Source organism: Chanodichthys erythropterus, chromosome 11 (genome assembly GCF_024489055.1).
Source record: "Chanodichthys erythropterus isolate Z2021 chromosome 11, ASM2448905v1, whole genome shotgun sequence".
Classification (NCBI taxonomy): Eukaryota; Metazoa; Chordata; class Actinopteri; order Cypriniformes; family Xenocyprididae; genus Chanodichthys; species Chanodichthys erythropterus.
In genome coordinates, this window is record NC_090231.1 from 50,596,512 (window position 1) to 50,740,690 (window position 144,179).

The 144,179-nt window shown below is 36.1% G+C and overlaps 3 protein-coding genes across 9 annotated transcripts in view; 1 reads left to right on the top strand and 2 right to left on the bottom strand.

The window, feature by feature from the left end:
* The first annotated feature begins 1,482 nt into the window (after nucleotides 1-1,482).
* On the top strand, nucleotides 1,483-66,985 carry myom1b (myomesin 1b). Of its 7 annotated transcripts, none has more exons than XM_067399979.1 (41): nucleotides 1,483-1,640; nucleotides 2,720-2,888; nucleotides 13,457-13,591; nucleotides 15,338-15,512; nucleotides 19,230-19,387; nucleotides 22,795-22,887; nucleotides 22,970-23,058; nucleotides 23,437-23,481; nucleotides 23,640-23,663; nucleotides 25,553-25,711; nucleotides 26,145-26,306; nucleotides 28,419-28,560; nucleotides 29,695-29,891; nucleotides 29,965-30,018; nucleotides 32,300-32,424; nucleotides 32,595-32,778; nucleotides 33,220-33,394; nucleotides 38,874-38,995; nucleotides 40,392-40,409; nucleotides 42,305-42,501; nucleotides 42,587-42,713; nucleotides 43,630-43,814; nucleotides 44,593-44,707; nucleotides 47,523-47,679; nucleotides 48,963-49,069; nucleotides 49,169-49,213; nucleotides 51,545-51,681; nucleotides 51,771-51,915; nucleotides 52,002-52,061; nucleotides 54,250-54,317; nucleotides 54,405-54,518; nucleotides 55,016-55,103; nucleotides 55,619-55,657; nucleotides 55,770-55,875; nucleotides 57,702-57,865; nucleotides 59,515-59,551; nucleotides 59,654-59,676; nucleotides 59,786-59,841; nucleotides 59,988-60,203; nucleotides 62,696-63,149; nucleotides 63,254-66,985. In XM_067399979.1, exons 2-41 carry the CDS (start codon nucleotides 2,746-2,748, stop codon nucleotides 63,427-63,429), a joined length of 5,016 nt encoding a protein of 1,671 aa, XP_067256080.1. In that variant the 5' UTR covers nucleotides 1,483-1,640; nucleotides 2,720-2,745; the 3' UTR covers nucleotides 63,430-66,985. The 7 variants fall into 7 exon arrangements, with proteins under 7 accessions (XP_067256080.1, XP_067256084.1, XP_067256082.1 ...); XM_067399983.1 differs by having other exon boundaries at nucleotides 63,284-66,985; XM_067399980.1 differs by having other exon boundaries at nucleotides 1,485-1,640; nucleotides 2,724-2,888.
* Nucleotides 66,986-67,464: 479 nt separating this feature from the next.
* emilin2b (elastin microfibril interfacer 2b) lies at nucleotides 67,465-94,580 on the bottom strand. Its single transcript, XM_067401327.1, has 9 exons — nucleotides 94,432-94,580; nucleotides 91,966-92,091; nucleotides 88,252-88,442; nucleotides 86,418-87,818; nucleotides 72,168-72,341; nucleotides 72,008-72,055; nucleotides 70,492-70,527; nucleotides 70,273-70,404; nucleotides 67,465-69,442 (listed from the first exon to the last, which is right to left on the bottom strand). Exons 1-9 carry the CDS (start codon nucleotides 94,578-94,580, stop codon nucleotides 69,126-69,128), a joined length of 2,574 nt encoding a protein of 857 aa, XP_067257428.1. The 3' UTR covers nucleotides 67,465-69,125.
* A 2,061-nt stretch (nucleotides 94,581-96,641) lies between these two features.
* The window catches only part of smchd1 (structural maintenance of chromosomes flexible hinge domain containing 1), a 78,516-nt gene continuing 30,978 nt past the window's right edge, over nucleotides 96,642-144,179 (bottom strand). The window contains exons 23-49 of the mRNA XM_067399986.1: nucleotides 138,140-138,212; nucleotides 137,922-138,061; nucleotides 137,370-137,504; nucleotides 133,634-133,867; nucleotides 133,338-133,483; nucleotides 133,159-133,244; nucleotides 127,855-127,973; nucleotides 126,701-126,862; nucleotides 126,498-126,626; nucleotides 124,935-125,014; nucleotides 121,437-121,594; nucleotides 121,233-121,348; nucleotides 119,977-120,038; nucleotides 119,782-119,869; nucleotides 119,555-119,686; nucleotides 119,052-119,198; nucleotides 118,634-118,760; nucleotides 117,068-117,187; nucleotides 116,836-116,921; nucleotides 116,575-116,697; nucleotides 116,028-116,209; nucleotides 114,223-114,332; nucleotides 112,063-112,133; nucleotides 111,807-111,981; nucleotides 109,275-109,433; nucleotides 108,237-108,347; nucleotides 96,642-97,700 (exon numbers count right to left, since the gene is read on the bottom strand). Of these exons, the coding sequence (XP_067256087.1) occupies nucleotides 97,693-97,700; nucleotides 108,237-108,347; nucleotides 109,275-109,433; nucleotides 111,807-111,981; nucleotides 112,063-112,133; nucleotides 114,223-114,332; nucleotides 116,028-116,209; nucleotides 116,575-116,697; nucleotides 116,836-116,921; nucleotides 117,068-117,187; nucleotides 118,634-118,760; nucleotides 119,052-119,198; nucleotides 119,555-119,686; nucleotides 119,782-119,869; nucleotides 119,977-120,038; nucleotides 121,233-121,348; nucleotides 121,437-121,594; nucleotides 124,935-125,014; nucleotides 126,498-126,626; nucleotides 126,701-126,862; nucleotides 127,855-127,973; nucleotides 133,159-133,244; nucleotides 133,338-133,483; nucleotides 133,634-133,867; nucleotides 137,370-137,504; nucleotides 137,922-138,061; nucleotides 138,140-138,212 (3,279 nt within the window). The 3' untranslated portion in view covers nucleotides 96,642-97,692. The remainder of the gene's footprint in view (nucleotides 97,701-108,236; nucleotides 108,348-109,274; nucleotides 109,434-111,806; nucleotides 111,982-112,062; nucleotides 112,134-114,222; nucleotides 114,333-116,027; nucleotides 116,210-116,574; nucleotides 116,698-116,835; nucleotides 116,922-117,067; nucleotides 117,188-118,633; nucleotides 118,761-119,051; nucleotides 119,199-119,554; nucleotides 119,687-119,781; nucleotides 119,870-119,976; nucleotides 120,039-121,232; nucleotides 121,349-121,436; nucleotides 121,595-124,934; nucleotides 125,015-126,497; nucleotides 126,627-126,700; nucleotides 126,863-127,854; nucleotides 127,974-133,158; nucleotides 133,245-133,337; nucleotides 133,484-133,633; nucleotides 133,868-137,369; nucleotides 137,505-137,921; nucleotides 138,062-138,139; nucleotides 138,213-144,179) is intronic.

The window sequence follows — 144,179 nt, forward strand, 5'->3', positions numbered from 1 at the left end:
GCTTTGGCTTCATTTAAGAGAGTTGGTGACCTGCATGGACTTTGCTCCAGGACTTATTCAAGTATCAAGTTATTACTTTACAGTCTCTCCTCCCCCGTTTGAGTCAGAGGAACAGTTACAGTTACATACGGTTGCATAATCTGTGTCCGGTCAGGGCTTTGAAGGCTAATATGCAAGTCAATGGCGCAAGTCGGATCAGTTTTTGCATGCTTTGGTGGTAGCAGCAGTTCTGTGGTCTCCAAACAGAGAATATTGCATTGGCTGGCCTGGTTGGAAACTTAAAAGGGGAAATTGGAAATGCATTATGTGCATTTGACTCGGCATGAGCCCAGAAATAAGAGGAAAGGAATTTTGTTTCTAGGCCTTTTGGTTTCAAAGTCATTTGCGTAACCATCATTGCATCTTTGGCCCATTGGTGGTGCTTGGGAGGTTTAAAGACCGTCCTTGTCGGCTTTTTTTCGGCCAATTCGAAATGTTGAATCGGCGTCGGAGCTCGTCGTCCGTCGGGCCATCTGATCATTCTGATTGGCTGTTCAGATACTGCCACCTGCTAGTTAGGAAAGGCTTTTCATCTCACGCAGACACAGAACTGATATTCTACTTGGCCGTTGGCTGTCTAGTGTTGGTTTGGTGTGTCAGGGCAACTATGGACACAGACGCTACCGATGTGAGCCAAACCTGCATCTGCTTTCGTCGCCACTAGTTTGTCGGCGTCGGCTTGGTGTGTTCCGGCCTTGACACACCAAACCAAAGCTAAACAGCCGACAGCCAAGTAGCACGTCAGTTCTGCGCCTGCGCAAGATTAAATGCTTTTCCGTACCAGCAGGTGGCAGTATCTGAACAGCCAATCAGAATGATCAGATGGCCCGACGGACCGACGAGCTCCGACGCCGATTCAACATTTCGAATCAGCCAAAAAAAGCTGACGAGGACCAACTTCAGCCGACGGTGTGGAACACGCTGAGAAAACTTAGTCGGCCGACAAAGAAAAACTGTTTTGATTTTGTTTGACAGTACAATTCTTTTACTGAACAAATTCTCTGCTTTTGAACAAACCAAACTTTATTGAGTTGATTCAAATTGTAGGCACTTTATTAAAAAGTTTGTGTGTACTAGCTTTTTCCATGCAATGTGAAAATAGGCATTTCTGTTTAACCAATTCAAAGCTTTAGTGGACATATTCAAGAAACCACAGGTGTAGTGTTGACATGTGTTGTTTTAAAAGGGAGCTGTGCCATCAATTCCTTAAATATACTCACTTGGTTATGTGTTATCTAATGTAAATACCTTCACACATATTTAAGTGTTAGCTATAATATGGCAGTCGTACATAAACTAACGATATAACGATCAAAAGTCGTCAACGTTATGAGGTACAGAACGTCCATGAGCGTAAAATGCGCCGGTAACGTACTCCTGTGCACTATGGCTATATTTAACAGCCCCTGTCGCCATAAAAGGTCGTGAGAGTCGCCTGGACATTCCTGCCATTGCCAATATTATTTTTGTTGTGTGGACAGCAGCTCCCGTTCACAGCGCCCTGCCAGTTTGCGTCTTTGCTTGGATTTGGATCTTGGTTGAGTATTCCTGACGCGCTGCTCTCCGATCCGGCTCTGAGCTGTTTGCAGACCTTTGGCAAGGTGAGATGATCCTCCGCATGAACGCATGAGATTTGTCAGGAGTTTTTGTTCTTGTGAACTATACAATTGATACTAAATATGTACTAGTACTGTATAGGGAAGGCTGAGGTTAACTGTTCCAAAAAAACAAACAAACAAACAAAAAAAAAAAAACGCTATCGAAAAGATTTATTCAACACATCTGGCTTTTTGTGGGGCATGTTGTCACACGGCATGGTGGCAGTGGGAACCGGATGCTTTCTTGAATTGTTTCAAATATTAGGTGCTAATAACTAAAGAAAAAAAAACAAACATACCACAACATATATCTATTTAGAATGAGGTAGCCTGCAGACCGTGTTTTTAACGATATTTAAACAATAAAACAGCTAAATTGTATTACACTGAAATATCAATTGGCTATGTGACATTAAAATATGTCCTATATGACCCATGTCCTGAGAACAGTAACCTTGCAGTCACTATTTCATTATATAGTTGACTTGCAGTGTGGTTTTATTGTATTCACAAAAAAAAACAAAAAAACATGATCATTTTACTCATTGTAAATGAGGCTGATGTTTAATCGCCTAGTTCTTTATGGTTTAGAAATGATTTGTGAAGTGTAAATTGTGATTTATGAAGTGAAGAGTAATGAAATGTGAAGCATAGCCTATTTTTAAATTCACTGTCTATGATGGTAAAGTCAGCTCTTATTGTCGTCATAAACAGACAAACGAAAAACCCATCCAATTATAGAGACAGATCTTTATATATATATATATATATATATATATATATATATATATATATATATATATATATATATATATATATATATATAAGTTTAATGAAGTTTCAAAATAAATATTAAAGTAACTGTGCAAATTGCTAATAAACAAGAAGCGCTTGGGAAAAACAGTCATCTACAAATTGTCATCAGCCTAAACCAAATTTTGTGAAAATTGGCTGTGAAGTTAAAGCACTGACACATCTTTCCCATGAAATTATTACTGATAAATCACTGGGTGTAATATTCATATTGAATGTGTTGGTTGAAAGTTTTGAATCTTCTGACTAAAAGAGAATCATATTTGAAGACAGTATCTGAGCTAAAGAAGACACAATGTCGGGATCGATACCGTTCTACCAGAAACACCACCGCCATTATGATCGTGGCTATCGTAGCCGGGAGACGGAGTCTGCTATCAGCCAATACCAGCAGAACTCTAGTAGTTATTCTTCCCAAAGCAGCAAAAGCACCAAGGGGTAAGAGAGCATGGCAAGATCTATCACATCAACAGTAAATCCTTCCCAGTCCCATAACTTTAACTCATTCCAGCAGCCAGCTCTTCATTATTCCCTTATAATACTTGTCTTAAGGTGCGGTCACGTTTAGCATTTAGCACAAAAATTTGCGGGCAAAATCCAGTCGTTTCAATAGGGAGTTCCCCTCGCAGATTTTGTTTGTGTTCAAGTTGCCCATGCAAATTCATGGAGTTGACCAATAGAAAGCTTCCTCAGATAGCACAGGTACGTCTGTAAGACATCTGCTAAAGATCTGGGGCCGTATTCACAAAACATTTTATCTTACCACTAAGAGTTCTCCTAAAAGTTCTTAGCTAAGAGTTTTCTCTTAAAACCTATTCACAAAGCTGCTGAGACCAACTTTTACTAAGGAATAGACTGAAGTCTTAAGCTAAGAGTAAGGGCGGGGCTGACCTCGTTGCTATGGAGTAAACACACAGTGATTGGCTGATGGGGGAGGAGTCAGTGATTTAATCATAGAAATATTGTAGAATGAGGTGTCATGTTTCCATATTAAAATAAAGGTTTAAAAATACAAATGTTGCCCTATTCAAATAAATGTTTTTTTTTTAATAAAAATGTTCCCACAGTCAAAATAAAATGTTGACATATTTTTGCCATAAAGGTTTTAAAATGTAGGCTAAGTGTCACTAAATAAACTATCCAGTTAATTGTCCACCTCTTGGATGTCTGCATCTCAAGAGAATGCAGAATTCAACCGACAAATTATGTTTTATAAACAAAGTTTGGGAGAAACACATTCAAACGGTCTTTCTAATCAGCACGAGAAGAGGAATAAATACACAGATGAGATTATATATATATTATATATATATATATATATATATATATTTTTTACTCTATTCAATTATTTGTAAGTGTGAACCCATGTAAACCACTGCCACAGGTAATCAGACAATATTTATTTATTTATTTATTTGTTAAAGATTAATTTTTGGCATTGATTCAAATCTATAAATTACATTTTTTTTATTGCATTGCATTTTATTGCATTTATGAAGAAAATGTTCAGCACCTAAGGCTCTATCCTCTATTCCCTCAATGGTTTTCAGCGTCTTTGTGTGGATTAGGACTGATTGTGATTTGGTCTTAGTGACTTAGGAGTCCTCTTGACTACTCCTAACGTTTCACAGATTTAGGAGCTAGTTTTAGCGCTAAAATGCTTTGTGAAATACTCTTAGAGCAAAAATGTAGGACTCCTAAAATTAGGACTGACACGCCCATTATTTTTAAGAGTTTCTCCTAAATCGGCAATTTAGGAGCTACTTTTAGCCTTAAGATGTTTTGTGAATACGGCCCCTGGAAAACATCTAACATCTGATAAATGTCAGTTTTACATACCTTCTAAATCATAAACATCTTAAAGACATCTTCTAAATGTCTAAATGTGACGTCTGACAGGAAACGTCGCAGAGACGTATTGCAGATGAGCAACCACTCCAAAAAATACATCTTGCAGATGTAAATGCAGACATCAAATAGACGTCTCCAAGATGTATGTGTGCTATCTTGAAAGTGACTTTTGTGTGAACTGTTCATGCATTGCTAAATTCGCTATTGATAATATACCTTTTTGCCCGTGAAAATTTCACCACAATTTCGCTAATGTGACCGCAGCTTCATCCTTCACATGAAGACCAAAATTACCCACTACTGTTACCCCTCTTGTTTTGTGTAATCTGTGCTAATCGCTATTTCCCACTCAACCTAAAACATCCTTAAACCATGCAAATGTATTCTGCATGCAGTGTGCCTGTTGCTGACACTTATAATTTTCTTCGTCTGACTTTTTCAAGGAGGTGTAGGCTACTATATTAGTAATTCTTTACAGAATAGTGCCATTGGTGAGGTTCTGCTGTGCTAGTGCAAAAACAAAAATCACAATCCTAATTTTAGCTGAGTTTTAATGATGGACTGTAACATTTATCTAAGACTTAACTTTGGTTCCTAGATAGAGCGCTTCTTGATTCAAAACTTGCTGTGAGTCTTTTTAGGCCTTTCTGTGGTTTGGATCAATGCCTATATATTTTTGTTTGATTTACTCCGGGTCATGTGACTTGGCTTGTTTTTGTCTAGGCAGTTGCTTACTGGGTCACTCTGAATGTCAGAATGAAAGGTTATCTTCTGTCTTGTTGGGGACTAATGTAACTACCTTCAAGAATCATACAGCAATTTGCACAAATTGAAATCTTTTAAGGCTCATTCATGATTTTGTTGAGTTCTTGGTGTCTTGATCTATAAATAATTCATAACATAACTTGGCACTTCATGTGGTTTTCTTGACGTCATGATGTATTTATAGAGGTTACAGAAATAAATGTTGTTATGAGTTATTTTATTTTTTTTAATTTACACCCAGAGAAAAGGAGCCTGTTGGCCCACAATGCATAATTTTATATTTTAAGATGTCTTTTCCACTATGTGGTATCTATAAAACTGTCAGTTGATTCTGTCCAAAGGATTACAAATAATTAATAATATAGAATACTAGAATCTTAATTTCATAATTCGACCAACTTAAATTATAAGAAACGATAGATAAATAAAGATAATTAATTAATTAAAATAAATAGACAATTATTGAAAAGTTTAACACAGGAAACAAATGTATGTTTTTATTTGTTTATTTATTATCTTTTCTCACTATTCCAGACTCTAGCTAATACTCTGAACAAATTCAAAAGTTTGTATATTAGCACTTCTCAAGCTGCTCCGGATGAATCCCTCATTATATTTCTCATTTGTAAGTCACTTTGGATAGCCTAAAAGCTTCTGCCAAATGAATAAATGGATAGGTTGTGTCACTGCTTTCCAAATCCATCAAACATTCCTTTATCCCAAAGGCCAAACATTGAGAGTTTTGGACAACCAGGATATAGACATATCTGTTGTTATCAGTTTGTATTCCTATTTGGACAATAATGTGCTGAAAAAGATGTGTACAAAAAAAATGTCATCATTACAAATGTTTTATTACATATATATGTTTAAATACATGGCATACACCTTTCAGTTTAGTTTATCATAAATGTGCTTGTCAGTACATTAGGCATAAGACATTATGAAATGACATATAAAGATGTTCTACTCAAGTGTGTCAAACAAGTTAACTTTCTTTAAGTATGAATTTAAAATACATTTTCATTTCATTGTAAATCTCATGCAAATTAGAGTCAGAAACCATATTAGTTTCACACTTAAGGATATTCTATTATTATTCCATTCTTTTTAAAAGTAGGCTATGCTAAAGTGTACTTTTTCACAAAGGGATAAGCACACATACCTTGCTGAAACATATGTTTTTAGCCTAGATCCCTTTTTATGAGCTGTGCTGAAGAGGATTTTAAGCAGGATTTGCGGTTTTACAGGATGGCAGGTTGGCACAGATGCTCTTAGGCCTCTGTTTCAACCCCATTTATCATGCTATCAAATGTAAACATGCTCCCAATTGGCTTTGCTAAATGTAGCAAACTAAAATCTTTTCCATGCTGGGAGATATAGTTTTTGTGGATCACTTTAGCTGTCCTAAGTTCCCCCCACTCAATCTCTTCTGAACCCTTGAATGTCTATTTATATACACACACTCATGAGAGGCATGTATAAGATAGTGATATGTGGAGGGTATAGGAAGGGTATATGTCATCTAAAGCAGTGGTTCTCAACCAGGGGGCTGGGGACCACTAGGGTGCTTCAGCATACTTCCAAGGGGGCCTTGAGATGACTTAAAGGATTAGCTCACTTTAAAATGAAAATTAGCTCAAGCTTTACTCACTCTCAAGCCATCCTAGGTGTATATGACTTTCTTCTTTCTGATGAACACAATCAGAATTATATCCTGACGCATCCAAGCTTTATAATGGCAGTGAATGGGACGAGTATGAATTAAGCTCAAGAAAGTGCATCCATCCATTATAAACATATTGCACATGGCTCCAGGGGGTAAATAAAGGCCTTCTGAAGTGAAGCGATGCATTTGTGTAAGAAAAATATCCATATTTTTCATTTTAAAGTGAACTAATCCTATACAATTATTTAAAATAATACCAAAACTAAAAACCAAGATATTTCTTATTAATTGATTATTTTTATAACAAATATACATCTTTCTAGTTATGCCAAGCTCTCAAATATTTTATTGGGTAGAAATTGTGAGTGACAGTGTGTCACTTGGACAGTGTGTCCACTAAACAATGCTCAAAATTGGGAAAACAAGGTTTCAGAGACAACTGAGGATAAGCCAGTGTTTAAATACCCAAGAGATAAAGTAACAAAGTAAAGCAGGTGTACTAAAAAGCATGAGAGTCAATCTCAGGTGTTTAGGACCTCTGGTGGTGAACTTCAGGGATTGCTGTGGGTGTGTCAATGGATATGCTTTTTCACTTATGAAAACTTTTTTGTGTATGCTATTATACAGAATAGAATACACACAGGTCAGAAATTTAATTAACATTTTCATTTAGCAGATGCCTTTATCCATACCAATTTACCATACAAATAAGGACTATTATAACATATAAGTATATTATATAAGTACTCTACATGTGCTTTGGTATGTTAGTCAAAGATTAAAACACAGTGATTTAAAACATACTTAAAATAAAAACATTATTACAAAGTCCACTTTTTAAAAGTGTACTTAAGGTGCGGTTTCACAGACAGGTCTTAGATTAACCCAGGATTAGGCCTTATTCAATTAGGACATTTATAAACATGCCTTAGAAAAAAACATTACTGGTGTGCATCTTGAGACACAACAATGGCACTGACATATTTTTTTTAAGATGTATCAGTGCAAGTTGCTTTAAAGCAGAACTAAGTAACTTTTTTTACCTTCATAAATAGTTTTCTTTTAAATCACTGTCGAATCACTACAAGTCCTTACGATGATTAATTGACTTGTAGTGGTGTGTTTGAGGCGAGCACTAACCCCCTCTGGCACGTCTACGCCAAAATACAGCACTTGCAACTTGAGCTGCACCGACCCGAAACAATCTCGCCTCATGTTCACGTTCACGCGAGAGTGACAAAATGCTTTACGGTAATTCAAAAACAATGTATATATTATGTCTTTATAAGACAATTTCGAAAATGACCCACCTCCATCGAGTGTAGTGTATTTGAAAATTACCCACCTCCTCTTTCTTGTACTGTATTTGCAAAACTACTGCGCTGGCGAGTGTTGTAGTCGTTGTAGTATGGGAGGCCGTTTCAGCATAAAAACGTTCCAGCATTACTCGTCGTAATTATATTTTTACTAGTAACAATTAAATTAAAGAGCTCTATAATTTAATTTGTACTAGTAACAATTACAATTATAGAGCTCTATAATTCAATTTTTACTAGTAACAATTATGATTGTAGAGCTCTCTAATTGAATTATAGAGCTCTGCAATTGTATTCTTACTAGTAACAACTGAATTGTAGAGCTCTATAATTCAGTTTTTACTAGTAACAATTCCAATTAGAGAGCTCTACAATTCATTTATTACTAGTAAGAATTCAATTGCAGAGCTCTACAATTCCACTAGAGAGCTCTCTAATTCAATTGTTACTAGTAAAAACTGAATTAGAGAGCTCTTTAATTCAATTCTTACTAGTAACAATTCTAATTACAGAGCTCTATAATTGTATTATTACTAGTAAAAACTCCTATTCATGAGATGCAAAACAGATTGCAGATTTCCCGCCTACAAAGGTGCGTTTCAAAATAAAAGCCCTGTGGTTCTAAAGTATCCTGAAATATTTTACAGACTTAGGTAAGATATTAATCATGTTCACATTAAAGCAAAATTAAGATGATGCCTGAGATGAAAGCCTATATTTAGTCGTTGTATTCATTCACCTTTGTATATTGGTAAAGCTAAGAGCCAAGAACACTCCATGTCACTGGACATAATATAGGGTGAAATGCCCTAAGCCACCCAAAGTGTTTTGACAAACTTGATATTAAGGAGTATAAATTCATTTTAAATATTTACAGTGTTTAGTATTGTTATGCAATAATAGAATGATTATCGCGGATATGTAATACAAAATAAACACCTCTAGTTGATTATCAATTTGTGTTAATAATAGGCGATTTGGCGTTGGGATGTGTTGTTTTTTAAATCATGTTGTTGAGTGCTCGTTGTCACTGTTATCAGAGGCGCGTGCAACAGGGTTCTATTCGATACGTTGAAATCACAAAAAACAAAATGCACATAAACGTGTCTCTGCTCTTGATATACAATCACTGATGAAAATATTTGGTTTTAATGAGAAAAAAAAAAATTGCACATGGCTGGATTAGAACCGGCAACCTCTTGCACCCTAAACGGAGAAATGGCCACTAGTCCACCAAGACATTCGATTATCAGAGGCGGATCGTCGTATTTATTAACTAATATACATACTCTCGAGACTAACGACATTGTGTTATAGCAGATGTAGGAAAACTATCATATTTGAACACATTTATCATTTTAAAATCATATTATTATTATAATAATAATACAACATACCCCCCCCCCATACACATTCTTGTCCCACCCACTTTGTAAAACAAAGTTACGCCACTGACCCCAGTTGAATATACATAAGGCACGATTAGCATAATGATATGTCGCCGAATACAGAGCTCTGTAATGCAATTGTTACTAGTAAGAATTGCTATTGTAGAGCTCTGTAATTCAATTTGTACTAGTAAGATTGCAATTACAGAGCTCTCTAATTCTAATTGTTACTAGCAAGAACTGAATTATGGAGCTCTGTAACTTAATTCTTACTAGTAACAATTCGATTAGAGAGCTCTGTAATTCAATTAGAGAGCTCTATAATCAAATTGTTACTAGTAACAATTGAATTAGAGAGCTCTATAATTTAATTATTACTAGTAAGAATTGCAATTAGAGAGCTCTACAATTGAATTCTTACTAGTAACAATTTGATTATAGAGCTCTATAATTCAATTACAGAGCTCTCTAATTCAATTGTTACTAGTAACAATTATGATTAGAGAGCTCTGTAATTCAATTATAGAGCTCTGCAATTACACATATCTTTAATGTGTATTTTTACTAGTAATAAATCAATTAGAGAGCTCTGTAATTCAATTGTTACTAGTAAGAATTCAATTAGAGAGCTCTATAATTGTAATTGTTACTAGTAAGAATTCAATTAGAGAGCTCTATAATTGTAATTGTTACTAGTAAGAATTCAATTAGAGAGCTCTATAATTGTAATTGTTACTAGTAAGAATTGAATTAGAGAGCTCTATAATTGTAATTGTTACTAGTAACAATTCAATTAGAGAGCTCTATAATCCCAATTGTTACTAGTAACAATTGAATTACAGAGCTCTATAATTAAAAATGAATGGAAGTCAATGGAGACATATGACTAGTAATAAATTAATTGTAGAGCTCTCTAATTGTAATTGTTACTAGTAACAATTCAATTACAGAGCTCTATAATCATAATTGTTACTAGTAAAAATTGAATTATAGAGCTCTATAATCATAATTGTTACTAGTAAAAATTTAATTATAGAGCTCTATAATTGTAATTGTTACTAGTAACAATTCAATTAGAGAGCTCTACAATTATAATTGTTACTAGTAAAAATTGAATTATAGAGCTCTGTAATTGTAATTGTTACTAGTACAAATTAAATTATAGAGCTCTTTAATTTAATTGTTACTAGTAAAAATATAATTACGACGAGTAACGCTGGAACGTTTTTATGCTGAAACGGCCTTCCATAGTTGTAGTCCAGAGCTGCGCTTGGAGTATTTATGACAGTGTCATTCACTGAAGGAAACTGTAGGGGGAGCTTTGCGAATCTTGCTTAGTTCTGCTTTAAATTATGCTCAAACATGCATTTTATTCTGGGACTAGACTTAGGCCTTGTCTGTGAAACCGTGAATAAGAGTGTTAAGAAAAGTAGTCGTGAAAGTGTATTCTCTTTAAGTGGCCTTTTATTTGACTAATATTATATGATCTGCAAGTAGCATTTAAAAAAAAAAAAAAAATTCACTACAAGTGTTCTTTCAATAAAATTAAAGCGGAACTCATTAAGATTTGCGAAGCTCCCCCTACAGGTTCCTTCAGTGAATCACACTGTCGTAAATACTCCAAGCGCAGCTCTGGACTACAACGACTACAACGCTCACCAGCGCAGTAGTTTTGCAAATACAGTACAAGAAATCTCGATGGAGGTGGGTAATTTTCGAAATTGTCTTATAAAGTCATAATATATACATTCCCTGTGTCTCAATCAGCTCCCTAGTTCAGTAGTCAGACATGGCACTGACCAGGGAGTCGGCCATTTTAAGGGCTGTCCGGGGCTGTCTCAATCGGAGAATCCTTCCAGGGCACTGAAACGTTTGCTGCGTCCCAATTCGCATACTATGCATCCTAAATAGTATTCGAAAAAAGAATTAGTATGTCCCAAATCGTAGTATGTTGAAATGAGTATTCCAAAGATACCCGGATGGTGTACTTTTTCCGGTTAGAATTCGAAGTGCAGATCCGTGCACACTTCTAACGGCTAATATTGCCCATAACACATTGCGCTGTGGACGAGGATTCGATTAGAACTACAAATACGAATAAAAAGTGTTTAAAAACTACAAACATGTCAGACGTGCGAGGTACGACGGTTAAGATAAAGTGGCTTGAATGATTAATAAGCAGTGTCTAACCTGACAAAAAGATATATATTAAATGTTATCCACATTATATTTCATCTGCAACAGCATTGTGAACTTTTATAACGATGTGTTTGGTCATTAACTTTTAAATGCATCATTATGCAAAGATGAGGAGAGTTCTCTGCATGAAAGACCCATGACTGGCAGATCAACGTGCGACTACATTTCTCTCCGAGACGGTAGGAAAATAAATTTAATTTAAATGTGGAGGATTTTAACTGTGACATGATGATTGACACGGTAGTTTAAACAGTTACAGGTTGAGTAACTAAGCAACAGAACGTCCGTTAAAGACGCAGTTATGACGAGGTAGTATGTCCCAAAACTTGCATACTCTTCTACTACACACTCAAAAGTATGTACTTTTTCTTTACAAAAAGAGTACATACTTTTAGGAGGTAGTATAAGTAGGCGAATTGGGATGCAGCAGTTGGCTCCCTGAACAGTCCCACAATGCACCGTGAAAACCAGGGAGCATCGATGCTCACTATGCTCCCTTAACGGAAGTTCTGAAGCGCGAAACTTGAATCACGTGAGCCAACTCACTACACATAACGATACGCGATAGATGTTTTTAAAAATACAAACCGTTATTTTATTATATTTCAGCATAAACATACATCGCTAGACAGGTAATTAACATAATCTAGCTAACATTTATAATTTATTCACGGCTGAAATGTTGCACGTATATGTAACAAGCAAATAATTAATCATAATGTACTTTAAATAACATTACAAGTAATGTCAGAAAATATCAGCTCCTTTGTTGTTCATAAATACCAGTAGTGATGTTGTACAATGAGGACGTTGTCACGTCGCCGGACGTCATAAGTGTCCCAATGTGTAGTGAACCAGCATCTTTTACTGTCCTTACCAGTGCCCGAATTCCTGTACACGATATACTGATTCACGAGCTCGGGAGCCAGGGAACTGATTGAGACACACCCATTGTTTTTGAATTACCGTAAAGCATTTTGTCACTCTCGCGTGAACGTGAACATGAGGCGAGATTGTGTCGGGTCGATGCAGCTCAACTTGCAAGTGCTGTATTCTGGTGTAGACGTGCCAGAGGGGGTTAGTGCACGCCTCAAACACACCACTACAAGTCAATTAATCATCGTAAGGACTTAGAAAACTATTTATGAAAGTAAAAAAAGTTACTTAGTTCTGCTTTAAGACAGCTCAAACATGCATTTTATTCTGTGACTAGGTTTAGGCCTTTTCTGTGAAACCGTGAATAAGAGTGTTAAGAAACGTAGTCGTGAAAGCGTAGCCTACTCTCTTTAAGTGGCCTTTTATTTGACTAATATTACATGATCTGCAAGTAGCATTTCTTAACATTTTTTTTTTCATTTCCTGTAACTATATCCTAGAATATTTCACATTATGTAAGTAAAATGGGTTGCAAATGTTGTTTCATGTTGAATCTTTCAGTAGAGAGTAGAAAAGTATATTCTTCAGATATTTAGTGGAGATTGGACCACTGAAAAGCATTCCACCATTGAAAGACAGTAAATGTGAAAGTGCATAGACTTAAGAGTGAGTGTTAGGGGGTTCTGCTACTTTATATTCTTTACACGGTTGATCAAGTTATTTATTTATGGTGCTTTAATGCATTTCAGGTCCTGTTGTAGGACCACTGAGGCGATTAACCTCCTTCCCACTCACTTCCTTAACATTCTTCAATCTTAAACCTTTTTTCAGCTTAACAGTCTTTCTTGACACCACACCCCTTCCAAAAATAATAATAGTGTGTGAAAGAAGTGCTGGATACTCACGATATATGTGTATGTTGCCATTTCTACATTACTGTAGCATTAGAGCTGCCACATACACGTCTCTAGAAGAGGGGGGGATTAGCCCTCTGCCCAAGAGGGCCAAGCCAACCTATCTTGCCATGGACAAGGAGAACCAGATCATCGGTTATGTGGTGCCCATCTTCAGGGGCAGGTAAAGAAACAATTTGGGTTTTATTAGTGTTAGAACAAACACATGATGCAGCTGTTCTGTACTCCATGTTTTCTGTTGTTAGCATCCATTGTGGTTAATAGCAGGCACTGCAATAATATGCACATGCCTTCAAACAAGTCCTATTTACCAACACTCACAAAAAGGCTCCACGTAGGATTTTACAGTCAGATCGCATTGAAGAAATGTTTATCCCTTGTGAAAAAGAAGTACACTTTAGCATACTTTTTAGTAGTAGTTACTTAGTGAAGTTCACAACATAATTTCGGTAGGAGTGAACCCATCTAATCTTTCAATTAGTGAAACTCAAACATAATCTCAAGAGGAGGGAACCCTAATCTTTCAATTACATCCAGAGCATATAAGCAGCTACTCACCCTGCTCTGGCATCAGTTGTTTTCGATATCCCTCCACCTCCCCAACTCCACCACATAATTTAGGCATCTCATCTATCGTACTCCTCTTCCAGGCACTAGTATTCCCTGGGGGGTATATCCAATCCTGCTTCCTCGAGCCCCTCCACAGCAGACAGCAAGCCAAATACGCTTAACCTTATTAGCTTAAAGATTTTATGAGGAAACGAACTTGTGAATTGCGGAAATAATCTACTTTAAAGGCCCATTCACACCAAGAACAATAACTAAAGATAACGATAACGATATAGTTCTAAAAATCGTTCTAAATATAAATGAATGCACTGTCTACACAGCTATAATAACCGGTATAGAGAAACGATATAGTTGGAATCACTTTCAAAACTTTTTTTTTCTAGCTGTTGAGCGATAAAACACTGACAGCCAATCAGAATTAATTTTAATTTAAGGGCTCGCACATTTAAAATGGCAGACGGCATTGCGGAGAAGTTAATCGCCGAGGTCCAGATAAAGCCACCACTGTTTGACAAGTCAAACACCCTTTTCAAGAATGGAAAACAATCTGTCATACCCTCCATATAAATGGTAAGATCATTATGCCAGGCTAGCAAACAGTGTAACATAAAATTACCTCCGACGTTAGTTTCGACAACATGTTGTCTTGCTTCCATTGAAGTTGCAGTGAAAAAGATTGGCATTGTTTTTATTCAACTATATTGACTTTGTCAGCTAAATTCACTGTTAGATTAGATCGATTACACTAGCTATTCACTCGAAACACAGCATGCTGACGACACCTGCTGGTTAAAGCCGTGTAAATGCAACAAGAACAGCAAAAAACAAGTTGTACACACTTTGAAACCGCAGCGCGTGAGCTTAGAATAAACAGACTGTCATCGTTCATTGGTGTGGGCGCAAATATAGGTATTGTTTATCATTATCTTTTTCGTACATTTAATTGCATTTTAATAGCAATTAAATAAAAATGTATTATTAAAAATGTATAAAAAAGATTTTTAAGGTTTGAATCACTACAAGTGCACATTCAGTAAAATTAAGAGCACATGTTTTTCACAAGGGAAAACCTTTTTGAGCAGAGAACCATTCAGCAAACTTAAGACAAAATGGTTCTTGGCAAGAAAAGTTGTTTCAAAGAACCATCGAGAACCTTTACGAGTGTATATTGGAAGATATTGGAAATTCTCCTAAAGAACACAGATGTGACGTGGCATTCAATTGTTTTGTTCAAAAACTTTTATGTATATATGTGACAGAATATGTGTTGTATTGTGCTGTATTGCTTTGTTTAATTCAAGAGGTGTGTGAATGTGATGCTACGTGATTTACCCTTCAGTCGTGAGTTTGAAAGTGGCCTATCAGACACTGAGGAAGCACGTGCTAAAGAGAGTGCTGGCTATCTGGCACGGCGTGACCTCTTCACTAGCGGCGTGGAGTCGGAACGCATCGAACACAAGTCCCGCAGAACCGTCATGAGGGAGTCTGCCGAGCGCATCTCACTTAGCAAGAGGGTCAGTGGAGATCCTAGTCCTGTTCCTAAACACATAACTCATGATTACCATTTTGATTAGAAATTTTAAAAAATAAATTCTCTTGATAACCATACTAAATGAATGATTATTGTCAAGTAGGCCTAACACTTCTCACTTAAAGTTACTACAAATTGTTGAACTGAGCTGCACCACAGATCTGACAGCTCCCTTGCTTAGTTCCCTTGTGAAAAAGAAGTACACTTTAGCATACTTTTAAAACTTTTTTTTTTTTTACTTAATACAGGAGTAATATGCTTTAATACGGAAGAGGATTAGGGCCAAGCAATAATCAAAAAATAAAACCATCTTGAGAAAAAACTCGTTGAATTTCAAGAAAAAAATCGAAATAAAATGTTGAGAATAAACTCGTTAAATTATGAGAAAAAAGTTGTTTAACGAATTTGTTCTCGTAATTTAACGACTTTTTTCTCATAATTTAATGACTTTATTCTCAACATTTTATCTCAACTTTTTTCTCGAAATTTAACAAGTTTTTTCTCGTAATTTAACAAGTTTATTCTCAACATTTTATCTCGACTTTTTTCTCGAAATTTAACGTCTTTTTTCTCGAAATTTAACAACTTTAATCTTTTTTTTTTTTTTTTTGCTTGGCCCTAATCCTCTTCCGTACTTTAAAGAATATATTTAAGTGCAAATTTAATGTGCATGTAAATTGCATGAAAATCTATTAGTTAAATCTAAAGTTGCAATTTGTTACATTTAAAATAATATATTAACTTTAAATATAATATTGAATAACACTTCAGTTAAAATTCTAATCAAATACTTTACATGCTTTCTTTGTTAGTCAACACATCAAAATAAGTGAACTTTTTTAAAGCACTACAAAACATTATTAAAATACAGTGATTTAAAAGTGTACTTAAGCATGTTAAGAAACCGAAAGTATACTCTCTTTAAGTACACTTAAATTGCCTTCATTTCAGTAATATATTATCTGCAAGGACCATTCTTTTAAATATACTTTTAAAATACACTACAAGTGCTTATTCAATACAATTAAGCACACTTCTTTTTCACAAGGGTAAGCAAACATCACTATTTGAACAATCCCCTAACCCATGTAAACATTAGTCTGTAACTCATTCTGCACAGTTTGTGCCATGGACTTGTAATGTTAACTCAAATTGTACATCTAACAAATGACAAAACATTAAAAAACATCTAATACTGACAGACTGAAAATGTTATATAGCAACCAGAATAGCATAGACTGTGAGGTGGGCTCTTTTTACTGCCAGTAAGCAGCAACCCTAGGCACTGCATAGCAAATGTCAAGCAAGCACCAATCATTTTATTCAGAAAACATAAAAATTTACTTTATCATTAGGTTTAGTTGGGGTGTAACAATATTCGAACTGAACCGAAAAACCCACCCCCTGCTGCGCCGCCTAGCCCTGGCCCATTGGATCTACATGACGAATACAGCATTGTATCCTAACCACCAATAATCACAATAAGCTCCGGATTTTGTAACTTTCCATAAGAAACAAAGTGCCATCTTTCAAATTCCATTTTTACTCTCTTTGATGTGGCGTGACAGATCACTGTACAGGCGCCTCATCGAGTGAACGCGATCATCTCTTCCTCTTCAATACTAGTTACAGAATAAACATACATGAACATCTGAAGGTATGTTGAAAGATATATTAAAAACTTACGAAAACGTACAATATCTCGTGTAATCCCTCAATCAGTGTTTCAACGGAGGAAAGACGTCAATAAAACAGCTTGTAAACACTGTCACATTGCATTTACCTCAGGCAAGTCCACAGCTTGTTAGTTTGCCAGAGAAATTAACTAAATATATGCTAGGCCTACATATTAATTATATTTTACTTAACTTGTTATGCCTTGATTATTTAATGTATATTTAAAAAAAAAAATCTGTCATGAAAATGACAGACACTGTGTAAATGATTATATTTCAACAACGAATTAGAGTAAAAACATAATTTTATAATTAGATAATGCAAAAACTGCATACAGTTTGCATACAATTTGTTATTTGAGTGTTTATTATGTCTAAAAAGAAATAGCAACTAAATTTATGCTAATAGTTTGGGCTCTGAACATTTAATATTATAGTAAAGTGGAAGTTTAGTGCTTCATATCTAGTTTAAAGCATTAACAGAGATATTTTTTTATCCTTAAGAAATGTTAAATTATAATTGAATTCATTTAAAGACAGAGACACTTTTTGTTCAGTAAACTACTGTTTAATAATAAAAAAAAAAAAAAGCAATTTTGCGTAGTTTTCTCCCCCTGCTGGAACGAACTGTACCGAACTTCAAAACCGAGGTATACAAACCGATCCGTCAGCTTTGTGTATCGTTACACCCCTAATTTTTAGTGACGCTGCAACATTTTATGTTTTTAAATGTGTTCAACAACAAACTCTTACATTTGCAAACTGATTTTGCCCATGTTACTAAAGATGAAGTTAAAATTACACACTCAACAAAAAGGTGGAAATTTTATTTTTTTAAAGCAATTGCGCAACAGGAGATATGCATCAGGGTTAGCTTTAAATGTAGGCTTTGAGGAACACTATTAAACTCCTGTATACTATTTTTAGATAGGAAAAAGATCAAGAAAGTATCAAGACACAAACTTTATTTAGTTCTGATCCTGGTGCCAAGAAATCATGCCACCGTGGTGCCAGATTTCAAGGGTTGTAATGTTTTATGTGGATGTGTGGTGGTGTGCGTTAATCTGTGGTGTGTGTTAAAGTGACTATGAAACAACTGTTGTCGACAAGTGATGTGCTGATGGCTGAGGGAAGCCTCAAGGAGATTATGATTTCACTGACATGACTGGACAAATAGAACCATTGACTGCAAGGAGGCATTTGATGCCAATGCCCGTTCTGTTAAACAGTCTGAGTCTTCTTGATGAACAAATTATATATGCTCAATACATTTTGTGCAGGCCTAAATATTTTGTGAATCTGTTATGAATGAAAGATGCCTCATTAGAAAGATTAAAAGCTCTTTGTTCTGACAGAATTTGTGGCAAGGAAAAGGTTACCACTGACAATAACTGTAACTCATCCCTCAGTTTGTAAAAAAAAAAAAAAAAAAAAAAGAGAAAAGTCACATTTACTGTAATGCACTTTGGGAAAAGGCATTCTAGAGGGTTTAAGGACATAAATGTCAACCTTGAAGTTTTCTTTTTAGTAGTGGTACTACTTTATATGCAGATGAATTTCTGTTTACTATTCATTACTAATGTACTTCCTCTTGGTGGACTTTCTTTTTGTAAACAATTCTTTTCTGGTAAACTTGAAAAAGAAGTGCAAAAACTTTGCACACACAAGTTTAGTAACGATTAATCACACGTAATGAATGATGTTTAATTCTCGTGGTTATTTTCCAAACAGTGTATTTTAATGTTTATTCCATTGCAATGCCTTGCCTTTTAGATTTCCATCAGTGAATTACTGTATACAATTTTTTTTGTTAGTTTTAACAAATCAAGGGAATTAAACGAAATCTTCTCAGCTTAACTTGAACGCAGAACATTCCTTTAGGCAGTTTGCATCTTGAAATATAATGTGTTTGGTCATAAATGCATTACATTTTGTTTGTTGTTTTTCAGCATCCTCATGATGCATTTATGATCAAAGAATGTTACCATTTTCTAAACAATATATGAATGGCTGCATGTCCTCAGATCCATGAAAACGAAGAGTACCATAAGCGTCTGAACGAGGACAGCCTGATGCACACGCCCGAGTTTGTGACCAAGCCACGTTCGCACACTGTTTGGGAGAAACAGTGTGTGAGGCTGCACTGTACCATCTCAGGATGGCCTGAACCACGTGTCGTGTGGTGAGTTAGTGTGCACAAACAAGCATGCACATTACACAAACACACATGCTTACAGACACATGTGTGCACATATGTGCATTATGTCGAAAATAATATGTGACAGCGTTATTTAAGTATAATTGAGATACTTTTATTTTTTCTGTTTTCATTTAAATTTTAGTTAGTATAGTATGTGTATTTGTCATTGTTTTTATTTCAGTTAGTGTTTTTTTTTTTTTTTTCAAGTAACAAATTGTTTTTATGGTTTTAGATTCAGGGGCCATTTACGCGACACAGTTTCCAACTAAAACAGGAAACTTTCAACAGGATGCATTTTGGCCGTTCATTTACACGACAACTGTGTTTTGGTGGCCTGAAAATGCAAACTTTTGAAAACGATACCATTATTGTTTCCATGTAAGCTACAAAAATGTGAATTTGGGTTGTCATGTGCATGTGTATTACATGTTCAGTCTATAGGCGTCTATATTCTTTACAAAGTGGCATTGCCATCTACTTGCCTGGCAGGCATAATACAGCATTTTTAATCATTCTCACAGAATCTATGAGATTGTTTTGATAATGTTGTCGACTGCACGTAAAAAAACGCAAGGAAAAACTTTTCCTTTTTTTAGTACATCGTTTTTTTGTGTCTATTTGTACCAAAGACTATAGAATAACACAAGACACACTTGTACACTGTAAACGGTATCTGTTGTTTTCACAGTATTATTGCTGTATTATCAGAGAAAGCTTACTGTAGAAACAGTTTACAGTAAGTTGCTGTCAATTTTTATAACTTTTGCAGTATTATTGCTGTATTTCCAGCTTTGTCTTACTGTAGAAACTATTTACAGGACAGTTGCTGTCAATTTATGCTACTCTTTGAAAAAAAAAAAACAATAGAGTGGGAAAATAATTACAGTAATCCTTATATTACTGTTAAATTGATGACAGTAATAATCCAACAGACAAGGAATTTTATTTATTAATTATATATTTATTTATAAGGAATTTTATAATACATCGTTTCATAAGGTAACCCATATGTTAAGGCATTTAGCATATAGTTAAAAAAAGTTTAATGTTTTATGTGGGTGTTTTTTAATTGCGTATCTTTATGGTTGCCAGATTTTGACACAAAACCAACTAATCTCATGTTTTTAATGGGAAAAAGTGCCATGCGCAATATAGTGGAATAAGTCCCGCCTTCAAAATAAGAGCCAGTCATTCGTTAGAACGGCCAAGCGGGCGTTAGAAGCTCCGGTTCCTGTAGAAACAGTCAGATGCGTACTTCCTATAGAGACACACACTTGAGACTGCGCATGCACATTAGCTTGATTCAGCCTGAAAAATGGCATTTTTTGTCATGATTCGAGCATTTAGAAACAAAATTTATGAGACTGTTGTTGTCAGATTTCATTTTTGGTTATTTTAAATATGAAATTTAATCAAAAGCTTGGCAAACAGCTTTGGAGAATTTGATGTTTCCCCATTCAAAGAGAGAAGAGCTGTACTTGCATGCCCAAGTGGTGTTTCAAAGATGGCCACAAAGTGAAATGACTTGTCTTAAAAGGACTTTGTTTGTACTTAATTTACTGCTCCTTTTTGACTTTAAAGTCAACGTGAAATTAAAACTGACCCTATTTACTTTCTTAATACACAGCCCTGTTGTGCACATTATTTCAAAAAACAAACAAACAAACAAAAATATAACATGATCTACCTCTTAAATGTCTTTACTTTTTATCAATGTCACTTAGGCCAGTGGCTGTGGTATTTCTTCTTCTTCTTTTACATTTACATTGCAAAATTGTTTCTCATACAAAAGTAAACAAAATTTCTTAATATTGCCATTAACTGCATACAGGCAGAAAAATTTGCAAAATCATTAACACATCGGGGCAGATTTACCAAACATGGCAAATAAGTATGAGACCGCAATCCCATAAAACTTCTGATGGGAGTGGAAAGTTCTGTGTGATCTACTGACAATGTGAAAATTAAAGAACACAGATGCAGCCAGATCATTTCCATAATGATCAACGCAATCTACCAAGAGCAGAAGAAATTAGCATATGGTCGCAAACAAGCAGAGTTGATGATAATCATGTGCGGGTGATCAACTAACAACACAGATGCAGCAAATTACAAATAACGTGGCTTAGCAAACATTGACTGTGTACGAAAACTTGAAAACTTGTTGACTCGCTGCCGTATCAGGCAATGGCTTTGCAAGCAGCCTTTGTACATGAAGGTACCTCACAAAGCTGATTTCTGACTTCTAAGGCAGTATAACGGTTTAATTATCTACAGTAAAATAGAGAGATTTTTTGTGATAACTAAGCGTATATTTAATACTACAGTAGAAATTTCTTGCTAGAAGTAAAGTGAAGTGTGTCCAAGTATGGTAACCCATACTCTGAATTTGTCCTCTGCATTTAACCCATGCAAGTAAGTACACACACACACACACACACACATGTTTGTTTTTGTGAATTGTGGGGACTTTCCATAGACTTCAATGCATTTTACACTGAACAAACTGTACATTCTATCCCCCTACCCTGCCCCTACCCCTAAACCTAACCCTCACAGGAAACTGTGCAAACTTTTACTTTTTCACAAAAACTCATTCTATATGATTTATAAACCCATTTACATTGTGGGGACCGCTGGCTGGTCCCCACGATGTAGGTGAACTCAGGTTTATATTACATCATGGGGACATTTGGTCCCCACAATGTAATATAAACAAAAGCACACACACACACACACACACACACACACACACACACACACACACACACACACACACACACACACACACACACACACAGCGAGTAGTGAACACACAGTAGTGAAGTAGTGAACACACATCTGGGGAGCAATTGGGGAATAGGTGCTTTGCTCAAGGGCACCTCAGCACCTCCTCATTTCCTGCCGGTATTGAGAATGAAGGTATCTCAGGAGACAGAAAGTGAAGCTAACATTGGATTCAGGCGAGCCTCGATGCTTTCCTACCTTTGAATTCAGCCTCCAAAGGCAGCATTTTTAAGCTTTCGGACACAGCCGGTATGTTGAGATAACATCTTCTTTTGGCATTGCAGATAAATGCTGTTAGTAAATCTGGCCCATTTTCTTTTACTTTGAAGGAATGGGACATGCCACATTGGCATCTGAAAAATTTCATAGAGTGATAAACTGCCTTTGTCAACAAAATATGAAAAGTATTCCATTCCATTCTATTCCAGCTATGCATAATAGTATGGTTAATTGCATTTTATTTATTTATTTATTTATTTATTTTTTTCATATGAACAGATCAGTGAAAGTGAGCTTGGCCTTCAGGCTCCAGTTTCCAGTCAAAAAGCTCTGATGCGCTACATTATCCTGCTGTATTTCAATCTTTCCTTCTCCTCCCTTAGGTACAAGAACAATGTTAGTATTGATCCTATGTCCAAGCCAGGGAAGTACAAATTGGAGAGCAGCTATAATGTCCACTCCCTGGAGATTAACAGGTGATCACACATGGACTTCAAAGTGTGCAGTCAAAGTGATATGCAATGGTTGTGTATGTAACACATCTGTCTCTAATTCCAGGTGTGATTTTGATGACACTGCACAATATCGAGTGTCAGCCATGAACAGCAAGGGCGAGAACTCTGCTTTTGCTTCTGTTGTCGTCAAAAGTAGGTCTGCAATAAATCATCCTAATACCGTCCTAGAGAACACCAAACAGTGATTGCAACTACATCCAGTGGTTACCTGGATGTTGTGGAGTTATGGTTATGATGAAAATATGTTCAAGCTACATTAAGTTAGAGGAACTTAATAATTTGTTGCATAAACACAAATCTTTAAGTTTAACAATTAAGTTGTTCCAACTAACTAAGCAGTAGCCCTGAAACCTGTTGATCTTCTCTATTTAATTTCAAATTAACAGCTAGCATAGCACATTCCAAATTATAAAATGTGTTTGGTGTCAAGGCAGTTTGCTAAATATTTCAAATGGATCATTCCCAGTTATATGATAAAACTGAAAAAATTCTTTGTGATATGATGTTTAGGATTCAAAGGAGAATTTGATGAGTCTCTGCCGTCTCCCAGACTCCGTAAGTATTTCAGAATAATATCTTATATAAGCTGATTTCTCTTCTTTCACAGTTAATCAAATGTGCTTTGCTTAAGTGTGTAAAGCTGTGAGCATGAGACTAAAGTTTTTAATGCTAGCTGGCTAATGGCTATTTTGTCTCCAATTTGCTGGGTGCAGAAAGCAGAAAGTTCGGCTTTGAAGGTAACCTTGGTGAAGGTTTTTCTGTAATTTTTTTGTGATGTTTTAGTTTCGTCTGGTTTCCCTGATCATCTTAAGTGCATGATCGTCCCTTCTCATTGTTTTACTTTTTCATCTTTGTTTATTTGATGAACATGTTTACCGATTGAATTGAAAACAGATTGCTTTGGACGAGTTAGACACAACGTGCTGGAATTAGCAACCTGTTTGGAAAATGAATTGATCCAAATCTTAAAGGGTCATGAATTGAGAAAATCAAATTTTCCCTGATCTTTTGACCTATAAGAGGTCATTGTACTATAAAAATATCTTGTAAGTTTCAGAACACAAAATCTTTCTTGTTAGTCAAAAAACAGCTTTTATTGAAACCAAGCCATAGTGTGACATAATAGTGCAATGAAAAACCACGTCTGCTGAAGAAGATCAACGCCTACTTCTACATCATTGCCTCTTTAGCGCCACCCACCGATTCGCGCATGTCATGTAGTAGTAAAATACTCACTTTACTTTCAGTTTACTGAAAATGATGAACGATGAATGTAACTATAACTGTTGTAACTCTAAGTACTTAAACTTTATTTGCCACAGCCAATACTTCTAAAGCATATGTAATACACATGAATGTTTTAGAGTTAGCAAATGTAATGAGATAAATGCCTTTCTGTAGCATCTTTATTTCAAAACTAATGTAATGTAATAAAATACAAGACCTCACAATTCCATAAGGAATATATATAAATAATGATTACTAATTTTTTTTAAAGTGCAAATTAAGTAAATACATTAAATCAATTCTAAATTGTTTATGTAAAAATCTTGCTAACATTATAAGTGAACCTTTAAGAACATTCATTCATTCATTCATTCAACATAATACGTTTTTTGTTTTAAAGCAGTTTTTCGGGAGTTTTTCAGGGACTCTACAAAATTCGAGAAAATGTAGGAACCAGTTTTTATTTTCTTGTCGAACCACAAGAATAATGATTTATTATTTATTTATTTATTTTTGATATGTAACAATTATTTTAAGTAACTACTGTATTGACAGATTGTAGGAAAAGATGGTTTTGTATATCGTCATTTTTTTTTCTTACTTTTTGTTTTTCATTTCATACTGCACAGATTGTCGATGCCGTTCATGACCCCTTTAAATGTTTGTTTCTATTCTTAAAAAAGCACATTTAAAAACAATTTTTTACAACATTCAAATTTTACAAGGCCAACATTACATTACTTGATAGACCAAGTGCACAAAAAAACAGAACTATCAATGAAATATTAAATGCAGCTTGCTTATGATAATCACAGAAAATAATTTAATCCCATAAAAAAAAACAAAAAAAAAACAAAAGCATGTTTACCGTAATGCGCATGTAAACCTAGAGGCAATCATATACTTAGACTTTCATTATAAGTGCATTACTGTAAAGATGTTTTTGTTTACTATATTTAACAATATTCCTTCAATGCAAATAATGTGTATGTCAGTGAGAACATACAATATCTTTAAACATCTTGTTTATTCTTTCCTTTTCCAGTTTCTATGTGTGTGTGTGTGTGTGTTTGTATATGACTTCATGGAATTGTCTCTGTTTTCTTCATTTGTCTCAGCATTGTTAATGTAAATATCTTCTTATACTCATTAACATTCAATCTTCTCTTGTTGTGTCCTGTGTATTTTATGAATTTGGTATTCATAATTCATGTGAAAACTTTTCAGACTCTTCCCAGAGTAATAAATCATTGTACACATTGTACAATATGCATTGTTTGTGTGTTTCTTTTAACAAATGTGTGTATTTGTATATTTGCTGAATCCTGGAGTCAATCTTATCCATCAACATTGCATTTTCATAAAATAAACCTGAATTTTATATGTGTGTGTACTGCAGCACCTTGTCTGGAGTATGGTGTGACATTCGAGACACACATTGTGGAGAAGTTTGGTGTGTCTTTTGGACGTGAGGGTGAGACGTTGAGTTTGGGATGCTCTGTTATCATCTACCCTTCACTGCAACGCTTCCAGCCTGAGATAGAGTGGTACAGAGATGGTACGTCTGTGAGAAAATAATAATAAGCCATGATAAGAAATTGATGTAACCAGATAATATTGCTAGTAATGGCTGATCCTGATATAAATTTATCATTGCATATCTAATCTTTACTTCTTACAATTTGGTGTATACACATACCAGCCAAAAGTTTGAAATAATTAGGATTTTTTTAAAAAAAAAAATGTTTTTAAAAGAAGTCTCTTATTCTCACCAAAGCTTCATTTATTTAATATAAAATAGAATTAAAACAGCAATACTGTAAAATATTATTACAGTTTAAAAGAAGTGTTTTCTATTTAAATATATTTTAAAAATGTAATGTATTCCTGTGATGCAAAGCTGAATTTTCAGTATCATTACACCAATCGTCAGTATCACATGATCTTTCATAAATTCTAATATAATGCATGGATGTGTTTGTGTGCATTAGATAAACTGCTGGTGCCATCAAAATGGGTTCAGACACACTGGAGCGGCGACAGAGCTACACTCACTCTCACACACCTCAACAAAGAGGATGAGGGGCTGTACACACTTCGTGTCATAACCAAGTCTAGCTTTGAGACACATTCTGCTTATGTCTTTGTCAGAGGTAAGGACAAATACAGTGAACTCTTTCTAACTCAGCCTACTACATTATTACAAGCCACATTATTCATGCTGGTAATATAGTAACTCTGTGATAAATGAAGAGCATTATAGGGTACACTAAAAACTCTGTTAGTACAAATGGAATATGTAAATATTAAAAAGTGCTGTTTGGGCAGGGATACTGGGTATAGATATACACACACACACACACACACACACACAAACATAATAGAAACTTAGGTTCTACTTTGTTATATAATGGTATGAACTTGGTAAAAAGTTACAAGTAAGAAAACAAGTGCAAATTTCACCCTTGAATTATTGGAAACATTTACTGGTATTATAGAAATCCTTTATTCATTTTGATTTGATTCTTCTCAATGAGCAAAATTATTTAAAAATATGTAAGCAATAAGGTACGAGAGGCTGTGCTGTATCTTGACTAAGTCTCGGTTGAAGGGCATTGTTAGGCACGACGCGAAGCCTCGAGTACCTTATTGCTTTTATAAAACGGTTATCACACAATACAAATATTAAAGCCAAAACTATGTATCAGTGCAACTTTCATGAAGTAAACTTTCACTAAAAGCTTTCCTTCCGCTGGAAAAAATAGTCCCCGACCGTGAACAGCAACAGAAGTTACATTATTACGTCATTAGATGGCGACAAATACTGTTTTTATGAGTGTGTCAGTCAGTAGCAAAGACTTTTACATTGAAAAGACTGAATGGTTGTGAACACGGAACAAGACACAAATGACAAATGCTTTGACTAGCACTGTCAGTCATGGGAAAACCCCTTAACTGTTAAAAGGACAAAATATTGCAGTGGACATTTAATCAGGTTTTTTTATTATGAACATAGGACTGACCTGAAGGAAAATGCTAAATCTGAATGCAGGTAATAAACTCGCTCACTTCTCACAATACTTTTATAGTTCTACATAATACAGTAAGCTTCAATTCAGTTTACGTTGCTAAGAGTGGTTGCTAAGGGTGTTGTCTAGTGAATGATACACAGAGCCGTCGGGTGAAGCGATCACAGCCGTGTTTTATCGTGAATAAAACACAGCTATTGACCAGAATCAAGGACAGGAACTAACCGTTTTATAAATCTTATTATAATATTTTTTTTTGTACTTTTCTTTTATATTATTTTTTTTTTTTTAACATTTTCCCAACCTGACTATCTAGGATTTAATTGTTTTTGTGGTTGGTCTGTTTCAAAATATTCTAAATGATTACAGATTACTATAACATATTTAGTTTCGTGCTAATTGTTTTACAAGAAAAAGAGCTTTAGACAAACTTTTTTGGCTTGTACTATGTGTGAGTTTTGCATGTCCCTCTGAGCCTCCCTTCACAGCTCATGTTTCATTCTAAATTTATCCTTGTCGTCCTGTGTCTGTGCTGTCATGACATTCAAATGAAGTAGAAGTGAGACTGTCTGATTAAATGAATTTCTCAACACTCCCAGTAGTGTTCACAGTAGTTAAAACATTGCAATACACTTTTTAAAACTTGAATTGCATTTTAGAACTTTTTTTGACCCACTTAAGTATAACTTAAGTACAAATGTATATGCAATTAAATAATTACTGTCATTTCTATTGAAACTGTATGTAGTTAAATCTACGTATATATGAAGTTGCTATTTAGTACATATTAACTCTAAATGTAATATTGAATAACTCATTATAGTTAAATTATGATCAAGCGCTTTAGTTATGTTAGTCAACACATCAAAATAAAGTGTACTTTAAAGCACAACAACAGATAATTAAAACATAATGATTTAAAATATACTTTAAAGTAAAACTTTTAATTTGATATTATTACAAAGAGCCCCTTTTTAAAAAAAAATTGTAATAAAGTTTAAGAAACAGTCATTAAAGTGTACTCTCTTTAAGTACACTCAAGTGGCCTCTTATTATCTGCAAGTACAGTTTTTTGAAAATATACTTTTAAGACTTGAAGTACACTACAAGTACACATTCAGTACAATTAAGTACACTTTTTCACAAGACATTGCATAATGTGACATTGTGAATGTGAACTAATAGTAAATGTTTAAACAATTCATTCAGACTTTATTTTATTTGTGTGTTTGCTAGATGCTGATGCTGAGGTTGCAGGTGCTCCTGGTGCTCCTTTAGATGTACGCTGTCAGGATGCCAATAAGGATTATGTCATCGTTACCTGGAAACAGCCTGCTGTGGACGGCGGAAGTGCCATTTTGGGCTACTTTGTTGATAGGTCACTTCACTGTATAAAAACATCACACAAAATCATATAAAAAAAACTCTAAAGTTGACAGAATGAAGATGATAGTCATGAAAAATGTCTTATGTATAATGTAAATCAATTTCCTGCAGAGTTAATACTGTGTCCAGGCCATGTTATAATTACCATAGTCTCAAGACAACACGCGTCATTCTATTCAAATCCTCAGACTGGGAATTATGTGTTTCTATGGCACCACTATCAACGCCTAAATGAATCTGCAGCAGTCAGGTGGTACAGCGGATACATGGTACAAGTAGGAGCTCTTAGAAAATTTCCACCTCCAAGCTGTAATTACGAGTTCTATGAGGATGTGAAAGCTTTTTACAAGTTGAAATCTTATAATTACGGTAATTTCAACATAGGGTGAACGCACCTTTAGTTCCAACCCTAATCAAACCTGAACAACCTAATTAAGGTCTTCAGGATAACTATAAAGTTACAGGCAGGTGAGTTTGATCAAGGTTGGAGCTAAACTCTGGAAAGTGGATCACAAGGGCCAGAGTTGAGAACCCTTGATTTAATAAACATCATATAGGCTAGAACCAAAGACTGAGGGCCCGTTTACACAACACCGTTTTCCTTCATTGTCTCAGTGTAAACTAAAAAAATATGATTTTGTGACAATGGTGACGTCATGCACAGACATATTATGTGTTCAGTCTGTAGACGTGCAGCATTTCTTTACAAAGTCACATCGCCAGCTACAGTATAATACGTTTTTAGTTGATCCGTGTGAACGGGGATCGTTATGACAACGTTGTTGTCTGTACACAAAAGCAAAACGCAAAAAACATTTCTGTTTTTAGTACAACGTTGTCGTATAAACATACTCTAAACTTCATATCACTGGAAAATCCAGCTAAAACCACCAAACATTGAGTTTTAGCTGGGTTCTCTAGCAGAATGATGATTTTGAACTTGTTCAAATGTATTAAGAGTGTCATACAAGTTAAAGTTATTATGCTTCCATGGGATCTAGACCATTTCTTGACTGTTTTGTTATTGCTTGTTCACAAACAGCCCTGCCCTCTGATATTTTTGTAACATCAGATTATATTTCTTCATGCATTAAGTTTTATTTCCTATGACTTTTCTCCTCTGCAGGTGTGAAGTTGGAACTACACACTGGGCACAATGTAACGACACTCCTGTTAAGTTTGCACGTTTCCCTGTAACTGGTCTTGTGGAAGGGCGAAGCTATGTGTTCCGTGTGCGTGCCGTGAATAAGGCCGGTATGAGCCATCCATCCCGTGTATCTGAACCAGTAGCCGCTATGGACCCTGCAGACCGCACAAGAAAAGGTAACCAGACTGACTTGGCACAAAAACAAAATTAAAACAAAACTAGCAGTACATTATACTTTTATTTCTCTAGGTGCCTCTGCTCCTTGGACTGGACAAATAATTGTAACTGAGGAGGAGCCTGTTGGTGAGAAACTTCAAATTAAAGTTATCTTATTTTTTAGAGTTCTCACTATATTTAAATTTTAGGTAATCCTATTGAAGTTGGTTTCCACCACATTTGAGCTTTTATGACTAAGTAACTAGCTATATCATTATAGAGAACAATTCTCATAATGGCTCCCTATATCATAATAGTGAGAAACTTTCATATGATTATGGCTTGGTATCTCATAATAATGAGAAACTTTCACATCATTATGATGAATATATTAAATATTTAGAGAAAAAAAAATAAAAACAACAAAATCTACATTATATACACTTAACATATTTCTCAGTAATGAGAAACCTTCTCATAATGACTTAGTATCTTGTAATAATGAGAAACATTCTAATAATTATGAGCTAATGTTATGTAGGAAAAAATCTAATTTTTGCGTCCTTTTTTCCTGCCAGTGCGACTAAAATTAGTTAGAGTTCGCACTGGTGCCACCACCATGTTGTCCAACTAATAAGAGCTGCCATTTCTGTTAAATTGAAGAAACATCAAACAACAAAAATAAACGATAGTGGAATGAAACCATGCTACTTACTTGAGCTGTGCAGCGCAGACCATTTATCAGCTCATTACTTTTAAGACCTAATGAACGGATCCGTTTGACACACATCCGATATTTTCTTAACTGTTTACGTTTACTTAAGACATAACCGACTGTGTTTACATGGATACTCCTCAACATGGGCACTTTGACATAATTTTGTGTGCATTTGCTCAAGAAGATGCAAAAGAGAGCTCAATTCAGTACTGGCGTGCTGTCTGGTTGCTTTCTGTGTGCACGCTTCAGGTGCGCGTGAGTACTGCATTGAGTTCTCGTTCTCTTTCCCTGTTGCATGTTCATATAGACAGTATTCGAAACACAACTGTAAATTGCTGTTTGAACGGGACATTTCAGTAAATGCAATTGTCAATCCCAAAAACTGATAGTATGAACATTCAAATTCAATGCAGAATTGTCTGTTATGAACCATAGATAATGTATAAGCTCAAACAGCGCTGACGTGGAAAACAGGAACCATTGTATTATGGCAGAAATAGTCACATTTTTACATTATTCATTTCAGGGTTCATACAACCTTTTGGGAGTGAAATTCAAGCACTTTTCAAGGACTTTCAAGTGCTTCACACAACTTTTTCTAACACTTCAAAGCTTTAAATATCCGATTTATTCATTTTTAATATGATGGCCAAAACATTATTTGTTCGTCCTCCAAAGAATGTCCCCATTTGTAAAACTAAAAGTTTCAAGACGTAGGAAAACTAACATCTGGGGACCTATTTTAACGATCTAAGCGAATGTTCTGAAGTGCATGATGCAAAAAATGGTTGGCGTGCCAGGCTCATGGTCCAAAAAGACCATGAAGTTGTACCTAGTCTCTTAATGAGTCATGGGTGTATTTTGGGTGTAACAATCAGAGTGTCATCTCCCATTCACTTTAAAAGCCAGGTGCACTTGCACCATGGTGGATTACTATTTACATGGCGGAATACAGACACCCTCAACCTGACAAGTCAGTTTAAATACATGTGTGTATTGCCAAGATTGGTCAAATAATTAGCCAATTTGATTCATCATTACTGCATATAGGTAATTCTGATACAAGCAACAACCACACACCTGAACACACCTTATGTTCAGACAACCACGCCCATGGGCAAACAGATGGGCACGAGTGCATTTGCTATTTAAACAACGTGGGTGCTGGATGTGAAAATGGTAAATGCGTTGGGCTGAAACAAAAAAGCAAAGCAAAAAACACTTGCGTCACTGATGTCGCATTGCACCGGGTGTATGATGGGGCCCTTGGTGGCAAACAAACACTTCTCATGATAATAAGGATCTTGTGATAATGAGGAATTCATTATTACGTTTCTCATTGAGATGTTAATACTTTACAACAAAGTTTGTCAATATTACAAGAAAATCTCTCATTATTATGATATGTTTAGTCATCATCTCATTATTATACATTACGTCTGTATTATGGCTTACAGAATCTTTTTTTATTCAGTTGTGGTGGAAACAGGCTTCCATATGGATTCTCTGTAAAATTATTTTTAGAAATCCTTATACAGTGATCACAAACAACTGTAAATGTGTGTTGGTCAAATACTATACCTGTATTTTTGACATGTCCTTGGCATATTCGTTGTACTTTCCTTGACCATCCCATAGTTTATTACCTAAAACAGATCAATTAACCTACAGTACCAATATAATATGATATTTTATCTTCAATACAATTAGAGGGAGTGGTTCCTGGCAGACCTCGTGACCTCACAGTCATTGAAGCCACTAAAAACTATGTGGTGTTGAGCTGGAAGCCCCCAGGCGATAAGGGCCATGAAGGGGTTATGTATTACGTGGAGAAGGTCAGTGTACAAAACTGAATCTATCTGCATAGACACTTCCAGTGGCATTTGATAAAGCTTTAATGATTTGTATGGTAATACGCCATAAGTGATACAGTATGTTATATATTTTGTTTAGTTTAGCAATAATATCTGTGTGTGTGTGTGTGTGTGTGTGTGTGTGTGTGTAGTGTGTGTCTGGCACAGACAGCTGGCAGCGAGTGAACACTGAAATCCCTGTGAAATCTCCACGTTTTGCTCTTTTTGATCTGGCCGAGGGCAAGTCTTACTGCTTCCGTGTTCGTTGCTGCAACTCAGCTGGTGTTGGAGAACCATCAGATCCGACCGAAGCCACCACGGTTGGGGACAAGCTGGGTATGATATATTCAACAACAGACTCACAACAAAAGCAAAAGATCAAGGAAAATGTGATGTTTTTTATGAGTACGCTTTTAAAAATAAAGGTTCTTTATTGGCATTTATGGGTCCATGAAGAACCTTTAACATGCATAGTATATTTCCATTCAAGTTTAGATTTATTAAAAATTTCTTAACACTAAGAATATAAATGATTAAATTATATTATATTATATTATATTATATTATATTATATTATATTATATTATATTATATTATATTATATTATATTATATTATATTATATTATATTATATTATATTATATTATATTATATTATATTATCAAAGTAATTACAGCATGCCGATAAAGGTTGGTTGAACTTGATTATAATATAAATTGTATTATAGCATAAATAATGTGTAATGGTGTAATCAACTTTTTTGTCACCTGCCACCAGATATCCCATCAGCCCCTGGCCGTGTGGTTCCTACCCGCAATACAGACACATCTGTGGTGGTTTCATGGGAAGGATCACGTGACGCTAAAGAGCTGGTGGGCTACTACATTGAGGACAGTATTGTGGGGAGCAATTCTTGGGAGCCATGCAACAACAAACCAGTTAAAGGCACAAGGTATAACAGCACATACTGTATAATTAATAATTCAATAAATTACACACAGAGTCTTGTTGTACTAAATATCACAGCTGTAATTTGGCTACAGACACACAGGTAATCACAGCCTAATATTAACTACAACAGCATAATTGCAAAAGCAATATTGCTGTTATACAACAGTTCTATAAATAAGTAATTAATATTTCCAAAAAGAAGACAAAAACGATAACTATAACAATATCATTCTAAATGAAAAAGAATAGCAGAGTCCACACCACAACGATAACGATAATGGCGCAGATAAACTATTGTAATATGAGGCAGGAATGGAGGAGAAGCAGGCACAAGCAGATCTAAATGCAAGGGGTTTCATTAAACAAACAAACTAGTGTTGCTTACACTGACCACTATATATAGGCGGATTTGCAGCGACCCGTTGCCTTTTTATGTGTCTTGTTGCTTACACTAACAGCTATATATTCCGGTGCTGCCACTGTTAGTTGCCTTTCTATGGTTGGAGGCCTAATTATCTCAGTAAATATGGAGAGTGCCTACTTCTATATTTAGATAGCCCTCATCACGTGTGTTTCTGAGATTGCTTCTTGGGCACAGTGTACAGTGAGTGTGTACATTCGTGGAGTGTGCGAATGGTGCTCTCATAAAGCCGTGGTGTTCAACTAGGTCTGGTAACTCATCATTACTGTGATGTAAGCAATAGCACCGCTAATACTGCCACTTGGTCCTCAACCAGCCGAGAGGCTCTCACTTGTGGTGCCATGCGATGGTACTGGACACTCTTCGGTGGACGGCTCAACACCCCTCTGCCTCCTGGCGCCCGGTGATGGCTACTCCACTACGGCGGCCTGGCAGAAAGCTCCCCGTTTCCCTCGGGCTGCCTGCTCCTCTCCATCATGGCAGACAGCAGCAGGTCTGGCCTCCGGAGTACGGCGGCAACTTCTCCGTCTACTGACGGCAGCCATCCCACCTCGATCCAGGAGCATGGCAGTAAACTCTCCATCCCACCTGGTCTTCCCTCACTCCACCACCACTGCCTCAGGCAGCCACTGGATGTCACCACTCCTTCGTGCTGCCCGACCTCCTCAGCACCATGATCCCTTTCAGCAACAAGGGCTTTTTGACAGCCCCTCACGGACGACTGCCACACACACATAAACAAAATATAAAGTAAATATCCCAGACCCTGTCCTCTGTTGTCCTTCACTGTCGTCGCTCCTCCTTTTATGATCCTGAAGCTCCTCCATGAGATACGAAACCGGTGTGGCATGCAGGTGACACTCATTATCAATCACGCCACCATCCTGCATGACACTCATTATCAATCACGCCTCTGTCCTGCTTGTCCTGCTTGCCATATATATATATATATATATATATATATATATATATATATATATATATAATATGGTAGGCCACATTATCCTGCTGAAAGAGGCCACAGCCACCAGGAAATACCGTTTCTATGAAAGGGTGTACAAGGTCTGCAACAATGCTTAGGTAGATGGTACGTGTCAAAGTAACATCCACATGGATGGCAGGACCCAAGCTTTCCCAGCAGAACATTGCCCAAAGCATCACACTGCCTCCACCGGCTTGCCTTCTTCCCATAGTGCATCCTGGTGCCATGTGTTCCCCAGGTAAGTGATGCACACGCACCCGGCCATCCATGTGATGTAAAAGAAAACATGATTCATCAGACCAGGCCACCTTCTTCCATTACTCCATGGTCCAGTTCTGATGCTCACGTGCCCACTGTTGGTGCTTTTGGTGGTGGACAGGGGTCAGCATGGGCACCCTCACTGGTCTGCGGCTATGCAGCCCCATACGCAACAAACTGCGATGCACTGTGTATTCTGACACCCTGACACCTTTCTATCAGAACCAGCATTAACTTTTTGAGCAATTTGAGCTACAGTAGCTCGTCTGTTGGATCGGACCACATGGGACAGCCTTCACTCCCCAAGGACCACTGTTCCTTCCTTGGACCAATTTTGATAGAAACTGACCACTGCAGACCGGGAACACCCCACAAGAGCTGCAGTTTTGGAGATGCTCTGACCCAGTCGTCTAGCCATCACAATTTGGCTCTTGTCAAACTCGCTCAAGTCCTTACGCTTGCCCATTTTACCTGCTTCTAACACATAAACTTTGAGGACAAAAAGTTCACTTGCTGCCTAATATATTCCTCCCACTAACAGATATCAGTGTTATTCACTTCACCTGTCAGTATTCATAATGTTATGCCTGATCGGTGTATATATATATATATTCACATACAAAGTGTATCAGTATCAGGGCTCTTCCTCCAGCTCTTCCACACTTTCATAGTATATGCACCTCCCTGCCTTCGAGCGGTGAGTTGCCTTGTTTTAAGCACAAAATGCTTCAGCTTCTGTCTTGCTGTGCAGAAGATTGACAGGCAACTGTCTGGGCCCCAACAAAGACGGCAGGTCCTGGCCCATCTTGGATCTGGGACCACTGAATCACGCAGTCAAAGCACTCATTCAAATAAGCGTCCTGAAACAGACCTTCTTTCATATTGACCAAGGGACTGGATTATATCAGTGGACCTGAAATACAGTATGTCTACTATCATGTTCAGATAGCCCCTCATATGTCACCATATGTCACCATCGTATTTATATCCCCTGGTCCATTCTGCTGAGGAGCAACCTTCTCTCTCAGGCAGGGTGCTCAATCTGGCATCACAATCCAGAATTATGGAATCTGCATGTCTGGCCGCTGGCATCAGCTCACGGTCATCAGTTACACTGCCACAGCGTGTGTTAAAGATTAGTACTGAAGCAAGAGCCCCTTTTACCAGGCATCTCTATGCTCATAAATTGAAAGTCTTTGAGAGCTTGTCTAGCTTGTGGAACGAGGACCCTGTGAATTTTCTGATTCTAGTTGTGTCCTTTTTGTGGGAGCTCTTAGACGTAGGCCGTGCGCCTTATATTCTCAAAGTATACATTGCCACTATGTCAGCTTTTCATAGCAGAATTGATTGTCTGCAAGTTGACAGGAATGACCTAGTGGTCAAATCTTTACATGGCTCGAGATGGCTAAACCCTTCTCACCCCACAATTCCCACTTTGGAAGCCCTGTTGTGTTCACCATTCCACTCCAGTCAGCTTCGCTAAAAGAGCTCTATTTCAAGACAATGCTTTTCCTTGCACTCGTATCAGTTAAACGAGTGTGCGACATACATGCTCTTTCAGTCAGCAAGTCCTGCATGGATTTTGGCCCTGATGACTGTAGAGTTGTCCTCAGACCAGGAAACATTATGTTCCTAAGGTGCTCTCAACTCCATTCAGAGCCCAGGTTATTATAACCCTTTCAGCCTTGGCTCGGAGCAAACCAACTATGGGGAACACTTCCCTTTTGCAGTTGCCTTGCCCCGTACACGCTCTGTGAGAGTGGACTCTGAATGGCAGCTTCTGCTATGATACGTTATGGTTTCCTCATAAGCAGTGGGATTCACTGCTAATTTCTTATTTCTGTTAAGCCCCTGAATGACCTTTAATTACAGCTTATAGGACAGGGTTTAAATTAAGACAGGAGTAGGCCTTAACACTCTGGAGTCTGAGGTATCGCCGGCGTTACCACCTCGGTTTTTTTCTTACCGGTTTTTTTCTTACCAGAAAGAGACTCAAAATACTCTGTCAATGTTGCACATACAATTAAGAGTTATACACCATTTTAATTGTTGAATATCATCTTTTATTTGTGTACACTCAAAAAACAAAAAACTGTAAAAACAAAATGTTGTGCTTTTTGTAAACTAAAGAAAACTAACATGATGCGTGATCTCTCATCTCCCTCTGAACAAAGTCCAATCTGACAGTTTTTCAGAAAATGAACTAACTTAGTGAATACTAATTACAAAAAAATTTGACTTATGTATAAAGAAACATTGAAATGTCAGGTTTTAAGTCAAATTGAAAACAAATAATCTGTTTATGTACTCTGTATGAAAAAAGAGCCATGTCAGAAGTCCATGATTCAGCTCATTATCCACTAATGCGGCCACACCCACTGAGCCAGTGCTATTCAGACGCAAATTCTGAGGCAATACATGTATACATCGTCTCAATCGTGTATTTATTGTCTTCAAAAGTGTTTTGCATAGCCATAGTTAGCGATCTCTGGAAGCCTCTGTTAGTTCCTGGAATGTCACATAGCCTGTTCTTCTTTAGGAGGCATTTGTGGACTAAATGTGCACAGAGCGCCCTCCGGCTGCAAGTATGAATTGAAAACACAGTATCCAGTGCTCATAGTAATGACAATAAATATTGAATAAATATTACTCCTCTGTATAGAAAATTGACATAAACATATGAGAATCCATCAATATTTCTCCAAATGTGCATGCTTTTAAGCTAAAAGCCTATATGAAATGCCATAGAGGTAACATAATTGTTCAGACACTTTGCATCACAGAAATACATTATATTTTAAAGTATATAATAGAATACCATTATTTTAAATTGTAATAATATTTCACAGTATTGCTGTTTTTTCTGTATGTTTGATTTACACCATGATGAGCTTGAGACATGATCACAGAGGGTTTTTTCACAGCCTACCTGTCTGAAAGAGCTCATTAATATGCAGCTCATTATGCTATTCTTTTGTCTTCTCAGGTGTGAATTACAGGATTACTCATGATGATTCACACCTCCACGCATACTGTGTTTCTTGACAACAAGTGTCTTACAAAATTTAAATCTCTCTATTGTTTTATATGAACAAGTAGTCAGGATAATTTTTACATCATTTGAAGCAAAAACTGTAGTCTACAATCTCCAATACCCAGAAGTCTTGTGAACACTTATATAATATTATTTTTTGGCCTTATTTCAGTGACTCAAGTTTTTTGTTTTTTCAATAACCACGCATAAACGTTATTCCTTCAAAAATACAAACATGAACATACATGTTTCTCACATATTATGGTGGCCTAGTTTGTGCTGAATACAGTGTAATGAAACTTTTTCCATTAATATGTTTATGAACAACTGAAAAAAGCACAAATGTCAGGGCATGTTAAAACTTCTTCAGGCCCCAAATCAGCCTCAGACTCCAGAGGGTTAATATAGAATAGTTAATCATGACTTTAAAAATTGTTTTTTTTGAAACACAGATTACTAACACCTGGACTATGGAACTAAAATCCTGGACTAAAATAAACAAGATTAATTTAAAACCAACTGTTCTAATCTGAATTAGCACAACTCAGGTTACCTATAAAACATGGAATGAACCAAGAAAAGCTTAAATCTGGCTGATTTTTTTTCATGACAAATGCTCATATTTGGAGTGAAAATGCTATTAGGGTTTGTTAAATCAACTAAAATATGAACAACAGTACTATTTTGTTTGTCTTAGTGAGCCCCACTAATAAATGCCATAATTGTTTGTGTGAGATTTTAATTGTTATAATATATTAATATTTGTCCATATGTGTTTTTTGCAGGTTTGTCTGTCATGGCTTGACCACAGGCGAGAGTTACATTTTCCGAGTGAGAGCAGTCAATGCTGCGGGAATCAGTGAATTCTCACAAGAATCAGAAGCCATTGAAGTTAAAGCTGCTATTGGTGAGTCATCTATGAACTCCTTTTGATATGACTTGGATATTATTAAGATCTTTGAATTATGATTCCACTTAAAATTCCAACTTTCACTTTAAATTCTGACCACTGCACTTGACTTACGCATTTCACACGTCCTAAATGGCACTTCAGTGTCAAGGCCACCTCCACCAAACTCCAGCTCCGTTCCCTGCATTTCTCCCAGCAGACGGGTTCAGGACTTGTAGACCTCCTCTAATTTGGGTCACATCTGATCCAACGTAGTGGTGACTACAAACCAGCTCACCCTTGTACACCCCTGCCCACTCCCTCAGTCTTTTCACAACTGTCCCTTCTGCATGTCTTTCACATTTTCTAATTTCAGGCGCCTTAATAACCACAAGACTTTGTGTTGAGAATCATGTTCACTTATCCTTACACATTTATTATGCACACCTTTTTCTAAAATCAAAACAGTATTTTATGGCACAAAATTACAGATAAATGTACACTAAATACAACAATAAATGTTTTTTATAGATTGTTTACTTTTTTATTTTACACTACAACCGTATTATTGCAATTGTAATATATTTATTTGTTTTATTTCATTTTGTTTAGTTTTTATAATTTAAATAATAATAAAATAAAATATTTTGAATAATACAAAATTGCAATTATTATAAGCAGTGGTAGTAGTATATATTCATATTGACATATATTACATGCATATATATAATTTTTTACACAATATTTTATTTTGTCTTGCATGATTTTTTTAATAATATCAGATAAAATAGACAGAGAACCCCAAATGCATTTACACAAATAGACAAAAACAGAAAGTGTTAGGTTGTGTCCTGCTCTTCCCTACTTTAGTTAAAACAGTAATTACCTAAAATTTATATCAAATATTAATGCTAAAAATAAAAGTATAAAAATATAGATACTCACTAGATAATAGACATTTGATTGCTGGTCAACTGGTCAGCATGCAAACATGTTTGTAGCATCTTGTGTCTTTCACAGAGTTTCATATGCCTTGATGTAACACTAGTGTGATGTTGTGTCTTTTTTTCATAAAGGTTCAATACAAAGTCAGCACAAATCCCCTCTGTGACATTCAATGCATAAACTACACTAAATAACTGCATCCTCTCTCCCAAATAATCTTCCTATGCTTTAATTTCATTTGTCCTTGCTCATTGATTCTAAATAAAACTTTGTTGCTTGTTTTCATTGCCTCTTTACAATTAAAAAACGTTGATTTCCTCTTGCATGCATACATATTTCTGCTTAAGTTTTCTACTGAACTTGAATAGTTAGATTAAAGGAAATAAATGTGAAGCATTTTGAATGTGATAGTGTTTGAATTTCATTTATGTCTGCTTTCTCTTGCTGTTTTTTCTGCTAACTCCTTTAGGGGGCGGTATTCTTCATGGTGTGTGTCTGGAGTCAGGGGGTAATGGGGTCGGACTAACCCAGCACAGCACTTGTGGAGTGGGCAGGCATGTGGCGCCTCACTCCTCTGCTGACACGCCTCTAATATGCCTAGCTAATGTTAGTGAAATGGTTGAGGGAGGGGGTCAAAACACTGGCCACAAAGGGCATCCAATTGCATTAAATGAAGGAAAACAGGGCAAAAGGGCCAGTCAGAGGGCAGCAGAACCTGCTCGTGGGCAGGATACTGAAATGTCTAAACAGGTTGCAAACTCTAGCAATGAATTGTTAATGCCCAACTGCATCCAAAAGGAGTCGGCAACAGAATTGCCAGAAAATCGTAAGTCGTCAGTAAACTCTTCTCTGGAACAAGAGAAAGCAGGAGAGCCAGAGAGAGGACGAAAAGGCTCAGGTGAGAAGAGAGTGAAAGCCAGCTCTCTGGAACGTCGTCTATCGGCATCCCTCCTCAGTGTTGGCCTGTCTCCATTTTCACCTTTCCTGTTTTTTTTTTGTTTTGTTTTTTTTTTCACTCATTTTTAATTCATTTCTTTTATTGAATTTTTGCATCTTGAATTTTTCACTCTCTATCATTTTAAAACACTTAATTAGTTTATTGCAATTTACAAAGTTTACTCATTAATCATTTCTGTTCCTATTATTTTCAATTTGTCATATTGACCCTTGTGAAAGAAGTACACTTTAGCATACTTTTAAAAATAACACTTATTTTGAAAATAATATACTTTTTTTTTTAAAGAATATACTTAAGTGTGAAATGAATGTAATGTTTTCAGACACTTAATTGCATGTTAATTGCAATTAAATGGTGATACATTATCGTTTAAATCTATATTAAATGCATTTAGCTGAACTTTAGAGTGTTTTTACCCACTTAAGTAGGACTTAATACAAATATGGTTAAAGTGAACTGCCGAATGTACTGAAAAACTTTTATGGCAAACTAAATTTCATGTCATTTCTATTGAAATTTGTTATGTATTTTAATATATTTGTAATCACACAATTGTAATGGTGAATTTCCAATTTAGTAATATTGTAATATTGAATAACACACTGCAATTTAAATTATAATCAATTACTTTAGTTTGTTAGTCAACATAAAAATAAGTGTACATATTTAAAGCATGACAAAAATGAAAACAATGATTTAAAATGTACTTTAAAGTAGCCTTTTCACATTATGAGAAAGTGCACCTTTTAAAAGTGTACTTATAAGTGGCCTTTTATTTCAAGAATATTATAGGCTATTATCTGCAAGTGTTTTTTTTTTTTAAATATACTTTTAAGATTTAAAGTACGCTACAAGTGCACATTCAATACAATTAAGCAAACTTCTTTTTCACAAGGGGATATAAGACCTTTCTCATAAAATTAGCATATTGCAGTTGTTTTAATGTCCTTGTAGTCACGCTGTGGTTATACAGAATATAAACACGCAGGAAAAACTGCAACAGTTGACTGGTCAGTCAGCCCCATTGGAAAATCCAGCTAAAACCAGTTTCTTGCTGGTACAATCTGATTTTTCTAATGGGGTATCTTCTCAGAGAACATTTATGTATGGTAAGTCTTCTCAACTACAGCCTTTTTAAGCCCTTAAATAACAACACTATTCTCACAAATACAACCAGGGATCCTTTTTGGCTTCTTTTATGCCACCAGCCACAACTGGCAATATGCTGGACACCCTCCCTACTACACGATATACTCCTTGGGCTCACCAACTTTCAATGTCATAGTGCCAGTCTGTATTTTTACAATTCTGTGCCTGGTTTGGATATTTTGCTTCACGTACGCTGGTACACGCTCAGTCTATGATTAGTTTCCTTTATACTGTTAATGTGCTTCACTGCTAACTGTAGTGTTTTGTTATGCCAGCTTCACCCGCTCCACCCTATGGCATCAATGTGTTGGAATGTGTACGGGACTCTATGGTACTAGCCTGGAAACAACCCACTTTCATCGGTGGTGCTGACATCACTGGTTACTTTGTTGATTACCGTGAGGTCATCGGTGGAGTCCCGGGAAAATGGCATGAGGCGAACATTAGGTCTGTCAGTGAGAGAGCTTATAGAGTAAGTAGCACATTTGTGTAATAACAATCAAAATAATAGACCATGAGATGGGCAATTTTTGATCTCCAACCTCCTTTCTGTCCAGGTTTCAGAACTGAAGGAAAACATGCTGTACCAATTCCAGGTACGTGCTGCCAACATGGCTGGTGTGGGCATCCCGTCTCTTCCCAGTGAGACATTCAAGTGTGAGGAGTGGACTATTGCTGTACCGGGTATGCACAAACTAATATGAATAATAAATAGTTATTTTTACTTATCAGAGCTGTAATGCTTGCACACAATAAAGGTGACCCTTATGAAAATGAAGTACAATTTATCATATTTTTTAACTTAAGTGTGACTATGCTTAAGTGTGCACTGAATGTAATGTTCTCCAACACTTAATTGCACATTAATTGCAATTAAGTGAAAAGGCATTTTAGTCAAAATTTATATTCAATGAAATTAGCTGAACTTTAGACTGTTTTTTTTTTTGGATCCACTTAAGTAGGACATCTTTATATGTAATTTCATATTTATAACATCTGTAGTCTTTTGAAATATGGTTTAAGTGTACTGCCCAATAAACTGACAAGAATTTACAGTAACTAAAATATACTTTAAAGTCATTTCTATTGAAATTTGTCATGTATTTAAATATATTTGTAAAATATACTCTCATTAAGTACACTTAAGTGGCCTTTATTTCATTATTATTATCTGCAAGTACAGTTTTTTTTAAATATGCTTTTAAGATTTGAAGTACACTACATGTGCACATTCAATACAATTAAGCACACTTCTTTTTCACAAACACACTGATAATCTGCAATCCCCAGTCAAAAATAAATAAAAGTCCTATTAAAACCATAAAATCCACCGATACGATACTTTAGTAACCAATACTTAAGGATCCTACAGATTCCAGAAACACAAAACAAAAACTAGATCTTTTAAAATGTATAATTCGCAATAATTATATAATTAATTCCAATAGAATAAAATACACTTACTTGTAGATCTAAAGCACTTCCTTCAGAATTCTAGACTCTACAGCATGTTTTTAATGACCAAGTACTGAACATTTTCTTGTTCATTACATCAGCTCTGACTGATATGCTTGTAAACTATGCTAAAAACATTTTACAGGACCACCCCATGACCTCCAAGTACAGGAGGTGCGTAAAAACTCTTTGGTCTTGCTCTGGAAACCACCTGTCTACCAGGGTCGTGATGTTGTCAATGGATACTACATTGACATCAAGGAGGCTGAAGCAGAATTTGAAATGTGGAGAGGGGTCAATGAGAAAGCTACTAACAAGACATTCATGAAGGTTTGTTTGCATGTGGAAGCTGTGGGGCAGTGGAGTTGGCTTGTTAAGGTTGTGACATATCCTTGTGAAAAAGAAGTCCACTTTATCATACTTTTAAAAAATAACACTTGTTACAGAAATAATGTACTTGAAATTAATATACTTAAGTGTGTACTTAATGTAATGTTTTCGGCAATTGCAATTGCAATGAAATGAAAATGTATTATAGTTTATATTTATATTAAATGCAATTAGCTGAACTTTAGAGTGCTTTTTTGATCCACTTAAGTAGAACTTAAGTACACATTTATCTGTAATTATTTCATAATTACTTTTATTGTGTTTGAAATATGGTTAAAGTGTACTGTCAAAATTACTAACAAGAATTTATGCTAAACAAAAAGTGTCATTTCTATACAGTATGTCATGTATTTAAAAATATTTATAATTACACATTTGTAATAATGATTAGTAAGCAATTTTCGTTAAAATTATAATCAAGTACAAGTATGTTCAATACATCAAAATAAGTGTACTTCATTAATGCATGTCAAAACGTGATTTTTAGTTGCCATTATTACAAACTGCACTTTTTAAAAGTGTACTAAAGTGTATTAAGAACAATTGTCAGGAAAATGTACTCTTGAGTGGTCTTTTATTAATATCATCAGCAAGTACAGTTTTTTTATAAATGTACTTTTAAGATTTAAAGTAGCAAGGTCTTATTCAATACAAGCACCCTTTTTTCACAAGAATATGTAGGTTTATGGTATAATGTTGTTCATCTTCATTGTTCTAGATCAAGGATCTAAAGGAGGGGGAGTCGTATGTTTTCCGTGTACGCGCTCAGAACAAGGCTGGTGTAGGAAAAGCATCAGAGCCTACAGAACCAGTGGAGGCAGTGACTAAACCAGGTACTTAACTGGAATAAATGAAGCTAAACAAGAATTTGTCAAGTAACATTTTATTGTACTGCAAAATAACTATGGCAGATTTCTTAAATGCATGTTTCAGGTCCTGTTGTGTACAAGTCATACTTTTCTCATGATCTTCTTCAAAATGTAATAACTTGATCTGACTCTGAAATGATTTCTTTTTTGGATGACACCACCGTTCCTTCTTATTTTTCTAACCATATCCTCCAAACACTTTTTACGGAAGAGGATTAGGGCCAAGAAATAATAAAAAAATAAAACCATCTCAAGATTAAAGTTGTTAAATTTCGAGAAAAAAGTCTAAATAAAATGTTGAGAATAAACTCGTTAAATTACGAGAGAAAACTCGTTAAATTTCGAGAAAAATGTCGAGATAAAATGTTGAGAATAAACTCATTAAATTTGTTAAATTATGACTTTTTTCTCGTAATTTAACAACTTTAATCTCGAGATGGTTTTATTTTTTTATTATTGCTTGGCCCTAATCCTCTTCTGTAACATTTCATGACCCAATCATGAAAAACTCAGAGAAATTACGAGTTATTACTAGGGGTGTAATGTTACACAAACATGAAGGTTCAGTATCAGGGACGTGCACAGGGGGGTTGCTCAGGTTGCCCGGGCAACTGCCCATATGCCCTTCTCGACTCACGTTGCCCTTCCGAGGTGGAAAAAAAAAATTAAAAAAAAAATCGTACAATGGATGCATAATTTCACGTAGGCCTAGATTTAAAAAAATAAATAAATAAAAAAATCGCAAAGCCTCATTCACTTCCATATTTGGGCACCCGTACGAAAGTGAAAGTCAGTAGGGGAAGGGCAAACTCTGTTTACGTGGCTGCAGCGCTGCACGCGACCGGCACCTGAGCTGAGCCTGCATGAGCGGCACTAGAAGGAGATTGTCGCAGTTGTCGGGTGAGACGACTTAACGTTGTCGGAAAGGTGAGTAAGGTTATAATCGTTAACGAAAACGAATGAAAAAACGAAAACTAGGTGGGAAAAAACATCATCGTTAACTGAAATAAAAATAAAACTAGGCATTACAAAAAAACGATAACTAACCAAAACTGTAATGTGTGTTTGGCAAAACTAACTAAAATAAAATAAAATTATAGACTAAATGTCCTTAGTTTTCCTCTTTGTCAATGTTTTTCATAGAGCAAACGTTCAGCTTCATTTCATTTCCCTGCGTCTCTCACTCACGCGTCTCTCTCACATACTCGCGCGCGCACAGCCCCTCCCCTCCGTGCACACCGCGCCTCCATGAGAACGAGTGTTGGAAGCAAGTTCGCGAAAGGTTGGTATCTCGTGAAAACCTTTACACAATCACACATTAAAAAGTGGTATAAAAATATTTTTAATTCTGAATATAATTTTGTCAGTGTGTTAATGTCGACCCGAGAAGCGATTGCTACTTTAGAAAGTTAACTAGAAGCAAGTTTGAGGTAAAATGCACTTGGGTTGTCGATGTCAAAACATTATTTAAGCTGTGATTCCAGTTAGGAATAATTGACGACGGGCCGTTGAATTATTAGAAAAATATTGCACACCTGAGGTGGTGATTCGGTCACGACTCGAAGCGGAGTCAATTCTCAGTCCTTCATATAGGGGGGGATGTGCCCTTTTTTTAGGTCAGAGCAACTGCCCCTCAAAATTCCTGTGCACGTCCCTGTTCAGTATGTACCTCGATATTGAAGTCACGGTACGGTACTGGTTCGGTACAGCAGGGGGCAGAAAACTAAACATAAAATTGCTTCATTTTTCTTTTTTTTTATTAAACAGTGATTTATTGAACAAACTGTGTCTCTCTCTTTAAATAAATTCAATTATAATTCAAATTTTCTTAAGGATAAAAAAATCTATCTCAGCTAATGCTGTAAACTATACAGGGAGCCCTTTCTTGCACATTACTATAATATTAAAGGTTAAGAGCCAAACTATTAAATTTGGTTTCTATTTTTTTTTTTTTAGATATAATAATCAACACTCAAATAACTAAATTTTTTTTAAAAAAACATGCAAATTGCACATAAGGCAGGTTTTTCATTAACTTTTTAAAACTATTTTTCAATTATTTTTCTACTCCAATTCATTTTTTAAATATAATCATTTACATAGTACAACTTGCTTTTCATGCCAAATTAATTTAAACATATTAAATAATTAAGACATTACTAACAGGTAAAGTAAATACAATGAATATATAAGCTAATATAGTGCATATATTTAGTGAAATGCTCCCCTCTAGAGTTCATTTCTTCAGTAAACTTACATGCTGTGGACACTAAATGACTTGCCTGAGGTAAATGTAATGCTATGTGAGATATTATTCTCAAGCTGTTTTATTGATGTCTTTTCATGGTTGAAACACTGATTGAGAGATTACACGTAAACATATCTATGCCTAGATCATCTGTTTTCCTCTTCTGCGCTTTTTCCTGTAGTGGCGGTTGGCAAACAGCATTGCATTACCGCGCACACCCCTTTCTGGATTGGCCGTAGCAGTACATGTACCGTTACACCCCTAGTTATTACAGTGGTGAAATGGATTGTGAATAATGTTGACTTTAAGCTAAAGCAGTCCATGCTGAACTTGATTCAGATTAGGTGTTGAACAAAACCATATGTGGGTATATCAGAGTAAACAGGAATGGACAAAACACAAACATGTAATAATCTGTAATAAACTGTATGCTATTGAGGAATCTGTTTACTAAAGTGCTTTTTAAATCCAGGCTAAGATTAAAACAAACCAAAATAAACAAAACTTAAAGAAACTATTTCTTTCTCTCAGGTACTGCCGAGATAGTTGTGAATGTTGACGACGATGGTGTCATTTCACTGAATTTTGAGTGCTCTAACCTCAATGCTGACTCCAAATTTGTCTGGTCCAAGAACTATGTGGAAATGACAGAACCTGAACGCATGACCTTAGAGACCAAGGGTAGCAAGTAAGTATTTATGTGCTAATGAGTTATGTGATAATGAAGTCCTCCTGCAGTCAATAATTTTATCCTTTAAATCTTATCTTTGATAATCACTATGACATATTTAATGTTTTTTCATGTGAAAATAATTCATGCCTTAAAATAGGTTGAATGAAACTCTACACCCTTGCTTAATTTAAAATAAGCGGATCAGTCGCCGCTTCCACTCAATCACACCAGCTCGGACTACTAAGCAAGAGCACCCTCAGCTGATACTGTAATAATATCATATTGACTAAACAGAAAACGTAATTATGTTTACGATCTAGAGAACGTGTTTTTGCAACAGTGAGCAATGTAGCGAATCACAGACATGTTTGTTGATCTCTTGAACGCAGTGGCCAATCAGGGGTGTTTAATTTAGTCAGAATCGCCGCTGAGAGCAGTCTTTGCACACTTTCTACGCTATATGTAATCCATTCAGAATTTGAATAAAAGTCGACGCATAACAGTTAATGATATTATCATATATATCTACGTTTTTAAACAGCTAATAATGTGTTGCTAATGTTACCCAAACCATGTTCCCATTCACCATCTCAGAGTCAGACAGCTGCATTAAAAAATCACCATCCCTAGAATTAATCATAATAAATGCCCCGCCCTACACAGTGACAGGATTGGTTACATGTTTGTGACGGTAGGAATTAGGGGTGGTTTCAAACTGCATTTTTGAGACTGTCTTTTGGTATACTGCAGGAGCACATACTCAGCAATTGTGTTGACTGATAAATTTGCACATGGTTTGTCTTAAAGCATATTAAAAACACCACTTATAAACAACATTAAAACCTTTTTCTCCACAGGGGTCTTTAAAATAATGGCTTAAATGTCATTTCACACCTCATTTACTTACCCTCATCTCATCCTAAACCCATAAGACTATTGTTCATCTTCTGAACATAAATGAAGACATTTAAAAAAAAAAAAATTGTGCATCCATTGGAAGTGTAATCAAAAATTCAAAAAGTACATAACGACATCATAAAAGTAATTCATATGAATCAAGCAAATATCTTCTTTTGTTCTGAAAATGAAAAGTTTTATGGGTTGGAACAGCATGAGGGTGAGTAAATGATGACATAATTTTTTTAGTGAATGATATCCCTTCAAACTATAGCTTGTGTACCTTCTGATCAATCATATTTATAAATCTTTGACTGTTTACAGAAACAATTCCATCACCTTTTCTAGGTGTAGATTAGCATGGCATAATTTTGTAGTAACTCTTCAATATTGGTCTGTAGGTCCAAAGCCATATTTAATACACCTTCAGAAGATGACCTGGGCATCTACTCTTGCTTCGTGACACACACTGATGGAGCTTCTGCCAGCTACACGCTCTCTGAAGAAGGTGAGTTTATCTTCTTTTTTCATTTGTGTATGTTTAAATGTAGCAAGTAAACCTTGTTATTAATTCTGACATTTGATTTCACTGTCCTGTTCCTAACAGCTCTAAAAGAACTCCTGAAGGTCAGCCATGACCACAAATTCCCCAGTGAGTACACATCACATGCTCAGTTGTAAGGTTTCACACTATCAATGTTTTATTTTGTAGGTGTGTACACTTGCTCTATCCTGTCCAATTTAGCATACTTTTAAAAGTACTATTATGGAAATAATATACTGTAAAAGAACAGAGTTATGTGTGCAAATTATATTAGATGTTATTAGCTGAACTTATTATAGTGCTTTTTTGACCCACTTTACTTAAGTAGATCTTATTGTATATATAATTTAATTACTTTTATTGTCTTTGAAATATGGTTAAAGTATACTTCAGAATGTACTGATAAGCATTTACTGTAATCTAAAATATACTTTAATGCTATTTCTATTGCAACTTGTAAGCTCAGATATATTTCTAATAATAAAGTTGCAATTTAGTAGACCTACATTTAAAATATATTCATTTAAATGTAATATCAAATAACAGTACAGTTAAAATTGTAATCAAATACTTTACATGTGCTTTAGTATGTTAGACAACACATTAAAATAAGTGTACTTCTTCAAAGCAAAAGATTATTAAAACAATTATTTAAAATAAGCAAAACTTTTAATTTGACAATAAAATTGTTAAGAAACATTTTCATGAAAGTATGTTAACACATCAAATTATTTTACATTATTAAAAGTGTACTTAAGTGTGTTAAGAAACAATCATGAACATGTAAATGTCTTCAAGCACTCTCTTTTTTTAAATATATACTTTTAAGATTTACACAAACACACTTCTTTTTCATAAGGGTAGTTCTATAACACCATGGAAACTTGTTTCTGCCACTGAATAAAAAATAAAAAAGGTAATTGTGACTTTATATCTCACAGTTCTGAGTTTTTTCTCGCAATTGCAAGTTTACATCTCAGAATTTACAAAGCCAGAATTGTTTGATGTAAACTCGCAATTGTGAGTTATAAAGTCAGAATTGTGAGATAAAAACTCACAATTCTGAGAATTTGGACTTTATATGCTAACTCGCAATTGAGAGTTTATATGTCACAATTCTGAGAAAAGAAGTCAGAATTGCAAGATATAAACAATTGTGAGAATTGTGAGAAAAAAGTCAGAATTGCAAGTTTATAACTCACAATTCTAACTTTATATTGTAATTGTGAGTTTACAGTTGTGGCCAGAATTATTAGCCCCCTTCATAAATATGATCAAAGATGACTCTAAAAATAAATCTGCATTGTTTATCCTTTTGATCTTAAATTTATAAAATTAGCAAAAATCTAACCTTTCATTGAAGGAAAAGAATTGAAAGTGGGGGGGAAATAACAATGAAATAAATGTTTTTCTCCAAAACACGTTGCCCACAATTATTAGCACCCTTTTATTCAATACTTTTTGCAACCTCCTTTTGCCAAGAGAACAGCTCTTAGTCTTCTTCTATAATGCCTGATGAGTTTGGAGAACACCCGAGAAGAGATCAGAGACAATTCCTCCATACAGAATCTCTCCAGATCCTTCAGATTCCCAGCTCCATGTTGGTCCTGCTTCTCTTCAGTTCACTCCACTCATTTTCTTTAGGGTTCAGGTCAGGGAACTGGGATGGCCATGGCAGAAGCTTCATTTTGTGCTCAGTGACACATTTTTGTGCTGGTTTTGATGTTTGTTTTGGATCATTGTCCCGACGGATGATCCAACCACAGCCCATTATAAGATTTCTAGCAGAAGTGGTCAGGTTTTGATTTTTTATCTGTTGGTATTTGAAAGAAATCCATGACACCATATATCTGAACAAGTTGCTAATTTTATGAATTAAAGATCAAAATGATAAACAATGCAGATTTATTTTTACAGTCATCTTTGATCATATTTATGAAGGGGGCTAATAATTCTGACCACAACTGTATATCTCACAATTCTGAGAAAAGTGAGAATTGCGAGTTAAAAAGTCGCTATTACCTTTTTAATTTATTTTTTTTTATTATTTAGTGGCGGAAACAAGCTTCCATAATATCAGTGTCCTAAACAGTTTTTGTTCTGACCTATAAACAAAAGCAAATTACTGCATGAAGTGCTCATTTTTAAATACAGCTATGTGATGTAGGATTTCTCAAATGAGATAGACAGAGAAAGCCTTATGAGTGGCAAAATTCCCCGTCATGTGACATTTATTCTTTGGTTAGCACACCTGGTTAGGTTTAATATGAAAGATGCATCACTTGTCACTTTATTGCACAAAACAGAGCACAAGGATCAAGGTTTCCATTCCACCATAGGCCTCCAATATAATGAACATTATTCAGGACTGATTTCATGTTTTGTTCTATTGTTCTCAATCATCTGCTTCTATTATACACTTTCCTCCCTCTTCTCCAGTCATCCCTCTGAAAACAGAGCTGGCCGTAGAGCTGCTGGAGAAGGGTAGAGTTCGCTTCTGGTTGCAGGCTGAAAAAATCTCTGCCAATGGAAAAGTTGAATACGTTTTCAATGACAACATGATCTCCCAGGGAGAGGTGAGACGAAGAAACAGACACAGTACATGAAATATTACACATGAAATTGATTGTAAATAATCATTTGGTATGCTTTTTGTGTCTTGTAGAAATACAAGATGAACTTTGATAAAAATACTGGCATTATTGAGATGTTCATGGAGTCTCTGGGCAAAGAGGACGAGGGAACATTCACTTTCCAGCTTCAAGATGGCAAAGCCACTAACCAGTCCAGTCTAGTGCTAATTGGAGATGGTACATCTAAAAGTCCATATGCACATATATATATATGCATCTCATTTATAGAGTGTGTACTAATGACAGCATCTCATTTCCTTCAGTGTTCAAGCAGTTACAGAAGGAATCAGAGTTCCAGAGAAAAGAATGGCATAGAAAGCAAGGTATGTGCAGTACTGTATATCCACTGGAATATTATTTTTTAAAATTCATGTGAACAAGTATATAGTATGAAATGTCAAACTTTGTTTGCTTGAGAAAGTTACCAATGCCCTAGTAGGGGTGTGATGAGATCTCATGCCGCGAGATTAAAATGTGACAAAATGTGATTAAAAATCGAGGTGAAAAACTGTCTTGAGCGATATTTCCATAATGGAGTGTGAGGAGGAAATTAGGATAGAATATGCCACCTCCACTCGTTTAGCTTTTTATATAATTCTGTTGGATAACGGTCGCTTCAATTCCTTCCAACACGAGCTGCAGAGTCGTACGTAGTGCAGCAGGAATTACAGTTCACTGATCACATGACAAGATGACTGCCCAGACAGCAACATAATGTGGCCCAGATCCAGCCCACATCTGATACATGTTGATTACACACGGATCAGATGTGGGCCGGATCTGGGCCGACATTATGTTGCTGTCAGGGTGACCATGGCAGAGGATTCAATGCATAACAGAGTTTGACAAATGTCTTATCTTGTAGAATCTTATCTTGTGTTAAATCAACTCTGCTCAGATTACATATGGTGCCTCTCTATATAGTGTTAAAGTAAAACTTAAGCAGAGTTAAAGGGATAGTTCACCCAAAAATGAATATTTGATGTTTATCTGCTTACCCCCAGTGCATCCAAGATGTAGGTGACTTTTTTTCTTCAGTCGAACGCAAATTATGATTTTTAACTGCAACCGCTGCCGTCTGTCAGTCAAATAATAGCAGTAGATGGGAACTTCAAATATAACAGTAAATAAAACTTGCTTAGACAAATCAAAATTAAAACCTGCGGCTCGTGACGACACATTAATGTCCTAAGACACGAAACGATCGGTTTGTGCGAGAAACCGAACATTATTTATATAATTTTTACCTCTAATACACCACTATGTCCAACTTCGTTCAGCTTCCTGTTAGTGAGGTCAAAAAACGCGTTGTGATGACGGAAGTGATGTCTCGCCCATATACTTCAATGAGCGCGAGACATCACTTCCGTTGTCAGAGCGCGATCAGACCTCACTAGCCGGAAGCTGAACGGAGTTGGACATAGTGGTGTATTAGAGGTAAAAAATTATATAAATACTGTTCGGTTTCTCACACAAACCGATCGTTTCGTGTCTTAGGACATCAGTGTGCCGTCACGAGCCGCAGGGTTTAATTTGGATTTGTTTATGGAAGTTTTTTCGACTCTTATTGTTCAAGTTCCCAATCACTGCTATTATTTGACTGACAGACGGCAGCGGTTGCAGTTAAAAATCATCATTTGTGTTCTACTGAAGAAACAAAGTCACCTACATCTTGGATGCACTGGGGGTAGGCAGATAAACATCAAATTTTCATTTTTGGGTGAACTATCCCTTTAAAGTTAAGTAGATAATTAAGTGATTAAGTTATGATTTAGCATTAGTGATTAACGCCTGCTGTTAACAAGCAGAATCACTGAAGAGAAACACAATAACTACAAATGACTTCCAGCCACAGCCTTAGATGAAATCAACTGAAGAGAAAAGACATTAAATCTCTCAAGATCTGAATAAACAGCTCTACAAACAGCAACTCTGCTTGAGTGTTATTTTAACTCTATGTATAGAGGGACCATATGTTCTCTAAGCAGAGTTGATTTAACTCTGTGAATAGAGCGCGGCAGTGCTGAGTGCACAGCAAAATCCCCAGAGTATGCGCGATCTGTAAATCGAAAGTAAAATGCGAGCACACGTTCAAATGTGATTTCAATACCCTGCATTATGAAAGTGGTTCCCTGATGCATGCAAATATCTCCCAATATGAAAGCTATCTTAGTCTTAGCTCTGTATCATGCTTTAAGAAAAATTTGGTCTCTTTTTGATGACTTTGATTATGGTTGCACTTATTGTTTGCAATTAATAAGACTAATAAAAAAACTGTTACTTGGTATTTTTATTTAGCCAGTTAAAACATTTCAAATGCACCTGCATACTGTTTTTCTAGTCATGTATTTCGTCATTGAGGATTTCTTAAAAATACTGTGTAAAAAGTCTCGTTCTCGTGTTTCATCTCGTCATCTGAGCTGTCTCATCACACCCCTATGCCCTAGTAATTGTCGTTAACTAAACAACTGAATATTTGTACATTGTTCACTGCTATTTATGCACTCAAAGGTCCACACTTTGTGGAGTATCTTGGTTATGAAGTCACACCTGAGTGCTGTGTAAGACTGAAGTGCAAGGTGAGCCTTCTCTCATATGAACCACATCTACTCAACTGTAGGGTGCTGCCTGTTTCTTTATTACTGACATATTAACCTTTGTTCTAGGTTGGTAATATGAAGAAAGACTCCGTGGCCCTGTGGTATAAGGATGGACGAGAGGTTAAGGTCAATGAGAAACTGGATTTCTCTGAAGGAGTATTAACTTTGGAGATCACCCAGGTGAGCAGCATTTCACTCATGCAGAGAAAATAAAATTGGTATAGAAATGATTTTTACTCAGAAATTGTTTGTAAATTCCAAGAGAAACGGCAAATAACAAAATTTTGTCATAGTATTTTCTTGTAAAGAATACTCCAGTAATCATAGTTTTACTTACAACTTCGAAAAAAATATTTTTACAGTGGGTTACCCAGATATTACTGTTCATATGTATCTAAAGTATTTATTTAATGATTCAATGAGAAATTTAGTTTGACTTAAATTTGACTATATATATGGTATTATTCCCATAAGTTACAAGCATGTTTTATTAATTAACTCCTTTATTGTTAATTCGTTGCCACATATTACTTAACATATTACTAGCAAAGCACAAACAGAAATGACAATGAGCAAAACTGAGATACTGTATAATGAGGTGATTATCAATACGGTACGAGAAGACAAAGACATGTAATTGTTTTGATGAATTTTGTGTTGTTATGTGTCAATGACAGATCTCGAAAAAGGATGCTGGTATATATGAAGTAGTACTGAAGGATGACAGAGGCAAAGACACCTCCACCCTCAACCTTACTGACCAAGGTAACAGTCCTTTTAAAGCATATTTCTGCTATTATAAAACTCACTACTCTACAGTATTCTCTACTTACTGTAAATTGTGCTGTGATTTTAATGTCATCATATATATTTTACATGCAAATTGTCCCTCAACTCTCAGCTCTGGTTAAACATTTAGTTTATTTTGGGTGCCATTGTTACTGTGTAATTATCAGTAAATTATTACATTGATTTTTTTGGTTACTTTATTTTAAGGTGACATAGTTACATTATACTTCCTCATAAGTACTGAGAAATATTAATTAACTACATGTACTTACTATAGAGTTACAGTTAGAGTTAGGGTTTGGTTTAGGGTTAGTTACCTGTAATTATGCATAATTTACTGTTATTACATAGTAAGTACATATAGTAAAGTGTAATAAGTCACCTTAAAATGAAGTGTTACATTTGGACCTACCTTTTGTCTTATTTCTTCCTGATATTATATTGTCTGTTAAAGATCTTTTGCCAATAAATGTCTAACTTCTGTTTTCCAGGATTCAAAGAACTGATGAATCAAGTTTTTAGTGTTATTGGTAAGATTTACAATGTCATTTTCAAGCGTAAACAAAATTTAATATGTCTTTTAAATCTTTACATTTAAACTTGTAGTAATGCAGGACAAATGTTGATTTTTGTTTTGTCCAGCGAACTCGTCCACTCCGCTGAAGATCCAGAGCACAGAGGAGGGAATCAGGCTCTACAGCTTCGTCAGCTACTACAACGACGAGCTGCACGTCACCTGGCATCACAAGTAAGAACGTGTCTGTGTTTCACTTAAACTCATTCATGCATGACACATGTTTCTAGCATCAACAAATACAGCTGCTGGTCATATAATTAGAATATCGTGAAAAAGTATTTTTTTTTATTGTAAATTATTTTTAAAAATGAAACTTTCATATATTCTAGATTCCCTACATGTAAAGTAAAACATTTCAAAAGTTTTTTTTTTTAATTTTGATGATTAGAGCGTACAGCTCATGAAAGTCCAAAATCCAGTATCTCAAAATATTAGAATATTTCTTAAGAAAGTTCTTTAAAGTATGTTCATTTGTACACTCAATACTTGGTCGGCAGCACATATTACAGCAAATGACTCGCTCCTAGCACAAATTACAGCATCAGTGAAGTGTGGCACGGAAGTGATCAGCCTGTGGCACTGCTGAGGCACTATTGAGCCTTCAGATCATCTGTATATTGTTGGATCGACTGTTTCTCATCCTTCTCTTGAAAATATCCCATAGATTCAGGGGTCAGGCATGTTTGCTGGCCAATAAAACACAGTAATATCATGGTCAGCAAACCACTTGGAAGTAGTTTTTGCACTGTGGGCAGATGCTAAAGTCCTGCTGGAAAAGGAAATCAGCATCTCCATAAAGCTTGTCAGCAGATGGAAGCATAAAGTGCTCCAAAATCTCCTGGAAGATGGCTGCATTGACTTTGCACTTGATAAAACACAATGGACCAACACCAGCAGATGTCACGGCCCCCCAAATCATTACTAACTTCAGAAACTTCCCACTAGACTTTAAGCAGCTTGGATTCTGTGCCTCTCCAGTCTTCCTTCAGACTCTGGGACCATGATTTCAACATGAAATGCAAAATTTACTTTTATCTGAAAAGAGGACTTTCGACCACTGTTCACTGTCCAATTCTTTTTCTCCTTAGCCCAAGTAAGATGCTTCTGATGTTGTTTCTGTTTCAGAAATGGCTTGGTAGTCCTTTTCCTGAAGATGTCTGAGTGTGGTGACTCTTCATGCGCTGACTCCGGCTTCGTTTGACTCATTGTGAAGCTCTCCTAAGTGTCTGAATCGGCTTTACTTGACAGTATTCTCAAGCTTGCGGTCATCCCTTTTGTTTGTGCACCTTTGCCTACCCAATTTCTTCCTTCTAGTCAACTTTGCATTTAATATGCTTTGATATTTCACTCTGTAAACAGCCACCACATTCAGTAATGACCATCTGTGACTTACTCTCTTTGTGGAGGGTGTTAATGATCGTCTCCTGGACCATTGCCATGTCAGCAGTCTTCCCCATTAGTGTGGTTTCAGAGAACAAGAGATACCCGGAATTTATACTGTAGGGATGGTCATTTAATGAAACTCAAATGTAAATATTCTAATATTTTGAGATACTGGATTTTGGACTTTCATTAGCTGTACGCTCTAATCAACAAATTAAAAAAAAAAAAAAAAAAAAAAACTTTTGAAATGATTTACTTTACATGTAGGGAATCTAGTATAAATGAAAGTTTCTTTTTTTTAAATAATTTACAATAAAAAATGAACTTTTTCACGATATTCTAATTATATGACCAGCACCTGTATGTCTGTCCACACTGAGAGCAAATTATACTATTATATTATATTACATTACATTGTATTGCCTTAGCAATGACTGAATTTTTGTGGAGGCTTTTATCTATTTTCGTTTTTTCGTTTCAATTCAACATTAGGATGTTAGCTTTCTAAAGCCAACATCAATATTACTTTCTCAGAACCAAGACATGAAATGTTAAGCTTGTGTTCATTGTAGTTGGACAGCAGAGTATAATTGTGTGTGTGTGCTTTATTAAAGGGATGCTGCAATCGCTTTCACCGAGCGCATTAAGAGTGGTGTGGTGGGTGAGCAGCTGTGGCTGCAGATCTCTGAGCCCACCGAGAAAGATAAAGGCAAATACGCCATTGAGTTCTTCGATGGGAAAGGAGGTTTGCGCAGAACTGTGGAACTGGCTGGACAAGGTGAGGAAACATATGCTCACACACACCACATAATAGCTCTGTGCCAAAAACTAGTTGCCTGCTTTGCGGTCTACTACACTCTTAAAAAATTGGTTGTTTCAACCCTAATTTTGGTTAAATATGGACAAACCCAGCCATTGGGTTAATTTTTTAAATAAAATTTTTGGGTTTGTTCATATTTGACTCAAATTTGGGTTGAAACATCACCCACCCCTACACTCTTATAAAATGGGTTATGGCAAAAATATTAAGAATTTTTGTGCAATTCCACAAACCTGGAAGACCTTCTGAATGTATATACACTCTGGGTTAAAAACAACCCAAGTTGGGTTAAGTATGGACAAACCCAGCAGGGTAAAGGGCACCTATTATGCCCTCTTTCAGAAGATGTAATATAAGTCTCTGGTCTGGTCAAGTTTCAGCTTAAAATACAGCAAAAAATTTGCTCCTATTTGGGGGTGAGCAAAAACATGCCTTTTACTATATTACTATATTGCTGGCTAAAAATAAAAAATAAATAAAAAATTGGTTGAAAAAAATGTCTGGGTGAAAACAACCCAATCCCTGGGTTTGTCCATATTTAACCCAGCATTTTTTAAAGTGTAAGCAGTAGGCTTTTAAGAAAGGAAAATTTAAAATATATAAGTAGTATGGAGAAACAATGAATTATAAATAATTTAATGGCAATGTGAGAATAACAATTCTCACATGTATTACGTAATATAATCTAATAACAAGTACTTCATTTTTGGAATCTGATTACGTAATCCAATCACTACCCAATCACTAATCAATCACTACCCAGCACTGTGTATTAATAATCTTTTGTGTTGCTTCATTTTAGAAATTTAAAATCAATCCTGTTGTTGGTGCAAAACTTTGTGTCCAGTTTGAAAATCGTTGGGATCATGTTTACACACGCTGTTGAATAGGGCACTCCAGACTAACCCGTATGTTTCTGTTAATGGGTGAAGATCCTCCTTTATGCACCTTGAGCCAGAATCCATTATCATTGAAGCATATTTTGATGGATTGTGGATTTGAAATCTGTTAGAACTCTTTATTTTTCTGTTGACTTTTATGAAAAGATTTTTAATGAAGTAAGGCCTGATTTACTTTTAGAATTTTTATCTAAAATCAAATTTAAAAACCTAAATATCTTGTTCTCACCATTAATATAGCCGAGGTAGCTCGCATGGCATTAAATCATAAACAAACATTTTATAAATTTAGACGAATACATTTTCATCAATTAACATGCAATAAATGTGTGCGAAAACTACATTCAGTATATTATTTCCGTAATTACTCTTTTTAAAAGTTGGCTAAAGTGTTCTTTTTCACCAGAGTCAGTCTATTTTTCTGTAACACTGTTCACGATAAATGTAGAAAACAGCAGATTTAAAGCAAACTGTACTCTCAAGATGTTGCAAAAGTGTCTGATAATATGGGTATTACTGAGATCAGTATATTTGACCTCAAAGTTGTGGCTCCAATGAGGCCGCCCAGCTCAATGTAAATAAAAACTTATTTAAGGCTATGAGAGTACATGATTTTTATAAGTACTATAAAATTTCTCATTTCTGTAGGTGTTTTGAGAAAATGTTCATAATAAATGATGCATTTACATTGAATTTTTATATTTTCAGCATTTGATGATGCATATGCTGAATTTCAAAGACTCAAGTAAGTACCTTTAAGATGAAAATGCTTTGCGATAGATACTATTCAGCTGATTGAATAACTAATAAAAATATTTTCTTTTCCCATCTTCAATTTTTTTCTTAGGGCTGCTGCTATTGCAGAAAGAAGTGAGTAGATGAAGGCAGAAATACATGCATTTAACGCATCACTTTAACTGTGTCGTTTGAAAGGTGGTATGAGTGTACTGGAAGTTCGTAATCTTTGTGTTTTCCTCAGATCGTGCTCGTGTGGCAGGTGGTCTGCCTGATGTTGTGACCATCCAAGAGGGCAAGGTAGTGTACATGGTTCTCCGTATGGTTTGAAAAGAACATTTTTGCACTGTTCCACAGATAATTTTCCCACAAAAATGACAAAACAAAAAACAAAAAAACATTGTTTGCAGTATCGTTCCATCTGTCTCTTCCCTTCTCTCTCATAGGCTTTGAACCTGACCTGCAATATCTCGGGTGACCCTGTACCAGAGGTCACTTGGCTAAAGAATGAACGTGAGATGGTTTCGGACGATCACTATATTCTGAAGTTTGAGTCAGGCAAGTTTGCCAGTTTCACCATCACCAGCGTCAATACGTCCGACTCTGGCAAGTACAGCATCCTGGTAAAGAACAAGTACGGTACGGAGAGCGGCGATTTCACCGTAAGTGTCTTCATGCCAGACGAGGAACCTGGCAAGAAAAAATAAAGAAAACCAATAAGATCAATTAAAGATTTGAAAAGATTAGTTTTGACAATAATGCCCTATTATATTGAATATCTGAATGTACACTATCAGCCAAATGTTTGGAATAATGAAGATGTTTTTGATAGAAGTCTCTTCTGTTTACCTGCATTTATTTGAATAAAGATACAGTAAAAACAGTGAAACTGTTAAATAGCATTACAATTTAAAAGAGCAGTTTTCTATTTGAATATACATTATTATAAAAAGTAATTTATTCCTGTGATGGTAAAGCTTAATTTTCAGCATCATCACTCAGTCTTCAGTGTCACATGATCCCTCAAAAATCATTCTAATATTTAAAATAATTTTTACAGTATCACACAATATGGTGAGCATTAGAGACATTCAAAAAAATCTGTATTATTCCAAACTTTTGAGCATGTTCCATATCCTTAGTGGAGAGTAACAAAATGGTGCTAATATCTTGGTTGCAGATTGAAAAGTGTTGGTCCAAGTTTTAATCCACCAGTACTCACATTTTCAAAATAATGCTTTAATCGGAAACAAACTGTTATTTTATCAAATCTTTGTCTGTATAGATCTAGCTATAAAATAGTACTCGCATAATTTACTTGACCATTTTCTCCATTGTGGTATTAGTAAAATAGTTTTAAGCCCAGATTAGATAACAAATACAGTTTTGACTGCAGGTTGTATTGTGAGTGGCTTTCCTTATGTAGTTTTACTGTAAGAAGAAACAGATGCACTGATGTGCATTAAGAATGAACAGTTTTGAATTGAGGGACAAATGGACGCTCCATTTCTGTATAGTTTATCATTATTCTGTCCTGAAAAGCAGGGGCTTTAACAAAAAAGACAACTTTAACATTGTTTAAATGACTCTGCTGCAAGGTTTCTATGGATTCTCTATAATGCTTCACACTCCTAATAAATCACTGCATGTATGATCCCATTGTGCATAGCAGTTATGACTTCACCTCCTGTTTTACCTCACAGATAATGATATGACTTCCTCTGTGTTATTTCCAATAAACGGAGCACATGTTCTCTCAACTCCCTCTCTGTGTGATTTCAGTGTGTCCCTTGTTTTCTTCTCCACACTGTCCTTATCATTCACATCCCTCCTTCCTGAATCCTGCATCTGAGATGCCGATGTTGTCTCTTCGTCTGAACACCTGGTCCAACCTGAACAACGTCACTAACTTTACCCTCAACTGCGGAGTGTGCGGACCTAACCTGCACAGTGCACACTCTCACAAAAACAGGGTTTACAAATACTGTTTTTGTTTTCATAGTCTAATCAAAATGTCCAGAATGAAGTTGAGGGTAAATACCTTGCTACCTTGTAATACAGCATAGGAACAATACTGAATGTAACACTAGGCATACACTTGGCAACTTTGTAAATGGTTTTAAAGGGTTAGTTCACCCAAAAATGAAAATTCTGTCATTTATTACTCACCCTCATGTTGTTCCACACCCGTAAGACCTTCGTTAATCTTCGGAACACAAATTAAGATATTTTAGTTGAAATCCGATGGCTCTGTGAGGCCATAGGGAGCAATGACACTTCCTCTCTCAAGATCCATAAAGGTACTAAAAACATATTTAAATCGGTTCATGTGAGTACAGTGGTTCAATATTAATATTATAAAGTGACAAGAATATTTCTGGTGTGGCAAAAAACAAAACAAAATAACGTCTTATTTAGTGATGGCCGATTTCAAAACACTGCTTCATGAAGCTTCGGAGCACAAATGAATCAGTGTGTCGAATCATGATTCAGATCGCGTGTCAAACTGCCAACGGCTGAAATCACGTGACTTTGGCGCTCCATTCAGCAGATTCGATTCCCTGATTGATTTGTGCTCTGATGCTTCCTGAAGCAGTGACAAATGAAAATGTGTGATAAAATCGGCTTAAAGTAACAATTAAACACGTTTGATTTCCTCTTACTGGATGGAATTATAATCTTAAACTAAAAAAAAAAAAAAAAATCTGTGCCCATCATACACTACACAATTTTTAGTGAAATCATGCAATAAAGACTGGCTCTGTCTTGTGGCAAATGGCATTGACTCTAAACTAGTTCAAGGCAAAAATCTTGGCTGAAGTCATGCAGTTTTTTTTGTAAATTATTTGCACCTAACAGTATAGTTTTTGGTTCGATTCGGTACATATTCACACAACTGCCAATAAGGGATTGACACTACATAACACAGAAGTAGGGACAAGTGTGCATGTAATTTAACTAATTTTCTCAACTTTTTATATTTATCAGTGATATTAGTTAGATCACACACACACACACACATACATATATACTGGGTCTTCACTATAATTGACACTTTTTTATGGTAACTTGGATTGATCATTTATTTATAGTATTTAATCAAGATTGATTGCATATGTACATCCATGTAATTTGTGCCTCTTGCTCTTGCCAGTTGAAAACGATCGAAAACATGGGTGATTTTGGTGTGGTGTCATATCTGGCTGATGCAGATGGAAACGTGAACATTGGACCTGCGACTCCTGTACCCACTTGTCGTTCCACAAAGCCTTCAACCAAATCAACTCCTACAACACCCACCACAGTCACTCCAACTCAAACACCAACCCCAGCTAATCCAACCCCCCAAAATAAAACTACAGTTACCCCGACTCCTGAAAATCAAACCCCAAGTACACCAACCCCACCAACTAAAATCCCAGATAATCAATCTCCAGGTTCCCTGACTCCTCAAAATCAAACCTCAGATACCCCTATTCTTCAACACCCAGCTAATCCGACTTCCTCAATCTCAAATACATCCACTCCTCAACCCTTCACTCCCACACCAGGTGAGAAATCTGAAAATAACTCAATGGATGATAAGAAGATAACAGCAATGCTGGAAGGTGAGACAAGTTGCAGAAATACACAGACATAAACCACATACATTCTGTTAAACAAGTGAGTGTTTGTTGGGGCAGCTGTAATTTACAGGTTTTGTTTCATACAGACACTGTAAATGTGGGATTATCTGCTTTAGAGGCAGAGGCGGTTGAACCCATTAATCACACAGACCATGGTGATGTACCCGTTTCTACACCTGCACCGGAAACCACATCTTCATCAGAACCAGAGCCCAAACGAGAGGAAACACCACCAGCTCTTGAAACTGCAAATGAGGACTGAAAATGTGTGTGAAATGAAAAGTGTTTAAAAGTCCTTTATGACATAGTTTAACTATATTTATGTTTGAGTACTAGGTATAGGGATTGGATCCATGTTAGTTGTTTTAGAGGTTTATTTTAAGAGTGTTTCTTTTCAAATACCTGCTTTAGCATTTTAACTATCAGTTCATCAGTGAAAAAAAATACATATTTCAATGCTTTTACGTTCTCTCACAAAACTTTTGTGTTCCCTGACAAACTTTGCATTCACTCTAAAAAATTTGTGATGGAAATAATAAGAGATTAGAGAAAAAACTATATGTCAGTGCTTTTCTGAGTGAATAAAAAGTTTCTTGTCGGAATGCAATAGTTTTACGAAAGAATGTAAAGTTTCTCGGGAAACAATTTTATAACAGAATGCAAAGTTTCCTTTCGAAGTGGAACTTGGACGCTGTGTCTGTTTAAGAAGTTATGGGGAACAGCATCAGCGTGACCGGTGTCTGAAGCATGTGTTACAAACTCACCAATTTATTGGCTGACGACAATCCATTACGTCACAAGCGGAGTGCCCACAGGTATAAAAGGGTGCCTTTAATACACATCATCAGTTTTGTCTTCTTGAGCCATTTGTTTGTGTAGCACATGGTGAAGGTGAGTGAAACAATGGAACCAAGCATTGCTTCAGGAAGTGTGTGCCTCTGTGTGCTAGATTTCTGACACCTGAGGGAGAGGAACATGCACCTTCAGCACTCAAGAGCTCCACTCATGCTCGTCCCTTGAGAAATCAGAAAAAAGCATCTGCACCACGTGGCTCTAGTCCACGTGTTGCTGGCACAGTAAACAGTTAAAGTCATGGGGTTCGCAGGTTGAGCTGGCAGAGGAATTTGAGAGAGGGATTGATCTTTCTCATTCCTCTTTCACAGGCTTGAGTGATCTGTTCGATCGGGATGCACTGTCTTTGGTGTCCTCTGATCCAGTGGAGAGCATGCTGCTGGCACCATCCAGCCATGCTGAGGTGGATGAACACGAAGATAGTGTTTGTACTGAGCCTTCTCCTTCTGCCAGCTCCGCATACGGGGAGCTTTTGGATGTTATGGCCCAGAGGCATGAGAAAGAGGAAGTCACTTAAGGGGAGACTCAACAGACTGTTTCTGTCAGGTCATAATTGTCCCTCCCCCATTAGCCTTCCATTTCTTCCAGAGCTCCATGTGGAAGTAAATAAATCCTGGAAGAAATCGTATTCAGCTTGTGTTTTTCCATTCCAACATTCCAATGGTGCAAATGTGGAAGGTTTACCCGAGCGTGGATAAGTAAAGATGACCCCTGTTGAAGAGAAGCTAAGTAGCTATCTCTCACAGGGCGAGTCCTCTTCTCTGAAGGCTCCGGTCCTGCAATCCAAGTCACTACAGACCACCTTGCACTTGACTGGCAAGGCGTATGCGGCAGCTGGTCAGGCTGGTGTTGCTTTTCACACAATGGCTGTGTTGCAAGCCTACCAGGCTGATCTGCTATGAGATTTGGATCAGGAGCAGGGATTATCTTCTGAAGCAGTCGCTGAATTGCACCACACCACAAACTTGGCCCCCCCGAGCTACCAAACAAACAGCTGCCACTATTGGCAGTTCGTTGTTGGCAACGGTATTTACAGATTATTTTCTTCTCAATGCCCTGGTCTCGCTCTCTGAATTCTTTGGCACGTCCGTTGAGACAATGGTTGGGAGGTTTAGAGAGGTGAAGGTGCAATCAGCTGCGTTCAGAAAATAAATCCTGCACCGGTCCATTTTTTTTCCTAAAACCCCTGAGGCTCCTGGTCTTTCGAAAGTTGAAAAATGGAGAAAGGTCCAGTATAATGCTTGATGATTAAGCCAACTTTTTCATTATCCCTCCCCAAATGTTATTGGGTATTTAAGTAGGGAAACACTATAAGATGATGGAGCCTGGGAGACAAGAAGTTTGGACCATGATAGAATTCATCCTGCTCTCATTGCTTCCTTTTTTCAAATGGAAGTGAAATAGTATTAGCTTCCCCCTATTTACAACAGTGGCAATTCTGATGGTTTGAGATATGTCTCCCCTTTGTTGGCTATAAATTATAAATGTATAAATTCTATATTTTAGTGAATGGAGTCTTCAATCGATCCTGGAGATGTTTGCGAGCAAGGCATGAGCCTTATTGTTCTAGGTGGGTATTTAAGTAGAGCTGAAGCTCCCCTGAGGTTTCCCTAGTGGGTTAAGATGATGAGAATTTTTTTGTCCGTTCTGGTATTTACACCCCTCCTTATGGATTAAAATAAGGGTTGCAAAGGTCAAGTTGATAACCCTCTGTTCATTTCTCCCTAAGAGCTTTATCTATATAAAAGCAGCTGACAAGCTTAGCCATTATTCCTAGAGCCCTGCTCTAGGGGGGCTTATAAGGCTATCCCTGTTCTGCGTGGGAGGGAGGAAAGTTGTAAAGGCTGGGACTTCCCTTGCTATAGAGCATAGAAGCACAGGTCTCTTGTCCTTCTAAAGATATTGGCCTAGGGAGTAATGCCATTGTACAGTATATGTAAGTCATCTGTGTCACCTCATGTTTGACACGCTCTGACTCCGATTAAGTATCTCTAGAGACAATCATGCTATACACACTATGTTTGTGTATATTCACAGCTTAGTGAGGCAAACATTCACCTAGCAAGGCCTAGTGTTGATTTCCCCATAGCGTCTTTAGCAGACACTTCGTTGAAGTTCCACTTCAAAAGGGAATGTCTAGGTTATGTATATGTGACCCTGGTTGCCTGAAAAGGGGAACGAGACACTGAGTCTCTTTGCATTGCCTAGGGCTTGCCTGCACATCTCCTTCAGACAAAAGAGTTGATGACATGTATTAAAGGCACCCTTTTATACTTACAGGCGCTTCGCTTGTGATGTTGTGGACAGCCAATAAATTTACATTTTTGGCACACATGCTTTAGACACCGGTCACGCTAATGATGTTCTGCAAAGCATTTATAGCAGATTTAGTGTCTTGCTCCCCTTCTCAGGGAACCAGGGTTGTGCTAAAGATGCTATTGGGAAATCAATACCCACTAAATCATGCTGGATAACCAAGATGTTTCTCTGGTGAACTCAGTATATTACAAAAGAATGCACAGTTTATAGGGTGAAAGCAATACTTTTGCAAGAAAAGAAATAATTTTGCAAGAGAATGCAACGTTTTTTTGGGGAATGCAATAATTTTGAGACAGAATTAAATGTTTCTTGGGTAAACATAAGTTTATGTTTACCCAAGAATAGTTTCACAAGAGAATGCAGTTTCTCACTTTTGTGGGAGAATGCAAAATCATTTTTTTGCATTGTCCCCTAAGTGGCATCGTAATGCTTTGATGTCAACATGAAAGGAAAAAAAAGTACATATTCCTGGTCATAATTATGCAAGTAGCGCTACCTTAACATTTAACAAAGTACTAGAATACAGCACAAGATTTATCAAATATCACTGAATTTAATTTCACAGGAAAATGTTTTTAATATGTAATATGCATGTTTATATTTATGATTAAATAAAATGTACATCCAAACACTTGAGTGATGAGTATATTTCTGACAATCAGCAATACTGTAACACCACTTAATAATACTGCTCCAGATTTTCATTATCTGCAAAGAACAGCATTTGTAGCACAGCATTAAGCACATACTTTCTATCTCTTGGGTCCTGGGTTATTAAATAAGCTTTGACTGCTTTAAAATGCAGCAGCTAGAGTTCTTAGTAGAACCAAAAAATATAAACATATTCTCCACCTGCTGCTCACATTTATTTTAATCAGAATTTTTGGTCACGTAAACGCCTTTTTCAAAACATTAACTGAACATTAAAATATGCACATGTACAAACAACTCTGGTAGATGGATATATGGACAGTTTTGAAAAGTCAAATCTACTAAAGAATCTCAATTTACTCATCAGACGTTAACTTTTCAGAATCAAACACACAAAAACAAGACTATGAAAATTTATTTTTAACAGCAATTTATTTGCACATATACTTCTGTAGATGAAAAACAACAGTTCTGACATTCTGGTCCTGATTTTTATACTGTATCTGTTTCTCTGGAAATTCTGCACAACACATATGAAGATTGTAGCAATAATGATCCTGTACATGAAATGACAGTGAACTTGACATTTAAAATAACACTTAATTGTTAGATAAGATACACATATTCAGGTAGTTAAATATTACAGTTGATCTAAATAAAAATAACATATGGAGCAGTGATTTTGATGATAACAGTAGGTATTTTGCACACATTTCAATCATAAATGATTGTGCCATTGATAAAATATCCAACATGTTTTTCACACAAAAACATCTTCCATAAAAAAATGTCTTTATACATTACGGAAAAAAAAAAAAAGGTTTAAATGTAGATAAATTATCTTCTTGGAACTGAATGTCTTGGATCAAAAACTGTGGGTGTAAAGGGTGTGGATTTGGGCAAAAGCTAACAACCATGAGTTATGAGAAAGTTTAAAATTCAGTCATTGGGTGAGACTGATTCTTTTTAAGCCTGGTGATGTTATTGAAAAGTGGTGAATAATGTTACTGTTGAAGTCATGTGTATGTTTAATGAAAAACATTGAGCTGTTGTGGGGCAAGGTTGCTACAATAAACTAAATATATATAATTACATCTCTTTGTGCAGTTTCCAAAATTTATCCCAAAAAAATTCCTGGCATTAATAAATTTTTGCACTGACCTTTTACAACAGAAGTCCCTAGTTAGTGGACTGTGTTTCACATCTGGTTCTAAGCTTGATTCCACCCACTGTAAAAACTTATTTTCATGATTTATCACAGCATTTTTTCTTGTCAAATCAACTTAGATAATTAATGTGGTTCAGATAACATACTATTTTGAGTTTCTGTTGATTAAACCAATCGCCTTCTTTGTATTAACTCAAATTTTTAATTTCAATGAACTCAAAATTAAGGCAACCAGGTAACTTCCTTTTTTAGTTAAACCAACCATTCTTTTTTACACTGAGGCAGTAAATCATTTTGTGAAAATCAAAAACATAGCTTTATCATTATTTTAATCATGTAAACATGCTTCAAAGATGGTTGTTCTGTGTGTAACATAAAAATGCCATGCTTATACTAAAGATTCACGGTCCAGTTGGAAGAAATCTTGGTTGGGTTTGTGGTGCACTAATTGGTGACCTCTATAAAATCAGCTCAATAGATTTCCTAGCACCCTAACAGATGAACTCCCTTGCAAAATCACTACTGTTTGTTTTTCAATTAACAATGAATGTGAAGCTTTTTGTTTTTAAATGGATCCTCATTTTGTTCCTCTGCTTTTTCATGTCAAACAATTATCTGTAACACTTGAAGCCTGTATATAATGCATTATAAAAGTATTCTTAACGCATTAATTATGCCTTGTAATGCACATAATGATCTCAATGTAATTGCAACCAAAGTTATGAAACATTTCCAAACTTCATTTAGAACGTATAATGCATTAAAACATGATGAATAACCAATTTCATGTGTAAAAAGGAATCTACAAATATGAATGCATTATAACTTGCACTGCAACGTACATTATGGATTATTGTATAATGCATTAACATAAAGGCTTCAAGTATAGAGTAACCAAATTATCTTTGAGCAGCTTATTACGAGAACTGAAATCAAACCTAACCTTAATGTTTGCCGTTGGCTGTCAGCTATCGCTTGGCTACTGTTGGATAAAGCAGGAATCCACTGAATGAAGACAGAATTTCACTGGATGCAGAAATCGCCAGCTTCCCTGATGTGAGCACAAGTCCCGTCCTCTGCCCCCGCTTCAAATGAAGAGCTAGACTTGCAGAGACTGACCCACCACAGACACAGTCCTCAGAGCCTCTGCTCCCCGTCCCAGCAGTGTAAAGCTTCTGGATGTTGCGATTTGCTACTGAGAGAAAGGCCTCGACTCTTTCTCCTGCTTGAGCAGTTAAGACAGCGCTGAGAAGGTACCGTCCATCCATGGGCGCAGTGAACACACCTGTTAAAAAAAAAAAAAAAAAGATTATAACAAATGCATACTGTATGTAGAATGATGTACATTTGTACATTTTCTAAAGACAAGTACATATTAGCATACTTTTAATATGAAGAGTACTTGAGAAATAATACACTTTAAAATAAACTTAAGTGTAAATTGAATGTAATGTTTTCATTCAAAGAAATTAAATGAAAAAAGTATAAATAGTTTAAATTATTTTACATGCAGCTAGCTGAACCTTAGAGTGCTTTTTAACCCACTTAAGTAGGACTTTAAGTACATCTTTAAATGTATTTTCATGATTACTGCTAAATGTACTGACAAGCATTTATGGTAAACTAAAATATACTTTATCATGTCATTTCTATTAAAACTTGCATGTCATGAATTTTTAAATATATTTGTAATTACACATTTATAAAGATGAAGTGTCAATTTAGTACATTTAAAATATATTAACTTTTGATTTACAAATTACAATGAAGTAATTGTGCTTTAGTATGTTAGTCAACACATCAAAATAAGTGTACTTCAAAGCACAACAAAAGATTATTAAAACAATAAATTGTTTTAAAGTAAAAAAATTTATTTGGCATTACACAATGCACTTTTAAAAGTGTACTCACGTGTGTCATGAAAGTGTACTTAAGTTTAAGAACACTTAAGTGGCCTTTTACCTCATATTACGTGCATGTACAGTTTATAAGATTTTAAGTACACTAGTATGTGCACATTCAGTACAATTAGGTGCACTTCTTTTTCACAAGGGCAACTTTAGCAAACACCATAAATGCATGATAAAAATGCAAAAAAGGCAAAAAAACGCGTACCTGTTTGTGGATCGTAGTGTCTTCCATCATTTAACAGAACATTGTTGAATCGGATGATACCGATTTCTCCAGGGAATGGCACAAGTGTCAGACCAGCCGAAAACGACACATAGGTCATTACTCGCCCTTCTCCTGCATAAATACACACACATACTCACTTTACCATCACTCACTGACAATACATCTCTGTAAAATATATGGAAGGTTTAGTTACAGTACCTGCAGCCATTTGAATTGTCTTCAGTGGAATCTGTGCTGTAGATATGGAAATATGACATACTGTAAATATCCTGTAAAAATGTAAGATTTACAACAACATATTTTGAATGTTCATCCAGCAGATAAGATATATATGTATATATATTGCTGATACAGATATTCATACATGTGTCTAAGTACAGTTGTGTTCACGGACCGGATTTGACAGTTCCAATATGGTGGACAGCTTACATATTGCTATGTAAATACAATATATTGCCAAAAGTATTGGGGCACCCCTCCAAATCACTGAATTCAGGTGTTCCAATCACTTCCATGGCCACAGGTGGATAAAGCAAGCAAAGCAAGGTCCATAAAGACATGGATGAGAGTTTGGTGTGGAGGAACTTGACTGGCCTGCACAGAGTCCTGACCTCTACCCGATTGAACACCTTTGGGATGAATTAGAGCGGAGACTGTGAGCCAGGCCTTCTCGCCAACATCAGTGTCTGACCTCACAAATGCGTTTCTAGAAGAATGGTCAAAAATTCCCATAACCACAACCTGGTGGAAAGCCTTCCCAGAAGAGTTGAGGCTGTTATAGCTGTAAAAGGTGGGCCAACTTCATATTAAACCCTATGGATTAAGAATGGGATGTCATTAAAGTTCATGTGCACGTAAAGGCAGGCGACCTTTTGGCAATATAATGTATATCTATGGTAAGCTGCTAACAAAATGTAGTAAGAAAAAGTGGAGATGAGAAATTAACATTTTTCAATATAAAAAATCTGACGATAAAATGTTATAATTTATTAATTTTAGAGGCCTTTTTCTGGCTCAAAAACAATGACTGTTTTCAAAAGAACAAAGAATAATCACATTTAGGGTGATAGCATTGAACAACCAGTAATACACACCCCAATAACTGTCCACAAACATGGAATCGCCCTGGATTTGGTGATTTCATGAGCTTAAGGATCAGTGTAACACACATAAATAAGTCCACATACTTCAACTTAAAAACTTGAGTTAATTTGCTGCCTTAATTTTTAAAGTATAATCCAATTGGCTGACTTTTTGATCATATCATGTTGCCATTTCCACAAAATCAAATGTGAATTTTTTATTTTTTTTTTCTTTGCCATTTAAAAGAAAAAAAAGTTGTATGTCTCATACACTTGCGTAACAAGGTCTTGTTTGTTAGCATTAGTTAATACATTAGCTAACATGAACTAAAAACAAGTCCATTGTTTCTTTATGTTATTTCAGAGTGCAATTAACTAATGTTGACATAACTTTTAATTAAAAATGTATTAGTAAATGTAGAAATTAACATCTGAAGTATTGTTCATTGTTAGTTTACTAATGTAGTTAACTAATGATAATAAATGAATCCTTATTGTAACGTGTTACCCATGTATCACCTATATCAAAAAGCTCAAGCTCTGATAATAGGCAATTGCGGCCATTTAATTTAGTTTAGTTTATTTTGTAATTCCCGTAAAAAAGTGTTCAGCTACAATAGAGTGTTGAATACCAGAAACAGAATCAGGACTGAGGGCAGCAGCAGGAATCAGAGGATAACCTGTCAAGAACAATACCACAAATACTGTGAGATAATTTTCTGTAAACAGCTTTGTAATAGAATTCACACATTTGCAATGCATAAACATACACGCATATCTGAACACACTTACCTGGTGCTCCTGCGTAGCCAGTAATGGATGTCCCGCTCCCATTGATCCCTTGAGGGGTGTGAGATGAGATTTTGGTCACTCGAGGCCCTGCTGCAGACGCCGTGGCAGACAGTGATGGGAGTGGTTGACCTCCCTTTATGGAAACTTTTACAGCTGTTGTACCTTCAAGAACACCTGGAGAGAGGTAGAATAGTGATGGAATAAAGAATGCCTGACAGTTAACAGGTGTGACTTTGCTATTTTTCATTTGCAATTTTTTAGAAGTCGTCTACTTCAGAGATTATGGAACAGATTTGCTAAACAGGGCAAATTAGTGTGAGAGCGCAATTCCATACAAGTGCCAATGGGAGTGGAAGTTCTGCGCATGATCTACGAAAATTAAAGATCACAGACGCAGCCGAATAATTTCCATAATGACCAACACAATCTACCAAGAGCAGTGCAAATTAGCATTTGGTTTAAGACATGCTTTTTTGGGGCAGTAAATATTAGTGCAAATACTGTACCAGTAAATTGACTAGCACAAACCTTAGTAAATCACCTTGATTCATTGATTCGCATGATTTATTTAACTACTCTCCTCCCATAAATTTTGCATCTGAAACTCCTACAAATGCATATGCAACAAAGGTCAGCTGCAAAAATAACTGTATACACCTTTTCATCGCAAATTTTTCACTGCGTGTCTTTAAATCCTGATAGTAGTTTTTTTTTTTAACTCCACAAGAGAGTTTGCATTGGCACAAGCTGTTAGTAAATCTGGCCCCTACATGTGCCATTTATTATGTATTTTGATGTGCTGAATCCAAATATGACAATAGAAAACAACTGATTGGCTGTTTCCAAGATATTTACATTTTTACATTTTGGGCCCTATAATACACATTGCGCAAGTGTGTTTGCGCCGTTCACGTTTTCCCTTTCAGCGCCACGTCCTTAAATTAGTAAATGCATTTGCGCCAGTTAGTGCGCCCATGGGCGTTCTGGTCTAAAAAAGAGGTGTGTTCAGGCGCATTGCCGGTGCATTGCTATTTTAAGGAGCTGAAAATAGACTGCGCCATAGACCAACTCAAACCTGGTCTAAAGTCTAAAGTCAATGGCGCAATATTTTTTTGTTAGAGCGCGTTGGCTTTGCTTATTACACACAGGGATACGCATCACACAAACATGCCAAATATTAAAAACAAAAGGATTACAGTGTAAAAGAATATTATTGTGTAGGCTACATAAATATAAAAATGTAATGATGAATAGTCATTGTGTGTATTAGAATTAGGCTACCTATTTTCAATTCAGTCTATTACTACTTATAATGATGAACCAAATTGGCTAATTAATTAAACAATCGTGTCAATACACACACATATATATATATTAACTGACTCATCGCGCGAAGCTATTTGAAAGCCTGCATTTGCAAGCCCGCATTAACATCGCGCACGAGCAGATCGGTTTCTTCGCTTGAAAACAATCAGCTTTTCTGCCAACAAATTCCGCCATGTAAATAGCAATCCGCCATGACGCGAGCGCATCTCGCTCTTAAAGGGAATGGGAGATGACACTGATTGGTTTATTGAACGTTACACCCATTACTCATTAAGAGAATAGGGGCAACCCATTTCAAAAATGCGCCCCGGCGCACGGACCGTTTTTCCGTCGTTAAAATAGCAAAAGTGGATTTGGACACGCCCTGAGTGCACCTGCGCTGTGCGCTTTACACTTTGCGTTTAGATCGTTAAAATAGGGCCCTTTATGTCTACGTTTTTTGTGTAGATAGTACACGTCACCAGTCCTGTTTATGTAACACAACAAAAGAGTTATATTGCATAAATCAAATTTATTATGAAACAAAAGGCAAAAAACTATTATGTACATAGTTTAATCCTATCCAGTGTCTACTCTGCACTTCCTAGCTTGTCTTTTGTATTCATTAAATGGAGAATCTCTTGTCATTGTTCAGCAATAGTCTGCAAGCACTGATGCCATTTTTATGTATAATCCATTGAAGACCATTTACTCCATTTGAAGGTATCTGCACTGTTCACACAAGAAGGAAGCATCTCTGCCCAAAATCAAACACTGACAAATGAGGGGGCATGACACTACCGTATGACAGGGGTGCGAAACTCAGTTCCTGAAGGGCCACAGCAAAGCCACTTGAAGGCAAGCCTGCAAGGTTAGCAAATAAATCGTGTAAAGCCTGCAATTCTCATTCATTTCTATGGTATCCTACCCGCAAACAGTGATTGACTGTCGCACAACTAAAATTGAAAGTTAATGACATCAAGGCTGTAATGTGATTGGTTATCAAGCCATACGTGATCTAAGTTAGCCGTTATACTTTCTCCATTGGTAGAGCCTCATATCTCCCAATAATAATACCATGGCTGCATCCGAAAACTTAAAAATGTTGCCTTTGGAGGGTGCATTACTAGGTAGGAAGGCATCGAGGCACATCCAAATCTGTTAGCTTCACTTCCTGTATCCTGAGATACCTTCATCTGATCTATTTTTGAAGGCAGCATAGCTGTATCGTTCACTGCCTTTGATATCCCACAATCCTGTGCTTTCCATTCTGTGACAGTTGAGCTAAAAAATAAAGATGGCATCTGAGAGTGGCGGTTGGTAGTCAGTTTGTGTAAAATGTATGTTTTTGACCAACATTTTCCACTTTTGATGTCTTTTCTAGCGAGAAATTTCTACTGTAGTACATGTACATTTGCTTAGTTATCACCAAAGCTTGCTCTATGTTGCTAGATCATTAAACTATTACGCTGCCTCAGAAGTCTGTCCAAAATCGTGAGGTACCTTCATGCGCAAATGCTGCCTACAAAGTCATTGCCTGATAAGTCAGCTGATTAAGTTTTCGGATGCAGCCCATCTCTGGCCACAGCTCTGGAGAGTTTAGCTTCAACCCTAATTAAACACACCTGATCCAGTTCATCAAGTCCACCAGGAATTGAGTTTTGCACCTCTGCTGTATGATTTCTAGAGCAGATATAGGGCAGTTGTTCCAGCAGAGTGATGTAAGCTTCGTTATGACTGCATTATCCATGACTTCTAGAATAACATGATGCAATTCATATCATGTATGATGCAATACCAGCTTCAGATTGCATAATTCATTTTTTTGCCTAAAAAGCAAGTACTGTCCAAACCCAGAGATTTATTCATAGATCCAGTCAAAGGTGTATTTTAGCCATTTCTGGTTTAAACAGAGATCCCTTGCCTTTATTACTCACTTGTCAAGGGTCGAATATACTAACCAATAGCATATCATGAAAACTAGAGCCAATCAACAATTTTAAGCATCATTTTTGTTCTCAGTGACTAGTAAAGTTCCACTACATTTAATTCAGAAGCATTTGGCTGTAGACCAGTGTAATCAACAGGTTCAATCCATATGGTTCTCTTTAGAATTGTTTTTTTTAATTCAATGACAGTGACACAATCTGATTCCAAAATGATTCTCAACTGTGTAAAGACATAAATTAACTAGGCAAGTAAAAGTGGTTTGTTGCTAAATTCTGTGTAAGATTTGGATAAAAACCTTACTAAAATATCAGCCAAAAGAAACAGAATAAGCAGCAATAATAATCTAATATAAGAGGCGGCTCTGTGGGTTTTGTTCTGTTCAAATTAAATGCTGTATCAGAGAAATCTGAAATTGAATAATAACAAAAGTGCACACCTCCATTTATGCGAATGGATTGCTGGATCAACACTTTAATTTCATTTATAGCACTTAAGTTAAAACAGGCTGTGTGACTAATACTATGACTACTATGAATGACTACCTCAAAACGTGGATTCATATGCAAGTTCAAGGGAAATTGCAAATGAACGTACATATTTAAGTTAAATACATACACCTCTTTAGCCACTGTCACGTGCCAGTGATCATCCCTCCTCACATGCCATATAGGTTGCAGAACCCTGATTTAAAAATTACTGCATATAATTACAGCTGTAATTGATTTCAGTAATTACATCTATAATTACTCTGTTGACCCTTCCCTTACCCCTTAAACCACCCTCAAACCTAACCATACCACAAAACCTGTCCTTAACCTCATCTGTATCCCACCTCAATAGAAGCACAAGGGGTTTTCAATAGTATATTCAACACAATAAGTACATTGTCCCTTTGACATAAGTAAATTGAAGTCAAAGTTAAACTTGAAACCTGAAGACCAGATTTGGTCATATTGTGAACTTTTAAAAAAATCTCATGAACACCTGGAGAAAGATAGAAGAATGCAAATGGGAGGACAGAATAATAAGTAAAGATGATAGGTGTGACACTGTCATATCAATCAAAAATGCTTCTACCCATTTAAAAAAGATTGACATCTTCATAAACTTAAAAAGTTCTGTGTAATCTTAATAATAGGAGAATAATAAAGTTCAGTGTATATGGTGGTTTGTACGGTGATGGGGACTGCTCATTATTATTAATATTTGATTTGAGTGAAAGAAACAATCTTTGACACCACTTTTTTGAAAGGTCCTATTGAATTATAATTCTGACAAATACTATTGGAGATTTATGTCTTTTCCCATTTAAGTAGATAGGAGCTGTATGCATTTAATGTCTGTTATTTACTTTAAAAACAGCTGAATGGAGGTGTTACCAAGAGAGCTGTCAAGTAAACGGATTTACCTTAAAGATACTTTGGTTTAACTGCCTGCAGAGTCCAGGTGGTTTTAGGAATGCTTGTGTATTTCTCACCAAATATTTTATGCTCAATGAACAGTAATTAGTAGTCCAACATTGTGCTCAGTGTGTCTAATTAAGGTCTCTTTAGCTACTGCTTGTGTATCTTTTTTGCACACAGATGTTCAACATAGAAAAGCCCAAAAGGGCACGATTAAAAAGGGGGTCTTTTTTCTAACGAGAAACTTTTTCATAGATAGGGTGCAGGAAATAGCAACATACAAAACAAGCTTTTAGCTTTTGGCTGAGAATGAACTAGTGTCAACTTTCGGCCACTACTACATTGTTATTTAGACTAAAAGGTGCAATATGTAATATTTTCTGTCTGCTAGAGGTCGTTAGAGGCCTATTCAAAACAAAGGTGTGGCTTTATGACGGCAAGTTTGAGCGCGGAATCTTAGGACATGTGGTCTTCACCTCAACGGCCGGTGGAAAACAATTGGGATAGGACTCGGGAAGAAATCATGTTCATGGATGTGATTATTAACGTTATTGTAGTATGAAGCAGAGCAGGGCCGAGTGTTGAGGGAGCTGAACGAGGCCGCTAGAGCTGGAGCGATTGCGCAACACACACCGCGAGCAGCTAAACTTTTCCGCTTTTCCGGTCATGAGTATGAGGTAACGCAGCTCTGTTTATCATATTAGATACATTTGAGTGTGTTGAAAATTATGTTATAACTTTACTTTGAGTGTTCACTCGGCGGCTGCTGTCAGACACTTTTTACACACTGCATTAAGATAGATTATTATTATTAGAATATCATAACATTAAATACTGGATGGCTTGTGTTGATAAATGGCATGCAATTAAGTTTAGAACATATTGTAAGATGGAGAAAATGCTGTATTATTGTTACTAAAAATAAAGCTGCATCTGATTATGCTATGCTAGCTAACGTTACTTGATAAAATAGTGTTTTCTCTGAGGCATGGTAAATCATGATACCAGAAAAAAACCTCAGCTGAGAGCTGAGAGCACTGATACTGTGAATTACTATGAATTAAATTTGTACACACGCTGCAGTTGAAATGTTATTCCTGTTGTCATGTTTGGTTATTTTACAACAGCACATGTGGACAGCTACTTTGGAAAGAATGTTTTTTTTTGAACCACTGAAGCGCTGCCTTGAAGCTCGCTTGTACATAACAAAGTGTGATTTTAAAACAGTCATTTTTTATGCCACACTTCGAAGCTGTTGTTTCCAAGATGTTGCAGTGTAAAGCTATTCACTACTTCCAGTTAGTTGCTGCCTAACAATTAAAGAAATACAGCGGGAGCAGCTTTACATGTCACACCCGCTGGCTCACATGATCTCATCGAGTGACCGATCTCTGCCGCAGAACTACACAGCAGTGACTTATACACAAAAAACCCTCTGTGCTAAAACACACACACATGTTGGTACTGCTTTTATTACAAGGAGTTTCCATATGCGTAATGGTTTTTATACTGAGCTAATCATATTTTCTGTCCCTTAACAACACCCCTGAACATAACCCTCACAGAAAACTTTTTGCATTTTTTATAAAACATAGTTTTGTATGTCTCTACATGTTACTGTATGAATGGGCCAAACTAGTGGAAGTAGGGTGGCCATTTCCAAAATACTAAAAAGGAGGACACTTTGCGGCATTTAGTGAGGCAAGAATAATTGCATAGATAGGACTCTAGTGTACTCGCAACTACAATGTACTCGTAATACAATTTTGTCCATTATATCGATGGCATCATGATACAGTGATTCTGAAAAAGCCTACTCTATTCATTGCCGGACAATATGATGTAGACCTATGTGTAACAGAAGAGGCAAAAAGTGTTTGTTCACAGTATTTGTATTTATTCAAGACATTGTGATGTCTTTTTCAAAAAAGTCTTGCAAAGTGCACAGTGACAAAACAAAACATTCATAGCAAATAATGAATGAATTTACAAATATAAATTTGTGCTCTTTTTATCCATTCAGGATTAAACGAGGTCTGACGTTTCAGCATGTTAACGTGATGATATGATGTAGCCAGCAGGCTAGTTTACGTTTTTAACCAATGATATATCAGATATTTATTTGACACCGCTTTCAGCCGATCGTTTGTTTGACCAGAGATCTTACGGTATTAGACGCTAAGCTGCTGCGTCCTAATAAAGATACTAGCGCGGGTTTTTTTTTAGGCTGATTCAGCGCAACTCCAAAAAGGAGGACAAATTAGTGTCTGGCTCGAGGCTGTGCCGGACGCCGGACAGGGGGCTTAAAATCCGGACTGTCCGGCCAAAATCCGGACGTACGGCCACCCTAAGTGGAAATGGAGAGGCTAATTGCAAAATAAACAACTTATCTATTTGACATCAACACACTCACTCACATCCAAATCAAAATTAACTTCTGTGAGTTGACAAAAACCAATAGCAACAAATAAAGAGTACAAAAAATATGCTAGTTACTGTATTATTGTAGTTTGGTACTTTAATAAGACTGAAAAGATCCACAGTAAGTAAGAAGGGCCTTGTATGGCATCAAAAAAATCTATCTCAAAGAAAGAAAAAAATAAAAATAAAATACTAATTGACCCTTCGCCGGGAGTTTGATTGACAAGCGATCTAACCAATCAGAACGCCAAATCCGCCATTTTGTCCGACAAAGCAGTCAGGAGATTAACTTCAGTGGACTTGGACTTGAAAAATTATGTGTATTTACGTCTTTCCGCGTTTGAAACAACTAACAACATTCCTTCTCATGTTCATTCATGTTTATTTGATGCTAACTAGTAGGAAGAGATGATCGGTTCACGAGCCTCTTGAGCTGAGGCGCTACAGCAATCTGTCACGACACATTAAAGAGCCACAAGACGGTTTTTATTGTTTGAATTTCTTAAAAAAAAAACCCGCACAGTTTGAAAGCTGGGACTTTGTTTAACCCTCAGGGGTCTGAGGCTGATTTGGGGCCTGGAGAAGTTTTGACATGCCCTGACATTTGTGCTTTTTTCAGTTGTTCTTAAACATATTAATTAACATATTAAATGGAAAAAGTGTCATTACACTGTATTCAGCACAAACTAGGCTACAATAATATGAGGGAACGCAAAACATCTTTGCGAGGGAACGCAAAAGATTTGAAAAAAAAAAAAAACATGTAAAATTTCTTTCCTTCCCATTTTTTTTTTCTACCACCATGTCCCTTCAGGGGCTCCGTACGATTGAGACAATGAATGCATGTTTTTACTGAATTTGCCTCTGAATAGCACTGACTCCGTGGGCGTGGCCGCATTAGCGGATAATGAGCTGAATCAAGGACTTCTGACATGGTTCTCTTTTCATACAGATTACATAAACACAGAAGGTTTGTTTTCAATTTGACTTACACAATTTAAAACCCATTTTGTTTTTACTCTGAGTGTACACAAATAAAAGAAGATATTCCACAGATTAAAATGGTGTATAGCTCTTAATTGTATGTGCAACATTGACGGAGTATTTTGAGTCTTTTTCACACTTGTTAGAAATAAAACGCGGTGATCACGCCGGCGTGACCGCCGACCCGAGGGAGTTAATATCATAAGTAACCTGCTCTGTTTTATCTGTCGACGTGTTGTCAGTGTCCTCTTTGCTCCGCGATGAATTTTTCACTGCGTGTGGCGTGACAACACCACGGCTTGTCGGACAAAGCAACAGTAACTAAGTGGGGCGGGTCTTTGCGAAGGGTCAATTGGAATCTGGCTCAAAATATTCCAATCACTCATAGAACCATACATCATGTGTTACGGAATGGATGAGTGATGAAAGTGCACGACGAAGAACAACATACTGGAATGATCTTTAATCAAAAACAGAGTTGAACACAGGAAAATACAACCAAACGCTATCTCAAACCAGCACGAACAGAGAATGGGTGAGAACACAGACTATTTATGAACAGAGCAAACAAAGGGAACTATTGAGTTAATAAACAAGACACAGGTGAATATGACGACTATTAAGACAACTCAGAAAAACTAGGGCAAACATGACTGAACCAAAAACACAATGAAACAGAGAACACGTTACAATATGACAGTGAAGTGGGGGTCCTCTCCTGATCCATGAATTTGACAAATGGGACAAAAACCCAACTGAAGCCCTACAAGCTGAGTTCTGTAAGAGTATCCTCAGAGTACAGAGAAACACACCGAACAACACATGCAGGCCAATATCCTCTGATACGCATTGAGAAACAAGCCATCAAATTTTGGAAACATCTAAAAAAGTGTGACCCCAGCTCTTATAATTTTAAAGCCTTTAAAAACCATGAAATGAGCACTGAAAGAAGTCCCCTGATTCAGACGTTCCTGAAGCTGCAAAAACAAACTAGCACAACTAACATGACTAACGTCAGCCAGCGTCTGGATACCAACACATTCACAAAATTCGGCCAACTAAATTATAAAAGTACAAAAAGAAATTGATCTGACTTATTAGACCTCCAGATAAAATCCATATAAATACATATGTGAGACATGTTCAAAGGAAAAGATCATCTCACAGGTCAAATGTCACAGGTCAAGAAGAATAAGCGACTGAAAAGGAAGAGTGCATTACTACAATAAACACAGCTGCTCACACAAGATAAAATGCACTCACATGTATCTAGGGTGTTCCACATCCACACACACATGCTACTATTATACTACTTTGTGGGGTCCAAATGACCCCACTAAGATAGTAAGATCAGGAATCTTAAACATCTTAAACATCACATATAAGTATGTTTGACAAAATCTTAAGTCACTATAGTAGGGCCCTTCACTACATTATATCGTAATTCTAACATCAAGTAAAGGACCCCACATAGTCAAGGATTCCGTATCTTTCTTACTTTATCGGGTCGTCTGGAAATTTGTGTCCTCATAAATCGAAAACAAGCACACACAAACACAGTCAATTTAACATGTTAATTTAGAGTGATTTATTACGGAAGAGGATTAGGGCCAAGCAATAATAAAAAAATAAAACCATCTCGAGATTAAAGTTGTTCAATTTAGAGAAAAATCTCATTAAATTTCGAGAAAAAAGTCGAGATAAAATGTTGAGAATAAACTCGTTAAATTATGAGAAAAATGTTGTTAAATTTCAAAAAAAAAAAAAAAAAAAAAAGTCGAGATAAAATGTTGAGAATAAACTCGTTAAATTACGGTAATTAAATTACGTTTTTTTTAACAAGAAAAAAACTCATTAAATTACGAGAAAAAAGTCATTAAATTACGAGATCAAATACGTTAAATTATGAGAAAAATGTCATTACATTTTGAGAAAAAAGTCGAGATAAAATGTTGAGAATAAAGTCATTAAATTGTGAGAAAAAAGTTGTTAAATTACGAGAACAAATTCGTTAAATTATGAGAAAATTATGATTATGAATTTTAAATTACGTTAAATTAATTAAAATTAAATTACGAATTTGTTCTGATAATTTAAAGAGTTTATTCTCAACATTTTATCTAGACTTTTTTCTCGAAATTTAACGAGTTATTTCTCATAATTTAACGAATTTGATCTTGAAATTTAACAACTTTAATCTCGAGATGGTTTTATTTTTTTATTATTGCTTGGCCCTAATCCTCTTCCGTAATTTATTCTGTTCACACAGCTGAAGTAAACATAAGATAATCAGTTTTAGTTGTATGTAGGCAGTAGTTTTTTGTACTCCTTTTTAATGATCAGATTTCATATTTTGATACTTGTAAACAGACAAATTTTCTTATATTCCGGATCATGATGCATTGGATTTCTTTATAGAGCTCTCGAGTCCTTTGCACAAAGCTAGGTTTAAAAATCACTTAGTGATTGTCTTGTCATTTGGATTTTTCAGCATTACTCTGAACGCTGATAGGTAAAACTGTAAGATGACTAATGTACCCAGAACACAAAAAAAAAAAAAATCACCAAATGAGAAGCAGATGCCCACATACATGCTCACACACGCACCGACACACAATATAATCCCATAAAAGTCAAGACATTGCACAACTCTGAAGCCTGCCCAGTTGTAACATGTGTGTACAATTAAAGCGTAAAAGGGAAATACTACTTCCCCTGGGAATTACCTGCTCACAATACACAAACATTCTCCTGCATTTAAAGGAAATCCCTCTCAAAACACTACCGTATGTACACTGTTACCTACATTTGCAGTGTAGAGTTCATACAAGCTTCCAAAGACCCAAAAGAAGACCAGCAGAATAGATAGATTTGACTAGTACTGCCAAAAACAGACCAGGGGCCAAGTTGCATAAACATAGCTACCTTTTTAGACTATTAAAGGGTTAGTTCGCCCAAAAATGAAAATTCTGTCATTTATTACTTACCCTCATGCCGTTCCACACCCATAAGACCTTCATTCATCTTCAGAACACAAATTAAGATATTTTAGTTGAAATCCGATGGCTCTGTGAGGCCTTCATAGGGAGCAATGGCATTTCCTCTCTGAAGATCCATAAAGGTACTAAAAACATATTTAAATCAGTTCATGTGAGTACAGTGGTTCAATATTAATATTATAAAGCGACGAGAATATTTTTGGAGCGCCAAAAAAAAACAAAATAACGTCTTATTATTTTCCGATTTCAAAACACTGATTTATTGTGCTCCGACGCTTCCTGAAGCAGTGTATCGAATCTTCTGTTCGGAGCGCCAAAGTCACGTGATTTCAGCCGTTGGTAGTTTGACACACGATCCGAATCATGATTCAATACACTGATTAATTTGTGCTCCGAATCTTCCTGAAGCAGTGTTTTGAAATTGGCCATCACTATATAAGTCGTTATTTTGTTTTTTTGGCGCTCCAAAAATATTCTCGTCGCTTTATAATATTAATATTGAACCACTGTACTCACATGAACTGATTTAAATATATTTTAAGTACATTAATGGATCTTGAGAGAGGAAATGTCATTGCTGGCTATGGAGGCCTCACAGAGCCATCGGATTTCAACTAAAATATCTTAATTTGTGTTCCGAAGATTAACGAAGGTCTTACGGGTGTGGAACGGCATGAGGGTGAGTAATAAATGACAGAATTTTCATTTTTGGGTGAACTAACCCTTTAAGAACTAGTTTGAACAACTAGCAGTTATCCAAGGGGAAATCAACAAAGACCAAGTTTTATGAATTATGACCAGTCTAAATAAAAAAACATTTTTATTTTAACTTTATTGGATAGTGGGGCCAATTTTCAGGGATGAGAAGTTGTAAAATTACAGGTAAATTACCATTTTGATGCTGTGTGTGAACAAAACATAAGATTACTAATATGAGCAAGTACGAGGTCAGGACGCATTGGTGTATAACAAGTCTGCTTTGGCCAGTCATAAAGATCTGATGGAGATGATGTGATTACTCTACACAGTTTACAGTAACATGTGTCACTCAGAAGTAAAAAAAGTTGTTAAATTGGACAGATAATCAAACAAAAGCTCTTATTCGTGTGGATGAAGAAAAAAGCACAGTGTGCTTAAAGTTCATTTCCGATGATTGACAACACAGAGTTTACAGATATTTTGATGCTGATGATTATGAATGAGATCTTAACTGCAAAAAGGCAGAATGCTGTTGCTTGTGTGAACAGTAGATATGGTATAGTTAGCGATAAAGACGATCTGGAAATTTCACAGTATTTTACCAAAAAGTAAAATCAGCTACAAAAATGTAGCATGTCAAAAGCAAATATGCAATGCACTGCACCACAGCTCTGAAAGACCAAATTAAGTTAAAATGGGGCAGTTAAAATGCTATCAGAAAAATACTTTTTTTAAAAAAAGGCTATTATTTGTTGCAACTAACCATTGCTATTAATGTATCAACAAGCAAGTTCAATGCAAGAAAATGAGATACATATAAACATGTTTTCTTGCATTATGTGAGAAAGTTTTACCTAAAAAGTGAGTAAGGATTAGGATTAAGGATTACGAGTATGGTGTAGATGATGAAAAATGGTACATAAAAACAGTTCTCTCCATTTAAAATTAAAAAATGATTGGTTTAATTTGTAAAGGTTACAAAAATTAAGTAAACTATGACCTGGCATGTGGAACATGGAACAGCGTAACAAACTTTAATATGCGACAAAGAAACATGAGGGAAACAAATACAAGAAAAAGGGTTGTCACATAACAATTACAAACAGAACGGCTAAAAAAACGTTCTAAAAAAAAAAACAACAACAACAAAATCAAAACAAGAAATATCGCAATATATTGCCTTTCTTACAGTATTGCAATATATCCCAATATATCGTATTGTAACCCCTGTATCGTGATACATATCGTATCACCAGATTCTTGGTGATACACAGCCCTAGGGTGGCAGAAAAACACAGACATTCTGGATTCAGACAGCAATAAAAATCACAGACTTGCCCCTGTAAATGTTAAAAATACCTTATGTCACACCAATGCTTTGTGTGGCTTTTTGTACTGCCTTTTTTTGGAATCATTAAGAAACTTTCTTTTTACCACCTGAAGCCTTTTTCAATAAATTTTTATACGGTCTACGTTAAATTGTCATGCAAACTAGTTGTTCAGCCCTTCAGTCTTGCATATCATGGTGGAGAAGGACAATCTCAAGTCTCTACTGAAGTCTTCATCTCATTTTAAATAAACACCCGCTATCAATTTTCCAACAGAAATAGGCTCATAAAACTCCAGCACGATTGTCCTTGCAAATACTGCACTGTTTCTTTGGATAATCCAGTCAGCAAAATTACAATTTTGTAATTTTCTTCCTATAGCTCATTAAGCAGAGCACTGCGCTACCAATGCCAAGGTCATGGGTTCAATTCTCAGGGAAAGCAAGAACTGATCAAATGGGTGCCTTAAAATGCAATTTAAGTCACTTTCTAGGACTGCACGATTGATCACACAATACGAAAAATAATATTGAACTTAATTATTGTTTTCACGCGATTCTTAGTGCGATTATGAAATCAAAGGCTGCGATTATTTTTGTATCAAGTCAATGAAGTATGGCTCCAAATGCTAATCCATCTGAAAGCACTGCGAGTTTGAGTCGCTTATAATGTACATTTGAAAGAGTCAAACATCTTTTCAGACATGAGAAGCATTTATTAACATCTTGTCCAACAAAAGACAACATTTAATAACATGTTTTTACTCCAAACTGACTTCATAGACAGTTGAGCATCCTTCTGTGAGATGTGGCTTCTTACACAAAATAAGGCAGTTGTGTGTTTATTAGTCATGTTAAATCAATTAAAGCGTTTAAATCTTCTGTTTTTTCAGCTACAGCGATATGACACGTTATCTACTTCTGCAGCAGTGCATATTTAGAGTTACTGCACAAGAGCACCCTCTGACTTTCAGATGGAGAAGCATTTACTACTGATCACAGAGCCGTACAGCTCTGACAAGCTGCGCCTAAAATAATTGCAGGCTTCGCCAAGTGTGGTTTAATCGCAATAAATCGTGCAGCCCTATCACTTTCGATAAAATCATCTGCCAAATGTATAAATGTAAAATATAAATGATGTCCCCAGAGAAGCATTGCTTACCTGAAGGTGCATTAGTGATCCCATCCTGTCCGTCTTTTGAAAGGTGTGAATTTGCTTTAAACACGTTAATATCTCTTGTATGTGTGATAACTGTGTTGTTCAGTTGACGGACACAAGTCCACAAGCCGTTAACGTGTTTGTTCAGTCCCTCTTTAATTCGTCTGAGACTGTCGGACATTGGCTCAAACCGACCGCAAATGCCTTCAATGCTAGCCACCCGTCCATCAAGACCATTAAGCAAGCCATTCATTGTCTTCACTTGCTCTTGGCTTTCCCCAAAATCAGCTTCCAAATTTTCCACCCGTTTCAGTATCATTTCCTGCAGTTGCTGTGTATGTTTCTCCAAGACATCTAGGCGCTGATCATGACCTAAGACTGTGGTCAGTAGCTGTGAAGTGCTGTTTTCATGTTGAACAGCATTGATTTTCTCCTCCAAGGCTATGCTTTGATCTTCCTTTTCCTTAAGTGTTTCCCTTCTTAGTTTCTCCTCAAGATTGATGCAGTGTACTTCTGCACTCTTTTCTGCAAGACTAACCCTTGCCTCCAGTATATGCCCTTGTGCATCAATCTGTGCAAGGGTGGCATTCTGCTGCCTAATGGCATCTTTCAGTATCTGCTGGGTGTCCTTGAGCTTCTGGACCTCATCGCTGTCCAGCCCCGGGGCTTTTCCAATGGGAAGTTGGAGACGCAAGTCTTGGATCTCTTTGCGGAGTTCAGCCTCTTTAGAGTCAAGGAGCTCGGCCAAACTCAAGTAAGAGGTTTCTTGTTCCTCACACTGCTCCTGAACAGACAGTACTTTATATTCACATGCATTCTTCATGTCTGCTAATTTAATGTCTATTCCTTGAAGAAGCTCCTCACGAAGGGCAGAAAGCTTCTCATCGATGTATGTCTGACATGGACACTCGTTGGTTGCAGTGGTTGAGGAGGGATGAAGTGGTCCAGTATTGGTCAGTTCTGTTAGTCGATGCATCTGTCCATCGATGTTCTGGATCCTATTCTGCAGATCTTGGATGCTATTAGTATTGGAACTGATTGTGTTGGAGAGCTGGGTAATGTGGTTTTGCAGTTCATCAGCACCTGATGATAAACGGAGGTCTGATGGGAACACAATGGTCTCAATTCCACCCGTCTTGACATCCTGTGGCTGTTGCAAATTCCCCAATGTATTTAGAATGAATTTGGTAACATCTTCCTGGATATCTAACCGTAAGTTTGCATTGGCTGAAGTCATGGCTTGCAGGTCAAGTACTGTTTGAGTAAGACGCTCCACTTCTTCTTCTAATACCTGAACTCGGCGACTCTCACGTTGGCGATCTCCATAATCTACCTGTTGAATGTTGCGATCCCCTTTCTGCCCGGGTTGAGACCATGGATGTGTCTCGGAGAACACTTCTGGTCCTAGAACCAAAATTACATGTACTTATCAGATGTGGGAATCGCCCAAGGCCCCATGATATGATATCATCGCGATACTTAAGCCATATACGATAACATGTTGTGATATATTGCGAATTATTACCTTTTTTTTTGGGAACTAGAAATCATTGGCCCAATTGTCAAAGTTATCAAGACAATTCCATTCAGTTATTATTATTTTTAATCAACTAGAAAAGAAATTTCAGTTTAAATGACACAATATGTTGATGTCAATATTAGGTCAACAAAATGATGTTTAAAACTTAAGGTTTAATTAAATCTATAAAAGAAATTTTAACTTGTAACCATGGATTTAATGAAGTTGTGGTAATAGGTCACCTCAATTACTTTTTATGAGTGTACTAATATAATTATATTGCTCATTTCAATTTTTCCAAATCCAAAAAACATGTACCCAGTATACTCTGTTGTTGACTGATGGTGGAAGGGGCATCTGGACGTGGTTCCTCAACAACATTGGGTTTCTGTGGGGTAACTTTCACCTCTGTACAGTCATGACCTTGGTAGCCTGGGCAACACCTCCATTCCAGTTCAGTCACTTGTTTGTAGCCTATTTTGTACATGGGCCTCAGGTGAGTATGATACCTAGAAAGACAGTTATGAATTATGATGTCAAAGGCAGATATGAACAAACATCAAGATTCAATTTGAACTATTAACTAAAAGTATGCACTTTGCAGGTATCTGTAATGCAATACACTGTTTTGACCTCGGATTTCTAGCCACTTTCCTGTAACTACAGTAACATCAAAAGATACACAGATGATACCAATTGGGCACATTTACCACATTTAGGGACACTAGTTCTATCCTAAATTCATGCCATAGATTGACATATAAGAGTGTCCAGGTTGAGAAAAGAATCTTTTAAAAATCTAGTTAAACGTGTCAAAGAAATTTACTTTTTGTATTTTCCTTGTGAAAAAGAAGTGTACGTATTTGTATTGAATGTTCACTTGTGTACTTTAAATCTTAAAAATATTTTTAAAAAATGTACTTGTGGACATATAGAGACTTATATTACATCTTGTAAAAAGGGGCATAATAGGTGACCTTTAATGAAATAAAAGGCCACTTAAACGTACTTTAAGATGATACACTTTCATGACTATTAACAACACACTTTTCAAAGTGCACATTGAAATATTGTCAAATTAAAATGTTTACTTTAAAGTACATTTTAAATCATTATGTTTTAACAATCATTTGTCATACTTTAACGAATTACACTTATTTTGATGTTGACTAACATACTAAATCACAAATATTTGATTATAATTTTAACTGTAGTGTGTTATTCAATATTACGTTTAAGGTTAATATATTCGAAATGTACTAACATACCAGTTTCAATATATATTACATATTATATATAGTTTTGTTTACCATAAATGCTTGTCAGTATATTTGGCAATAAACTTTAATACTTCAATAGAAGTAATTATGAAAGTGCATATAAGGACGTACTTAAGTGTCAAAAATACTCTTAAAGTTCAGCTAATTTCATTTTACATAAATTATAAACTATAACATTTTCATTTAATTGCAATTAACATGCAATTAAGTGTCTGAAACATTGAAAACATTACATTCATTTCACACTTAAAGGGTTAGTTCACCCAAAAATGAAAGTAATGTCATTAATCATTCACCCTCATGTCATTCCACACCTGTAAGACCTTTATTCATCTTCGGAACACAAATTAAGATATTTTTGATAAAGTCTGGCTCAGTGAGGCCTCCATTGCCAGAAAGATAATTAACACTTTCAGATGCCCAGAAAGCTACTAAAAACATATTTTAAACAGTTCATGTGACTACAGTGGTTCAACCTTAATGTTATGAAGTGTGTCGAGAATACTTTTTATGTGCCAAAAAAACTAAATAACGGCTTTATTCAACAATATCTAGTGATGGGTGATTTCAAAACACCTCTTCATGAAGCTTCAAAGCTTTATGAATCTTTTGTTTCGAATCAGTGGTTCGGAGTGTGCAAGTCATGTGATTTCAGTAAATGAGGCTTCATTACATCATAAGTGTTTCAAAATTTCAATGGTTCATCACTTGGGGGCGTGACTTTAGCAGTTTGATACACACTCTGAACCACTGATTTGAAACAAAAGACTCGTAAAGCTTCGAAGCTTCATGAAGAGGTGTTTTGAAATCACCCATCACTAGATATTGTTGAATAAAGTCGTTATTTTGTTTTTTTTGGTGCATAAAAAGTATTCTCGTCACTTTATAACATTATGGTTGAACCACTGTAGTCACACGAACTGTTTTAAATACGTCTTTAAAAGCTTTCTGGGTGTTTGAAAGTGTTAATTATCTTGCTGGCAATGCAGGCCTCACTGAGCGATCAGATTTTATCAAAAAAATCATAATTTGTGTTCCGAAGATGAACGAAGGTCTTACGGGTGTGGAACAACATGATGGTGAGTAATAAATGACAGAAATTTTCATTTTTGGGTGAACTAACCCAAATATATTATTTATTTCCATAATAAGTACTATCTTTAAGTGTGCCAAGTTGTACTTCTTCACAAGGGTCATATTGGTTTCTTATTGTTTTGAAAAACCTTTAAACAATTTTCAAGGAATGTTTCAATTTAATGACTCGTGTCATGTGGTGTAATGATCAAGTAATGACATTTTGCTATTGAATACATGAGTGTACAACTTGAATACACCACATGATGTGTTCCTTGAATAAAACTTGCATAGACAAGTCCAAATTAAACCCTGCGGCTCGACACGAAATGATCGGTTTGTGCGAGAAAACGAACAGTATTTATATAATTTTTTAACTCTAATACACCACTATGTCCAACTGCGTTCGCTTAGTGAGGTCTGATCGCGCACAGGCAACGGCAGAAGTATACGCGTGAGACATCACTGTCGTTGTCAGAGCGCGATCAGACCAAACGAATCAAGTGATGAATGCAGTTGGACATAGTGGTGTATTAGAGGTAAAAAATGATATAAATACTGTTCGTTTTCTTGCACAAACCGAACGTTTTGTGTCTTAGGACATCAATGTGTCATCACGAGCCACAGGGTTTAATTTGGACTTGTCTGTGCAAGTTTTATTTAATCTTATAGTAGAAGTTCCCATCCACTAGCATTATTTGACTGACAGATGGCAACGGTTGGGGTTAAAAATCATCATTTGTGTTCTACTGAAGAAACAAAGTCACCTACACCTTGGATGTACTGGGGGTAAGCAGATAAACATCAAATTTTCATTTTTGGGTGAACTATCCCTTTAAGCCTAGTCCCAGACTAAAATGCATGTTTGAGCTGTTTTAACTGAAATCAACTTGCACTGCCACTGACAAATCTTAAAATAAGTCTGTGCCATTGTTGTTTCTCAAGATGCACACCAGTAATGTTTTTCTAAGGCATGTACTTAAATGTCCTAATTGAACTAAGGACTAATCCTGGCTTAATCTAAGCCTTGTCTGTGAAACCGGGCATATATGTCTCCTTATAGTTGTCCTGCACTTTAAACTGGGGATGGAGAAAGTACCTTTAACTATCACAAGTTATAGTGACCGACTACTAAGCAGCACATATCCTGAATGTGAGCTGTATGTTTCAGAGGGAGCAAAGTGACAACATATGTCCGGTGAGATTTAAAAAAAATCTTACTAATTCACTTGGTCTAACCATTCTGTCCACAAAAGGCGGCATTCCTTTTTTTCATGAGCCATGCAAACATAAACAACAAAGTGCAGAATTACACACATCATTTATTATGTTTTACTCCAACAGTGACACACATCTGGAGTGCAGCTTTAACAGCAAGATGTGCATGAACATGCGGGACATTCTAATTACACCATTTCTTAAAGGTTCTCCAGAAACTTTACACAAGCTAAAACCGTTTAGTGCGGCCCCTGGCACTTCAGCGGTCATAAATAATTTGGATACTGATAAAACCATAATGACCTGCCAGTCAATGGGTCCAATATAACTGCATTGCTTGTTCGACTAGGAGCAATTCCACTTCAATCCATTCTGATCTAATCTGATCTCTGGTCACTTCCACCAATAAAAGTGTCTATGCAAACCCCCCGCCCGCTGCACGCTCTCCAGAGACACTTACATCACCCGTTGTGTGCAGTCAGGATGATGAGGCGGACAGGGCAGGAGCTGCGGCTCCATGACGTTTTCGGTTCCCGCAAGCACAGCGCATGTCACGTTCTTGTGCACTACAAACGCACACCAGTTTCTGCAAAAGAGTGAAGAACAATAAAAACTAATTTATACTGTACACCCAAGAAAATATCCAACTAACAGAGAACATTCTCAGAACTTTCTAGCAAAAGGTTCTCTCAAGGTTATGAAGAAACACTAATAGAATATTTGTTCAATTACCTGGTTTTTAAAAGGGATAGTTCGCCCAAAAATGAAAATTCTGTCATCATTTACTCACCCTCAAGTTGTTCCAAGCCTGAATGAGTTCTGTTGAACACAAAAGAAGATATTTTGAAGAATACAGTTGACTGTACCCATTGACTTATGGAAGAAAAAAGAAAAGAAAAAAACGAGGACAGTCAATGGCTACAGTCAACTGTATTCTTCAAAATATCTTCTTTTGTGTCCAACAGAAGAAAGAAACTCATACAGGTTTGGAACAACTTGAGTAACAGAATTTCCATTTTTGGTAAACTATCCCTTTAGTTTTCAAAATGTAAGCAACAAATTTACATTGTTCCACCTTTTTTTAGTTGGATATCTAACTTTTTAAAAATATTACAGAACATACATTGTTTCAGAGCATTGGACAGTAACATTCCCATAATATTCGCACAATGATGATGTTTTGAACGTTCAGATAACATTCCGAAAAAAAAACTTTTCATAACTTAATGTGAATGTTAATAGAATGTTCTTAGAACATATTTTGTTAGCTGGGCAGAACCCAGTACCAAATCCTTCAGAAGGAATTACTAAATATTTGGTACAGTAGTAAAGCGAAAAGCATGGCTGAAGCAAGACTGAAGAAACCATATTTTTTGTGAGGTATATTAAATCATAAATCACTGCATAGGTTTTTGGCATTTAGGGTTATGGCCGATGACTCGAAATGTACAGTAAAGTTTCCATGACTGGTGATTAAGTGAGAAATTAACCTAAGCTTAATTCTTTTTAAGAAGCAGCCTAATAATAATGTGAGGGGGGAAATGGATAGGCCAACAAATAAGGATGAAATTCAATAATAATAAAATCCAGAATTAGTGAATAGTTTTATACAATATAATTACCATTCAACCCAAATCATCAAATTGTCTGCTGTTACATATTCATTTAAACAGTCTTGTGTAAGCTATTCGTTAACAGGTTAAAATATTAATGTTGCGCTAGTCATTTGTTTTGCAATTAACTACTAGTTTCTCATTAATTATGAAACTGTATAGCCTATATATTGGTTAACAGTGTTGGGAGTAATTAAGTTGGTTAGCCAACTTACTGATCTACTATATAAACTTCTTCTGAGCCAAAATGTAGACTATCTCCTCCTATAGAGCTTTAAAGCTACAACCACCAAACTCGGGTCAGACCTTCAGACTGTTCTGACTCGGGTTGCTATATCTTTTCAAAATCTTTTCTTATGGTTTTCCTAAAAATGACAATTAAATATCATAAAAATCCAATAAACTTACATTAAGGGGGTCAAAACTTTTGTAAACTAAATCTTATAGTGTATTTCAGATGTCTATCACTATAGCATATACGTTGAACAGCTATCTATATATACTATTTATATTTCTAATCTATCTATCTTACAACTTCTTTCATACATTCAAAACTTCTTTTAAAACTACTTCAAACTTTCTGGCTAGGCTTTTTCAAGCCAACTTAGTAACTAGATGAGTAAAGTCTGTAGACAAACTAAGTAATCTAATTACCTTTCCCTTGAAAAAGTAAAGTAAGGAATTACTCTTATTTTTTCTGTAATTTAATTAGTTACATCTGATAAAATTGCATTAAATACTGTATAAACTATAACATCAAAATATAAAGTTTTTAATGCAACCTCCATTTACACACTTTGGTCAGTTCAAGAATTTGTGCAATTGTATATTGTTTATTTGAAAGAATTAAAAAGCAGTTTCATGTCTATTCTTGTATTGTTCAAGGTTGCTGTGGGAGAAAGTAATTGTTAATAAGTAATCCAATACGTTTTAGAGAGTATTTAGTACAGTAATCTAATTACACTGTTAAAGATATAATTAGTAGCTAGAAATAATTACTTTTTTTTTTTTTTTTTAGTAACTTACCCAACAATGCCCGTTAATCATAGAATCTTAATAGAATGGTAATACCGTTACTCATTTTGTTCCTGCATGTATTGATTAATGACAGAACACGTTTTTGTATGGCGCATAATTTTGTTTCCTCAGAACCATCAAATATAGCATAAATATCCCAACCAAGGTGTCAGTTGAATGACTAGATCCTGTGTAATCGCATGTATATTTATTCTCAAACACATTTCATCTGAGAAAACTGAAATCCCGTTTTTTTCCCTGCCATCTGCCATGCTCGATTACAGAAAGATACTTACTTGTTTCGTTGTCTCGAAACAGAGCTGGAATAAGGACTGCCCTGGAACAGACTATACCTCGACGGGGTCCCATGAGCCAAAGGAAAGTTAATAAGACTAATAATAACCCCTGCACAGAAGTGCACGTAACATCCAAGGACGCACTTCATTTCAAATCACCCAACCAGAGTCAACATCCACCTTATTCAAGTATTTCAAATAAGTTCAACTAAAAACGTTTTTAAAGTTTCTTGACAGAATGATGGCAGTGAAATGTGACAATGTTGCAAGTTCGCTCGAGCTCCCGCCCCGCAGAGCGCGCGCAGCTTTCTACTGGATGCTACAGAACGGTATCAGGTTCCCAACTTTATTAGTGTTCTCCCAATAAAATTTGCATGGCAAACTGATTAGGCGCTGCTTTATACGTGGTTAAGCCATCTCTTTAAAACGTATCTCAAAAAAATCTTAGGACTGCTTTGAATTAGCATTGTGCATGGTTTAAAAAAAAAGTTCAACAAGGTGATTTGGGGTTGCTGACAGGATATACTGCATCTACAAATTAATATATATATATATATATATATATATAAAATATATATATATATATATATATACACACACACACACACGTGCATCTCAATAAATTTTTTTTTTGTAATTTAATTCAAAAAGTAAAACTTTAATATATTCTAGATTTATTAGACAAAGTAAAATATTTCCAGACTTTTTTGTTTTCATTTTGATGATTACAGCTTGCTGCTCATCAAAATTAAAAATCAGTATCTCAAATTATTAGACTATTTAATTTCAATTTCTATTAAATTACCATTCTCCGGGTATAAATACTGGGTTTAGGTCAATAATCCCAACAGCAGTCATGGGGAAGTCTGCTGACTTGACAATTATCCAGAAGACGATCATCAACACCCTCTAGAATGAGGGTAAGCCACAGAGGGTCATTGCTGAAAGAGCTGGCTGTTCACAGAGTGCTGTGCCAAAGCATATTCATGGAAAGTTGACTGGAAGGAAAAAGTGTGGCAGGAAAATGTGTACAAGTGAAAGGAATGACCGCAGGCTTGAGAAAATAGTCAGGCAAAGCCAATTTAAGAATTTAGGAGAGCTTCAAAAGGAGTGGACTGAAGCTGGAGTCAGTGCATCAAGAGCCACCACACACAGACGTCTTCAGGGCTACAACTGTCACATTTCACGTACCAAGCCACTTCTGAACCAAAGACAACGTCAGAAGCGTCTTACCTGGGCTAAGGAGAAAAACAACTGGACTGTTGCTCAGCGGTCCAAAGTCCTCATTTCAGATGAAAGTAAATTTTGCATTTCATTTGGAAATCAAGGTCCCAGAGTCTGGAGGAAGAGTGGAGAGGCACAGAAACCATGTTGCTTGAAGTCCAGTGTGAAGTTTCCACAGTCAGTGATGATTTGGGCTGCCATGTCATCTGCTGGTGTTGGTCCACTGTGTTTTCTGAAGTTCACAGTCAACGCAGTCGTCTACCAGGAAATTTAAGAGCACTTCATGCTTCCTTCTGCTGACCAACTTTATGGAGATGAGATGTCATTTTCCAGCAGGATTTGGCACCTGCCACCTGCCCACACTGCCAAAGGTACCAAAAGCTGGTTCAATGACCATGGCGTTACTGTGCTTGAGTGGCCGGTAAACTCGCATGACTTGAACAACATAGAGAATCTATGGGGTCTTGTCAAGAGGAAGATGAGAGACACCAGACCAAACAATGCAGATGACCTGAAGGCCGCTATCAAAGCAACCTGGGCTTCCATTACACCTGAGCAGTGCCACAGGCTGATCGCCTCCATGCCACGCCGCATTGATGCAGTAATTCATGTAAAAGGAGGCCCAACCAAGTATTGAGTGCATAGAAATGAACATACTTTTCAGAAGCCTGACATCTCTGTTTAAAATATCCTTTTTTTAATTATCTTATGAAGTATTCTAATTTACTGAGATAGTGAATTGGTGGGTTTTTGTTAAATCTGAGCCAAAATCATCACAATTAAAAGAACCAAAGACTTAAAGTACTTCAGTCTGTGTGCACTGAATTTATTTAATACACGAGTTCCACAATTTGAGTTGAATTACTGAAATAAATGAACTTTTCCATAACATTCTAATTTATTGAGATGCACCTGTATATATAAATTACATTAATTGAAATACTTTAATAAGTAACTTTATAAGTTAATTTGACACCACATGACTATTTCTTATTTAAGTGGCAATAAATAGGCTCTGTAGGTTACCCCACATGTTGGTGTGAATCAAATGTATTTATGTAGGCTATAACACTCTTTAAAAAGGTACAACATATAGACAACTATTATAATACATTATAATATGCATTACAAAAAGAATACATACAGGCTCACATACTGTTCTTCGCATAATACACAGTATGGAAGTAAGGCATATTCAGATGCAGCATCAATCCACTTTCACTTGCTCTGAATAAGGCGGTTGATAACAAGTGCCTAAATGGGACTAAAGTGATTGTCATGACATTAAACATCACCATGCTGAACAAGTAAACTCATCTAGTTCACTTTCACAGCCTCATTGTGTTTATGATATAATTTAACTCAAACTTCCAGGGAAAATGTTTTTTAAAGACAGAAAGAGTTGTCGAAAGTGTAATGGTGGTGATGTTGAAGTCATGTGACCGCTGTGTAGTTTGTTTATAGCCTACATTTAGCTTCTTTGAGAATCACAAACTTTTGTTGATCAAAAAGCCAATTGAAAAATCCTATAGGGTTCTTGTCAAAGGAAAATGGGTGATGCTAACTTCCGGCTTGGCCTACAAAAATGTCATCAGTGCAGAACTCTATAGGCATAAAATGGAGTATATATTGAAATGCTAGAGTGTATTCTGTATATATATATATATATATGTGTGTGTGTGTGTGTGTGTGCAAAAACCAAACTACAGACATGAGATAAGATCAGGAAAACAAATCCCATCTGAATGGCTTTAGTGAAAATGCGATTTCTGGAAGGTTTGTTGAATAGAAAAAATAAAAATAAAAAAAAGGATGACAGGACATGATGTTATTGTAAAAAAAAATTTTTTTTTCCTAAAGAAAGATACAAAATATATATTAAACTTTTTTGCTTTCTGCTTAGATCAAACAATTTAAAACAATGTGTAAACAGTGAAAAGTAAAAAAAAAAAAAAAAGATTTTTGCAAAGATCAAAACTTGAAACAATCTTTGAATAATCTCAAAAAGCATTGCCTCAGCTGTCAGTTCACATTGCATCACGAATCTGCAAAACAACAACAAAATATTAACTTGTGAAAAAGCAACAGGCAAGACAGAAAAAAACTATTACACCTATTTCACACAATTCGTTTGCAGTACATACACGGTGCAGAAGCAGCAAGCAGCCATTGTGCTTTCACACAAGATGCATTTGCAGTGTGTACCTGATCTGTAGCTTTTATCAACAAAAAATTGTTTAAATGACAAAAAATTTAAACATTTATTAAGAACAATAAACATTCCAACTGAGTCATGCATAGATGGTTGAACTATGTAACAACAGTATAAGAACTCACTTTATATTAAGTGTCTTTACTATGTACTGACATTTAAATTAGTAATTTCATGTACAAACATTTTTTTTTTTTTGCATTGGATTTATCTTTAAATAATACCTGCATGTTACATCTGTAATTAATTTCTGTAGTTACATCTATAATTACACTGTTGACCCCTAACTTCTAACCTAACTTTGAACCTAACCATACCACCAAACCAGTCCCTAACTTTAAAGGCTGTGATATACTTACAAGCGAAATTGAATGAACAACCTATTGTGACAATTTCTAACAAAATCAGGCCAAACTGAATTTGGTTGGACTTAGAAACAGCTTGACAAAGCAAAACTTTGTGGAAAAGTTCACTCCGGCTAGTAAAAACATTCAAAGTTCCATTGTGTCGAACAATCTCATCTTCGTAACACAAATTACGATATTTTTGATGAAATCCAAAAGTTTTTTTTTAATTCTCAATAGAAAACAATGAAATTACCACAGTCAACGTCCAGAGAAGTAGTAAAAACATTGTTTAAATTATATATATATACATACATATAAATAAATAAATAAATAAATAAATATATATATATATATATATTATATATATATAATAGTACTTAAAAGACAACTAATAATAAAAGGTGGGACCAAGTATAAGATGTAGCCGACATTATGGCTTTTCACACTTGAAATAGTTAACCCTGGGTCATTCTAAACCTCGGGTAAACAGAATCCTGGGTTATCTTGCTTCACGTTTCACACCGCTCATAATTCACCCGAGGTTAACAATTAATCCTGGGTATTCATAAGCAGACGTTTCACATTGTACATTCCTAAACCCTGGGTTAACATTGTTATTTGTATATTTGCGGTATCATTGATTGGATAAACGCAACACGCGTCCTGTTTACATAGCTCTAGCATTGTGCAACCTCATATTGCAGACTGTACTATCCCAAAAGCAGTTTTAACCCTGCAGGGTTTCATAACCCTGGGTAAAAAGCAGTGCTAACCCCACTTCTAAATTACAAGTGTGAAACGTTCCTTAACCGAGGGTTAAAAGTGGTGTTTAGAACAACGATAATCCGGAGTTAAAGGAACACTCCACTTTTTTTGAAAATAGGCTAATTTTCCAACTCCCCTAGAGTTTAACAGTTGAGTTTTACCGTTTTCGAATCCATTCAGCCGATCTCCGGTTCTGGCGGTACCACTTTTAGCATAGCTTAGCATAGTTCATTGAATCTGATTAGACCGTTAGCATCGCGCTTAAAAATGACCAAAGAGTTTTGATATTTTTCCTATTTAAAACTTGACTCTTCTTTAGTTAAATCGTGTACTAAAATCGACGGAAAATAAAAAGTTATGATTTTCTAGACTGATATGGCTAGGAACTATACTCTCATTCAGGCGTAATAATCAAGGAACTTTGCTGCCGTTCCATGGCTGCAGCAGTGCAATGATATTACGCAGCGCCCGTGAGCCCCTGCTTGCACAGGGAACGTGCCTTGCAACCATGGAGACGTTTGTGAGAGACGCTGCGTAATATGTCATTGTGCCTGCTGCAGCCATGATACGGCAGCAAAGTTCCTTGATTATTACGCCGGAATGAGAGTATAGTTCCTAGCCATATCAGCCTAGAAAATCGCAACTTTTGATTTTCCGCCGGTCTTAGTACACTATGTAACTACAGAAGAGTCAAGTTTTAAATAGGAAAAATATCAAAACTCTTTGGTCATTTTTAAGCGCGATGCTAACGGTCTAATCATATTCAATGAACTATGCTAAGCTATGCTAAAAGTGGTACCGCCAGAACCGGAGATCGGCTGAATGGATTCGAAAACGGTAAAACTCAACTGTTTAACTCTAGGGGAGTTGGAAAATGAGCCTATTTGTGGAGTGTTCCTTTAATCACAACGTGAAAAGCCCTATTAAGCCCTGAAGGCATTTTCAGAGTTGTTTTTTTCTGAGTGACATACAAAAAAAACAAAGACTTGTAACTCCAGAACTCTAGCAAGGAGAGCCAAAAGGTTGCTATCCTTGAAAGAAAACTTTTTAATTAAATAATAATAATAATAATAATAAATTTGGACATTCTCATGCTGAGAAACTTCTAATAAAAGGCAAAAAAGTCTGCTCAAGGGAAATTTACACATTTCCTTCATGTGATATTGCATGTCAAATTAGAAAGATATAAGATAGTGGGATGTTCCTCTATATGTGAGCTGCATCTGATTATAATTGTGTGGTGATAGCATAAAGCAATCAAAAATTACTGCAATCAAATAATTGTTTAGCCCTTGGCGCCCCCTGGCATTTTTTTTTAAAATCATTCCTTTACAAGGAATGTCTCGTAATCGACGCAAGGGATTATGGTGATTTTGGACTCATTTTAATCGAGAGAATAAAATGATACATATTTTACGTTATTCCTGTCAGTGGTTGCTTAGTAATTTGATTATGATTTTTTTCAGGGAGGGTGGGGGGGAGGGTTCCACCGATGGTACACTTCAGGCTTAAGGGGTTAAGATAAAAGAAAAATTTAGCCCTACAGAATAACTTTAAACTACTAACCTATTTACAACAAAGGGAAAAAAAACTATTGTTAACTATAGTGTTCTAGAACCATGTAAAACTTTGGTAACTGGTGGTACACAGGAGAGGAATCTTGTTCTGATCCATGCTGATGGTAGGATATAGTTAGAAGAGGTGTTATTGATGGTGAAGTTGATGGGTCTGGACTTCAAGGCAGGAGGTGATGGGATGGAATGCCTAAAATCCTGTTGTTTATGGGGGCTGGGTACGTGTGGCTTGATGTGGTTGATTTTCAACCTTCTAACTCCAGATATGAAAAGGTAGCGGAGTATATAAAGTTGCGCCCAGTTCTGGGTCCTATGATTAATCCTGTTAACTTTAGGCACTAAAATGAGGGCAAAATAGAACGACGTCATTGTCCTGTAATGGTACATGTGATGAATCTGTGGTTGTGTGTTGGGTTATAATAGATGTTGTTCTGCTAGGCTTGGTTATATGACTCACCTCCTTTTCTGTCTCTGTAAACCTTCAGTCATTAGTGCCTGCACTCTGAGATGTTTGACAGGGGTATCTGCTATTTGTGCTGATAATGGAGGAATGGAGGTGCCCAGAAGTGGTGTGGGGGAAGAAGAAAAGATATTTGACCTTCTGGTGTTGGTGTTGCAGGCCTCTGTATAGCAGTAAGGGGACTGTATGGTCTACATAGTTCTGGTTCCACATCCTCCCGAGTCATACTCGTGTTCACTGGTTTATCAGTATATATAGGCGATCCACATTCCAATCCAGAAGGGGGCGTACGTGGTAATACAACAATGTTTGCCAACCACCACAACAGGAAAAAGAGCAGAAGAACAGCGCATACGCGAATGACTTGAGCACTTGAAAAAGTCAATTAGGCAGTATGCGTCGAATGAGTCTTTCTGCACTAATTATTCTATTTATTTTGTACTTTTATAACACAAGATGCTTTTCAGTTTTGTAGCTGATTGTGACCGAATACCCTTTTTTTTTTTTTTAAATCAGCCCTGCAAAAAAAAAAAAAAAACCTATGCAAGAGTGCATTCTGTTTACTGCTTAGTGCTCAATGCACTAGGAAGCTGTACTGTACCAACTAGGGGACTAAATGCCGCTAGGTGGAACAAACTGTGATTTGCACTACTGTCTGTTCAACATAAATGCAAAGAAACCTAGCATTGTGAATTTGTTCCTTTGTCCAGTAACACTTTAGTTTAGGATCCAATTCTCATTATCATCTAGTTACTTATTAGCATGCATATGACTAGGATATTGGCTGTTTATTAGTACTTAGCAGATATTATTTCTTATTATTTAGTACTATTTATTAGCAGAGATTAATGCCTTCTTCTGCATGACCATATTCTATATTTCACAATCCTACCCATACCTAAACTTAACTACCTTACTAACTATTAATAAGCAGTAATTAGGGGTTTATTGAGGCAAAAGTCATAGTTAATAGCTAGTTAATAGTGAGAATTGGACCGTAAACTAAAGTGACCCACAAACGAGATGAAATTTTTGATCAAGATGGTTGTCGAGTGTACCTTTGGCATTTTGCCATCCAGATGGAGAGTACTGTTGAGAACTGAATGCGGTCTCTGTGGTAACTGTAGTATGCATCCTATAATCACAATTACCTCCTAAATCCTTCTGAGGCTGGATGAGACGGAAGAGAGAGAGAAAATGCTAACACGTGAGAAATTTTGGTGGAAACGGGATGCAAAGAAGCCTATGGTGTGCGTGAGATGCTTTGCACATTTTTCAGCGAATGTCAGGGCAAGACCACATGGTCTAAAACAGTGGTTCTCAAACTTTTTAGCGTCGAGTACCCCCTGAAGGGATTCCCGTCCTTCTGCCTACCCCCTCTCTTCCACTTAGACTGCAGTCACACCTTTTCCATTAAGGGGCAATATTTGCCCCCTAAATTAATTTTCCAGTGCATATTTTTACATTTATGAATAACTTTAGAAAATAAATAATGTTTTAAAAACAAAATGTTCAATTGAGAAATATGCAATAATGGTAAAACAAAGTGATACTTTTAAATATTAAACTAAAACTGCCAGTAGGTGGCAGCAAGTCATTGTTTTTATGAGTGAGTTAAGTCAAGTCATTCAGTAACAAAGCAAGTGGCTGTGAATGAATCACTGAATCAATGACTCTCACGATTCGTTCAAAGCCGCATTCGTGTGTTGTAGCTCTACACTGGTTTTCGTTAGAAATATTTTTTCGTTGCAAAATAGAGTAAATACTGACAGTACTGTGTTTAAAATGTATGTTCTGTTTTTTGACTTCTTGTACAATAATGCACGTTTGCAGTCATGTGGATATTTGGGTACAATTGCATTCTTCCTCGTTATCAACATTAAATACAAGAACTCACACAAGGTATGTTTTTGTATTGAAGAAAGTTTGAGTTTTAAATCGATATCAATCCACTATCTGTGTCTATACTTGTTCTTGACGCGAGTAAATGCTAAACCCCTACTTTTACAAAGGTGCATTGTCGAAAACAGCAGTAATTTAGCACGATTTAAAGGAACACTCCACTTTTTTTGAAAATAGACTCATTTTCCAACTCCCCTACAGTTAAACAGTTGAGTTTTCGAACCCATTCAGCCGATCTCCGGGTCTGGCAGTACCACTTTTAGCATAGCTTAGCATAGTTCATTGAATCTGATTAGACCGTTAGCATTGCAAAATGACTAAAGAGTTTTGATATTTTTCCTATTTAAAACTTGACTCTTCTGTAGTTACATTCTGTACTAAGACCGACGGAAAATGAAAATTTGCGATTTTCTAGGCCGATGGCTAGGAACTAATAATCAAGGATCTTTGCTGCCGTTCCATGGCTGCAGCAGGCGCAATGATATTATGCAGCGTCTCTCACAAATGTCTCCATGGTTACAAGGCAAGCTCCCCGTGCAAGCAGGGGGTCACAGCCACTGCGTAATATCATTGCGTCTGCTTCTGTTGATGCAGTCATTTTAGACTGCAAAACATGAGGTAAATTGATTAAATGCTAGATTTGATTGCTAGTTAGAAATACATGCTTGGTTTTAATATTACTTTAAAAGGTATGGTAGAGTTAAATTAACTACACTGCATTTTGTTCACGTACCCCCTTTTGTCACCTCACGTACCCCCAGGGGTATGCGTACTCCAGTTTGAGAACCACTGGTCTAAAAGGCCCAGGTATACTCCATTTTCAATTCAATTCAATTTATTGCCAAAGTACGAAGACAAAGCCAATGAATTTTATACACCTTTCAAAGTATACTTCTTAGGCAGTGAGTGTGGAAATATGCGTTTGTCACTAGTGGACTTTGTTTTCATGCACTTAAGTCATAATGTAGTTCTCTAACCACCAGCCAGTCACGTGAATGCCGGAGATGCTTCCCTGCATGTATTCTAGTTCACTTTTTTTTTTTCAAGAGGAAAAGAGAGGGAAAAAACTACTGTATACAGATGCCACAGATCAACTGCTGCACACTGAAAACACATCTTATGTGAAAGTAGGGCTGCACGATTATGACAAAAATCATAATTGTCAATTATTCCCTTGAAATTGTAATTGCGATTATTAATTACGTTTATCACAATTTACATTGAATGATGTTTTGAATAGCTTTATACCATTGTTTGAAGCAATAACAATTTTTTACTTGGTCTGCTTGATTTCAAATGGTAAATTGAATAAAACAAAAATAATTAAACAGTAATAAAATAAGAAAAAATTAACAAATTACTAACAATAGCACAAATAAATACAATAGAATAAAGATAGAAATTAAATAGACTGCTTTCTTTTTTTTCAGGTAGGTCTAACAGTAGCAGGGGCGCAGATAGGAATTTGTAACTGGGGGGACCAAGCTGTCAGCAAATGATTTAAACTCAATTAGTTATTTGGCGTAATTTGGTCTTTAACTTGTGCTCAACATTCGGCAGACACTTTTATCCAAAGCGACTTACATTGCATTCAAGATACACATTTTACATTTTGTCAATTCTTGCTTTCCCTGGGAATCGAAACTATGACCTTGGCGTTGCAAGCGCCATGCTCTACTGTTTGAGCTATAGGAAAGCTAAACACTCTTTGTCCCTGGGTGGGCACGATCCACCAACCTTTCGATTAACAGCCGAAGTTATAATTTCATAATTTTTCTATACCTCTATAGAATTTCACAACAATGTGAAATACAACATATTCCTGAGAATGAATGGCTAAAACTACTATTTCAAATGTCTAAGAATAACTAAACATTTGAAATTTAAGTGTTAATTACAAGTTTGTTGCAATTTACAGAAATATCTTTCAAACGATTTTTTTTCATCCTAGCCCATAATTTAAGAATCTATATCCTCCGTTGCTCCATACAAAAAAAAAAAAAACAACAACATGATTTCCTGCTATAAGAGGATGTCAAAAGTCTATGTAGGCCTTTATTTGTTGTTTGCATAAACCTTGCACCACACACATTTACTTATTTTAATTATTTTTATAGTGGCTTGCATGACAGTGAACTCAATTTATACAGTACAATGGGTTAAATGGTAAGATAAAACATTATTTCCATTATGTTTGGCTAATTGACTACCATTCATATAACCACAGTTTTACCACAAATACCATGGTTAAACTCGGTTAGAGTAGCAAAACCATGGTTAATTTGTGGTTACCATGGTTTAACTATGGTTTAACTACATGGTTTAACTACATTTTTTTGGTTTTATTTGTAGTAAAACCATGGTTCATTTTTGTAAGGGCATTATTGTCAAACTAGCTATTCTCCTTAGAAAAAATCTAACCTGCCACATATGGGAAAGTCAACAGGCACAGGATACTTAAATTGTTTGTTTTTTTAAAAAACGAGGTGATTGTTTTTTGTCTCTTCATTCCGAAATCACTGACTCAGTCGGTGTCAGCTCAGTCATAGTATATGATCACTATGGTTACCGCTCTAAGTCCTACAGGCACGATTGAGGCAGCTACCAGCTCCTCATAGGACCCCGCATTGCCAAGTCCGCGGTTTTCCCCGCAGAATTGGGCTACTTCATCACTATTTCCGCGGGCTGTTTTTCATGTCGCGGGTTGAAGCAACACCAAATGTGATTTTTACCGGGGAAGCAGTCCCCCTGAAACGCGATTGGGCTTGTTTTGAGTAGCAATTGGGTGGCAACCCTCCGGCGTCACTCAGGAGTCGTAGCAAGCCAAGCACGCGCGCGCACACACACACACACGCGCACACACACACACACACACACACACACACACACACACACACACACACACACACACAGAGAGAGAGAGAGAGAGAGAGAGAGCGTAAACGTCAGGTATCGTGTGTTTATTGACAGCAGAACAGCGTGTAGTGAGAACGTGACTACAAAGTAATAGACCTTTTTCACACTTCCGGGTTTTTGGCTTCCGGAATGAGCCACGCAGTGTAAAAGATTTTCCGGTTACAGTGATAGATAGCCTCGATCAGAACCAGTTCGGGAATCAAAGTCGTTTTACGAATTAAATGTCTTGAAAATGTTTGAACGGCCTTGGTGAATTATTGGTGAGACTACAGAGCTCGCATTAAGAGCTAAATTTAATAAATAATTTGAAGTGATGGCGGTTAAACTGGTTATATTCTTCGTGTATGTTTGGCGCGGCTGTGCATTATCGCGCTCCATGTGCTGTAAAGACAGTGTCTGTGTCTAAACGTGCATACTATGTGACATTATTAATATTCAGTACTATTTAGGGTGGATAGTATGCACATAATGAGATGTATAGAGTGTGTTTAGCGACGTGCTGGGGAAATGATCGACTGGTAGATCCCTTATCACACAAGCCCGATCCTCTGATTCGTGAAGCAGGACTGCTCGCTCCATGATATTTCTGGATATAAACACTTCAGTCATCTCTCACTCATTTTCCTGTCATCATCATCTTAAAGTGTGTATTATGCGCAGCATTGTTGTGCTCTTGCAACATGCAAAGACTGATAGTTGTGTACAGTGTGGTTTTGGAAATTATGTCTTAGTTTAAATCTTTAATCGATCAGGATTAATTATAACATATGCTTGAATGTGGGATGTGATGCCATATGAGACATGCTATATATTTTTTAAAACGTAGCTATTAAACTCACGACAATATTATGTATCTCACGACTTTATATCCCACATTAAAGTATATATTGGGAGTTAATTTTTTTAATTACTAAATTATATAAATGTTCGTAGTACGTAATACGATCTGGGAAATTGCTGAATGCGTAGCTGCGTAGCCTTTGCTGTATGACAGCTGGTGATATAAATCCATCTTCCGGTAAATTCGATCAACGGTCTGAGTGGCTGTATAAGCTACAAACAAGTAGAAAATAATTTATTTGTAGATTATACAAAAGCTATTTGGAAAACAGACAAAACAGAAAAGGTAAGAAGCGATATTTGAGAAAAGAGCATATCAATGTAATAGCCCTAGACGCATAGCGGAACTAACTTTACCCTGCGTCACGTGACTTCCGATTCTTGTGAAAAAGGTCTATAGTGACCGGTGTAGATTATTATTGTGTGTCACCTTGCTCTGCCCCGTTCGTAGGGGGGGACGGATCGGGTCACTATGAATCTGGGGGGGGACATGTCCCCCCCGTCCCCAGTGCCATCTGCGCGCCTGAACAGTAGTGATCAGGTAAGAAACTGAATAAAGAAACAAAGTAGGCTAATCAAATGTAAATAACACTGGACAATCTTCATTGTAAAAATTGAATACAGATTAATCAATTAAAGTGACAGAAGTTAATCAGTCAAAAGCAGTAAGTGATTTTTATTTATTTATTTATTTTTATTCTTTTGTTGTTTGATTAACATTAACAACATAGAGAGTGGCATGTTTATTCGGCTACTGTCCCTTTAAGATTTGACAGACACATTCTTCCTGAACTGTTAATACTCACCATGATGGGCATTGTGACATTGTTTCTGAGTGTATTTGACCATTAATAATCCGAGAAAAAGAGCTTATTTTGGCGCTTGTATGTCAAAGGCGGCTTTATTATGTGTCTGCGCTTCATGTGAGCGCGAAATCTGCGGGAATGAATATAATTATTCAGACCCGGTCACACCAACACTATTAAACCGGAGAGCATGAAACGATTGAATGAGAAGAGGTGCGTGGGTCTCAACTCACTGTCAGAGAGGACAGCAAGAATGCGCAGCTGGTCTCGGTGTATCGATACTGCAGAAAGGAGTATTGTATCCTTTCTGATATTTCAGTATAGATACATATAGAAATATAGATATTTTTGACAGCACTAGGCTGTGTACACGGCTTTTTGAAAATGGCGGGTCCTGGTGTTTCGTTTGCGTTCCATATATCAGCGTACACCTACATCACTCTTAGCTCCTTTTGTGCTGGGTTAGACCTTTTACACTCTGAAGTAGTCGTGATTCGCCTCTCACAACGTGACATGCTCATAACACACCTCTTAAACTTGCAGAATGATCTAGTGGATATTTTTCCTTGTAATCGCGCCTTTGAACGATTACGAAAACGTGGCATCCATAATCGTTATCGCGATTAGAAATTCCATTAATTGTGCAGCCCTATGTGAAAGCACAATGAGCATGCTTCTTCTGCACCACATAGTGCTGCAAACACATCATGTGTGAAACAGGAGTTACAGAGCAAACACTTCAGATGACTATTGATTTACCGAGTTTGCAACTTTTGCGACGGATCCGTTTAGGAGGGACTGAGGCCTCAGGCGTTTCAGGCTCAAGGCTCCGCTTCTCTCTTGCAGCATACATTTTTTCAGGAGTTCTGGCTGCAAAACACACATATACACATTTCAGTCTACATTTGTCAGCATTCACCAATTATAGCAATGATTGAGTGTGTAGAAGGTTAGGGAATTTACTATCATTCCTATACCCATTTGAAAGAATATGTATTTCCATTGAGAAGGCATAAAACATTTTTTTTTTTTTCAAAAATGCAAATGCAAATACACTGTAGCTTAAGAACAGTTTAACTAACTTTAACTTGCCTAGAAAAATTGTATTCAAACTGCATGACAGTTGACGTACATTAGAAACTGGCAGGATTCACAAAAATCTAAGCTAAGATATTTCTAAAGATAAATTCTAAATTGTTTGTAAGAATTATGTTAAGAAGTAATTCTCAGTTTTTAATCTACTCTATAGCCCATAATGACAAAACAAAAAGCAGTGATAACTTTATGCCAATCATCAAAAGTCTGGTTTCACGTTCAGAAAAGTATTCAGATCCCTTATTTTAATAAAGCTTTTGCCTCTCTAGCTTCTGCAGCATGAACACAAGCATGTAGCAAGTAGTAGTTGTTGCTGTTTTGTGCTGTTAGCGGTGTCCGACTAGGGTCGACGTGGGGTGATGACATCATCGTTTCACAAAATATACGGATTGCCTGTACACATGAAAATGCAAGGGCGTCGTTTTCAGATTTATCCACTCTGGAACCCAGTTTTAAAAAAATTGCGGTTTCACCTTCTGAAAACGTCGGATCCTTCTGGACGAAACGCCTACACAATACAACATTTTTGCATATACAGCTAAACTCGTCTCCGTGTGGACAGGGCCTGAATTAAATGATATCATATAATAATAGATTGTTGTAATAAGGCTCTAGTTGCTTCTCAATACTGAAGTATACACTACTGCATAACAAGCACACTGTGCATGACAAATACAAATCGACAACAACAAAAACACATACTGAGGGATTTCTCAAGTTCTTTTAACTCTTCTCTTTGCTGGTTGAGCTCTTGTCGTTTGCGTTTCATCTGAGGACTCTGCAGGTTCTCCACATGACTATTATACTCAGACCGGACATCTGAGGCCTTCTTCATTGCAACACAGTACTGCTGCAATAAACCTGTACATGAACATTCAAATATGAGACAGAGATAACAACCGGTTTCCATCTATTAATATGAAGAGACACATCATCTCTCACATAAGCATTTATTTCAAGACACCACAGGTAAATAAGGCATTATAATTTGCTGAAATGTTATATTTAAATATGTAAATGGTGCATTATTTAATTAAATATGCAGTAATTTGTATACATTGCCAGAACAGAAATCTGAACTATTTAATTTGGAATACAAAGTGAATGCAGTGCGGAGCTTACGTGTTCTACATCAGAACGCCGACTCAGTATTGGCTGACGCCGTTCACGTGAGCAGCACGACGTATGCGTTTGATGATGCAAGAGCCTGTCAATAAAAGGGCTGTGACGGTGGCAAATTTTTACTACCACGGTGGTAAATCAACAACTGCCGGTGTTGCGGTGGGGGGTCCAAAGGGGGGGCGGGGTCGTAAAAAAAAATCCATTACCCGTCATTTGAATTTTTAGATTTTAATAGCTTCTGATTTTGTCCACATTTTCATTTTTATTCACAAACTTACATGATAAGCAAATGGGCCTAGTTATGCATTTATTTATATTATGAAAAGAAAGTTGATCAAAGACTGCGTCACTTTCAGTTTTCATCTTGAACACGTCAGATTGTGAGTGAATGCGATCATCCTTTCCTCTTCACTACTGTACATAATGAAATAAAAATGAATGAAAATCAAAAAATATGTTGAAAGATACTATCTTACCGAAATCTGCATCACGTCAGTTCAATCAGTGTTGCAAACAATATCACGTAACATTATACCTCAGAAAAGCCATTCGCTGACCATGAACTTATAGTCAGCAAGAAAAATAACAAAACAATTATGGAAGTAAGCATAATTAACTTTATTATTATAAAATTAAAGACTTGATCTGGGTGCTCGTCTTTGTGTAATCAAGCACATCGTTTTTCATTTTGTTCTGGAGACTGAACTCGCACACTGCTGCCACACTAGAGTACACTCACCACCTACTGGACAGGGGTGGGAATTACAGTTACAAGCTACATAATATGTCAAAATGATGGACGGCCTGCAGATTTTTTTCCGTCACTGAAAATTTGATGGATTTTTTTTTTTTTTAGCAGTTAACGCAACCTCTGATATATATATATATATTATATATATATATATATATATATATATATATATATATATATATATATATATATATATATATATATATATATATATATATATTATATATATATATATATATATATAAATAAAAAGTCACACTACCGCCGGTGACACTCCACGACCACGGTGGCGCAGTTGTCATGCCTACCGTCACAGCCCTCGTCAATAATGAGTCAGCATTCTGACATAGAACACTGAAGCACTGCGTTCACTGTGTCAACTGCGTAGGAGACTGACAGGGAAGAGGAAAAATCATTGAATAAAGTTGTAAATTTTGTTTTGTTTTTGCACACAAAAACACTTCATAACATTAAGGTTGAACCACTGTAGTCACATTGACTATTTTAACAATGTCTTTACTACTTCTCTGGAACTTGAATGTGGTAATTTCGTTGCTTTCTATGGGGGATAAAAAAAAAAAAAAAAAAACTCTCGGATTTCATCAAAAATATCTTAATTTATGTTCCGAAGATTAACGAAGGTCTTGCAGGTTTGGAACTACATGAGGGTGAGGAATTAAAGGGATAGTTCACCCAAAAATGACTGCAAATATGATGTGTCTCCAGTCAAATAATGGGAGTGAATGGGAACTCGATCAATAAGAGTCGAAAAAACTTGCATAGACAAATCGAAATTAAACCCTGCGGCTCGTGACGACACATTGATGTCCTAAGACACGGTTTGTGCGAGAAACCAAACAGTATTTATATACTTTTTTTTACCTCATACACCACTATGTCCAACTGCGTTCAGCATTCGCTTAGTGATGTCTGATCGCGCTCAGACAACGGCAGTGCTAGACATTACTTCCGTTGTCAGAGAGCGTTCAGACATCACTAAGCGAATGCTGAATGCAGTTGGACATTGTGGTGTATTAGAGGTAAAAAATTATATAAATACTGTGTCTCAGGACATCAATGTGTCGTCACGAGCCGCAGGGTTTAATTTGGATTTGTCTATGAAAGTTTTTTTTTCTTATTGTTCCCATTCACTCCCATTATTTGACTGACAGACGGCAACGGTTGGAGTTAAAAATCATAATTTGCGTTCTACTGAAGAAACAAAGTCACCTACATCTTTGATGCCCTGGGGGTAAGCAGATAAACATCAAATTTTTATTTTTGGGATTTATTTAATTTTTTTAAAATGAGAAAGAAACGTCTATCTTCCACTGCACCGAGAGAGAAAGTATGTTTGTTACCTATCTGATGGCATATATGGTGGTACTCTTTGGGTAATGGTGCTCCAAACACTTGTCCTCTAAGTTTTTCAATGGACGGCGCTTTGTTCTGCAGACCACCAAACTTCCCGTTGCTGCGTATCCGCTCCCCTTGACGCGTTAGGAGCGTGGGGCACTGCATTTTATTCTGAACCACCTACCAAATATTCACGTTTATACACGTTGTTGCGAATATTTGAAGATTTTTCAAAACAAACACACATACTCAGTCTCTTACCTCCCGACGATAGTCATTAGCAGAATCCAAGTCATCAATAAGTATGGTGTCTCCAAGAAGGGTTGCAAAAACTGAAAAGAGTCAGAACACATCAATAGCTTCATTATTTGATTATGTTTGCCCTGATCATACACGTTTTAAAAAATAATGCATGCCAACATTTACAGGCTGCCTAATGCTTTAGGCAAATATGATTTTTTCAATCCACACGCACGACCGCACACACGCACAGCTCATTTGATACTGCAATACTGCCAGTATAGCATCTATGCCAAGACACTTAGCTGTGATGAAAGATTGCAAATAAGAAAATTCCATTACATCATTCCATGATGCATTAATATGGCAGTATTCTGGAAAAACTTGAAGTTGAAAGTGCAATGTTCATGCATACAAAACTATACAAAGTTATGACACAAAATACACTGCAAAACATACTCAAAACCTCCCTCTCTCAACATGCAACATTTTATTACACAATGCATGTAAAGCTACTTATCAGGTGTTGCTCTCAAACTCCAAATACCCATTCAAACAAGTAATTCATGCTTTGATTATTTTCCCTCAAATGGGAATTAATCTATTCATTTGTTAATCATGGGTTATTTTCTGGAAAATCTGTTTTGCATCCCTGTCTTGAGAATTCATCATGCCATTTTTTCAGCAGTATAAGGATCCAAAGTTAATACTCAGCAAGCACTAAATGGGTGTGAAAATTGGCTTTGGTTAGTAAATGAAATGGATTGAACTGTTTTGGAAGTGGAGCAGGGGTGTCAGGGTATGACAGTTGCCATACTTTGGTTGCCTGGTAAATGCAAAAACATTCATCATAAAAAATAGAATTGAGTTTTAAATTATTACATTAGCTGTAAATTAAATCATATTAATTATTAACGGAAGAAAAAAGAACAATATACTGAGTTATATAAACTATAACAACTATTAATAATTTGTTTACGTGTGAACTGTCATTCTGGCTGTCAACCAACAACCGGAGCACAACACAGATATTAAGTACACAAATACTTTCTGGGGAATTTATAGGCCTTGTGTTTCGTGTTGTGTGTTTATTAATCTTATTTTCTCTGGTGCGCATGTGTGCTTTTTGAGCTCTTGATGCCACACACTGCTGCAATCATGAACTCTACATGAATGTACACAGAAGAGCAGTGGTCAAGGTCAAGATATTTGCTAAACAATACTTTATGGTTTGTTTCTCATGAAACCCTATAGCTTTCCTTCAAAACATTTGCCATATTCTTGCATGAGATAATTTGATGGCATTCTATTTTAAAGCTTGAAGGTCATCATTTGCTGCCATTAAAGGGTTAGTTTACCCAAAAATGAAAATTCTGTCATTAATTACCCTCATGTCGTCAAAAATCCGTAAAACTTTTCATCTTAGGAACACAAATGAAGACTGCGTCGTGATGCTCTTGTAAACACGTGTTGGAGATTCATATTTTGAGGTTAATTGAGGTTAAACCACTGGAGGTTAAAACACATGGATTATTTTAATGATGTCTACCTTTCTGGGCCTTGAAAGTGGTAGTTGCGTAGGCTGTCAACGGAGGGACAGAAAGATTTCATTAAAAAAAATCTTCATTTGTGTTCCGGAGATAAAAAGGAAGTCTTATGAGTTTAGAACGACATGAGGGAGAGTAATTAATGGCAGAATTTAAATGTTTGGGTGAACTAACCCTTTAAATAGACGAGCACAAGCAGGGCATTTTTTACAAATGTGCTTTGAAAAAGAAAGAAGGTCATATGGCTTTAGAACAACATTAGGGTGAGTAAATCAGTGCATTTTCATTGCATTGGGTGGACTATTCCAGAGACATTCAGAGAATTAAACTTACGTAAATAAACTCAAAAGGGTTCAAAGCAATTGTACAATTTTTCATTTTAATTTTTCAATTTTTGTCATTTTTATAGGGTTTTTTTTTTTGTTGTTTGTTTTTTTGTTTTTTTTAAACCAACTGCTTTTTTGTAGAATCAAAAGGTACTTGACTTTAATATTTTTTTATTCATTCATATATCTGCAGCTGTATATAATCTGCCATTTTATGTCTGAATCTGACAGGAACAGAAAGTTCATTTTTGACTCTGGGTATACCATACATGCCCGTATGCTGTTCTGACTGAGTGTGAATGACTTGCCTTTATTGCAGCTTTCTGCATGCTCAGGAAAAATGAGCAGATCTTTGACAAACACAGGATTACCAGGTGGATGGAAGAGAGGCGAGCCATTCCTGATGTGAGGCAGTGGCCTAAGACACAAGGAAAAGAAGCCATGAAAAAAAGCATACAGCCAAGAAAAAATGAACGCAATTTGTAAGATTGTTTGATACTTTTATCCTCACTAGTAGAAAAGAGCAATTCAGTAGTTCATGTTAATATCTGACTAGCACAATACAGACATTTCTATGGAAACAAGATTACTAGAGAAAAAACAAACAAAAAGTCTCATAACAATGTTAAAAGCAGATCTACAGTATCACAACACTGACCTTTTATTTTATTGTCATAGCATTGCAATGACTTTGCAATTGTGATGCACCAAAATTATTTTTTTTTTACCAAAAACAATGAAACCAAAATGATAGGATTCATATAGGTGAAAACTGAAAATAAATTTAATAAAATAAGTGAATAAATAAATAATTAATAACATTGGTCCCTTTAAACTGTTGTCTTCAATGTACTAATGGTAAAATTATTTCGTTCTTCCTTTAGAGGTAAAAACTGTTAGCGAACATCCCAATGCCACCCACACTGCTGAGAGCAGCATTTAGATGAACATGTAAATACACTAACGTTCAAAAGTTTGGGGTCAGTAAGAGTTTTTAATGTTTTAAAAGAAGTATCTTCTGCTCACCACGCCTGCATTTATTTGATTAAAAATACAAACAAAAACAGTAATATTGTGAAATATTATTCCAATTTAAAGGGATAGTTCACCCAAAAATGAAAATTTGATGTTTATCTGCTTACCCCCAGGGCATCCAAGATGTAGATGACTTTTTTTCTTCAGTTGAACGCAAATTATGATTTTAACTGCAACCGCTGCCGTCTGTCAGTCAAATAATAGCAGTGATTGGGAACTTGAACAATAAGAGTCGAAAAAACTTCCATAGACAAATCCAAATTAAACCCTGCGGCTCATGACGGCACATTGATGTCCTAAGACACGAAACGATCGGTTTGTGCGAGAAACCGAACAGTATTTATATAATTTTTACCTCTAATACACCACTATGTCCAACTCCGTTCAGCTTCCGGCTAGTGAGGTCTGATCGCGCTCTGACAACGGAAGTGATGTCTCGCGCTCATTGAAGTATATGGGCGAGACATCACTTCCGTCATCACAACGCGTTTTTTGACCTCACTAACAGGAAGCTGAACGAAGTTGGACATAGTGGTGTATTAGAGGTAAAAATTATATAAATAATGTTCGGTTTCTCGCACAAACCGATCGTTTCGTGTCTTAGGACATTAATGTGTCGTCACGAGCCGCAGGTTTTAATTTTGATTTGTCTAAGCAAGTTTTATTTACTGTTATAGTTGAAGTTCCCATCTACTGCTATTCGACTGAAGAAAAAAAGTCACCTACATCTTGGATGCACTTTTGGATGCATTTTTGGGTGAACTATCCCTTTAAAACAGCTGTTTTCTATGTCAATATACAGTAAAGTGTAATTTATTCCTGTGATCAAAGCTGAATTTTCAGCATCATTATTTCAGTCTTCAGTGTCACATGATCCTTCAGAAATCAATCTAATGTGATGAAAATATGTGGGGTATTTTAAACTAAAACTTCACAGACACTCTGGGGACATCAGAGAATTATTTTACATCTTGTAAAAAGGGGCATAATAGGTCTTCTTTAAATTAATATCATAAACATCCGTCTAGTCAATTAAATCAGCAACTACTAGGATATTTGAGACTGTATGTATGTGTACCTGTCATTTTGTCTCCAGAAGACCGTCTCGAGGGGTATGACTTGTTGTCGTCCTTGTGTATCATCATAGATTTTCTTGGCAGCAGATGTTGTTTCAGTAACCACACAGTCCATGTCACCCAGGATATGCCAAGAGATAACCTTTGCTGCATCATCATCCTCCACCTGTGCCAGATGAGCTACCTACAAATCATTACACACACAAACATTGTCAAAACTAAACTAAAATATCTCTGATAGAGTGATCCAGTGGTTGTCAACCTTTCTGGATGAAGGGGGTGGGCTGTCCCATCTGCCTTGCCCACCCAATCAGAATTTAGCAACAGATAGTGTTAATCTGTAATTTACGATTTGTGCACTGATTAAAAATCAATAAAAAACATTATAATTAAATAGAGAATTATCACCAGTAATGATGAGCCAGAGAAAAACACTCTGGATAATCGTTACTTTCTGAAAATTATGTTTCAAAAAGCTTGAAACTTTTCACAAGATTCCTGGATGTGTACTTGTGATGGGATTACATGATACAAAAATCAAATGCACACCTTTCCCAGAACATGCGGACTGCCTTTGAAAGGGTCAGGAATGCTGCATTTTCGTCTAGGCTGAACCTCCATCTTGGTCAAAATTGCTTTCTTGGCATTGATTACTTTCTCTATTGCTGATTCCTGAACAGATTCATAAACAAAGAGAAAAAACGAGCATCTATGATGATTGGAATAAAATGTATGATTCTACAAAGACCAAACAAAAAAACTGTAGTTATGTTAGTGTGAATTTGTGTGTGTGCGCATGTTCAGACTCACAGTGGTTAGTTCTGAGATGTCTAGGCCACTTTTCATGAGCTCTGGTTTGAGCTCATTTTGTTTGTGGGTTGCATCTTGCACCTGACCTGTAGAAGAAAAAAAAAATCTAATATATAAGAGTTGCACCTGATCTTGAGCCTAAATAAAAGCATAAACAAATGCAGAAATAAATGAATGAATGAATGAATGAATGAATGAATGAATGAATAAGATAAATGTATGAAGTGCCTACGTTGAAGTTCAGATTTCAGTTCTTCATTGGTCTCAAAGAATTCCTTGTACATCAAAATGGTTCTGGAAAGGCTATCTTTCTTCTTACTGAGATTCGCAACGACTTTCTGATATTCTGCATCTGGAATAGTTCAAAAAAATAATTTAACAGTTTAACAGTTGCAGTTTCCCATAATTCTGACTTTATGGTGCCATTCATAGTTGTTCAACTCAAATACAATCACTCCAAAAAAACGTTACATCATAATGGGAAGCATCACTCACAGTAACATCTCATTGGTACAAAATTCAAGTCAGTTTTATTTGTATATATTGTTTCAAAGCAGCTTTACAGACAATCATGTTTGTGTTTATAAAATCTTAAGATCTACCTGCCTTTTAGTCACATTTAGCAGATTAGAGCTTCCAATTATATAGTTCAGATTTTGCGATGATATAAACAATCAAGCAGTTGAGATTTGCTTTATAGTAGGGGTGTCCAAACCTGCTCCTGGAGGGCCACTGTCCTGCAGAGTTTAGCTCCAACTTGCCTCAACACACCTGCCTAGAAGTTTCTAGTATGCCTAAGACCTTGATAAGCTGGTTCAGGTGCGTTTAACTGTGGTTTGAGCTAAACTCTGCAGGACAGTGCAGGAGCAGGATTAGACACCCCTGCTGTATAATGTATTATATATATATATATTATATATATACACACACACACACACACACACAAGACATTCATCACATCGGCCTCAGTTATGGAATAATAAATATCCCTATATTATTATTATTATTATTATTATTATTATTATTAGATATAATAACATATATATATTATTCGACACAGCTACATAATAAACTAAAATATCGCCTGTCGTAGGAAACCTGGCACATTACATTTGATTAGTTTTATCATTCATTTAATATTCAGGGATGCACACGGGTAAGGGGGGAAAAAAAGGTGAGAACATTGCGCGAGGCGGGGGCATGTGTGCAGAATTAAAAATATATATATATTTTATAACAAATAACTATAAAGTTAATTGCTTTACATGCTCATTTGTAGTTACTTTAAGGGATTTTTTAAATGTATTTTTTTATTACCCCATATGTCCAAAACTGTAATTTGTCATGAAAAAAATTAACATATTGTTGCACCATTTGACCAAAATCAACATTTGGTTAAAATCTCATGTTATAAAAGATGAAGTACTATGCAGGATATTTAAGACAGTATTTGCTGATTAGATGGCAATACTGTTTGCCACATCTCAGACCTCAAATACATAAAATATTACCCATTATAGACATAATGTGTATGTCTATACCCCCATCACACCAACAGAAAAACTTTCTCTTTGGATCTATGCAAATCCTATAGGTGGCCTATTTTGATCTCAAAATGGTGAGTTCTCACTGAAAGGTGAGGAGTTTGCATTTATGAATATTGATTTTATTATAATTTTATTATGATATAGACTGAATTTGACCAGTTACAGCAACATTACAATTATAATGTCTAGCTTTTAACAGTCATACTTATTAGTAATGTAACTAATATTGGGTTCTTTGTCTGCTGACTAACCGTTGCAAAATCTGAAAGGCAGGCTGTATGGAGCGATGGTAACGCTGGTCTTATGAATTTCAGGAAGAAACTGGAGTCTGTACTCAGCTCCATCCACACCAGGACTGTTCTCCAAAAGAACCAAATCCTACAGGACACAAACAATAACCATTTACCAACAAGGACCAGTGAACAGGACAGGTTTTTCTTTTAAACTGGAGTTCATGTTCACAATCATCTTTAGGCTGCATTAACAAAAAGGAGGACTGGACTTCTGATAAAAAGGCTTTTTGATAAACATAAAAAAATAAAAAATAAAATACTGCCCTGGCAACTAAATGAAATAACAAAAATTGCTTACTAAACAAAAAAATATTATAAAACTATTGTATAAAATAAAAAAGCTAATTCAATACAGTGTATACAAACAAACACTCACAGTAATAAGAGACTCCCCGTTAGTAAGGCTGTATGACAATCTTTTATCTCCATTCTGAAACAAAGGAACCACGATGTCTCCTGGGCCTTCAACTGTAACCACCACTTTCCCATCTATACCTTCTCCAGCAGCGTTATCGTACTGGTCCTGAAAAGAAAGAAGCAAACACACAAATGCAGGCATGTTGCGCATTTTAGGGATGTCCTGATCAAGTTTTTTTACCCCTGATCCGATCCAAGTCACTGAAATATTGAGTAACTGCCAATAACGAGTTCCGACGCAATACTTGTATTTTAATAGTGCTCGGTGCACACTTCAAGTACATTAAAGTTATTAAAATTAATCCAATGTATACAGGAATGTGCATAGAGTTTCTCAGGGGCTCAAATGTAAGGCTGCATTTATTTGATCCAAAATACAGCAATATTGTGAAATATTACTACAATTTAAAATAGCTGTTTTTAAAATAACCTGTTTTCAGCTCTAGATTGACTGAAACGCACCATGATCTTCAGATTCAAGCTGTCCAGCAGTGTGCGATTAGCCCGAATGTTACTATTGGAGACAACAGGAGTTGAGGGTGGGGTCTCAGGGGCTAATTTCGTTGCTTTATTGGGAACAACGTTTAGTGCAATCTAAGATAGAAACACAAATTAAAATCCTACAGTAAGAAACAGTAAATAAAGCAGAATATACAACAAACCGGATAAAATAAATTGTATGTTCCCACCTGTTTGCTCCACAGACATTTGGTTTTGTCCAAAGCCAAAACAAACTGGACTACATACTTTCCTGCAAGCTCTGGAATCTGCTTCTCCCTGAAAAAGATGGAAATAAAAACACATGGTACACATTATGTACATTTTATGGACATTAAACAATCCATCCATCCATCTGATGTTAAGTGCTCAGTTGTATCTATTACCTGAAGCAGAAGCACTCGTCCTTTTCAGTGTCCTTGCGTTTACTACACTTCAGAGTAGTGGCCTAAGATAAAACATACTCCGATTTACTCAAACTTTCAAAATCTCATTTCTTATTATGCATTCTCCTAGGCATGCTATTACAAATTGGTCTGTTTGTCATTTCCTTTCAAAATTCAAGTCTCATCAAAATTGTATATCGTTTGTACTAGTGACGCACCAAAATGAAAATTCTGGGCCGAAACCAAAAATGCAGGATGCACCGAAAAATTAATAACTAATATATTCTTTGCATTTGTAATAATATTAGACTTAAGGAATTTCATTAACTTTACATAAACTCCGAAATATTATATTTGGAAAGCGAATTTCAGTAATCAATTAATTAATCAAATTTATTTGATCATCAACACTCAAAACTGAGGTGTACAAAAATTTTAGTTGCACATAAGGCAGTTTTTATAGTAAATTTTTTTTTTTTTTTTTTTTTTTTTTTTTAATTGTACACATCAAGAACACCCAGCACTACACACAAACCATAAACATACCAAAATTAAATGTTGGGTAAATGTTCTTTATAACACAATAGAGGAAAAAGAAAACATATATCCAATTTACATTAACAGACATATATAAATAAACAGGGAAATATAAATTTATACAACTATAATAGTAACATTATAGTAACTTTTTAATAATAGAATTACGTTTATACTTCAATTTGTTGGTGAAATACAAACATTTATATACAAACATTTAAACAATGGCTGTAATGATGCTGTAATAATCACGCCGCCCACATACGTTTTGTCTTTCTTGACAAAAAGTTTCTTACAAAATTTAAAATCAATATATTTTTTTTATATGTAGCTCACATATTATGGTAGTCTAGTTGATGCTGAATACAGTGTAATGAAACTTTTGCCATTAATATGTTTATAAGCAACTGAAAAAAAGCACAAATGTCAAGGCATGTCAAAACTTCTTCAGGGCCCCAAAAATCCTCAGACTCCAGAGGGTTTAATGTGTGCTGAATAAAATCTATATATCAGCCACAATGATGAACACACATAAGAATGAAAGAGTCTATAAAACATCCAGAGTGAAGAAGATTTACATACTATTACAGATGTTGTACTGCACTACTGCAAAAATGACACTTCAAAATGATTAAGATACCCAACTATGACAAAACAATTATAAATGTATAAATATATATTCGATTGTATAATTTCTAAGCATAAAACCAGTCACTTACTTCAGCGGGTGGACAGGACCCTGATGCTATGCTTTTCCAGAGCAGCATTGATAGATTTGCTGGGCTGATGTTTCTCACTGGCCCACCCTCTTCAGACATCACAACCACTGTAAATACTTCAGACAGCAGAAAAATGTGATTTGCATAGTATTCTATGCTAATTTTACAATATAATATTGGCTTTACTGTGCATCCAACACACACCTGGGAAGACGCCTCCTGCACATAAAGTGGCAGCACTGTCATATTCAATACAGAGTTTAACAGGTTTGTTGGGATCAGGAATCACGTTTAGTCTTATTAATGGCCCAGGAATACCTTTCCTGCTAAAAGATCCCAAGAATTCCAAATGATGCTCCCCTCTATAAAAGAAAAATAGAGTGAGTGAGAAAAAGAAACAGACAGTGAAAGAGAGGACAACAGTGTATTTTTTTATCATTTGCCATATCTGTTTCTACAGTATGCATTCTCTACAGCAGTGTTTCTCAAACTGGGGTACGTGAGGTGACAAAAGGGGGTACGCGAACAAAATGCGGAGTAGTTAATTTAACTCTACCATACCTTAAAATAATATTAAAACCGAGCATGTATTTCTAACTGGCAAAATGAAGAACAAATATAGACACAGATAGTGGATTTATATCAATTTAAGACTTTCTTCGATACAAAAACCTTGTGTGAGTTCTTGTATTTAATGTTGATAACGAGGAAGAACGCAACTGTACCCATATATCCACATGACTGCAAACGTGCATTATTATACAACAGGTCAAAAAACAAAACGTACATTTTAAACACAGTACTATCAGTATTTTTGCAATGAAAAAATATTTCTAACGAAAACCAGAGCAGAACTACAACACACGAATGCGGCTTTGAACGAATCGTGAAAGTCAATGATTCAATGATTCATTCACAGCCACTTGCTTTGTTACTGAATGAATGACTCGACGACTCACTCATAAAAACAGTGACTTGCTGCCACCTACTGGTGGTCTTAGTTTAATATTTAAAAGTATCACTTTGTTTTACCATCATTGCCTATTTCTTTATTAAACATTTTTTTATTTAAAACATTATTTATTTTATAAAGTTATTCATAAACATAAAAATATGCACTGGAAAATCAATTTAGGGGGCAAATATTGTCCCTTAATGGAAAAGGTGTGACTGCAGTCGAAGTGGAGGAGAGGGGGTACGCAGAAGGATGGGAATCCCTTCAGGGGGTACTCCACGCTAAAAAGTTTGAGAACCACTGCTCTACAGTAATTAATCATGTTAAAATAGTCAGATTTTTTTAAATAAATAAAATGGAAGAGTTTATTGAACCTTTAGACAAAATGTAAAAAAAAAAACTAAATTAAAGTTTGCATGTGTTTTTTGTTGAGTATCATATTTGATAAATCAGGCTTTTATGGCTCAAACAGTACGATATAGGACAATGTCTCTCAACTGGTTGGTCGCAACCCAAAAGTGGGCCATTTTGTGTGGGTTGTGGAGTGTGTAGTCAAAGAAACAACAACAACGTGTTTTTCTCTAATACACATTGGCCACAATTAAAGGTTCCCCTAGAAATTCTTATGAGTAAAATATATCTTAAGTATATTCCCCTTCATACATACACTTTTTATCACACCAGGGTGTAAATGTTTTACTGATGTGAGATTTTTATTTTGAAAGATGTGCATGAAAGCTGTTGACTTCAGTCAAATGCAGTTTAAGTAAATAGTATATGGCTTCAATATATAAAAAGAGCAACAATTACAAGCATGCAACATCGTAGCTACATTGTTAATTACCAAGTTGTGAAATGATCAAAAAATACCAATAAATTAAGTATGTTGTGTGTTAGCTGGGAAGGATTTGCATGCAGGTATGATGTTCATTCAATTCAACAGAAGCAGTTTCCATGTTTTATTAAAGGTGCCCTATAATTGAAAATTGAGTTTACCTCGGCACAGTTAAATAATTAGAGTTCTGTACATGGAAATGACATACAGTGAGTCTCAAACACCATCGTTTGCTCCTTCTTATGTAAATTTAATTTGTGCAAAAGACCTCTGAAAAACAGGTGAATCTCAACATAACACAGACTGTGACGCAACAACATTTGCATATGCCAGCCCATGTCCAAGGCATTACAAAAGGGCAGCCAGTATTAACGTCTGGAGCAACACAGAGCCGAATAATCAGACTTTATGCAGGTAAGCAAGCAAAGACAACAGCGAAAAATGGCAGATGGAGCAATAATAACTGACATGATCCATAATATCATGATATTTTTTGTGATATTTGTAAACTGTATTTCTAAATGTTGTGTTATGTTGCTAATGTACTGTGCCTTTGCGAGCATTTAAAGGGGTCACACGCTGAATTGGCTCATTTATAATGATGCCCCAAAATAGGCAGTTAAAAAACTGAATTAAAAAAAAAAAAAAAATCTATAGGGTATTTTAAGCTGAAACTTCACAGTGACATTCAGGGGACACCTTAGACTTATATTACATCTTGTGAAAAAGTGTTCTATAGCACCTTTAACAGATCATGTTAGTATTGTGTATTATCTAGGTAACTGTAGTTTTTGTAGTCATAGCCCAAAATACCACTTTACTTTCACTTTGTGTTATTTTCTATATTTTTGATGACTGTGGTGGCTCATACTAACTAACTAACTTTATTGTATTAACAAAAACTAGTTTGGGACTGCCATTTAAAAGCCTTACCGTATGCTGTTATTCAGTGTTAGTGATATTCATACAATTTATTTGTATGTTAAAGTGGGACGATACTTGTGTGTGATATATCAGTACAAGCTGCTTTCAGTTAAAAACTCAAACATGCATACACGCAGAGCGTCAACAGTCGCCTAGGCCGCCCTGCCAACAACGCTGTACTGTTCGTTCAAACCGCCGACGGGAGGGTCAAAGTTAATGACAAGTCGCGTCAACCAATCGGAAGCCTCTCAAGCGAGGACCTCTACATTCCAATTGGTTGCCGCCGAACCGCGTCATAGCTCATTACCATAAAGTTAACCTGATTTCAACTCTCCTCGACGCTCTCACCGTCCAAGACGTGCTGCGCCGCTCTCGCCGGAGCTCGCCGGCGGCTCTCATTGAAAATGAATGACTAGCGTCACTTTGACGCTCTCGCCGCGGGCGGTGTGAACACACAGTAAGACTAGCTTAAGCCTTGTCTGTGAAACTGAGGGTATATCTCCCAATAATGTCTTAGTAAGATGATATTTAAATGCTTACTTTTATGATCAAAACTCTGTAGTTTTAAAGCAATGCAATACAATGATGTTTGAGAGATAAATATACAGTCCTCAAAAGTCTGATGTATCATATATGATGTTCATTTTTAAATGCTTATAAAATAAATAAATAAATAAATAATAAATAATAGTTATATATTATATATAAAAAACTTTTTTTTTACTCTGACATTTTTGGTCATACAGATAAGAGTAATACATCTTCAAAAATATATCTTTAGAAAGTGAAATGTCTACTTTTAAATAAACCAAACCAATGGAAAACAAATATTCTCAGGTTATCCATATGAAACGTGCATATAGGCACATCCACAACTGCAGAGATGAGGAGTCAGCAGTCTTAAGTCGAGGGCAGTCCTATCATGTTGATAATTTAGATACTGTAGAAATTTGTAAAGTAGGCTTCATAGGGTTAAATATGTACTTACTTTGCACCAATTATTCTTTCTAATATGAAGCAAGCTTTTCCTTCTGAATCTACAGGCTGAGACATCACTGAAGACTTTACCTAAAAGAGAAAAATAAAAGATTCAAAATTGCAGAGATGGAAAGTAACTAATTACAAATAATGTTGTTACAGTTAAGCAAACTGTTTTTTTTTTTTTAAGCAAAAACACTTATTTTTTCAGAAAACAAGACAATTTTTACTTGTCTAGAAAATGCTTCTTAATTTAAGTATTTTTAGGTATTTGGACTGGAAACGACAAAAATAAATAAATAAATAAATAAGAAAAGCATTTTTTGCAGTGTAAGCAAGAGATACAGACCGATACACCTACAACAGGAAGACTGGATCATAGGCATTGATCAATTGATGAGTAATATGGAGTTGGAATTTCCCAAATAGTAGTATAAAAGTCTTGAGGAGTAAAAGGCCTCCTCAGATGCTGCTTGCATTAAGCGCAGAAGGACACCTGATACCCTAATTATAACTACAAACTGAGCTTCAATAAAGAACAACCACAAGGTAGTCTTCTACGTCATTCCCGAAGGACTTCAACCTGCAGGCGGGCGAGTACTTAACTAACCTTACCCGACCTGAATAATCTTAGGGTTAAAAGGTGTACTATAAAAGGTCACACCGACTAACAAGTTATACATCATTCTTATGAAAATACCCAAGATGAAGAACACAGATATATCCTCACAATTGTGTGTTTATTGTCTTCATGTTTTATCAGTCAAAACATCTTATCTGCAAGTTATGTACATATCTAATGTACATGAGATACATGAGAGTGTTTAGAACTCCATATTGCTAACATCACCTCATTTTGGGTAAAAATAGAAAAATAATACTAAACTACTTTGCAAAGTAAAACTTGAGTAGTTTTTTACTCTTACTTGAATCATTATTTTTCAGTACCTCCACTTGTACTCAAGTATATTATTTCTTAAGTAGCAATACTTTTACTCAAGTACAATTTTTTAGTACTCTTTCCACCACTGCAAAATTGTATCACCTTACAGTCATTACATTACATTCTCATTGAACAGTAGGAATCACCTCTTACATAAAATTACAAACAGTTTAGATTTACAGGTCCCACAGTAGGAACTCTCTAGAAACCTTTCTTTTGATTTTTTTTTTATTTGCCTTTTTCATGTGATGCCATGATGCAGAAGTGCAGAAAGATAGACTATAGGTCCAAAAGTGAGAAAGTGATAGTGTTCACAAGAAATTTTATGTTTCGTGTACATGCAATTAGGAAATCACAGGTTTCAGTGATCAGACATTGTGAAGTGTATGTCAATGACCACAGGTGTATTCATTTTTTCTACTTTGGGGCCTGTATTTTCAACAGTCTTTTTGATTATTCATTAGAGAAAATACTCTGGTTGTCAACAGAGGTGATATCATTTTGGCATTTTACTGATATTGCACTGGGGTTTAATCACAGAATGTTCAGAAAAAAAAATACTTCCCAAGAACAGTCAAAAACAAACATTTGTCCACACAAATCCACCAACCTCCCTTCCCTCAAGTATACCTTAATCTGTGAGGACAGATTCCTCATTCCAATCTCAACACGCTGGTCTGGTGAAGGATTTCCCCATTCATCACACAGCTGCATGACCAATGGTGTGTCCAAGCCATGGCCGTTGATGACCTGGAAAGGCTAAAGAAACAAGTTTTATTCTAAATATTCTTACCCATGAATTTCTTTTATCATGTTTCGAATGTGTGACATACTATCTCTGGCTTCTCCAGTAGAATTATCTTTGCTGGAGGTCCAGCAGTAACTTCAATTCGCACAAATTCCTTCATTTCCTGATACTTAAAGCACAACTCTCTTGGGCCAAGAGATCCTGCCTTGAACCGGACACCAGATACAGACAATCTTCCAATACTGGCCTGCAAAAAGGCATACAATTAAATAATATGAAAACACTAAAATGAAAATCAAGAGGTACATTTTTGCTAGTAGAATATGCTATGAAGGTATAAACCATGCAATTTATACCATTATTATTTTTGTATTATCTACAAGCTGACAACTATAGCTACGGCTCTATGAAATCTGTTTTAATTTTTCCCAAGTTCAATATTATTTTCCCCTGAATTCTATCCAGCAGATAGGACTTGGGTGGCCAAAATAGAGAGGCGTTGCAAATAAGGCAGAAGAGTCAACAGACTTTCCTTGAGGGACTGTTTTTTCTGGATTCCATTTGAATGGTTAAATTACATTTCAGTAATCAAAAAGCATGTCTACTTAATTAAAATCAAGTTTAACAAAAAAAATATATATTTCACTAACATTTCATAAAATTAACTGAATTTTTTTTATTTTTCCAAATTCCATTTCAAATTCTGTGGTTTCCGTTTTAATATTTAAAACCAAATTCTGTGGTTCTGTTTTAATTTCTGGATTCTGTTTTAATGATTTAATTCAATTTTAATTTAATTTTAATTTTTAATTTCAATATTCAAAAAGTATGTATAATCAATTGAATTCTTAAAACTTTAACAATTTAATAATTTATTACATTTTTTACAATAATGGGGCCCTATGAAATGTTTTTTTTTTATTCTGTTGTTTAATTTTTTTCTAGATTTATGATTTAATAAAAATGTATTATAACAAAAGTTGGTAATCAAATGAAATGCACAAAACAATTTTAAAAAAGTATCATCCTGTGTCAACACAAAGTGATTGGCTGGCAGATTGTATACTATATCAAGAACAGTTTATATCACACAGAAATTTCTATGACTATACTTCAAGTCAAATATATATTTTACAAATTTTTACAAATAAAAATTTAGCATTTGCAGTAGTCTGATATGTTTTAATATTATTTTAGTAATAAAAATGATAATTTGTTGGTGCATGTGGTTGTGTGTACCTTCCATTCTATGGCCAGAGCTTCTTTATCCAGGTCATCCGCAGACACACTCAAAGTCTTCACACTTTCAGCATTTAGACAGTCTGTTTTATTCCCGTACTGATCAATCACTTCCACATCTGAGAGGGAAATATAAGTTTAACAACAATCTGTTTTAATCACAGAATTGCTGAGTGATCTTCACATGGACTGTCTGTGAAGCAACCCACATTCAGTTTTAATAGTAATGACATTAAAGCATACTTTATTTTACCATAATGCTTGTCAGTACATTTAGTAAACAATATTTCAAAAGACAATACAATTCTAAAATTACAAATAAAGATGTCAAAGTTCAGCTAACTGCATTTAACTTAAACTATAATACATTTTCATTCAAATGCAAGTAACATGCAATTAAGTGCCTGAAAACACTAAAAGAATATACTTTAAGTGTGAACTGAATGTAAAATATTATTTCCGTGATAGGTACTTTTTTTTCCCTTTTCTTTTCTTTTTTTTTTCTTTTTTTGGAGGTCTGTGCGGGACTGTTTTTATCGCTCCATTCCGCATGCACCCGCTCCCGCTCCCGCCTAAAATTCACTCTGTATTCATCTGCTATCCGCATATAGTGATTTTTCTTCCCGACCCGAAGGGTCCCGCTAAAGATTGTTTCCATGATTTTGCCTTTAAACTTACCCTAAACTGAGAGTGATTGGGGATAACAAATATAAAATGTTGCATATACAAGATTTGTATTTGTTATTTGTCTATGATGCGGTCAACACCCTAAAATATGTCAGAGAAAAAAAATGTCACAAAGAACAATAAGCTAAATATCACAGAGAAAAATAGGCTAAATTAAATAGCCATAGCATGTCGCTCAAAAGTATAGGCTTAGCCAAAAATGCATATAAACGAAAACTGTTGGCTTACTAGTAGGGCTGCGTATTGCCAAGAATCTGGCGGTACGATACATATCACGATACCGGGGTTACGATACAATATATTGTGATATATTACGATACTGTAAAACCGGATATATTGCAATGTTTCTGTTTTTTTTTTAGAAAAAGGATGTAATTTTAGAAAAAACAGTCATAAAGAACACCACCATATGCATAAAACCTTACAAACAACTTTATTTTATTTAATCAATACAGTATCATTTGCATTTATATCACAATCACTATTTTGTGCAATCTAATGAAAAATAGTAAAGTGACTGCAGGATTCTTTGTGTATATATGTTTTAAAGGTTCACAGCACAGCAGTTTTCTAAACTATTTAACAACTAGTGCATGCATAGTCCGCTTCATGACTGATTGTCTGTTTGCTTTATATTTTATACTGTAAAGCTGCTTGTTTTAAAGCAATTTAAATAAACGTGCCTTCACTGAAGTGCTGAACAGAGCTGTTTCAAACATATCCACATCGCTCTGATTAGATGCTTTCTTTATGCTGTCACTGCTGTCATTTTTTGTTTGGGGTTTATTTTGTTACTGAGAGCAAAACATGCAGTACATATTACATATTTTATTGAATGCCTCTCTCAGGAGCGTGGACGGCACTGGCAGATTCAATGAGTTTCCCGAGTTTTGGATTATATGACATGGTCTATGACGCTGACTGACGACCATTTCAGAACGTCTCTCCTTCAAAATCCGATCACAAAGGTTGAATGTTCTCTGAAGGTGCACTCGTGCAGACCTCTAATGCAGGGCTCTTCAAGTAGTTTCATTTGAGGGAGATTATCAAATTAAAAAGTTGAGGAGGGCGAGAAAAGCGGGGGGGGGGGTCTTATTGGTAAAAATTATTTTATTCATTATTAGACTTAAATGAAAATATCACAGTGAGACTTGGTAACCACAGGTAAAACAATACATGGCTACTCACTACCACTGTCAAATGATATTATATTATGATGTTATATAGGTCTACAAAAACACCTAAACACAGGTAAAAACTATACACACCTTCACAAAGAAATGAATTATATATTCCCCTACCCACCTTATAAATATTGCAATATAAATGGCTATAACAGTTTTCAATATAAATATTCCACATTTCCACAAATTATGGTAATTTACTACAGTTTATTCATGGCAAACGTTTGTAAGGGTGGTGATTTTGGGATTTAAAAGTCTTATCTTCATTCATGGCACGTTTCTCCTGTTTTACTCATCAGTCTTGCTGGGAATGTTGAGGCTGTTTCATCTGATTTAAAACTAGTTTAATCATCGAGTGATTTGTAGTTTGTAAACGACAGGCATGTGTCGAATTGAAACGCTTCTCACTGGATCGCAACGCTATTTAATAATGGTATCCGGGACCAGGAATAATGCAGCTCCTTTAAGCTTTCATTCCGTTATCCACTGGGCCGAGCTGCGTAGTTCAAAGTGAAACTCCTGAAAACAGCGCTATTTGTTCTGTATTTAACACAGTGACAGAGCAGTCCAAACAAATCCAAATCTTTTTAGATCGTTATGAAAGTGCGTTTGGCCAATTCGTGGAAAAGAATCAAAACAAAAGAATGATTAATTCATGAATGGCTGATATCGCTGGTTCCGTTGACAGAAATACGGAACACCCATAATAACTGCTGAAATATTTGCAAGGAAAACGTTTTTCAGGTCAGTCGGAGGAGCGTGCATGGTACGAACAGTTCTTATATAGCCGTACAGCTGCAGGCACCACTGCGGCCACGATATCTAAATAAATTTAGCCGCACCACCAGGAAAAGAGGAGCACTGTTGCCAACTATTTTCAATAGAAAGTAGCTAAAGCCTGCCCAAAAAGTCGCTAAATGTCGCTAGATGACGTCATGCGTAAATTACCATCATCAATGACAACTCTCCTCATATTAATGCATAATGATGCATTTAAAAGTTAATGGCCAATCAGATCTTTATAAAAGTCCACATTGGTATTTCAGATGAAAAGTAACACATATAACATTAAAATAAATATTTTCTATCGGTTTGAACTGATATTAGTCCCTCAAATAACCTCTCAGCGTCGATCGTGCATATTCGCCATGTTTTGTAGTTTTTAACACTTTTTACTCGTGTAACTTCAGTTTGTAGTTCTGAACTGAATCCTCGTACAACGTGTAATGGGTTGTGTGCAATATTAGCCTTTATAGTGTGCACGGATCCACACTTTGAAAATCTACCGGAAATAGTAGACCATAGACTTTTGGCATACTCTTTTCAACATACTATGCTTTGGGACACACTTATTTTAATCTCACATACTATTTAGGATGGATAGTATGGACATTGGGACGCAGGGACAATTTGGGTATCTCACATATTTTGAATGTCTTTGGCAGAATTCAAATGAGCCATTTTAATCTAGATTAAAAAAATGTATCCATGCCCACCACTAATAAATATTATATATATATATATATACACACACATATACACACACATATACAAAACACACACACACAATGAATGAAATTTTTTATATTTGTAAATTACATGAATTCAGAGAGTTCGGAAAATGAACTAAAGCTCTGTAATAGTAAGTAATATAAGTGATGAGCACACGAGAAAAATGGAAATCAAAACCATCAAACTAAATTCTTAAATTATAAAACAAAGGAGAATCAGAAATAGCATTTGGTTAGTGCAACACTGTGTGCTCGTGTGTAGCTCGCTCATTCACGTCTGTCAGATTCCGTGCACTCGTGCTGCTGCTCCTCTCAGCCACTCAATGAACAGAGTAGACGCTGAGAGAGGTGTGACGGCAGCAGGAAAGCAAGACCTCGCGTTCACAGGACAGTGCTGGTGACAATTGAAAAGTTACTGAGGTTTGTCCAAAAAGTCGCTAGATTTGTCGCTAGGCGCTTTTTTGAAAAATAGTCGCTAAAGGGGCCTTAAAAGTCGCTAAACCTAGCGACAAAGTCGCTAAGTTGGCAAAACTGAAGAGAAGGAGGGAGATTGGGGTGTCGCAGGCCAGATGAATATGATTGGCGGGCCGGATTTGGCTTGCGGGCCACCAGTTGAGGAGCCCTGCTCTGATGCATATCTTGCCAGGTTTCTCAGGACAGAGAACTGGTGACTGTGTGAACGCCACCACTGCAGAAAATTGTGTTCACTTCAAGTTCAAGCACAGATGCGCCGACGTCAAAGCATCTCGGGAGCGACCGGGTTACTGTCAAACTGCCCACTTCCGCCTAAACTACACTATAGTTAACGACCGCAATCCGCCTTTGATTCAAAATTTAATCCCATGCAGCAAGAAATCTTATCATCAGGAACTATAGCATACTTTAAAATAGAGGTCTGCATTCCAGCGGCTCTCCCAGACCTCTACTTTAAAGTATGCTACAGTGCACTTCTTTTTTATAAGTGTGAAGATGCATTATTTCAGTGTGAAGTGTGAAGATGCAATGAAATAAGTAACGTATTTCATTTTTAAACTGGTAATGGCAGTTAAATTCACAATGAACAATCCTTGTATTTTTACTTCAAGGAACGCTCTCTTTATAATGGTTGAAACTGTCGATCACACAGTTTATCTGGACACTTACAATAAACAATGAATCTCTTAATGTATTTAAATCCTGTTTGCATTGTTAGTTATGGCGAAAGCATTTCATGAGAGAGCAGAAATTGCATTGCAATGATGAGATGACTGCATTCACGTGATCAACTGACTGTCAACAGACTGTCATCAAAGTATTCGAAACCATGTAATACATATTTCAAGTGCAAAGATGTCAGCCAATCACAGCAGTCATATTAACATTATAAGTGCACCTAAGGAAACATAAAAAACAAACAAAAAAAAAAAAACAAACATCCATTTCAGGACCCCTTTAATATATTTTCAAATGTAATTTCCAGCAGCATCATTCTTGCTGAATGAAAGTATTAATTATTTAATTAATTAAAAACAAAGAAACAAACAAAAAACCTACTGACCCCATACTTTAGACCAGAAGTGTAAATTTATCATTTATAAGTTAATTTATAAGTTATTCACTGATAATCTTTACCTCAAGTTGGTTGTAATCTGGTGTAACCATATCATTAATTAAAAAAAAAAAAAAAAAATTCAAATAACTTTTTTTGGGAATAATTTTGTTGGGTCGGTCAACCAATTTGCCGAAAAATGGCAATAAAAAAAATATTTCAACACTTCTAATAATATCAAGCCATATATTTCAGAAACATTTCAGAAATCTGGCTAACAATTTGGAATCATATTACATGTTTCTACCAAGAGATGGAGAAACAAAAGGCCTGTCCATGCAGCGGTCAATACAAAGCAAATTATTATTATGACGGACCTAAAGACGGTACTTACATGTGTTTCCTGAAAGAATTTCGCCCATTTTCACAGTCGATTCGCTGAGGTTGACCCGCAAACGCTCAGGCTCATCTGGACGAGGCCTTTAGAAACACACACATATAGAGATATGCTTGTGCAAGAACATTTAGTTCTATAATGAAAACAAACATACACAGGACATGCGTGTAGCTTACACAATAATGAACGACATGTTGACCGTGTGCTGGTCGTGGAAAGAGACATTGCAGAAATGCTCTCTCTGTGCTTGAGATGGGACACATAAATGTGGCAGTTTTCCCTGAGAAAGCTCTTCTGCATTTAACTCTGCTGTCCAATTCACCTGCAAGACAAGCACAAACACACACACATCATCGCACAACTGGCTACAATAGTATGTTAGTGCAAGCAGATGCAGTCAATAGAAATGTGACTCACAGAACCTGAAATGAAACAATATGCAAAAACAAATCGCATAGAAACAAACTCATACCTTAATCTTACTGGTAAGTTTAGGCTGAAGGGAAACCAGCCTATTGCCCTCATCGTACAGTCTGAAGTGAAGGCTTCCTAGTGTGTCTCCTGCCGTCCAATCAATGCGCTCTGAATTTTGTATCACCATGACATCATCAGAGCCCTCTTCCTGTCTGTAGACCTCTAAACGGGATATTCGTGAGCTGGGCAAGATGCGCAGCTGACGTTCCACACACGCCACTGTTCTGTTGTTCTATGTGCACATAAAAATAATCATGTGGATATCAAGTTAAATGGTTTAATCTGATTAAACTGTTAATATTCTTTACCATTTAACAGTTTTATATTAAACAGTTAAATTATTAAACTATGAAACTATTACTATATACTATACTTTACTATTGTATTATGAAAGATTAATTTACATCTTAACTCCGAGCAATGGAACAAAGAATCGTTTACCATAAGGTCAATAAGATGCATTAAAAAAAAAAATAGATAGGGTAGATTTTCATTTCACTTTAGGACTGAGGCCCCGTCCACACGGAGACACGTTTCTGTGAATACGCACAATTTTTTTTATCGGATAGGCATTTCTGTCCACATGGATCCGGCGTTTTCGAAAGGTGAAACTGCTATTTTTTTGAAACCAGGTCCCAGAGCGGATAAATTTGAAAATGCCGTCTTTGCGTTTTCGTGTGGACGGGACAGGGCAATCCGTATATATTCTGAAACGATAATGTCATCATCCCACGTGTCGACTCTAGTCAGACGGCGCTAACAGCACAAAATGGCACCAACAACAGCAATAGCGGACTCTAGATGCTTGCGTTCATGCTGCAGACGATACTGAGCCAAAATAAAGTGTTATTTCTAAGCTTTACTATATTTTGTATTTAGCGCGCAAGGTTTATGCGCATGCTCCAAGTCTTCTTCGCTGCTTTAAGTGCATTTCTGTGACAGAATTACAGTGCCACATAATGGTCTGGCATGTATACTACATCATTTTGAGTCGTTTCAGTGGTTTCGTGTGGACACATATTTTTTGAGACGAGGAAAAAAAAAGAAAAAAAAAAAAAGATTGGTTTAGGGTAAGCTCCGGCTTCGTGTAGACATAGCCTGAGTCGGTGTTCTGAGTCAGCTTTCTGACGTACAACCTGGAAGTGCTGAACATAAACAGTGTAAGAGAATGACAGGGGAGAGATGAATTTGTTAAATAAAGTCGTAATTTTTGGTTTGTTTTTGTATACAAAAAGTATTCTCATCGCTTCATAACATTAAGGTTGAAACACTGTGGTCACTAGGGCTGTAACGATATGCGATATGAAACCGAAATCGCGATACGCAGGTCCACGAACCTGTATCGCGATGTGAGAAGGCAGAATCGCGACACACCCCTTCCAACTCCCAGAGTTATCCTTCCTGTCCAGATCCAATGCTACCACATTTTTAAATTACTATAAGTATTAGGGGTGTAACGATTTATCGTAGATGGTGTGTCTCAATCAGCTCTCTAGTTCAGCAAGTGTTTCGGGCACACATTGAATCTTGCAAGCAGGTTTAAACGTTTCTCATGTCAGTCTCTTGCATGGTCGCGTGAGAAAAGTCGTGGCTTTCTTTCACCGCAGTGCACAGCAATAGCTGTGTTCACAGAAAAGCAAAAGACGCTTGCGATGCTTTGCTTTAAGAAGTTCTGTGGGGCCGTTCACATATTGCGTCTTTTCCGCGTGCAAGTCAGGTATTATCTTCAAATGTAGCCGCGCGGCAGGCGCGCTCATAATGGGATCGACGCGCATGCAATTCTCAACTTCTCAGAATGCCGCAAGCGCACCACAGGTCGTGTGACAAGAATCAACCGATCAGGCTCAGCTATGGCCTTTCCGTAACAAAACATCAAAAGCTCAGCCGAACAGCTGATCATAGCTGTACAGGGTGGTTTTTTTATTGGTGGTTTCTTATCTCCATCAATAGATCTCGTAGTAAAACTAATGCAAGGGCTAGAAATCATTTATCCTTTGCAGAAACATCCTGATCCTCTTGGAGAGCTCAGTTCATGGTTGCATAGCAACGACCGATGCCACGGGAGCGCAAGCGCTTTGGAAAGAAGAAGCAGTGCGGCCGCACCTTCTACGCGTTTTTAGACGCGATATGTGAACGGCCCCTATTCATAATTCTAAGTTCATGTTAAATTTAACTTTTTTTCAGTGACAGACAGCCCTATTCAACTGTTAATTTGAATACATAAGGTTTTTATTAAAATTGTATATTTATTTATTTTATTGAAATGTGATCTTGTATGTACAACAAGGAAAATTATTGAAATTTTTTTAATGTTTTTTTTAATAAATCTTGTTTGAATTTCAGTTTCATTTTGTTCAAAATATTGTGATACGTATCGTATCGTGAACTCCGTATCGAGATACGTACCGTATTGTGACCTGAGCATATCGTTACACCCCTAGTGGTCACGTTGACTATTTTAACTATGTCTTTACTACTTTTCTGTAATTATGTTGCTTTCTATGGGGGATAAAAAAAACCTCTTGGATTTCATCAAAAATATCTTAATTTGTGTGCTGAAGATGAACGAAGGTCTTACGGGTTTGGAACGACATGAGGGCGAGTAATTAATGACAGAAATTTCATTTTTTGGGTGCACTAACCCAAGTGACAGCAGCCTAATAAACCTGCTGCCGTCTTCGTCCTTAATGTTAATAAAACAACAAAAGAAAACGAGAAAATCACTTACTGCTCTTGACTGAATGACTTTAGTAGCTTTAATAAGAATCAGAGCAAGTTTAATTCTTACAGTGAAGACTATGCTGTTTTATCTTACATTTGATTCAATTCAATTAGTAGGCTGTTAGCTGAATACTTAAAAACATAAAGCACTTCGTTTCATTCATATCGTTTTTCTACTGTATTTGTCCTATTGTTTGTACTTTTTTTTTTACTGTTCACTTGTTTTCAATAATTTGAAGACTTTTTTTCCCATGCATTAGTTAGCCTAGTATTCCGTTGAGTTATCGAAATTGGCATCAAGAATTGTGAAATTTAGCTGGTGTCTAAATTTAGATGTCATAGCAACTTTATTTCAAGAAAATATATACTTGATTAATTGTTTAAAAAAAAATGTACTCGTATAAGGTTGGGTCATTATGCCACTGAGATTACTATATTCACCAAAATAATCATGATTTAACAGAGCAGCTCAAAATTTAAATATCCAAATGTAGCTGGAAGAAAAAAGAAAAAAAAAGACACTGAAATTTTGGTAACACTTTACAATAATGTTCATTAGTTAAATATTAGTTAATGTATTAACTAACAAACTAACCATGAGCAATACATTTGTTACCGTATTTACTAATCTTTGTTAATGTTAGTTAATGAAAATACAGTTGTTCATTGTTTGTTCATGTTAGTTCACAGTGCATGTTAACTAGTTAACTAATGTTAACTAATGAACCTTATTGTAAAGTTTTACTAATATTTTGATGTAAAGTAGAAAATATTTTTGATAGTTGGCACAGTCAAAAAAATAAATAAAAAAATAAATGTAGAAGACTTGCTTGTTCCAATATCATCCATATTGGGCATCCCTATTAAATATACATTTTTAATTCAATATGCTTCTGAATATTAAAGGCTGAAAATTCCAGAGCACAAGACAAATAAACTATCAAGGTGGTTATAAAATTAATATTAGAAATGATAACAGATTAATAAATAGAAAATAAAGTACAGCAGCTTACTGGAATGTTGAACTTAGCAGTAAAGATTTGTTCAGGGTTTACAGTCTTCAGCAATAGTGGTTTAGTCAGCATGAGTCCAGAGCCAGTGTTACTGCAGTCCACAACATCCACAGGCAGATCAGGGGCTCCCAGCAACTACAAACACACAATGCACCAATCAGATGATGAACTTTAATCCTGTCCCAAATTAAGTCTGATACAATGTAAATGTCTTCATTACAATTCATTTGACAAAGGTTAAATTAAGTCAGGCACAGATGAAACATGCAACTGAAATGCTTAACAACGCTGTCTGATGGACTAATATTATCTGTTTTGTTCTTTCTTTTGATATACTGCATGTTCAGATATTTATACAACAATATTTTGGGGGCCGTGAAAGTTTTGTGAAAATGATCAAAAATGCCAACGCTGGTGACTTTTTAATAAAAAATAAATAAAATTAAAAAAAGTGTGAGTGTATGCATGCAGACCAAATGAAAAGAAAAGAAAAAAATGCTGAATCACTAAAATTAAGTACTTAAGTGGTGTGCGTTTGTCCACAAGTACTACCTGGCAGCGGACTGTGAGTTTAGGATGAGTGGTGATATTTTGGCATTCGTCATGAACCTCCACTCTAAAGTTTGCTGGAGTCCCATTCTCAACAGAGAGCACATCTTCATCCGGAAACACTAGCAGAGTGTGCGGCGGGCCTGGAAGATAAATTGCATTTGGATTTTACATTCTGATTTACAGATCTTCTGTTGCTTTTTCTGTGTCTTTTGTCATACCGGGTTGCAGAAAAATTTGAAGAGATTGGTTGTTCTGCTTCAGCCCTGGGATGAGCACCTTCAGTGTGTACATCTGTTAACAACACACACACACACACACAAATATCACATGCAAATCCAAGTTCTGTGCTAACAATGTCACTGCAAAATTTATTACTGTTATTAAAGAGGTTTTCCAAACACTCCTCCATCATCTTTGTGTCATGAAAGCTCAGTCTCTGGGTTTTGATGCCAAAATAACATTTTTAATGTATTAAGGCTGACAGAGCAGTAAATTTGAAAGAAGTTTTTTGAAAGAAGTTTCTTCTGCTCACCACAGAGACTGCATTAATTTGTTAAAAATGCAACAAAAACAATATTGTGAAATAATATTACAATTTAAAAATCTTTAAAAAAAATATTTACATGTAATTTATTCCTGTGATGCCAAGCTCAATTTTCAATATCATTACTTCAGTCAGTGTCACATGATCCTTCAGAAATCATTCTAATATGCTGAATTTGTACTGAGACACTTCCACAGAATAGCCATGTTTCATCTGGTTTACATGCTGTCAAAGTTGTTTTTAATGTAGGTCCAACTAAATGTTCCTCAAGTTAAAAACATTTGTTCTTGTTCATATTTACATTGAAGTTGGGAGTATAGACCCCTTAATCGCCTACGTCACTGTGACGTCACCGCTCTAGCTGGAGGCAAAACATAAATAAGAACTAATAGCGGGCGTGCTAAAAGTTTGAGGTTTTGACTTTAAAATGTCGTCTTGTTGTGTTTTTGGCTGCCAGAATAGAAGGAACAGGACTTTTGGTTCACAACTAAAGTTTTACTAGATCCCGGCAGACATTCCTTCACAAAAATCAAAAAGATAATTGTGGTTGAAAGCAATACGGCGTACAGACTGGACAGAGACGATCATAAATAATACTCGTGTTTGCAGTGCACACTTCATATCAGGTAAAATAAATCGATGCATATGTAATGGTGTGTTGTTTTATCTAGTACAAATCAGCAAGTTTCTGTTTTATAGGTGAAAAGTCGTCAACTTTTAGCCCACTAGTTAGCTTAAATGTTAAACAAACATACAGCGATAGATGTGTGTGCCATCCTTTGAATGGTCTCCTAAAATAATCCACATTGCTAGCCATAATCATAGTTAGCCTAGCGTTAGGTTACATTAGACAATAAGCCTTGACAAAATTCCCCAAACCACCCGAAAGTAATTCATATGTTGTCTAGGAAAATATCCAAAGCTATTTTTGTAAGTTAATTTACAAAAATAGCTGTCACGGTCCCGCAGAGTCAGTGACTGCACATATTCGGACAGTTCTGAACCTTCTTCTGCATCTATGTTTAATAAATCCCTCCTAAAACATGCTATCTTATGCTTGTCAACATCGAGTCCAGCGTCTCTTTTTGCCTCCAGCTAAGCCCCGACCACCAGGAAACGTTGCAATGTTTACAAACTTTTAAGGGGTCTATCCGTTTATGTGATTTATTTTTGTGGGAATTTTTATGCTGAAAAAGTGAAGAGTTAATGGAGAAAAGATACTAATATGTAGGCTATTAGTAACTGTCAGTTTTTCATTTATTGCATAAGTTGTTCAAAAACAATAAGAATTGGGGAAGTGAAAGGACAAAACTAGGTTATAGACATAGCATTTTATGAATGCCAATGCAAGCGGATCAAATCGTGACCATGGGCCAGTTTTTCAAAAGATTTCAGCTATCAGATTGGATCAAATCTTGAAAATGGGTTGTTCGAAAGGAAAAAAGAATTCTGTAATCAGATTAGATCACAAAATCCAATCTTGATCTTTTGATCTGGATAAAATCACCAGTTTGTGTTGATCAAAACTTATTAGTAAGATTGGGATATCTTTGATCCAATAAATCTGGATTATATTGATCCCATCAGGAGGTGGGATTTCAGGAACAAAAACAAAATAAAACTTGAAAATGATTTTTTGACCAGTTTTAATGTAATGTACACATTTTTTATAAAATAAATTTAATAAACAGTACACAATAAAAAACAGTTTAATTGTTAAAGTAATAAATTAGAAGTAGACATTAGGCTGCATATTTAACCTTTCGGTAACCTACTGTAAAGTAAAAAAGAGATTTTGGTGCCATAAAATAATTCCCAAACAGCCGTAAATATCAAACAAAAATATTATTTTTAATTCAAAGTGTTTTTTAATCACTGTTTGTAAACTACATTGGTACAATCATAAGAGACGAACCAGTCAAAAGGTCAAGTGTAAGTGCAAACGCAAAGTGTCTCGGGTGAGCGTAAAAGCATTGAAATGACCCCCCCCATCATCTCATATTCTTTCTATCACCATGTCCCTTTAGGGGCTCCATAGAGCACTAGTAATCCAGATTTGATCCAAACCAATTTTGCTTTGAAAAACCAGCACAAAAGTACATTTTTTTTTCTTTCCCAGTAACACTGGGTGCGGAATTTCAGAGTCCAAAAGCCAACGTGGGTGAGACTGTTGGGTAATTCGTTTTTTCTTACGTCTTTTAGCTGGTATTATTGGCTTTTGGACTGGCTTGTTTTTGTGTGTGGACTCTTATCTGCTTGGAATTTTATTTTTTGTGTGTGTCTATAGACCAGGGGTGTCCAAATTCGGTCATGGAGGGCCACGGTCATCCAGAATTTAGCTTCAACTAACCACAACACACCTGCCTGGAAGTTTCATGTATGCCTAAAAACCTTGATTAGCTGGTTCAGGTGTGTTTAATCGGGGTTGGAGCTAAACTCTCCAGGGCAGCGTTTCCTAAAAGCATCGTAACCTTAAGTTGATCGTAGCTCCATTGAAACCAATGGAGCTACGATCAACTTAGGCTTAAGATGCTTTTGGGAAATGCTAACCTGGACAGGACAGTGGCCTTCCAGGAGCAGGATTGGACACCCCTGCTATAGACTATTCAAAAGGGACTCATTTTATACCACATCTCATGGGCCCAGTTATTCTTTATTGTGTTATGGGGGGATGTGCATTGTTTTAATTTTGCCGTTTCCGTAATAAATGCTGCTACGGATGAGATTCATGTGTTTTGTCAAACCAAATTTATGGAAGGTACAATCCATTACAAGCTTAAAAGAACCTTGTTGCAATGATAAGTACTCAAACATTTCATAATTTTTTTTTTCTTTCTATTAAAAGTATCCTGAAAAAGTCAGTTCATACAAAAATATGTTGCTAAAACTGTTTTCAACATTATAATAGTAAATGTTTCTTGAGCAGAAAATTTTGTATATTAGACCTATTTCTGAAGGATCATGTGACACTGAAGACTGTAGTAATGATGCTGAAAATTCCGCTTTGCCACACAATAAATTAAATTTTACAGTGGTGTGAAAAAGTGCTTGCCCCCTTCCTAATTTTTTATTTTTTGCATGTTTGTCACACTTTAATGTTTCAGATCATCAAACCAATTTAAATATGAATCAAAGATAACACACAAACACAACATGCAGTTTTTAAATGAAGGCTTTTATTTTGAAGGAAAAACAAAATCCTAACCCACATGGCCCTGTGTGAAAAAGTGCTTGCCCCCCACTGTTAAAACATAACTTAACTGAACCTTCCCAGGAGTGGCCGGCCGACCAAAATTACTCCAAGAGTGCAGCGACGACTCATCCAAAAGGTCACAAAAGACTCCACAACAACATCCAAAGAACTGCAGGCCTCACTTGCCTTGGATAAGAGCACTGTCATGACTGGGCAAGAAAGAGACTGGGCAAAAAAAATGGCCTGCATGGCAGAGTTGAAAACCGCTGCTGAGCAAAAAGAACATAAAGGTTCGTCTCAGTTTTGCCAGAAAACATCTTGAAGAGCCACAAGACTTTTGGGAAAATACTCTGTGGACTGATGACACAAAAGTTGAACGTTTTGGAAGGTGCATGTCCCATTACTTCTGGTGTAAAAGTAACACAGCATTTCAGAAAAAGAACATCATACCAACAGTACAATATGGTGGTGGTGGTAGTGTGATGGTCTGGGGCTGTTTTGCTGCTTCAGGACCTGAAAGACTTGCTGTGATAAATGGAACCATCAATTCTGCTGTTTACCAAAAAATCCTGAAGGACAATGTCCGGCCATCTGTTTGTGACCTCAAGCTGAAGCAAACTTGGGTTCTGCAGCAGGACAATGATCCAAAACACACCAGCAAGTCCACCTCTGAATGGCTGAAGAAAAACAAAATGAAGACTTTGGAGTGGCCTAGTCAAAGTCCTGACCTCAATCCTATTGAGATGCTGTGGCATGACCTTAAAAAGGTGGTTCATGCTCGAAAACCCTCCAATGTGGCTGAATTACAACAATTCTGCAAAGATGAGGGGCCAAAATTCCTCCACAGCACTGTAACAGCAAGTTATCGCAAATGCTTGATTGCAGTTGTTGCTGCTAAGGGTGGCCCAACCAGTTATTAGGTTTAGGGGGCAATCACTTTTTCACACAGGGCCTTGTGGGTTTGGATTTTTTTTCCCCTTCATAATAAAAGCCTTCATTTAAAAGCTGCATGTTGTGTTTACTTGTGTTATCTTTGATTCATATTTAAATTTGTTTGATGATCTGAAACATTAAAGTGTGACAAACATGCAAAAAAAAAAAAAAAATCAGGAAGGGGGCAAGCACTTTTTCACACCACTGTATATTAAAATGTAAACATTTTTTATTTAAAATCATATCACAAAATAAATGCAATAAATGCAGTCTTGATGTGCATAAAAGCCTACTTTCAAAAATATTTGATGATTCCTAATGATTCCAAACTTTTGACCAGTAGTGTAGGCTCATTGCGCTGTGGATAATTTCATATACCAGCTAACATCAGCATTAAAAGACTTTTAAAACCATTTTATCCCAAAACTCACTTTCAGACTGCAATGACTGTTTGAAATAACTTGTTTGTGATTCGATGTGGATTCTGATCACTGTATAAGGCAAAACTATTTATATGCAATGGAAAAGACTATGCGCACTAACCATTAGTAAATATGGTAAATGCGACTGCTTGAAGAAAAAAAACAAATCACATAGGCTATCACAATCATGTATTTATTTTATTTGTCAGTATGTCTCATCCATTTATACCAGACTGTCTGATGTCTATATTTAACTCTGCTTTATTTTATGACATATGCATATGCTTCCTGTTTCTCTGACTGAAAATATATCTGTTTTGAGACAGTCACTAGAGAGAGTGCTAAAGCTGCTCAGGTCGTACTTTGGGTGGAAAATTTGTGGAAATTCTTTCTAAATGTGATGTACAAAACTATAAAAAACAAACGGCCACTTTTATCATGTTCATTTTGCGATCTCGCTAGTTTCCAGTGATTTCTTTTCTGATTAGTTTTCTGATAAAACTTGTTGGTTAAAACTTGTTGGGTTTGTGTAATGTTGTTCCAGAGAAGCATGTTACGGGCGAGTTTTATTGAAGCGCTGTGGAGCTTCTAGCCCAACGGTGAAAACGCAGAGTGGTTTTGGGCTTGGTGATACAGGTCCAGGGCTATTAGCCCAGCCTGACCCCTTGAAAGCCCTGGCTCGCACTAGCCCAACAGTGGAAAAGCGGCTATTGACTTCCATAGTATTTCCCCCCCCATAATATGGAAGCCAATGGGGCCCATCAACTGTTTGGTCAGCCATATTCTTCAAAATATCTTCTTTTGTGTTCAGCAGAAGAAACAAATTCATACATTTCTGGAACAACTTCACATTAACTATGCTTGATTAATTTATATTCTGATTAATAAAAACATTCCACAGAAGCCCAAGTCTGTTTATACTAGGTGGAATAAGAGGCCTCAGCTATGGCTGCATGATATATCATTTTAGCATCAATATCATAATGTGCAGCAATACAGTAGGGCTGCCCTTGACTAAAGATAAATATATAAAATATTATATTATATTATATTATAGACCAAAAGCTCATTCAATCCAATCACTGCACTGTAGTATGCATACGATATAATTGAGACATTATGCATGAGACCGTATCACTTTTGTCTTCCCTCATTGTTGTATGACA

Bases quoted from the DNA above. Each gene is read 5' to 3' on its own strand.
- emilin2b (XM_067401327.1), bottom strand. From the start codon at position 94,580: ATGAAGTGCGTCCTTGGATGTTACGTGCACTTCTGTGCAGGGGTTATT. The intron at 87,819-88,251 runs GTACATGTTTTT...TTTTGGTTCTAG, and splicing joins TCAACAACAGAGTATACTGG to GACCAGAAGTGTTCTCCGAG. The intron at 70,528-72,007 runs GTATTCAACACT...CCATATCTACAG, and splicing joins CAGTCCTGATTCTGTTTCTG to CACAGATTCCACTGAAGACA.
- myom1b (XM_067399979.1), top strand. From the start codon at position 2,746: ATGTCGGGATCGATACCGTTCTACCAGAAACACCACCGCCATTATGAT. The intron at 42,714-43,629 runs GTATGCACAAAC...AACATTTTACAG, and splicing joins GTGGACTATTGCTGTACCGG to GACCACCCCATGACCTCCAA. The intron at 49,070-49,168 runs GTGAGTTTATCT...TGTTCCTAACAG, and splicing joins CTACACGCTCTCTGAAGAAG to CTCTAAAAGAACTCCTGAAG.